Source organism: Epinephelus lanceolatus, chromosome 9, assembly GCF_041903045.1.
Source record: "Epinephelus lanceolatus isolate andai-2023 chromosome 9, ASM4190304v1, whole genome shotgun sequence".
NCBI classification, from domain to species: Eukaryota; Metazoa; Chordata; class Actinopteri; order Perciformes; family Serranidae; genus Epinephelus; species Epinephelus lanceolatus.
In genome coordinates, this window is record NC_135742.1 from 32,227,984 (window position 1) to 32,372,162 (window position 144,179).

General features: G+C 40.5%; 1 protein-coding gene across 9 annotated transcripts; it reads left to right on the forward strand.

Moving 5' to 3' along the window:
* The first annotated feature begins 12,633 nt into the window (after window positions 1–12,633).
* Window positions 12,634–72,572, forward strand: pbx3b (pre-B-cell leukemia homeobox 3b). 9 transcript variants are annotated; one of them, XM_033619488.2, is made up of 11 exons: window positions 12,634–14,088; window positions 14,683–14,762; window positions 59,607–59,848; window positions 60,835–61,025; window positions 62,057–62,192; window positions 62,979–63,008; window positions 66,905–67,070; window positions 67,671–67,748; window positions 68,188–68,300; window positions 69,139–69,228; window positions 70,867–72,572. In XM_033619488.2, the coding sequence occupies exons 1-11, from the start codon at window positions 13,841–13,843 to the stop codon at window positions 70,957–70,959; spliced, it is 1,467 nt and encodes a 488-aa protein (XP_033475379.1). In that variant the 5' UTR covers window positions 12,634–13,840; the 3' UTR covers window positions 70,960–72,572. The 9 variants fall into 9 exon arrangements, with proteins under 9 accessions (XP_033475379.1, XP_033475381.1, XP_033475380.1 ...); XM_033619489.2 differs by having other exon boundaries at window positions 12,640–14,088; window positions 14,689–14,762; XM_033619490.2 differs by lacking the exon at window positions 62,979–63,008 and having other exon boundaries at window positions 12,638–14,088.
* The last annotated feature ends 71,607 nt before the right edge of the window (window positions 72,573–144,179 follow it).

The window sequence follows — 144,179 nt, forward strand, 5'->3', positions numbered from 1 at the left end:
CCAAAGATTGATTTAATTATTTCCATTCCCTCTGTCCCTGTATTTCTTTAATTCTTTGTCTTCTCTACCTTGTTGCCTTTTGGCTTCTCTCTCACTCTTGACTCCATGGTGATATGAAAACCTAAAGGTCTACTGTTATCAAAACAATATATATTCAAATCTACACGTTTGTTCTCATGCAAATATGAAGCTTCCCCGCAGTCTGTTCTTCACGTTTCAAAGCAGCACACAGAACATCTTTAAATTGAAAAACACTTGATAGCTCATATTTTCTAAGCCAAAATTTGACTCGCGTATCACTTAATCTACTCCTTTCATTTGGTTCATTTTCACACATAATGAGACAGATTCATTTTATAATTACGGATGTACTGTATTGTTACAGTCCATAAGTGCTGAAGGAGATTTCGGCTCCGCTCGCTGACTTTGAGGTCGTAGGACTTGTGTTATCAATTCTCAATGATTTAAATTACTAAAGTTCTTTTTCTCTTATCTGATCTTTTAAAGGGCAATGAAAAGGCCCATCTTTTCACTGAAACCCGTCCTCAATCACTGTTAATGTTAACTCCATGTACACATAAGAGGGCTGATAAAGAATCATTAGTCTCGTTAATGGAATCACAGGTCCAATCCCTCTATCCTTTTCTATTGAAAAGCGCTCTTCATTTCAAAGTTGTTCTGCTTTATTAAAGCTCATTACCATTTCTCTTTTAATAAGCACTCTTTAAAGTCATTACCTGCAGTGGAGTTAAAGGCTCAGCTATTAAAAGGTTACTTTAATGTGAATAATGGCCTCCCGATATACTCAAGTTAATTACTATTGGATACTGGATCTGGTTTAATCTAATGCTTAAACCTTAATGAAAGATATGTCACAGTACAATGAAATGGCAAAAAAATTGTTCCTGATCAACACAACTATTTGTGCTATCTCTCCTCACACAGGCAACATTCCTCCATCTTCAGCTCCAAAGCAGCCCTCCAATACATTGAGTTGCAATGTGCACCGTTTTCTCAGAATATCAATAGACACATGGTTAGCATGGTTAATTGCAATTGAAGTCAATCCTATTAACGTTGTCTTCATCAATCACTTTTTCTAACATTATGTTGCAGTCAGTTAGGCTACCGCTCTTTTCTTTAATTCTTTAGGCAAAGACATTATCCTTTTTTTTTCATTTTAAATGAAGACAAATGTGGCAAATGTTGTGTTCATATGTACAGTGTGACTTACCTTTTGTTTTTAAACCATTTCTAAAAGGGTTTTTGGTCTGGACTGACAATCTGATCACTTATAAAAATATTAACAATAATTTGACATTTATATATTGCAAATTTTAACAAGTCCCCCAACCCATATGACTAAAGGGACCTGCAGAAAAATAGTGCCACTACCAGCCACATGCAAGGGCATTCATTTTGGTAAATTTTGAAAAACTAATTGGTGCATTTTCTGTGTCAGAGGAAGAAAAAGAAAAGAAGATATAGTTTATTAATCCCTGAAGGGAAATTCAATTTTTCCACTCTGTTTATACACACAGGCCTAGAATATATGCACAAACAGGACCTCTATATGCATTACATGGAGAGATGTCAGAGTGAGGGGGCATCCTTGGACAGGTGCCCCAAGCAGTTGGGGTTTCAATGCATTGCTCAAGGGCACCTTGGCAGTGCCCAGGAGGCGAACTGGCACCTCTCAAGCTACCAGTGCATGCTCCATACTTGGTCCGTATGGGGACTTGAACCAGCTACCCTCCGGTTGCCAAGCCAAGGCACAATGAACTGAGGTACTGCCACCCCATTATGATGTAAATGTCTTTAATTCTTTCAAAGTAAAAGTCCTCTGCTCCTGTAAGGCTCCCCCTCAGTCTTCCCTCAATATTCTAAAATATATTCTATATTGAGGGGGACATGTCCCCTGATTCCCCCAGAAAACTATGCCTAAATAACAGAATAGGTTGTACATGACTCTGAACAGTCACAGCTTTAAACATGTTAACGTTTTTGGTTTAAGCAACAAAACTACTTGCTTAGGTTCTGGAAAAGCATGGTATGGGTTAAAATGCACATGGTTGCTATGTTGTCATGTAATGTAAGTCTTGTATGTCACATGACATTAAGTGACGTTAACTATATTACGTAGGTAAATCAACTCAACATTAACTTCTGATTTCACATGGAACACGAACAGTGGTCTCCTGGGTCAACGTCCTCTGTTTTTTGACCCATCCATACGCAGACTTTGTTGCTCTTTGTACTACGTCATCTGACTTCCTCCTTTGCTCCCGTCATAAGTGCTACGATCACTAGAGGTCGTGGCGTAACAATAACTTTTATGTGAATGGTAAAACACTGTTTGTACAAATTAACTATGTGATTGCATTTTGGTAAAGGTTTTAGAAGTTCTGGGAAAAACAGAATTCTGCCTTAATAACACTGCATTTAACATAATAAAGAAACATTTTTAATTAAGTCGCAAAACGCTGTGAACAACATGTTTATTTGTTTTCCTGCAGTATCCAATCATATCAACTTTAAAGCATGAAAAAAACTTTTTTGAGGATATGGATTTCCATAAACAGCACTTTGTTAAACCATCGGTAATCAACATTTATATATTAACAATGAATCACATGACTACTTGACTGTGAAAAGGGTTGCCTGTAGTAAAAAACGACAACGGGAAGCTGTCCGTAGCCAGATGGTTTTGTAAACCCATTGTACTGTAGGCCAACACTACCGGGCTAGCATCAAACCATACATGTACAACGTTAGAGACTAGCTAGTAAACACAGTGCTAGAAATTTCTACCAGGAGAAGGTGGAGAACAAAACAGAGCTAAAAGGAGACCGAGTACTGGACATTCACCAAGTCATGAAAAAACTGGAAGAACTTGATGAAACGGAGCTCTACTATTGCCATAAGTGTAAAAAGCCACAGAAATCCACTAAGAAGTTCTGGATCCACTTGCTGTGCACAAACTGTGCTGTTTTAATGCCAAGAAAAGATTGAAGTCTTGTTCAGATATTTTCCAAAGTGTTTTGTTGCCACATGCTAGACTTAAGGCCAAAACACACCGGCGCCGTACGACGCGCGTCAAAACAGCCACCACCATTACACCATTGCACTACACTATTATTTTTCCAGCGTCGCCACCCTTGAAAAAGCGGTTGGCAACCAGTACCGAGTGTGCAATAGAAATCCGTTTGACGCCCCGCAGCGAGACGCTTTTTGTGTGTGTTGGGGGCGGCACTTGACTCGCCGCCGTCATATGACGCCACCGGTGTGTTTTGGCCTTAAGAATGTCAACCTTGATCACTGGTGTCAGATTCTTGCGCTTTGTGTGCCTGACGTCCACCACCATCCCATGATCCCCAGACTGGAACATATTTTGTTCACCGAGAAAAAATGTCTCCACTGAGAACAACCCTGACAACAATTATGTTCAGTAGTCTACGTATTTTCAAGGGGACTGAGTTGCATTCAAGGCAACAAATTAGTGCAGAATGAAAGGCCCGTAGAGCACACCAAATATGTGCACATATTTGCAATAAAAACAGTCAAAACCCAGAGGGTGCACATCAAATTATTCACCACTCAGAATTCACTATAATCCTAGCCCTGTAATACGACACCTTTGAACTCTGTGTTATCTTTCTCTTTGAGGGCACACGGTCAGATGATGAAAGCTGACCTCTGCGTTTCAAACAGTTTTAATTCACAAGTGAAAAGCCTAATTGCAGTGATCTGCACAGAAGGCCAGAGGTAAAGGCTCCTGAGAAGCATTAACCTTGAGATCTTAGTGCGGTACACTTTCCAGAGAAATCAGCGCTGCAACTCGGGAGAGAAAATTGAGATAAAATGTGGAACAAATTTTACCAAACATATTACGTCAGGTGCCGCTGATGTGAATCCACAGTATATCTAACAGTGCTGTTAAAGGAAAACCTGAACACCTTTCTTCTAGCACACTCACACTTTCCACCTTCCTGCCAGACTGACATACATAATTACTGAATTTGAAGATGCTCTTGCTGACACACTGAAAACCTCTCAAATCAGCAATTTCCCCTAATTTCACATATTCTCACAAGAAAAATAATTATATCCATGATGATATCACCATTTAACAAATTACATGTAATTGCGAAAGAGCAGATTCCCTTAATGTTTAAGATAAAGAAAAGAACACATCACTCTAAAGCTCCATTTTTATTTTTCCTGAAGTGAAATATGTGTCGTATTCATGCACAGAATTAATGTGCACCAAATGCACCACATTAGCATTTTCCAGTGATACGTTTCCCTCTCTCTTAAGGTCATGTGGCTTTAACGGGAGGCTTAAGTAAGACTCATGTGCATGTGTATGACCCATTTCATAAATCCCATCGCCTCCTCAGTGAGATAGTGGATACTAAATGTCACAAACCAGTGGGTCATCTAATCCCTTTTCCCCAACAAACTGCATTAAAACAATGATAGGGAATAAGCAGCGGTTGTGTTGGAGGGTCTTCACCGTGCTAAAATACTCTGATGACAACAAGCATTTTCCATCATGTCAACAACAAACGGCACATTCATGAATAGGTTTGTTGAGATGTGGTGGACAGATGTTGTTATAGTCATTGGTCTCCATGCTTGACAGATTATTTGCAGAACTTCAATGTATCTTTGAAGCCCAGGGGTCGCCCACTGCCAGCCAAACAGAAATGGCACTGTCAGAGAAAGGATGGACAAGCGACTTCCAGCAAAGAGCGGCATGATGAAAAGACACAACATTGTTTCTTGATCAAGAGCATGAGGCTTCTATTGAGCATTGGCTTTTAAGATCAAATATTTCAACTGAAAATTGGCTGCAGCACAGGCTGTACAGTGGTGTGCTTCATAAATATTGTACTGTATGTTTCACATGAATGCCTTGCTAACAAGACAAACGGTACACAGACAGATATATTCACCTGGAGATGTTTGAAGAAAGCTGACAATAAAAAGTGTAATCTTGTGACTTCATAAGAAGCTAAAAATAAAGAATTTCGCTTTTAGCATTTATTAAAATGCTCCTGATTACACAAACCAGGCTGACTGCTGAGACGCACCTGATCTCTCTCTTGCTTTCTTTTTGTTTTCATTTTTCTTGTCTTTGAGCTCTCCATCCAGGACACTTAAGAGGAAAAAAAGACAGCTATTGGTGAGTACGGTCACATTCGCACCACTGCTTGTCAGCATTCCAACATTAATGAACTCACCATTGAGTTGTTATGTACAATAGGATTATTTTCTGTCTGCCATGTTTTCATGAGAAATAAAGGATGACAAATGTTTGGAAAGAGGAAAAACAACTGCCTTGACTGCTGCCTGACATGTGTGTTATCACGTCAGAATGAAACATTAAGAAGTAAACCTTATTACTGTAGAAGGAAGAAGCTTATTAAAAGCTTATTATAGAAGTTTCTACTTAAGAATTAGGAAGAAGTCATAAAAAAAGACTGATGTTTTTGGGCTGTCTCTCAGTCATTGGATTGTTGGATTTTTTTATGCTGCAGTAATGTGTGCAAAATTAAATAAATAACATTTTTGGAAATACATTTATTCACCTTCTTGCTGAGAGCTGGGACAAATAATACCACTCAATATGTATGGTCAGAATGAAGTTAATAAATTCACCTGCCTGCATCTTTAAAGTTCACGTTATATCTAGTGTTTAATCTTTACAAAAACCAAAGTGCTAAACGTCATGCTTCTTCTGTTTTCAGTGTTTGTGGTAAGTAAACTACCCAGGTGCTAGCAGTAGCTTAAAATTTTCTGTTCAAACATGAGAGTGGTATCAAACTTCTTAATTAATGCTCAGCAACAAAAACCCTCCTTTAAAAAATCCAGCTGTTTGTAAGCTACCTCCACTATTGCCTTGATCTTTTACCAATATGCCTCTTTCAAAGGTTTTTTTTAATTGCATGGCATCAGGTCTTCTGCAAATTGTCATCCCCTCTCTATTCAGATCCTATCTGAAGGACAGGGATGTTGATTGGACATTGTGTTGATTGGTAATTACACATCTGAGCAAAAATAACATGGAGTTCCTCAAGGTTCCGTTTTGGGGCCTCTTCTGTTTAACATATAAATACTTACTTGCTCATATTATGTAAAACAGCAAAATATCCTACATATCTACACAGATGAGTATGGACTAAATTTTAACATCCACATTAAGACAGTTACAAAATCAGCCTGCTATCACCACATGAATATATCAGAAAAATGTGTCTACGTAGGCTCAAGTACTTACTAAGACCAAAAGAGTGGATCACATCTCTCCAGTTCTCAGATCTTTACACTGGCTTCCTGTGGGTCAAAGAATTGTCTTTTGATGTTGACTTTTTATATTGTCTTATGTTTCTCAGTGCCTTTTATGTGTTATGTAAAGCACTCTCAATTGCCTTGTTGTTGAAATGTCACAAATAAACCTGCCTTACTCTCTGCAAGAAAGTAAAACATTCAAAATGTCAAACTTAAGCTTTTTGTCACTGGTGAAAACATTGTCAGGATTTACATGCAAAATATGCATTATGCTTCCTTTTGCTCTTTTTTCATTACATTTTATCAAGGATGTGATTTGTATGTGTTTGAACCCCACTATTGTTTTTTTCATGCACGAAAGATTTTCAGAACAATGCCAGTTTTAGATAGTAAGACAAGCTATTTCTGAACAATGCACAATATACTGCTCATACTACACTATTTCCCTCAATTGAGAAAAGGGATAGTAATACTGCACCTCCATGAGAGCCTCATAAAAATAATGAAACTCTGGTGCTAGCTGCTCTCGCTGCTTCCAGCAACACTACATTTGAACTGTATGTCGACAAAGCAACAAAGTCATCACTATCTGCAGCGAGCGCTTGCATTTTGCTGATGAATGGAGAGCCCTGCCAGATTACTTGATTTGATAAGCAGTACAACCCATCGGTAACATAATACATCACAAATTGTTTTGTCAACAATTTATGATACCATTTATCAAATGACCATCGCAGTGGGCTGAGTTATGGTGTCATAGCTGGCATAATGTCAATACTCAAGCTGAGTTGAGGGCAGTCTGGCCACAGTGATTTAGACACGCTACACTCTGACCTCTTCAGAGATTTTCTCTTCATTACCAGACAAATTGATGTTGAAGGGAGAAATAAAGTTGTAAAATTTAATGTTTAAATCTTTACAATTAAATATATGAAGGAGATAAAGTAGTGAGATAAAGCCTAAAGTCGATGCTGTGTAGGCTCGCTGCGGTTTGATGAAGACTTCAGTTTCACAAAACGGGCACACAGTTTAGTTTAGGATTTAATTTTAACTTTAAAAATGAAGCAGCTTATGCTCAAAAGAAATTAACATTAAAAGATTTAATTATTGATATTTTAGTTTGACTGGAATTTTTAAATTTTGTCTGAAGATTTTTACATCCATCTGTCCATTTTCTGGTTGTCCCTTTCTCCAGTAACTACCTATTACCTACTATTTTGCAACGAAAGCACTGCAATCAAGGTCGGATTTTATTCCATGCTTGAGAATCAATTTGGGCTGCAGCCTGGATGTCAATTAAAATGTAAGGCCTTAAAATGCCTCCTCAAGTCAATCCATGTCTCTGGTATTGACCACAATATATGGCCCGTGTCCAAGCCGCCGCAACTCGCTGGCCAATCTTAAAGGTTACTGCAACCACTACATGGACCCACATTAGCAGGACACTCACCTCTCTGGGTTTATGGCCTGTGTAATAATTTTAAGCAAAGAGAGAAGTGCATTCAGTGGAGACAGTAACAGCGAGAGAGTCGAGGGAGGACAAGTATAGTATGATTGATCGTGGCGAGCAGTGTAGCTGTGTACCTCTCACCTTCCCCCCTGATTACTGCCTGCTCCTGATCTCTCACATCTGTCTTGACTTCCTAAAGAATCAGATTCTTTAGATATGATACTTTTCACTCCTGGGATTAAAACTTTGTCAAAAGGTCGATTTTTTTTCCTGAGGAATATCCTGCTTTACATTTGTTCAGGTATACACATGGATGAAGTGTACACTGAAGTTACAGTAGGTGTAATATATTGATTACAGGCATTTAGACCTTTGTAGTTCAGGGAATGGTGAACTCCCCTTTGGATTTTCATCACCCCAAATTTTTCCATCCGCTCCAGACCAAGTCACCGGCTACATTTATTCCTGTCCCACAAATACATTGGAGATGTATCAACTCTCTAATTGTGCATTTAACATTCTTAACAGTTTATTAGTTTACCTCCCACACTAACACTTGAAATGATTTAATAACCACAGGGGGAGTTAACTACACTCATTAGCAGATGCAATATTTCCTACATAGTTATCTACCTTTCAAGCACAGTACTATACATGCAGTCTGTGGTGCAGGGATCTAACCATGTACACTGACTCAAGTCACTATGTTTAAGTACAATTTAAGGGTACTTGTACCGCTGCTTTATACGTCAGGGGAAAAATACCACACTTTTTACTCTATTAAATGTATTTCATAGCTACAGTTACTCCTCACTTTGCATTATAATTAATATTTTACATCCAAAACACATGATCAGCTTGTAAAATATGACACATTGCTGTAGATTTAACAACAAGAATCTGCTCCTTCTCAACCCGATTATCCATAATGTTGTTAATGTTTGATGTCCGTACCCAAACAAGTACAAATAGATTGACAATACTGCCCTGATTGCCTTTCTCTTAATAGACCATTTTCAACATTATTCTATATATATATATATATATATATAGAATATATATATATAATATTCTAAATATAGCGTCCATTTATACTGATACTTTTGGTGGCTAAAACCAACCAATTGAAGCAGGGTTTGTTCAGTGCAGTTTCATTCTATGAACATGATTCAGGGAGTTTTCTTCCCAGAAGTAAGTGTAAATTAACATCTTGATTCGCTCTATACATCTACCGCCTTTCTTTTTTCCAGTGCACAAGCATGAATGTCCGCTGTTGCTGATTGGCTTTAATAGTGTTGTTTGGTTCGATCCAGGCAATGTTGTGTTTTTTTCCCATTTACACAGCTGTATTTGAACACCTGATATTTTTTTCAGCACACACACAATGGACAGCAGACTGGGAGGAGATATTTGCTAAATTTGCCAAAAACATGTTTCAGATTAGAATCACTGACTGCACCTTTAAGTTAAGGATCTGGTTGCTTCTGCCACCACAGTCTGCAACATGCAACACCTGCTATTTTAAACTCTGAAACATACATCAGAATTTTAAAAGCGCCATTCCTTGGATATTAGTTTACTAAACGAAACCAAGGAGCAGATTCAACAAATATTCATGCTCCCTCTCTCTGCTTTCTTGTGTGCAACCATAATGAAGACAAAGTGCACGCACACCAGCGACAAATACCAGGAAATAAATAAGAATAAAGTATCCAAACCAAATGAAAGACTGTTCATAATTGGGTTAGTAATGTCTCTGGCACCGTCTGCTCGGTCATTTCCTCCAATCTCCCTGAGCAACAGGGGATCATACAGGCGACACTCAAACCAGGAGGTATCTTGCTGCCGTGTGACAGGCTGCCATCACCGGGCTCCAACATTCTTCCACCGTCTCCAGTACCAACTCTGATACGAGGAAGCTCAGAGAAAAGACGAACACCATCTTCAGATGTAAAACACGCAGCCATTTCACAAATCTTTGAATGATTTGTGACCCCTTTGTGGACAGTGAAATTGTGAAATCATGCACCCATAACTTCTCACTTAATCTGTATTACTCTCATCACAACAGAGCAAGCCACTCTATCAGTAAATGCTAATCTCCTAATTAACAAGCTAATTAGGCAATTACAGCTTTGCAGAAGGATGCCTAAATGAAATATGACAACACAGTCACTTTCTACAGCACCTGTGGGTCTTTTCAGATGTCACAATGAGAAGCATGATGACAAAGTGTTGTCTCTACACTCATAGGTGCTAATTCCTATGCCTCGCTTAGCTCATTTGTAAAAATATTGTCATTTTATTTAACCCAATGTACAGTGCATGTGGACACAACTTGTCAAATTACATGTAATTTATTCCTCTTCAAAGACACTGACCTGCAGCACTGTCAGGACTTTTTTTTCTCAACAATCTGATTTCGGAAATGAAATGTACAAAAAACAGTGGAGAGCAAAACCTCTTGGTTATGTAAACAAGGTTTTGTGAACTAGTAGCGCCACAGTGTCTTACGGTAGGGAGCTGTCACATACGGAAATGAATTATGTTGACATATGGCTGAAAACAACGGTGAATAGGCCTGCTATGCAATGCAATGAAGAATCATGCACTGCAACAGAGGAGAGGAGCCCGAGCTGTACCTTTGAGCCCTCCTTGACAGGTATGTAGTGTGACTTGACAGCTCAGTATTTCAATGATAAATGCAGTAGACCTGGGACTCCCATTCACTAAACTCAAGAGTGTGTTGCACCGATACTTCAAGGTCAAATGAACGAGCAGAACCACACAGACTGCTAAAGACAATCTGGATTTTTTTTTTTTGTCACATGCGGTGATCTTGTGATTTCTAATATTAGAATTTAACACATATAGTCATAAAACTTCCTCAGTGATTTCCTCAAGGTACCTTTCAATGGCAAACTGACCACCTTAATCCTACTACATGATGCTGAGACTTTCATTAATAAAACTACATGTATTCATACGTTTTGATTATAAATATCAAACTAAATTTACCGCATTTACTATATGTTATTGCTCATTTATTTTGGGACATCTTTGACTCATCAGCTACATCCTGGCCTGCAAACTGAGCAGCAGGATCATGTTCTCCTACTTTGCTACTAAGAGAGTTGAAGAGTTATTTTAAGTAGTGACTCACTGTGTCTAAGTTTTAATAAAAGTTTCATACTTTTCTGAAGATTAATCCAGTCACTCAGTTCTGACTCATGAAGATGAATCATATCCTGAGACCAGGTGGTTAGTGATCTATCTATACTTTGCACTGACCAGGAAGAACTTACGTTATCAAGCAGTGTTACAATGGGTACACTTAAGTTGGTATTAAGAAATAAGATGTTTGTATTAATGAATTAATTCAATAGAATTTGATTTAAAAATGTATTTCATTATCAATCACAATTGGAGATCATGTTTGTCTGTATGTGTAACATCACTGTCAAAACACTGTATACCTTACCCTAAAGAAATAAAAGCCTTTCTATCGTAGAGATGATGCTCTGCTTACACTTAATCTCAGTGTCACCCTGCAAGTGTGCTTATTTTTGTACTTAATTTTGTTGAAGAGGATAAAATATAGTGTGTTTTTGAGTTATTTCTCTTTTCCTCTATTTTGCTGTGAAGCAGTGAAGCAGATTCCAAGCCAAGTCTGATCCAAAGGCAGCCATTGTAAAATACAGCACAGAGACAGTTACAGACTGCCAGTAAAGCCTGCTGTCTGTCTGTTTGTTGACAACATTTTTTGATAAAATCCATAAACACTGATCACAAAAATGCTACACAGTGCCTTTAGAGGTGAAAACATTACACCATTGCATGTAAAAAAAAAATTGCATCCACATTACCAGACTGCGTAAAACTACCGCCAACAACAAGACCTCTGAAACATGGAGATTTGTTTTTATATAAATTTCCACAGAAAGCGCTCACCGCCACTGGTGCCTGCAAAAACAGTGAAGTTATTTCTCCCCCAGCAGATCAGGTTCCTCAGAGTAAACTGCGGCCTGTGAGGATGAAGTTTGTCAGGACGGACTTCTGTTTGGCTCGTCAGTGTACGACTTCAAAAAGAGACTGAAGAGAGGCGGAATGAGACTGAAATGAAAAACCAAAAAGTGGAAAAGTGTTGCAGACAGTTAGCAGATTTTCCAGGGATAATGCTGATCATGGCACATTTCTTCAAGTGGAATTTTAGGCAGTTTAACACTTTTATTGATTCTTTGATGACTAGTTTTGAGAGAAAAGACATCCACAGTGGTTATTTTTGGCTGCTGGAGGATATATGTGAGCAAACAGTGCATAAAGCTGCAAAACTGTCCTATAATGCTGTTTGTGTTGACTTTGTGACTTTGTGGTCATCGTCACATTCATATCAAATAAAAAGTTCAGCATGTAAACCTTTTTTTGCACATGCCCTCCCTTGCAAGACATGCTGTCTTTCTGCAAAACTCCAATGTATAAAAAAATAAACCTGCCTTTAACTGCTCACTCTTTATGCTTATCATGAAATCCCCTCCAAAAATTAAGGCAACCCCCTATTTTTTTTCTTTATCTTTATAAATCCACACTCTAGATGCTTATTGTAGAGGTGCACAGTATATTTGCTGCCTTGCATCCAGCTCAACAACTTGTCTGCTGCCATAGCAACTGCGGAGGAGCACCGAGCAGCGCCGCCTGCTTGTGCAATGGATATCACTCGTGGCAACGACCAATCAGAAGTTCCCATCCTTTTGTACGAGCGGTGTGAAGATGGAGGGATGGAGTGGGTGGGCTCTGAGCATCATGCATCTGCCAGTAATAGGACACGCGGATCGTCAGTCTTCGTCATTCTGGCCTGCGATTGGTCGAGGAGCTTTACTTTCCAATAATATAAACATGTCTACTGCTTGCCTGGCTTGAACCAAGGCTTACAAGGGACTATGCAGTTCTACATCAAACTGTATAAAAACTCTCATTATGCATTTGCCTGTGTTGTTGCAGGGCTAAATCTTTATTATTGGTAGAGAATATGCACATTGCTGCACGTGCACGCGTGAGGAAACGAGGATACCCTGCTGCCGCTGCAACAAGAAAGAGAGAGGGGGACTCTGCCGTGCTTTCATCAATATAATCACCATCCTAAGTACTAGCTCTTAACATTTTGTTTTTCGGTGTTCAGGCGAGAAGTGACAAGAATATAGACCCCTCCTCTGCAGGGCGGAGCGTGCATTTTCATTTCGTATTTTGTATTTTTTTATTTTTTTTTTCTACCCCTGTTCCCTGCTCTGACACGTCTGCACTGAGTGAGTGGCATTGGCACACTGTCAATCGCTCACTACCGCTGCCATCAAACAACATAAAACACACACAGGCAGAGGCTGGAGCTCATAAATTTCAGCAGGGCAAGATATTTTTTTGCGCATCGCCTTTATACAGCGTTGTATCCTAATTAATTTCTTCTCGCTTTTTTTCTAAAACAGAAAATCTCCCAACTTTTTTTGTACATTTCATATTTTTTGATAGTCACATTTGGACACCTTATGCCGCAGATTGTGTATTTTTTTTAACGCTGTCAGTTGTCGCGGGAATCATTTCTGTACATTTATAGTTGGTAACACCTGCGAGATTTTTTTTTTATTTGTTTACACGTTTCCACATTGGATATTTTTTTTTGTTGACGGTGCTTCACTAGCAGGATTTGGACATTTTGGAAGAGGAATGCGCCGGGAATCCCATGAAGAGCGCTAATAAATGAGAGATCACCAAGGAGCGTTTCTGTCTGTACCAGCCGTCAAATCCCAGAGAAAAGACAGATTGGCATGAGGATTCGTGCGGGATACGATGGACCGTCAATTCTGACAAAGAAGTGCTAAGAAGAAGAAACAAGATTTATGCATTTTTGTACAAACACAGACACGCGTTTTGGCACTTTGGACCGCGCGTAAAAAAGCGAAAGGACAGCAAGAACTTGGACACATGATTTACGCTAAAACATCACCACTAGGCTTTTTTTAAAAGACGTGTGTGCTCTGTTACCGCTGAAGAACCACAGCCGTGCATCCTTCTTGTCTACGGCATATGTTATAACCGATTTCGTATATGAGTTTTTCAATTTGTGTGGCTCAGTGCACAGACTCTTTAGCGGCTACTATGGATGATCAAGCCCGGATCATGCAGTCGATCGGCGGTGTCAGTCTGGCCGGCCACTCGGTACAAGGAGGCATGGCACTGCCGCCTCCACATGGACACGATGGGACAGACGGAGACGGAAGAAAACAAGACATTGGTGACATTCTCCATCAAATAATGACCATAACTGATCAAAGTCTGGACGAGGCGCAAGCAAAGTTGGTTGATTTATATGTTTTATTAACTTCGCCCCCCCTCCTCCAAAACGCTGAACGCATCATTATTGAGATGTGGCCCGCTTAACTTAACTCCCCCATGCATAACAATAGGCTGGAGTGGCTTTAATGATAATCATACACTGAGGTGTATTTACTGCCTCGCAAAGATTTAACACAGGAGAAAGTTGTCACTGAGGGAACAACAGCATTTTATTTAAACTGCTTGTGTGCCAGCGTGAACCTGAGTGAGCTTGTGTTGTGCAGAAAGTTTGTGTGCACACATGTGCTGTAGTAAATGTTCATATTTCTGCACTGCTATAGCTGGTGCTGAGAAAATGAGATCCATGTCAACGGGCTCACTATTAAATTAGTTGTCAATTGGCGTTATATTTATATTCAGTCTAACCAAACATACTTTAATTTTTTTTACTGTATAGTAGCAAATATAACTTTTGAGAGAAATGTGGGTTGGAACATTGCAAGGCATGACATAGTGACAACTACACTTAACATCTTTAAAAAAAATTACTTGTTAATGTCTTCCATGTGATTTTTCAGTGAATTTATTTCAGTATTTTATTTTGTCTTATACTGAAACAGGAAACATGGACTGAACTGTCACAGAATGAAACCAGCACTCTTCAGCGTTCTCTGTGAAATCAAAGAAAAGACAGGTAAGATCTATGTGTATCAAATATTTCAGTGTGAACTCAAAGACAAAACAATAGTGGAGCCTCGATACAGACACACACAGACATTCTTACCTCCCCTGTGATCCGATGGCAGCCTGCATCCAGGTTACAGGGGACCTCTGCCCAAATTAATCAATCACTTTTCCAAAAAAAAAAAAAAATGTCAGTGTGCCACACAGAAACAATCCTGTTGTCATAGCAAAGGTAGATTTTTTTTTCTCCCCTCCACTGTTTTTGCAGAAGCATCATGTACCAGCACTGGTTGCTTGGATTTACACAGAAAGTGCGCTCCAGCTTTCACCCTCACTACCCTGGCTCTGAACAGGATGGGGAAATCCCGTAGCATATGTTCTACATAGCTGAGATCACAATGAATTCATGCTTTATAACCTGACAACAATTGCCACGTTTTCAACGTACGAAGGCAACCACACTCTCAATCAATAATTGTATTCCAATTGCATGCAGACTCCTGTCCTACAAATGTGGGCAGTCAAACATTGTTAAATGCAAATAAGAGAATCAGCTTGTAGAAAAATATTTTAAAAAATGTATTTAAAGAAAAAATATTTTGTTGCATATTGTGCAGTTGCTTTTAATAAGCATCAAGTCTGCAGATTTCTATGAATAGAGTTGAAAACTTACAGTCTATGCGTACATTAACACATATATGAGAGACAGCTGAAATTATTACTCATGTTGTGTGTTGTAACTTTTCTTTTAGCTCAAATTTTGCTGTAGTATATATATTTTTAAAGGCACCTTAGAGCAGAAAGATTTCTGTTTCTACACTTTCCCCACGGTGTGTATGGGACATATCAGAATCTACATCTCTTTAAATTCTTAAATGAAGACAAAATTGATTTTTAGAGATAACAGCTCTTCACAGACCATATTTATTATGCTTTATATTTGTGTGATTGTTCTGTTCTTGAAACTAGAGACAAAGTGCTGCTGCACAGATGCCTCAGATATTCAAACTGCTGCACATCACTTTTTATTCTCCAAGTAATGTATATTTATCAGTTAAAGAAAATGTGAGAATATGAAGGAAACAACGCTGCCCGTTTGGTGTAATTTAGCAAACCTTGTCAGATTTGTGACCTTTGTGCAGTTTATGAGGAAATTGGCTTGGGAGAGATCATAAAAGTTTATGAACTTCCCCAACACAGGTGGCGTCCACAGAGGCAGGCAGAGGGTCCACAGTCTAGCCGAGGTGCTCTGCTCAGTGTGTGTGTGTGTGTGCCTGTTGAGTTTAGACAATGAAAGAGACCAAGCGAGAGAAGGATGCAGATCGCACATCATGCAAGATGCCAGCTTTTATTTTGTGTGCAATCATTGATTTGATTTAGAAGCATTTTACCAGCACTGAAACATTGCTGCATCAGTGGAACGTGCTGTCGACCTCGGTGTGAAAAATATTAGAGAAGTGGTATTATTTTAAAACTTGAGTCAGGTCAAAATCCTGTCTAATTTCACGTTTGTCAAAACTTGTGTGACGTCTCCAGTTTGAGTGTTTTTGAACGAAGCTCTTGAGTTTAAATGACTCAAAGTGGCATCTGCAAAATTTAAATAGATATATGCACATGTATGTGTGTGAAAGAGTGCATGTTCCCCGGAATGAGTGTGTGTGAGAAAGAGATGAAACGGAGGAGGAGAGGGAGAACAAGCATGTGTGTGTGTGTGTGTGTGTGTGTGTGTGTGTGTATGTGTGTGTGTGTGCATGGTTAACCTGTGGTTTAGAGTCACAGCCTCCCCCTCTTAGCCATTGACAGAGCTCAGCTGGTCTGGTGGCCTTGTTGACCGGCCTGTTTTTCCAGCACACAGTGAGCCTTTCACTGGCTCCTGTGGCATCGTTCACAGGGGCTTCCTTGGCCCCTTTCATGTTCGTTCAGATGGCACAGGGGCCGCTGTCTTTTAGCCATGGGATCCACCAGTTGGCTGAAAGTGACTTTTAATAATAAATTTGAAAGCGGTCCAAGAATCTTGGGTGTAATTACCGTGCACATGTATCATGTTATCGAGACTTATTGTCCAGTGAGCGCATGAATAGTGAGTTCAGGGTTCAGCTTCAAAGCTTTTAGTGTTTATGTTCAAAGTGTTATTTTGTGATCAATGGTGAGACGAAGTCAAAGTGGTGAGAACGGTCGTACTCTTGATTTCCCTGTCCAAGTTAAGAAATGCATTTTCTAGAAACAGTGAGATATTCTGAAGCCTTTTTTAAGGGTGTTTGGAAGTTTCTGACTCTCTTCTAACTTATTATTGTAGAGCTACAACATATTTCTGCATTGCTAATGCCCTAGAAGTATTAATTCACTTTGATATGCTAATTAGAGAGCATTATGCAAGAAATGAGATTAAGTGGCAGCATGAAGTCATTTGCCTGTCACTAAATTGAGTGTTTTTAGCAGGAGGGTTTTTCCCCCCAAAATTTTCTTGGTTTTGCATTTAGATAAGCTAAACCTGAGATCTGGTCGGCGAGTGGAGTTCTTTGTCCTTCAGTGTGTGATGTTTCTCTTTAAGAACATACATTTTAAAAAATGACAATTAAAATGTTTCATTCTCACATTTCTAAGTGTTTCGGGACAAAGGTTACATTCACGTACCTTTCCCCCTGCAGGCTGCACGAGGAGACAATGAATGCATTGAGTGAAAATTGCCTGCGATTCAGATGAGTTTTGCAGTTATTCCTCTGCGCTGGGGTTTGTTTTATCCTGCTGGCTACTCCCTTGTCTTGCTCTCATGCTTGGAAGAGAGGCTCACAGCAGCAGCAGCAGCGGGAGCAGCAAGAATAACAAAGGTGAAAGATTACCTCCATATGGTATTTCTGACCAGGAAAAGAGAGGTTCTGTAGCAAGACTCCTCTTTGATGTGAGGTTTAATCAATAGAAAGAGATTACAGAAAACTATTACAGGCTAAATCACGGAGTGCCACAGAGAGGCTTAGCCCTCTCCACAGCTCTCTCAGCTGCATGGCGCTTCTTTTGGCTGCGTATTGACTTGTTGTTTTCCTGACCTTTGACTCATCAGGTTCAGAAACAGGGGGTCTGGAGAGGTAGGGGAGGGAGAGAGGGAGAGAGAGTGTGTGGCAGATTCAGCCTGATAAATGCTCCGATCCAGTGTTTAAAGCAGTGGATTAGGGAGGGACTACACTCACAGTCCGAGCCAATGTCGGCGTTTTGTTGCACACGTTTGATTTGGCTTCTGAAAGCGGCTAAACGTGCTTTCATGTATGTTTATGGGTTGTCCGCGTTATATGTAACGCTCAGCTAGGAAAGACTGTGTTAATTAAATACAGTTCAGGATGAGACTGTAATTAACCACATGCAAGGCCGACTAAAAGCATTACCTGGAGTAAATAGAGTTAGGACTGAGGAGGTAAGCATTTCTGAAATCTACAGGAAACATTAATTTCAATGTTCCCTGACAAAGTTAATGACCCCACTCATTTCAATTGGGTTGTTATTATTATTAATAATAATATTAATGATAAGGTTATTATTATTATCATGATTATTATTGATAATAATATTAATTGTTAGAATAATAATAATTATTATTATTTAATTTATTAATTTAATTTTTTATAGCAGCTGCGGTTAAAAATAACAATTCCTTCTTACAGGCCAGGGAGCATAAAAATATTTTCTATTTCCACTTTATTTTTCTACCTTATGGGTTTTTTCTCAGTGCTGAAAAAGCTCCAGTAAATGCATGACAGAGAACAGAAAGCTATTCAGCAGGAGAGACAATTGACTTTGGCTGCTTTTTGTCTCAGAGAGCCCCAGTGATGCGGCTGCAGTGACTAGATAGTGTTGTGCCGAATGGCTCGCGCACAGCTGGGTTCCTGACTGGCTCAATGGCAGGGCCACTAGTGCTTCCTCCTCTAAAGCACGAGGGGGACCGGGGAAGATGTGGCTATTATCTAAGTAGCTCCCAAATACCCTCCATTTCCCCATCAGCAAAGATGAAAAGAAGAAGAAGCCAGACAAAGAGGAAAGGGGAGAAAAGAAAAAGAAAGAAAAAAAAACAAGAATGTACACATCAGTTTCATTTGGAAGGGTAAATGCTTTTGTGCTGTGGAGATAGATGCCTCTGCACCGGTGCTGCCTGGTGTCTGCACGCACAGCTCCTCAAATCTGGTTTTTTGTACGATGATTCAGTGCTGTCCCTCCATCTGCACACACGAGCACCCATCTTGCAAACGTCTCCCTCGCTTCCCCCTCCATCGCTCCAAGCGCTTTCTGCGGGCTCCTGCGCGATCAACAGCTCATAATTGTTTTTTGCACATACGTTATGCAAATGAGTCTTTATGGCAACTGGCATAACAATTAGCATCCTCCAACAATATTTTAGTAGGTTAATTGCGAAATTTCTGAATTGTACATCTGAGTTGTTAATTAGGCATGACAGAGGTGGTGAAATAGTTATCTTCAGGCGGTGGCAGCCAGCAGAGGCTGCTTGGGATGCAAAAAGGAAGGATTGATTGAAATGAGTTTACAGCAGTAGGAGCGTGGCTGTTGGAGACTCTTTGCATGCCCCTTTTGCTTTTGGAGGCGTCTGTCTGTCGCTGGATGTAGAAATATAAACCTGAAGCAGACAGGGAGAAGCCAGTTCAAACTATGACCCCCTGTAGAAATAGATTAAACGTGAACGATACAACTTGTTGTCTTGTCGGCATGAGTTAGCGAGGATTTTTTTTTTCATGCATCACTGAGGCTGCACTCTCTGTCAAAACAGTGAGAGACCTTTGACCTGCCAGGCATAGTTAAACCAAATGTTCCTTTTTTAAGGAGATGCAATGTGGGATTTCCACTGCTTGGAGTAAAGATCATATTTTACACTTTTCATCCAATGAGGCAGATTAACCAAAATAATGATAATAACATAAAAAGGAATAATTAATAAAAAAAAATCTAAATAAAAATAAAAATCAAGTTGCACTTCCTCAGTGATTTTTGGCACCAGAAACAAAATTAAATCAACATGTGTTAATGAAACACACAGTTGCAAAAGTTAAAATGATCTTTTAGTGCTCTTATGTTTGATAGGGTAAAGGTTAGGGTGTATGTCAGCTTTCAGCTATATCCTGTATGTGTATCCGATGGCCGAGTCCATGTAATGCCATGGAGCCGGTTATTAGTGTAAAAAGGGTTAGAGTGAAAGACTGGTGCAAAGCAAGTCCTCTCTCAGTAATGACTCTGCTATTTATAGGTCCCTATTTCATTAGCTCTAGTGTTTCAGGGAAGAGTTTTCCTCATGGGACAGTAGACACCACAATGTTCATTTACTCTGTACACATTACATGTGGACAACTAAATGACCTATCATTTGTGAGTGCAAGAACACTGAAAACAATCCTGCCTTCATCGCTACTTTCCGCTTTTGCTCGAGTAACCTTTCCTCTATTTAATCTTTTTGACAGATATACTGTTACATTTTTCTGTAGGCAGTTAAATGCCTGTATTTTAGACTGTGTTGTCATGTGTGTGTGGAGCTGTTACTCCTACAGGTGATGGATATCCGTAGATGAAGTGATGAAGGAATTAGAGGCAGAAGTCAGTAAACGTACACATTTTAAATCTCATTTGTAATATTTTGACACCGCAGCAGTCTGCAGCTTGTTACTCAATGAAAACAGAATGACACATTGTTGTCACCTTTCTTTTCTTTACACAAGATTGTTTTCCAAAAACAGGGGGGAAAAAAGGAGTCTTTTCCTCATTTGCGAGCTTGGAAATGAAGCCCCTCTTCCCATTGTTCCATATGCCATTGTTCCACATGTTTCATACATTACAATGATATATTGAAGGCAGAAATGGGAAAAAGACTGCAATGCAATGAAATTTTAATCAGCGTCTTCTGCTGCTTTAATAAGGCAAATAATTCTTATTGGCTGCTGTGTTAAGATTTCTAATATTTAATTCATAACAAACCTTGCATTATTCTGCTTTAGCCCTAAGACAAGCTCCACTCTGCTGCCTGCCAAAAGGCAACTGTGGAGAAAAGAAAGATATAAACTGCACACTGAGCATTTTTCTTATCAGTTGTGGAAAAATACTATCACACTGTTTTGTTGTTGTTTGTGAATATAAATATGTATGTAGAATCATTTTAAATAGCGGTGTTACTGGAGCTAATGACAGAGAGGCTGGACTGCTGCTGCTGATGATGATCAGTGTGAAACACCTGAAAATTCCTCCCTTTGTAACTTTGGCAGCGGTCAGTAAAGTATGACCATCCGCTCCCATCTTTTTTATATTCTGAAGTCCTTGAAGTATATTCTTGTGTCTGAAGTAATGGAAAGATGGCGAGGGGCCAGCAGCTAGGTGCTGGCTCATGTTACAGTGAAACGGCGGGCCCTGTTTTCGTCTCTCGGTGAAATGGCTTAATTGGTGTCAGAGCCCCAGGGATAAAGGCCTCTTGCTCTGAAACACAGCCACACAGGCCCTGTCTTCCCTCAAACCAGGAGGAACGGGCCGGCGTCTGCTGGTGAATGAGGACTAAGCCGTGGCATAACAATACCAAATGATGTTTGGGATGACAGAAATTAATATGCGCTTGCTCCCAGAAAGCTATGATTAATGACGGTGAGCAGGGGAATGCTGTCCCTCCTTTTTTGCTCCTCTTTGATGGGGATTGAAAAGCAAAAAAAAAAAAAAAAAAGGTTTCTCCTCTCTTTAGAAAGTGGAGGTCATCCAGAGTACATTACTGCTATTCTTCTCTTGCCTTTTCCTCAAGCAGGAGGCAGGAAAGGGCTGAGCGCTTGTAATGAATTTTGGAATGATTCACTAACATTGGGAGTCGGTGTATTGTCCCATGGCATGTGGCTCACACACACATACACACACACACACACACACCTGTGTATCATTCCTATCATTCACTACTCACAATTTCAACTGTAAAAATTAATAGCCTGAATATCACACTGATAATTACAGATAGATTTTTCCAGAACTCATGCAGGATCATTTGAAGTGAAAATCTGCACTCAAAAAGATGCAGTTCTAATTTTAATAATTAAGTTAATATCTGACCGTGTCTTCTTTTCATATGGAATTTCATACACACACATTGATTCGGAGCCAAACGTGTGAACAAAATGGTGGTGTGCTGTTGCCATGATAATGATCTGTATCTGTTGTGTCCTAGGAGGAGACACATGAATATTTAATTGTGTCTGCTCGAGAGATCCCCAGACCCTTCTGTTCATTTCTTACTTTCTCTAATGTGTTTCCACCCTCCCAGGTACTTCCTCTCTTAGTAATGGAGAATTAAAGCACGCATTAAAATGATATAAATTGCAATGTGAGGGATTTCTAAGGACATTTGTCTCCACACAATGCCGTTGAAAAATTCAAATGGCAAGTTTTGACAACGGACATTCTGCTGACACGGCGTATTTGCCTCACGTTGGCTCCTCAAATAAGCATTTCCTCTGTCAGAGTGATTGATATGTATTAAGCATGCACTTTTTCTTACATCTGGAAGATGATGTGGGTGCAGGGATATGAGTTTTAAACAGTGAATGAGTTCCCCCTCATATTGATCTATTTGTGTTGCCAGAGTGGCAGGTGCTATACGAAGACTGTGTCAGCTTTGATTGTTTGTGTCAGTGATCCGAGCCGACACTGAGCTCTCTTACTGTTCGTCACTGCACTTGCTTCCTCTTGATGAATGGCAGCACACTGCACAGATCCTCAAAAAAACCCTCATGTCTATGCCGTCTCACCGACCCCGTGAATCAGCATTGGTCTTCAGAGATTATTTATCGCTTGATTTCTTTGTGCAAAATTGTAGGGCACACCTGAATTCTTTGCAGGAAATGTCCCAAAGGTTGTTTTTGGTCTTTCAATGCAATTATGTAAAAGCTTTCTACGTGAATGTGAACATCAGTTGTTGAGGGACAGGAGGTGTGGTTTCTCTCCTTCTCTAAATATTCAAGATTAGTTCTTAACCTGTGTGTGTGTGTGTGTGTGTGTGTGTGTGTGTGTGTGTGTGTGTGTGTTTGAGTGTGTGTGAGATGGCAGGCCTGCTAGGTTGTGGCGTGAAGGTGAGGTGCGTGAAGCTCGCAGCCTCTGTAAGTATGCAGAGCACGGCGGGCCTCTCGCGGGTGCTGAAGGAGAGCATGGAGTGGCAGAGTTAATTTATTTAATGACTGAGCGTCTTATATCTCCCCAGCCCTGATTAGAATCCATGCTTGATGAGGGAAGCGATAGAGGGGTGTGCACTGCCCCTAGGCCCTAGCACGTACCTTCATGGTTTTCTTTCTCCAGTGCCTTTTTTTCCTCCTACCCCCAATCCACTGGGTTTTGCAAAAAAAAAAAAAAAAAGAAAAGAAAAAGGAAAAGGAAAAATGCACCAGCGAGTAGGATCATTTCCATTTCTGTCTGCTGCGATATTTTGTGATTACGTCTGTACATGTGATCATTTTGTTGCACATTGACAGGAAATGCAGCTCTGAGTCTGATTAAATGTGTGTGTGTGTGGCGTGCTCCGTGATAAAGACGAAGTGCTGTAGAGCTCTATGAACGTGGGAAAGCCAAACAGAGTGTGTCACTTTGGCAGAACGGGCTGTCAGCATTGGGGAGCTGCAGTTGTAAAAACCATGACCTTCCTCTTTGCCAGCATGTCTCTTGCAGAGCCAAAGCGCTGCCCTGTAGATCTGGGCTGGCTGTGGGAGGGAATACAAACACAGAGAAAGGACAGACAGTGGAAAAAACCAGTAAGAGCCATAATTGTGAAGGGGGGGTGGAGGGGGGTTGAAGTAATGAAATACTTCTTGGAGCTATCATGACTGAGAAGGTGAGGGAGGGAAAGCGAGAGGACCGGGGAAGAGGGAGAAAATACTCCTCGGCTTCTAACATTTCCATGAGCCATCATCAGTAATGCCGCAGCAGCCTCACAAACCAGAAATTATTTCTTCAGGCGTCGCTGTCAAGTGTTATTCAAATAACACCAGCCTCACATTTGAATAACAGCCGACATTTTGAATTAATTAATCAGACAAGATAGTCTGGGCCTTTTCTCATTAGTCTACAGGTCAGGCTGGGGAAGATATATGCGCTGGTGATGATATACTTGTCTTTAATAGTGATTTATGGAGATTTTGGATTGTACTCGATTTGTCAAAGGGCCTGGTAGCAGAAAAATAGGACAGTGCATATTTCATTACCTAATCTCTGATACGTTCCACGATGCTAAAAGATACAATCCCGTTGTTTAGATGCACAGGAAGCTCTTTTACGTTCACTCTTCTTGAATGAAAAGGCACACGCGCGCACACACTCGCTCTTGCACGCACGTACACACACAGGCACACTTTTAATCTCCTCTCATAGACCTCTCCCATTTTACTTTTCCTATGCAATTAAGCGAGGGCTGTAAATTATAACTGTGCCGTACTTTAATTATCATGGTGTAAAAATAGAGTTCCTGTCTTTGAGAGGATTTCATTAACTTACTCAATATTCCATGTCAGCGCAGAGAATCACAAGATTGCAGCGAGGTTTGTGTTTAACATGCTCTGAATCAAGGCTGTTATTTATTTGGACTTTACTTTGTAAAGTAAAAAATAATAAGCGGGTTTACATGTAAATGTATAACATATTTTTTCAAGTTTCACCTCAGTGCAGCCTGTTTACTGGCTGCTTGTGACATTTTATTTTGGGTTCATATAGGGTAGTGTGTGTGGTCATGGAGGTGTAAATGAAAATGCATATTTTTGAAAGTGTGCTAACGATGTAGTGTCACCTGGGTGTTATATACTAACGAACACATTCAGTTTACCAACACTATTTTTTTTCATACACAGGTTTTAATTATCCAGTGTAGATATGCAGCACGTATGCATCTGTGAATTTGTGGTAGTCCAGGTGTGTGTGTGTTAGCGTATGCATGTGTGTGTGTGTGTGTGTGTGTGTGTGTGTGTGTGTGTGTGTGTGCGTGTGTGTGTGCGTGTGTGTGTGTGTGGGCGCGCGCACAAGTGTCAGGAAGCTACGAGCTGTTGCCATTCCAGTGAGCAGCCCACACAAAATGCACCAACACCAGTGTGACAAAACATTCAAATAAATTGCTGTCAGGCTGCCGAAACACCAAGTGCAGCGATTTTTATCTGACATGTGGAAGACCCAGACATGCAGTCCTGACAAGTAACGCCGGAGCACCTGTGAGAGACAGGCGATAAAAATCAGGATATGCCTGATCCTCGGCATAACAATACCTATCATTACTTGATATTATTACTCTTCTTTAAGAGAGAGCTCAAGATGGAAAGATAGTGCGCACGTGTTGGCTTTCTTTAAGTCTTGGATAATAAATGATCTTAGGTCGTCGTTTGCATAGGTGCACTTAAAACGTACACTGAAATTGAATTATGCAGTCTGATGGCACATCAACAAGTACTGAACTGGCTTTTATATTCATGTAGAATTGTTTATTACTCAAACTGCCATGTTTGTTTTTTTCCTGCAGGCTCATTGTAAACAAAGTCCAAGGTTAGCAGGTTTATTTATTCTAGTCCAGCATCATTGTTCACAGGTGTATTATTTAGAGAACACAATCAAATTTGTGTATACAGTAACTGAAGGATTTTTTTTTTCAAATGACAAAACTTTTCATTTATATTTATATTTTTTCCTGAACATACACTGTTTGAAAAAGCTGCAAGCACGTAATGATAAATTCAACTTTGTAGCTCTTTGCAGTTTAAATAGAATTTAGTCCAAATTCGATACAACTGATGACACTGATTGACTTTGTTTTACTTTTTAAAGCAGCACGGAGGCACAAATAAATACTAAGGGCGCCTGTGTTGCTTCACTTGTTTTCACTGAGTCTACAAAATTGACTCAGTAATTCTTAAATCCAATTGAGAAGCGTAAAAAAAATGCTTTTCAGAAACTCAGAGACAAAGGACTCACTGTGGAATGCGCCATCCATTCTCTACTGTATTGTTATTTTCTCCCTTATAGGTTACTAATGAGGAATCGGCCCTCATTATGATTTTAAGGATGAGAGAGGAAAGCTTTTAATTAATGATATGTAAATGGTTCTGAATTGATTATGTTAGAATATCAAGAGAGATGGGTAGAAGCTGTGGTGTAATATATTTTAATTAAGAATTAATTAAAAATGATGGCAATTTTATAGAGGCTCACAGAAAATAGAAAAATTTATTCTCTGTCACAAGTAAATCAGCCCTTGATTAAATAAACAGACACATGCTGTATTCATTGAAGAGTTATATTTATACTTTGCCAGGAAGAATTATCCTGATTATTAAAAAAAAAAAAAAAAAAAAAAAAAAAAGATCAGCGCGGTATGTCAGTGGTTGACCACAAGCTGGGTTCTCTGGGGTTAATGGTGATTTATCTCATTCCTAATTCATGAGATCCTCCTGGTCTGTGTTAGGTGGATCAATAAAGCTGTGTTTCCTTTTTGAATTCAGTGTCTACAATTAGATTTGCAATGTGGAACACAATTATAAGTAAGACATGAATGCATGTTTTTATCACTTGTGGCAAGTGAATGTGCACCACCAAACAATATCAATCTGTTTATGAGGTAAAAAGATTTGTGTGAAAAAGATGAGTTGTGACTCGACGTGGACCCTAGTTAACCTTTTTAATTGCTATCTGCTTTCTTTCATTCATTCTTCAGGGCGGAGGAAAACAGAAGATGTTAGCTGCATTAACGGCGTGCGCCACTATTAAAGGGAGAGGTCTTTGTTTTCTGCTAACGGTGGCATGCATGCTCTGTGCTAAACTCCGCGATCAATGGCAGAGAGGCTGCTATCACAGCACTCGGAGCAGGCGTAGCTCAGGGGGGAGGGAAGGGGGGTCCCTGGTGGTTCATTTTGATTGGAGCACGGAGTTTTGTGTTGAAAGGCGAGGGAGAGACAGGCTGTTGGAAGCAAATCCCCCTGGATCAGTTAGAGCTTTGCAACAAAAACACCTTGATATTCCTGGGAACATTTGCTTAGGAAAAAGAATGAATTTAAATAAACGGGCAACGAGAGAACGAAATGATCTAAAGCATTTCTGAAGGTTTGTGTGTTCAGAGGAAGCTTGTGTGTCTCAGGCTGAGAGTTAATTCAGAAACCACGTTTCAAATCAGAGGAAATCGCTGCAGTGTAAAAAAAGTAATATCGATCTATCTGTATTTTGTTGATACGTTGTTCCACTTTCCTGAAGAGCTTTTTATAAATGAATAAAGATATATGTTTGAAGATGGTGTGATTATACTATAGGGTGACTAACAGACAGAGGCAGTGTGTGAGTCTGTGGCAGCGCAGAGCCTTTATGAGCAAACCAATCTGTTATGGGCGACAGGGAGGATGTGCTGCTTGAGATGGAGGGAGTGTTGAATGGATTATTAGTCCGAGTCCCCCCATCGCAGGTCACATGTAAAGGCTTAAAGGCATCATAAACAGGCACATGTGCACACACACATCAAATGTCGGGCGAGCACACACACTCACATGCACAATGTGCTGAGGGATGTGCATTGAGAAAAAAACATGCAGGGGCACAGACGTGTGCATGCATGCATATATACAGAGCATGCACGCCAATGGCTGGCAGAGCATCTTCTTTTTGACACCTGCAACTAGTTGCAATACATCACTGTCAGGATCGCTTTCTCCACCTATCCGCATTTGTGCGTTAGTTATCCGCGGAGGCCTTCGTCAAAAAGTTGAGCAGTCTTGACATCAGCTCCCTAGTGGGAACAGAAAAGGTGAAGTTGTGCTGGGAGGTGCCATGGCGGGTGTCATCGCCAGGCTGTACTCTCTGCACCCAACAGCATCCTAATGACAACTGAAGAGAGAAATGACGGGTTAACACACAAATATTATGCCACAATTAATTCAGTAATTGACACGTGAAGAGAAATTCTGAACAGCGAAAGAAACAAATCTTGTTTTGTTGCTAACATTTATCATGAGTCAGAGAGATAAGTGCACTGTGCATGTGCTGTATTTATGGAATAAAGACAGCGGAATGACGTCATGTAAAGCCAAGTCGAGGTTTATTTTGTTTAGGGCCTCTTGTAGTGAGTGTATGTGCTTGTGTAATTGACAGTGAGTGTAGCTTGTGAGGAGGAAGTGAGGGCACGGCGCCTCCTGTGTGAGCTCACTGTGGAGACGAGGAGAGTCTGCCAGTGCCACTGCTAGTGGTGAGCACCAACAGCTCCGGCCACGACAGAGAGGAGGTGGGGAGTAAAGGGGGGGGTGGGGGGAGGGTCAGCGTCTGAACTGGCTGATGGGAGCCAGAACATGAAACAATGCCGGGGGAACGTCTGGTGGGTTCGCTGCACAGAATTACAAGCGAGGGAGCAGGCCTGCTGAGGCAATTACAGCTTAATGGGGTCATTTGGAAGGCAATTGCCAGGGGTTAATGTAGTATGGAGAGATGAGGTGAGATTGAAGTGAAATTTTTGGCTAGAAAATGTGTTCAAATGAAAAGGGAGCAGGCAGACAAGTTGTGCACTGATGGGGTGGGAGGTTGATTGGGGGAACTGGAATGCAGGCTTTCACTGCCACACAGATAGACGCGAGGCCTGCTCGCTCACTTGTATGGACACCATTGCAGGCAAATGCACGCACAGGTGCTTTCTATGTCTTTAACCAATCCTCTGCTCACTTTTCTGGCCTCTCCTTACTGCCTAAACCACGTACAAGAGCGCCACTGTACTCCTGATCACTGTCTGTTTTACACGCATCCCTACCTCACGGCTGCTTTCTTTTGTCTTGAATTACCTGTGATATCACTTCCTGTATTGAGAACGCCAACCAGCAGGACACAAAATAGAATTCAAAACTGTTTCTAAGTGATACAGAAAAAGATGTGTCAGAGAGACTACAAGAGGCACCTTAGAGAACGAGGATAAAAAGGATCATTATGCGCTGTTACGTTAGCCAGTTCATTACCTTAATTGCCCAACATAATCCGGTGTTGGAAGGGTGCACTGGAGCTTTGGGAAGGCGTCTTTGCCAGGACCTCCTAGCCCAGGTCTCATCTCCCTGATCCCCTGATCTGTAGCAAGCAAGGCCGATCGTGCTAAACTTTGATCAAAGCCAAACTTATTTAAGGTCAGCCATGTGAAATCCCCTGGGAGCTGCCGTGTTCGCCGAAGCGGACTGCAGTATAGGAAGTAGTACAGCACTGTGCCTTGCTGCTGCTGCCTGTGACCGTGCTGGATCACTGGACAGCAATAGCATTATCATCAGCCCTTTCAAGTCTTCAGCATTTTTTCGCGATTATGCTCAACAGTGGAACTTAACATCATCCATGGGTGGAGATTCCTTGAGAGTTTGCTCTCTCTCCTACCCTTCTCTGTCTGTCTCCCTCTCCCTCTCTCACTTTCTGTCATCTGTGTGAAGTCTATGCCCCCCCTCCCACCCCCCCTTCCCCTCTACACAGGGTTTTGGCCAAGAGCCGGCCACTTCACTGAGGCAGATTTTCCCAGGCTCCCCAAAGGCTATTTTACCAGGATTCCCATTAGGTCTTTACCCATTACCAATGTTCCAAATCATTTACAGAAGAATCTATTTACTTTATGTGGTAATGGATTCATTTGACGTGGCTTGCTCTGAAGAAACTCAACATTTAACATGCACTTTCCCCCAATTGAATCTCTTACTGTATTTTCTATGCTTTTTTTTCTTTATCTGTTACAGCTGTGATTGTGTCGTATTTGCCTTCAAATCGTCCCCACACTATGCTTTCCATCACAGTGCAATATTGCACAATGTAGAGGTGGTGGAGCATTGTGTCAGTGCTGCAGGAAAAACAAGTATGATGCAACTCTGTTGTCATTTAAGAGTGACAAATAGACAGTGGCAGACCATCAGAAAGGGGGAGAGAGTGGAATGGTGTCGCTGACAAACTGCTATGACCTTTGGGTCCTTTGGCCTCCAGAGTGCAAGGCACATACAGTGTTTACCTCAGGTCAGCAGCAGCGTGAACACGCTGGTTCCCAACAGAGAAATGCCCGGACTATTGCGCTCATCACATTTGAATCGTCAAAATCAATAATCAGTCAATTAATCTTCACTCAAATTGGATTCATGTGTATGGAATAACATAAAAAAGGAGAAGGAATGTTTGTATGTCTTTATACATTTTAAAATACCATTAGTCGGCTATGCTAGATTATACTTAATTCACAAACGGTCCATAAAGCAAAGCAACAGCAAAAGAGAGGCATAGCGCCTAAAGCTACTGCCCACTTCCCCTGCCTCTATTCCATGTCACCAAAGCATCCCATCAAAGCCTGCCTCCTTCCTGTTGTAAGGTAGGGAAAAAAAATCAATGCTGCAATCTTTTCTTTTTGCCTCCTCCAATCCGTAATTGAAATGGAAAATCAAATGAACGGCAAGCAGATAATTGTTTTATCAATATTCCCTGCCTGCCCTACAAGGGTCAGTGCAGAATGATCATGAGTCGGGGATATGACGAGGACAAAATGTGAAATTGAACAGCTAGGAGGCAATAAATCAGCCCTGACAACTAAGAGTGACCAGCATGTAGCTGCAGCAGGCAGCTCTCCCTTCAGAATTTGTCCTAAAGCTGTCTACACTAAATGGGGAATATTCATCTCATTATTGTTGCACTTAATATTGCTATCAAATATTATTCTTAGAGTCCAGACGGGAAGTCAAGGTCACTGGTGCTATTATTGTTGTCATTGTTAGTGTGTGATATTAGAAGTATAATAGAGGGCAGAGCTAGATGGTCTGCAAGGCTTATAAAGACACAAATAAATAAATATATTTAGTCATTTGTTAGAGTTGAGGAATAAAGAAGTTTGCTGTTTGGCTTCACTTTGACATGTCCACTACTATCACTGCTGATTATAAATAGGTTTGGAATTTTGAAAACCAACAGAACTGATACAGAGACACTCAGCTTCTATATCAACATTGCTGTTGTCATCAGTAATACCATTTTCTGACAATGTACCAGCCAGTTCCTTTTGTTGGCTAGTTGATGCAATTATAAGGTTTTTACTGCTAAACTAGAGCCAGGCAATCTGGAGAAAATCAAATGTCACAATATTTTTGACCAAACAGCTTTATGTCAGTATTGCATTGAGTTGACAATTGCAGCTTTTACAAAATGTTTACACAATAAGATTTTTGATAAATAGTCAACAGTAATGTGGATATGATGTCTAATAATAGACGGCAAATAATAGAATAGCTACAACTGTTTAGTAAATTGTAATGCAGCTTTTAAAAACAGGAAAAGACATTGCTTAAGATGAATTACAATATCCAAAATTGAAGATGACATCTAGTCCCATATCACAATATCAATATAATATCGATATATTGCCCATCCCTGTGTTAAACTGTCAATGTTTGCAGTATTGTGTGTACACCTATATCTGAAAATAAGAATGAATAGATTCAAAGATTTGACAAGAACGTAATGCCACAACTAATGGAATTGTTAACTGTCCAATAATATTCAGTTTTCTAAGACTTCTGCATAAAAAATGATTAAACAACTACTAAAATATTTGCCTTTTATTTTCTTGTCAATCAACTAATTGATTAATGACTGTTTGTTTCATCTCTTTAATAATGCACGCCAGCTTATTTGTCTTATGTCTTTAAATAAACTCATCGTGCCAGCTTTCTAAGTCTTGTAAAAACTGCAGATAAAACTGTTGCCAGAAAATCGACATCCTAAATCATGTGACGTCCTTTCCCATCTGGCTCATCCAGTTGCAAGGCATTGACAAAAATATGAAATTGATTTGGTTGAAGGGTGTTAAAGAGCCGACAGGAGAATGTCACAAACAATGAATGGTCACAGCTTGGAGGAAAATCAATGACAGAGGTTGAAGCCAGTCTAGAGTGCTACTTGGCAGCGTTGCACTCTTCCTGGAAAAGAGCTGTCTTCTGGCCTTGGTTGTCTGATCAAAAGGAAGACTTGATAGGTTTAATGAAGGAGGATACAACTGACAAGTGAAATATAGACGTCGCAGCAAAGATTGTTTGATTTCAGCATAGGTGGCAGCTATATACACTGTTTGAAACTCGTTTTTAATTTGCTGCTGTGGGATTGCTTTTTATGGCCATTCTTCATACGTATAGGATTGTAATGCAGAATAACTGGCTAGGTTTACATGCACAAAATATCCCAATTTTTACCCTTACTCTAAATAAGACATTCTCCCTACTAAGCTGTTTACTATGCTGGCTAATGAAAATGAATATTCCACTAATATTCTGTTTACATGCAGCTGTGTATACTTCAATAACATGATGTTTATCACATCAGAATATGGAAAGGTGTCGATTGTGCCAAGATTTTTTTTCCCAGTTTCCAGCGATGGTGGACTTGTTCAAATTTGTAAACATAGCCTTCCTCTTTCATTCTTTCAAGCACCTTCTTGAAAAGATCATGTCACGATATCTGCGCATATCCAAAAATTCATAATGTTTAAAAGTAGATGTGTTTCTTCTTACAACTAGAAATGTTGGCCTTTCTTTTGGACATGCATCTCTACCCCTGCCTTAAACTGTTGCAAAGTTGTTTTTTGTACAAAAAATCCCTGACCGTAAACAAGCAAGATGCCATGTGACCCAACAGTTGGGTCAATATCAATATACAAGTCCAAATAATGCTCCAAAAACTCTACTAATACCAGCGCATCAGAAAATGCTAAATTCGGAATTAGGCTTAATTAACGGAATATACCGTTTATATGAGCGTGATCAAACTCAGAATATTGTTATATGGGACAGTGACTCCCTGGTAGCTCATATGCAGTACTTGTCATCTACATGTCATTAATGTTTGTGGTACAGTTAAACATTATGGAGATAAATCATACTGAGCCAGAGTCAATGGGTGAGAAAAATGTCTGTATTTTACACAAGTTATGTTAATTTTACTGTGTAGATTATGATCCTTGGAAGGAGAAAAAAATGAATTGGCAGAGTGTCTTTCAAGTGGACAAAGTGATGAAAATCCCCCCTACTTTGTTGGGATTGCAGTTGTAAGCTTTGCACCATATGCTACTTTCCTCTTTAGCTGGGATTATGCCATCATTATTGCTGATAAAAGCTGTTTACTGCCTTGGCTCCAAATCGATGCTCGGGGCGCTCTGAAACTGGCATTCCCTCTCCAGAAGAGTTCATTCCATGCCAGCTGCTCAGGATTCAACCCCCTTTGTTTAAGATTTCACAGTTTTTGTAATGTTTATTTTCTATTTAGTTTCTACCCCCCTTACCCTCACACATGAGGTTTTTCCTGCATTAGCATATGTTTGCAACAATTTGACATTTACATTTGATTTGCTTACAGCAGATTGAAGGTGTCTGAGGCATGGCTGTACAATAGTCTTGGAGCTACAGTGCTAGTTATCGCAGCAGAGACTGTAAAATACAGATAATAAGGCCTGTTTTGAGGGGATGTTTTCTGTAGCAAAATGCAATCATGGCATTGCAAAGGCTCTGACTTCAGAGCAGTATCCTAAAGGCTCCCCTCTCACAGTGTTACCAATCAATGGCATAATCAGTCAATGCAGATTCAGCCCGACAGCTGTGTTAAGATAACAACTGGTTCTCATGACTATAGCGGCCCCAATGACCTTGTGTGCCTCAAATTAATAATGTAAAATCAACACAAGACAACCACCCCCCTGGTTCCCACGCAGACAATGATGAACTACCTTTTCGCCTTACCATCAAAGGCCACTCAGACTAAGTCATGTTTCAAGGCATGGACCATAATGTCACGTTTTTTTTTCCTTTTCCCTTTTTTTCAACTTAGGCTCCATGTCCCTTAAATAATGTCCCTCACTCTTCCTCTACAGCTCCCTAGTACCCAGGGAAATCATACTGATCAATATTTCCCATTTTAGAGGAACTGCAGCAAACATTCACACAGGATTTACTGTAGCCCTCTGTTAGACTTTAATCAAGCTATAATTTAGATCCAACAAACAAAAGGTTGTGTTGAAAATAAATGGAAAGACTATTTACAGTTTTACAGATTTCGTCCTTCATCAGGCTTATTACTTAATTCCCTTTTAGCCTCATTTTATTTCTATCTATCTATCTATCTATCTATCTATCTATCTTATTACATTTTCTTATTTTTCAGTGACTTGGTTGGTGTTCATGCATGTGCTTGCATGCATTCATAATGTCTTCACAGGGCATAAATCAGAACATGCTATCTCAGTACTTCTTTATATTGGTCAAGGGCCATTGAGCAAAACAGCTTAATGCGCCCTTAACCATTTCAGTTGTGGCAGGAAGTGGAAAGACTGCTGACTGGCTGGCACTGGGGACGACACCCTCTGCAGTCTGTTTATTGTTTAATAAAGTGAGTCTGATTTTCTCAAAAAAAAAAAAAAAAAAGCTCCAAAATAATGTTAAGTTGTTGTTGAGGAGTTTAAACAGTGGATGGAAATTAGATGACAGAGTTTTATTTTAAGCCTTGTATGCAAGCTTTTATAATATGCAAACCATTTTAGTAAGCTAACCTTAGCTGTTACGTTAGCTGTTTTAATCAGGATCCCAGGAAGGGCACCAGACTTTGAAGCTAATTTGACATAGCGGCCAAACGACTAACTACAACCTCGGATCCGTTACACAATGTCATTGGGTCCAAAATACATTTTCCCATAGACTTACAATGGGAAAGAGGCGTCAGTAAATTAGTGAATGAATTTTTTGAGTGTCAAACCCCCCCGCAAAATGACTCACTACTGGGATACTTTTTTGGCTTCATGCGCCATAGAGAAACGGTCATAGGAGCGAATGGAGCCCTGTCTCCAATACTTGATCCAGTTCTCTTTATACATCTATGGTTGTGACAAGCAAACCGTTTTAGTAGATACAGTTTTAGTAAGCTAGCTGTTTTAGCTTGCTAGCACAGAATTCAGGTACATTTCAGGCATAATACAACTACCTAATGTTTTAATGCTGATAGCAAAAGTTATCTAACAGTATCTGACAACAATACAAAACTTCACCTGGAGCCTTTGATCATATCAAAGGCTACCACTCACGTTAAAACTGTCAACAGTACATGGCAAGCCTTCCACTTACCAACCATCAAATCAGTGTGAAACGTCAATACATTGTGTTGTGAACTGTAAAAAAAAAAAAAAAAAAGACAGAAGAAACAACCTTAAAAAAGAGAGAACACAATGATAAATGAAGTGTTTATCTGGTCTTCTAATGCCAAGGTTTTGGCAGTTGATACTCCTTTCATACCTCTTGGGTATAGTGTAGCAGCTCCTAGTTCATGCATGACTGTCAGCACACAAACTCAAGCTTAACCCTATCGAGCGAGCGCTCCCAGAGCTCCCAAAGGTTTGGCAAGCTCAGACAGGATGTGGAGCTGAGGCAAATCCATAATGAACACAGTCGCAATTACATGGGACATATACAGTACAGTCCATATGAATGTATAAGGCGAAAATTGGAGATATGTATGTGCAACTCTTCTTTAAGTCAAGAGTTGCTGTGTGCACTTATATTATTAACTTGTTAAATCTCTACAAACAAGTATGACCACTGAGCATGTTGTTTAAAGGGTTTTATGACTGGAACAGAGTTTGGCTCTCTTATGATATCTACTTGAACTTGATGATAACTCGATGACCAGAGTGCAGACTGTTGTTGACTCTTCTCCATGGCAGGTGGTGACAGAGCATGTGTGGTCCCCATCACAGGTGTGTGCAATTAGCCTGACAGCTAGTCTTGGATTGCCATGAAATAAGACCCTCAACTGTTTATCTGTGACCGTGTGTGTGTGTGTGTGTGTGTGTGTGTGTGTGTGTGTGTGTGTTCAGGGGTCTGTCTTTTGTGCGCGTATGTGTGCATAGTTACCAGCAAATACAAACTGTTGTATTTCCACGAGAGTGTTTCACAGAGCACTGTGGTATGTTGTTATACAGCGCACGGTGTAGATCCAAACTGTCTGGGTCTTGTTGCGAGGTAGGAGAATCTGTGTGTCATTTATTCAGCCTGCTGTAATGGGGAATGGACTTGGAAGAGAAGAGAGGGTAATGTATTGGAAAATATCCCTTTCAGCACCTCAGCATTACTTGTCATAGGTCAGGCTTAAAACGTAGCTTGATACAGTTATTAACTCTAATCCGGGCATAAACACAAATCCTCAAGCACCAGCCCAATTAATAATTTGCATAATTAACATGCATTTTAAATAGAGGCTGGTCTTGTCGTTGCCAAAGCAGGGATGGGGGTAATTAGGGCTAACGGAGCAGTGTCTAGGGCCCTTACCCGCGGACGTGCTGCAGTCGTTTCCAGGGAAGGGATTGACAACTGCAAGACAAGCCCTCTCGGCTTAGAGCGAAACCCCCTTTGACAGAATTAATAGTTGACAAACTGCTCCTAAAGCCCTGGCATTGTTTCTGTCAGTTGTTTGGTTTGATGTCACTGTTAGACATTATAAATCAATAGTGTCAGGATTTAGTAATGTTTATCGCCATCCATGGTTTATTATTTCATGTGACTGTCATGGACAAATAGTATTTATCATAGCTGTCTATAAATTACTGCAGACAGACTGTTGGTTTACCCAAACCCACTCTGCTCTTACAGGGCCCATTCCAACGTCCACTTACATATTTAGAGTAATTTATTTTCTCAGCCGTAGGCCCACATTAACCCTCTGCTTTCTCACACTCCTCTGAGACTTATTGTGGCTTGATTGCTACGCCTCAGCTGACACATTAACACATCAAAAAAGCTGATCAAAGCTTGTTCAAAACTGCTTGTCGCATCTATTTCGAGCCCGAACATATTTTATCTGCGAATTTGTTTTCAGAAGGTCTTAAATTCTGATAAACAAACCTGACAGCGAGTTCTTTTCATGTTTTTGCCGTATACACTGTCACTGACTTCTCTGTCTGTGGCAGAAAATGGCCATTATGTAGTTTGTTTATTCCCAAATAAGTCATTCTTTAAGTGGTGCGGCGAGAAAGTCCAGTCCTGCTTCATCAGTGTCACACTTTTATGTGACAAATTTATAACGCATTCAGTCAGCTTTCAATGCAACAAAATGGTCCTAACCTTTGCATCAGTGCCACACTCATCAAAAACAATTAGAATCATCAGTTTTAATGAGATGATTGATTAGTCAGCTCGCGCAACACTTTGTCAACACAGTGCAAGAACACAATCGCTGTATTCAGTGATTGATGCTATCTGTTAACATTACTTACATTAACACATAGATTTGCCTTGTTTACATTCTCCATCACAATGAACATGTAACAATGAGACGTTATTGACTGATGCGCTTTGTGTTCAGCTGTCGCCATTCAGGTGTATTGATGAGTTTCAAGCTTTTTATTTTGATTTTTTTTATATATGTATATTTTAATAAGCATAAACATGTGGCTCCTGTGACAATTTGGTGTATTTTTTAAATATCTTTTTTAAGGCTGTAAAAGGATTTCAGAAAAAGAGAACAGAGGATAAGCTGAGCTGAAGCGATGGTATTGATCAGCTGTGCCATGGACTATAAGGTCCACTTTCAGCAGGGAGGTCATTAGTTACTCCTGTGTGCTAATTCATCCCCGGGTTGAGGCGTATCCGTTAGAATGCTAATTCACTACTATGATCTGACAGCTGGGGTAAAGAAAGGGGCAAGGAGGCTGCCGCAGAGAGAGGGGAGGAGGGGGCTGCAGCGGCCTAGTGGTCTGGTCTTGTGTTTGGGTAAAGAGGAGGACTTCAGTACATGGGATGTGGCAGAGTGTGCACAGAAAATAGGGGTGCAGAACTGACCCCTGCTGTCTTTGCCCCCCAGCAGTAATGATGTAAAAGAAAGATGACATTTGGTGTCCACATTTAACTTGCATTTGCAGTCCACTTGAGAGGTCCAGTATGCGTGACCTACCTTGATTAAGCCTGGGGCTGCCTAGGACTGTACCCTTTAGACTGAAACAAAAAGTGGAAGCTCACAGGAGAAAGCTGAGCCTGTATAATTGGGCCAAGTAGAGCTGCGGGAGGCAGCCAGTCTCCGCTTTGCCTTTTGTATATTCATGACCCCCTCGACTTGATTGATGGAAGGATAGCATTTGGTGACACTGTCATTTGCAAGTTGAAAAGGTAGTGCAGTGGCTGGAGCGGCGCTGTGGCTGTGCCTTAGAAGGGGCATCGAGAGGAGGCTCATTTCTATGCTGATGATATCCAGCCCCCTCTCATTTTCTTTGTCTCCGTTAGAAGGACATCTGCTGACAACACAGAGTTTAAAAAGAACCAAGTTGAAAATGAAAAGGGGGGAAAGGAACATGCATCTGCGTGTTTGCATGTGAAAAGCACATGGTTGAAGCCTGATTTTAATCAGGGCAAAAGTTTGCTTTTTGATATCTGCATAATTGTGTCTTACATTTCAGTGAAATGGAGCATTTTGAAGCAGATGGCTTAAGAAACATATTATATAGTAATGGGAGACTCACACAGACTGTTTTTAGTGTTTGGCTTTGAACTCATGTTATTTTAGCTGTCAAAGGATCTAATCACAAAACATTAAATTTCACTAGTATTTTTTTTTCTGTAAGCAGCCTGCTGTGCTGTCAAGACTATTATATTTTTTAAGATTATGAATGACCTAATCTTCTGTTAACACTTAAAGGTTGCTTTTTGTAATAACAATATGTAAATACAGACTGATATCTGGCATTTTTACCACCATTATCAACAAATCCAACAAACACCAGCCTTTTAACCAGGAGCCCAAGTCGATGGAGTTATTTTAATAACAACGTAGTGTACTACCACGTGTAATATTCTACATTAGTGACGTATATCACGACATTAACATTATGTCAGTAACAACCGTACTTATTTTAAGCTAAGCTGTGATGTTTTTTCTTAACTTAACCACTTGCTTTTGTTGTCTGAACTTAAGGAAATACACGTAAAAACAAACATGCTGTACGTTTATTGTGAATAAGACTGTATCAATATAATACACAGTTACTCTACATTTCCTGTTGAAACAGATGTTTATTTTGAAAAGGCACAATGCACGTAACAAACGTAAATTGACACACCATCCCGGAATGTCAACAACAGACACAGGAGATTACCTATCGCATCATATTTGCAAGTAAAAATTCACTAACAAAGCGTCAATAAATGACGATTTGGGATGAGAACACATTGCCATTATTAACTTAGCCAACTACATTACCAACATTTTTGTCTTTGGCCTTTTTATACAGGGTGATTTTGTCGTGTAAGTCTGTATTCATGGTCACAGCTCTCATGCACAAATACATTTGCATTTTAATGCCATAAATAGAAAATGTGTTATTATTATTATTAAAGTCAGAGGTTACAGTCATCATGAAGATACCTACAACTCAAAAGCATCACGCAGTTGTTATTATTGTGTTTACAGGTTTTCCTCTCAGCATTGCTACAAACTTGCATTTCATCTCAGCTAAATGGGAGTTCTAAAGACTGAAGTTTGCTGGAAAGTAACGGTCCAATATACATAATTGAGGCAAACTAACATGTTTTTAATTCTGAAGACATCAAAGAATAACTTATACACTGAAAAACAGTACCAGAAGTCAAGTTGACAAGGTTCTGGTGTTACTGAAAGGTTTGCAGGCTTCCATGAGTAATTGCATGCCATGGTTTTCTAAATATATATATATATAGTGTCTGATTTACTCTAGTCAAATGAAGCAGTTTCAGATCTGATAAAAATGCAGAACTATATTTCATTTAATCCATAATGGTAACACTTTCATGTCTTGACAATTAAGTTTACAACTTGGTCTTGAAATAGTAACTATGACATTTGACATTCAGAGGTAAATGAGACTTTCTAAGCCAGGCCATGCAACGATGTCTTAAGCTGTCCAAATATTTTTCAAGCTGTACTGCGCTTTGAATGTGTAAAGACAGATGAGGGCTGGTGACAGAAATATCAGTTTCCTAGAGACACTTCTATCCCCTCAGCACTGCAACCCACACTTATCAGAGCCACAATTTATAGCCGCGGTGTGAAGTGTTCGCCTGCAACTCCCATCTTTGTATTTACACCAATTAGCACATAAACTCTAATTACCGAGATCAAGGCAGCCGGGAGTCCATAAATGCAAAGCGACACGGAGAACCGAGTCAGCTGACAGAGAGGGAAGGTGACAATAAATAGGGAAGTATCAATTAGGCATCAATGACGCGATGATGCATGTGCGTGCTCTGAGGTGTCACACAGAGGGAGGTGGGAGTGTGAAATGCGTGGGGGCAGCAGGGTCCACGGAAAGTTGCGCAGACTGTGGGGTCTTGTAACTCACACAGCACGGTGACACATTGACTGTACAACATGTTTCCGTATTAACACCACGGCACAATCAGGCACTTCTCTTGTGTCTCAGTGAAAAGTAGTATTTATCACAGCACTGCTCTGCATTTTTAGGTAACAATTAACACATGCTAATTTGAGGGGCCTGGTACAAAGTCAAAGGTATAAAAGTTGGCTCAAAATAAGAAGACATTAATATGTTACAGCAAAGGGTCATTAAAGAATCATCATAATTGCAGGACAGATTTGACAGTTTAAACTTGTGTTTAATTATAAGGACTGGACACTCAGTCACAGCAGGAGAAAATAGAGGCTTCTTGTAATGACTTGAAATGGATCATAGACCACGCTTGAACCTCAGGTTAATCCCAATAAATTGAACTTGATCAAAGACTGTAGCAGGAAAAAAAAGTATGACTGCACATTAATCTAACAAACACATAAAACAGGACTGGCTCAGCTCTATAAATTAAACTCTGGCTGCAATAATGCTGATCAGGGGAAATTCTGCCAGCATTGGCTCAAGCCGCCTCTGTAAGTCTGAAGTCTTGTTATCCCCTTGTCTTGATGTGGAATGGTGTTATCTGTTCCCCTCTCCTTGTGCAGCTTGGGGTTTTTTTTCCATTGCAGGATGGCCCAATGATGGATTTGCAAAGAGGCTGTTTACAAGAGAGTGTAGAGCATTAAAGAGCTGCCAGAAGGTCCATTAACATAAATGTTTAAATCAGACACACAAACTTATGCGCCCAAAATGAAGATGTTTCCTGCATTAATCTGCCACATCTGCCTTTGGTCCGACAATTAGTCCCCTCTTGTCCCATCCACCTCTCACTCAGTGACCAGTGTTTATAGAAGAGAAAGACATGGAGAAGCGGATATGTGGCGCACAATGTCGCTGCTGAGGCAGCAGCTTGCAGGGACCCCACCAGGATTCAGAAAATAATTGTCAGTCTTGTATATTATAATGGAGTTTGTGGCGTTACTGTGAGGTCTCGCAGACCTGGGGTGAAGCACCAGACAGTTTACTTCTTCTTTTTTTCTCTCTCTATCAACACATGGCTCCACTGCTGATTTAAAGCCTTGTAAAAATGTCTCATTTTTAAATACTGTTTGCATGTGGGTCCCTGGAAGACATTTCATACTCAGCAGATTTACATTATGGCCATTATTATGATTTTATGATGCTGAAGCCTTAACAACTATTTCCCTAAAAATGCTTGGGAATCATCAGAGTATTGGCAAGTGTAAATATTTGCCGATGATATGTCTGAGTTTTTCTCCCACCAAAAGCCAGAAGGTCCCAGACTCAGACGTCACTGATCACATTTTTTTTTTCCCAAAGAGATAACAGCATCTTCCAGTGGGGGTTAATGACATGTTTCTCCTTGGTACAAAAACAGTCTCTCAGGTTTAAGTGGATTTCCAAGAATTTAGAGAAAACAATGAAAGATAAAGCGCCATGTGAATAGATTCCCTACCAGTCTTAGAGGTAATGACCTTAATCATGACAAATTCTATCAGAGCTTCATGTTCTTTGCCTCCAGTGGCAGATCCTCCTATTGACATAGGGGCCTATAGGGCCTGTAGACATTTTGCCCCCCACCCCCTCCAAACAATCCGACATAAAGGCAAAGTGATCCCAAAGAACTGATGCTTCTGGTTGGTCTGTAGTAGGGGGAGCACGTAGTCCATCCAGTTTATCAGTGAGGGATCATCACAGTCAGAACATGCAAGATCATTTCTGGGTATGATGTTGTGAAGAGTATTTGGAGAGCATATTAGAATAAAAGAAAATGGAAAAGCAAAAGCCAACCAGGACGACCAGGACCAGGATTATTTTATTATTGTTTGTTAGCAAAGTTGTGTAAGCTGTGTTGATTTCACTTTTTTTTTTTTTTTTTGATGGACGGGGGTGGCTGGGAGCTTTGCAAGCTTGCCCTTGGCTCCGAAGGAGCTAGGTCCAGCACTGCTCACCTCTTTGCTGTGATAGCAGATCACATGGATTCTTATGCTGCTAACAGCAAGGATAAGATGACAGGAGTAGATTAAAGTAGAATTAGCCTTCACTTATCCTTATCCTTTCCATTATCTTATGCTCCGAGATATCACACCCTGTTTTATCCAAACTTTACAGCATATTCCATAGACATTTTTCTCTGTCTGCTTCATGTCTTGGAGATCCTGGAAGCACTATTGGAAGCAGGCGAATGTAGCTGAGACAAATAAAGCATGTGAATTGATTCCTCCATCACCTGGATAGGCTGTTGATTTTGGGGAGAGTTATCGCTGTTTTCCTAAGTGTGGCGTGGAGATTTGCTGGAGGGCTGAGTGATCGATTCAGCAGCCTGGAGCATCCTAGTGTGTTTATACATGGCTTGTATGGCAGCTTTCATAAGACATTTACCCCATGATTTGCGATGAGCTTATGTGTGAATAATTAATGGCAATTAATCCTTAATTACAGTAATTAGGCAAGTCACAGGAAATTAGGCTGCAGCTGGAGAAGCCCGTGCCTAGGAAAGGGAGGACTGGGGCTGAGAGAACGTGCCATTTAGTGACAGTGGAGCCGCGGTGCAGTGATTGTGTGGCAGGCCTGCACCAGTGTGTGTCTGCTTGCCAGCAGAGATAAGAGTATAGGAAGACACAGATGCTGCTGGCCAGTGAACCTTTCAGTGGTAAGCCAGGCCTGGAAAGCAATCGCAGGCACAGAGCACCAACACACCCAATAAAACCCAACTATAAATGTCCCAGCAAGGTGACCTCTGACCTCAGCACCGCTTAGATTTCCTAGTTTGTTCAAAATTACATGCTAAGAGGTAGTGAACCACTTCAGCAGCTTGTGACTGATGAGCTAACAGTAATTGGTTAATGCTACACAACGAGCTCCTTTTTTCTCACTTTTATAAAGCTAGATTTACCACTTATTGGGGCCCCTGAGGCTGCAGACTTTAGCACCCAATGTGCTGTTAACACCAAGTTTATGAATCTCCTGGGGCTGGAAGGGAAGACAAGTCCAAGAAATATCTATTTGTACCTCTAATAAAACAATTAGCCTGCTTAGAATTATTAAAGGAAACTACAGCAGGCAGAGTTGTTTTGGTTGCTGATTTCATTGTTTGGTAATGGTGGCAGAGATTAGGTGGGTCTGTTCTGGGCAAAAGACGGAGCAGAAGAATAGGGACGAGGCTCTCCGTGTCTCGCTCGGAACTCATTTGTGCTTTTCCATGCTTGCCTTGATGAATTTCCGCTTCTTTCTGCTCCTGTTGCTTTCAATTACACTCTTATTCACAATCCTAATTGATATGCCAGTCTCAGTAGATGAACCATGGACTTTTTACAGTCCATTTTTCTATTCTTAGACTAACGTTTCCCCATGACAAAATGGGACCATGGATATCACAGATGTGAATTTTTTAGCCTTTTGTTTTCCTCTGACGTTTATTTTATCACGTCAGAATAATGTACTGCTTGATTGAAAACATTTGATGTGATTTTAATCTATCACACTGATTCTGTTATGGGGCCCAGTGAAATATGATTTTTTGCAGTAACTCATAACTCGAGTTTTTGTTGGCCGGCTGCCGCTATGGGTTCCCACAATCGTCACCTCCTTTCATGCATTGCATACTTTTTCTTTCTCTTTTTTTTTCCACAGAAGGACTTTTAAGCTAACAGGGAATGTAAGTGAGTTGAGGAGGCATCCAACTGTGATATTACATTAACCCATAGTGCTTGGCCATGTCTGTCAGTGACTGCAGAATAAAGAGAACATGCTCTGCTCTACTCTTTAGCCTTCAGAAGTGCTATTAGAAATAATGAGGATTTATAGTAAGATAAAAGACGCTCTACTTGCTCCTGAATTCTGAATAGCCGGTCATATCCCACCACCAAAAGCTAAATAAGGCTTATTGGTGATGCACACCCAACCACAGTAATATGATTAGTGTTTGCATTATATTATGTATTGCATTGCCTCTCATTTCTCTTGTATTCATACACAACCAGATATTGCCTTTTGCTATGATATGCACTCACCCTGTATATGTAATGAAATCTTTTAATCAGAGCTCAATGGGCATGTTATGTTCCTCAGCCATTCAATAAGCAACGGCTCTGCTGTCACACTCAGAGGCCCTTAGCTTCTCCTTTGTGTATAACACGAGCAGGAAGCCACTGAGCAGTTGGGTAACAGTACCTGAACACCAGCAAGGCTCCTCACTAGCACGAGGGGAGATGCTGCTAACAGTGACAAGGTCAGCATGTTCTACAGGGCGCGCACATACATTTCTCACTATAAGTAATATAAATGAGGTTGTGTTAGCCGTAAACTCACAGCATGTTGCCTGTAAGCTAAAGGGTAACTGCGCAACAGCAACGCCTCCAAATCTTCTCCTGAGCAGGTCTGACTACACGGGAGGCTGCGGAGTGAAATATAGAACCACCTGCTTGAATCTCCTGTATGAAGGTTTTTGCAGAATTTGGCAAATTATTCCAAGTATACTTTGCTAAAAATGGTTAAAAGTTGCAAAGTTGGATATATACACAGAAGCTGCTGGATTTGTTTTCCATGATAAATGTGACAGAATGCAGTTTATGTGCAACATTAGCATGTATCTGGAGACTCATCCAAATTTGTTGAGCGTACAGCTTTAAGTGGGAGCAGCAGAGTTTGTGTTGTTAGGGGCATTCTTGTATCTACAGTGGTGTTTACTCACATTGGCAATTAATTATTAATGCAGAAGCACTGAGAGGTTACAGTGATACGGCGCTCAGGCTTTCCAAGCACTGTCTATATATGAACAGTCAACACAGTGAGAGCTTCAAAGGAGGCCTCTGAAATGTTTCAGACTCTCATGGAGAAAGCTTATTACAGCTGAAATGTTTTTCTAGGAGCCCCAGATATTCTTTGTGAATGCTGGAAAAAAAAATATGGAGTATTTTTTTGTTTGTCTATATCAAGAGACATGTGAACAAAGAGACAGTCAGCATTTGCAGCTTTACTTGGCGTGAGGATTGCAGTTCACAAGCGAGAACTTGTTTGTGCAAAAAAAAATTGTTTTTGCGAAAAAACTGTGAAGACTCGACGTAGAGCAGAATCGCAGGATTCCATTTAGCAGTCCAAGGTTTTTTTGTTTTTTTTTTATGTCGAATGCAACTCATCACACGTGACATGTGCACGGCACAAGGCTAATCAATTTTTCCCATTAATTTCAGAGATGTAATGTCCAAGTAGACGCAGGCTGTGAGTGTTTTAATAATGAGTCCAGAGATAAACATCAATTGGCAATCTGCTCTTTTTGAGGCGTCTTTGTTGCCTGCAGAGCCCTCCTGATGACACCTCTGTGGATCTGCTAATGGAGGAGGACCTGTAAGGCTATCCCCTGGCCTTTGTGTGACCCCTTTGTGGAGCTGAATTCTTCAGATGTTTGCAGGATCAAGTCACTTAATCTGTAGCACAGACTAGGGCCAGAAAAAAGAAAGAGGACAGGGGAGAGCATGGGAGAGGGCGGTGGGAGGAGGGGAGGGTAGCAGACAAGCGCCTCACTCTGTCTGAGGGCAGAGCATTCAGCGCGCAGGGTAAAGAACTGCAAATGTCTGCCTGTTCTGTTATGCACCATTGTTTCATACAGAGCTCGAAATAGACAGAAACAGTGTAGCAGGCAAGCTCTGGCAGGAGGTGCGTTTTATTACTGCGAGACCATAGACTTAGACATTAGTGAATATGGCTCATTAAATGGCATGGAATGTTACCATTTTACATAATTCCTCCTGTATCGTTGTTGTAAATGAAATCCTGTTTCTGTCTCTGACTGCACTCAAGTCACTCTACAGCCATTACAGCTTTCCCATCAGACCCTAGCACTCCTTGAAAGCTGCTATCTATAATTTCAGGTCTGTGTCACACACACACACAGGAAAAAAAAAGTGTGCTCTACAAGCCTAATGGTTTGGCGTGGTTGATGTGGAAAGGATGTAGCGCAAATAGGAGGAAATCTGAAGAAATATTTGAGAATTAGGCAATGATGTATTCAGATGGCTGGAGATACTATGGGTGGGCAACAAATATAAATAATGTATGTGGCAGGCCTCCTGAACGTAAGCTGGAATTTGCCGCCGCACTTTTTTGTTCTCAATCACCTTGATGAAACAATCCCGAAGCAATGGCTGCGTGAATGAGACCACTGACAAGCTGATTTTCCACCCCTGGCATGAGGCTGCTTTCTCCACTTAATGTTCTCCGATAAAGTGTAGCACAGAAGTAAACTAGAAGAGCCTCCACTCCTGACACATGTGACAGTATTTGCATCAATTATGCAGTCTACGGCTGCGGCAGGAGGGAGCAGGGAGAGAGGGAGAGAGAGAGAGGGAGAGGGGAGGAGATAGGAGAGAAAAGGGTTTGTGACAAGATGCAGAGGCAGAAATGAGAATTTCTCTTTAAAATGCATTCTTTAGAAAATAACATTCAAGATCATTTACATGAAAGGGGCTGCAGCGGTGAACTCGACAAAGCAGCAACAAAGTCTGCGGAGCGTTTTGACACTAAAGACTTTGGCAAACAGAGTACAGTATAATGGAGAGTTCTTTGTCTCCTCTGTATTCACTGTACGCTGAATATCTACCCTGAAGAGGAGTGGAGGAGACAGTGAAATGAGGAGAGAGACTGGGTTAGAGCTGAGAGGGAGGCTTGAGTCCCTTATTGCTGAATTCAACCAAAGAAGTTGGGTGTGCAAGGCCAAATAAACAGTGCTCTGCTGAAGAAGAGCTGGACTGAGAGAACACACACTCTGTCTAATGAGCTCCTCTAAATTAAGAATCCCGAAATAAGATGTTTTTCAGCCAGCAGACTCCAAATGCAGCAAGAAAAGAAAAACAAGTTTGTTAAAATAATGTGCTGCATTTGAAGATTTCATATTGTGCCGGCTGACAATTTTCAGAAATGTGCGCGACGAACAATATTAGCAAATCTGTGAGGCTGTGATTCCCTTAAACCCACAGTAGCAGAGGGAGATGCCTGCTTATTGGCAGAGGGAATAACTTTTAAATCGTGTCCCAGTTTCCAACAGACTCCAGCACAACATTTTATTTCACTGTGTCCAACCCTATTTCACATCCTAGTTAAGTACACTTACAAATCTGCTGTGCCATGGTTTCTAACCTCTCATACGCATGTGGATCCACACTAGCACACACACTCACACACACAGAGTCACATCACCAGGCCTGTCACTGCCTTTTATCCATCGTCAACCTTCAGCTGTATGGTTTATCCGTAGTGACACTATAGCAAAGTGCTTGACTGCTTTTTGCCAACAGACTGCAACACTTTAACTGTACTTAGTCATGCATCATTATGGCAGACTCAAAGCGGTGTGTCTGGGAACGCCTGCAGATGGTGGAGGCTGAACCATTTGGAAAGGAAGCCTCTGTGACAATGATGCTTATTGCATGAGTAAGTGTGTGTGGACACAGGAGTGTATCTGTGCTGAACAGGAAAAAAAAAAAACAGTGTTAATAAAAAAGGGTCAGTGCTGCTAATTCAACCGGCTTGAGAAAACATCCTCTGTTTGTGATATATGAAATCTACATGCGAGTCTTTGTTAGAGGGGTCCTTTTATGTGTGTATTGATCCGTCATTGTTTACTCCAATCGATGCTGACTTTGTGAAATGCACCCTCCTCTCTGTTCTTCATAGAGATTTAACCTCTTCGCGTCGCATTTTTACTGCTTTGTTCTCCTCTTCAAGCCTTCCTTCAGCTGAAAATGTGATAGCATTACTGTCACTTGTCACTTTCTCTTTATTTCAACAGATGACAAAGCTTTTTACGCTCTGTATTCTGCTCCACGCGTGGATCTCTCCTGCTATTGAAAGATAAATGTTAACTTCATTCAATAGAAACCTCATTCAAGGTTCATTCAAAGCTTGACTTCTTTATTCTTTAAGGAAATGAAGAAACCATTAACGAAATATTCACTCACGGAGAAAAGAGAATCTTATCTTTATTCCGCATGACCATGCAGAGCCATATTCCTTTTGACATCATTATGTAAAACCAATTTCTCTTTCATATCATTTCCGCTGTGCTGCATTACCACATCTATACACTCGCTGTTCTTTATTACAAAGTAGGTGGCCTGGAGGAAAATATATGCATTCATTCCCTATGGCATAAAATATGCATATAGGTGCCTCATTTCATCTCCAATCTGTGTTATTCCTTTAAAAATTCACCGCTGCCTGCAGTCCCTCTTTAATATTTAATTTGACAACTTTTTAATCTGTCTTTATGCGATGATGAAGTAATAGTCAGCTGTCACAAAAATGATTGAATTATACAATAGGATCGAAGTGACTCATAGGTTGTAGGCTTCATTATTTGTTTTGCTTCAGCCCTAACGTGAGCTTGAGGGAAAGAATATCCTTCCACACACTAATTTATCTTCCATTTTTATTCATCTTTTCTCCCAGGCCCCCCACACCAGGCAGAGCTATGTATAACATTCATACATCATTCATAGTTTGTTTACTAGCTTTTAGTTTGAAGCAGATCAAAATACTAGAGCCTGCTGTTGGTGGAGTATTTAAAAGACGGAGCATTTAATTGTGCATCCTTTTACTTGCTGCTTTTCCAAAGCCCTTCACTTATTAGTGGGAACCACAGAGCAATGATAATTACTCCCAATCCTTTCTTAGCTCTTCTGATCTTTAATGATCACAGATTATCCATCACGCTAGCTAAATAATTAGCGGGAATGTCTCATGAACAAGCCACCGACAGATGCTCCAACACCCACAAGGTGAAACGCGGAGCGACCTTTCTCCTCAGCGAGGTGACCACGAAAGATTTGTGTTGGAAAACAAAACAAATAGATAATGGAGCAACTTAAATGAATGTTGCGGCAGATGAATGATCAGCTCCTGCTAACTCCTGTAGCACCACCTCTACCGGCCTCTCTGGCAATCTGGCCATGTTGGGCCCCCACTGTGGAACAGCATGGCACTGGGAGTTGTGGTAGCCAGTCCCCCCACAGCCCCAGGCTGCCTCTACCTTTGGTATGCTACTCAAGGTTAAAGGCATCCCAGTTGGGTGTTTAACAGTGTTGTGCTCGGATCTGAATGGCTTTTTTTTTGACACTATCTGCATTGTGGAGAGTGAACCTCGAGAACTACACATAACTGTTCATCTTTGGAGCATCTTTTCACATCTACAATGTAGATGCTAGTTCACTATTCCAGCTGTAATATTTCTATAGCAGACCCTTAAGTCCCTACACCACTGTAATACTCTTATAAAGTAGCAGGGGTAAGTGATTTGAACCGTTTTACTGTGAGAATCTGCTGTTTGCTGTACACGTGCAGCTTTTGCTGACATTCATTTTGAAACCACTCGGAGCACTTGCGACTCAGAGTAACAATGCTGAGGGAAAAGTGCCTGCTGAGCTCTACAGTGAATATACCTCTGACCCAGACCGAGGAAAGGGAGATTTATGAAATCCACATGTTTAATACATTTCATTTTGTCCAAGGGATTTGTATTGCTTACCACAGTATTTTAGGGTTGAAACACTCTGTATAGTCACAGCTTGTATTGTCTGAGGAGAATAAACCCTGTCTGGTTCTGGCTGCTGAAGATTTGTTTTATAGCACCTCCTTTTGCCTTACACACATCAGCCATGCGCCGTCTGAGGTATTGCATTTTATTGTGCTGAGGTGTTAGGTATACACACCCTTAATCTTTAATGCATAATCCCCTGAAAATCCGCTACATAAATGAAAAAGATAACCCTCATATCAGTGCAGTGACAGAAAATAAGATAGCTAGGTAATTTAATAAAGGATTGACGCTGGCCCCAGTGTGATATGGTGTGTGACCTCTGTGTATTCATTGTGTAGCACGGAGCAGGTGAGCCACTGCTTGTATAAGAGTAGTTCTTCCCATTCTGAAAAACCCATCCCAGGAGTTTGTGGTGACAAACAGAATGCACCATATGGATTAAAGTGCAGGGAGGGTAGTCACTGAAATATTTGCTTTCCCAAAGTGTTGACACAGTATGAAAAAAAAGGAGAACCACGGCTGTGCTTTCCCGCTGTAATCAGGTAGCAGTTATCGCAGCGAAGTGTTTGCCTACCTAATGGCGTTTCCATTTTCTGTGAGTCTGTGTCATCGGCTTCCCATTTGGAAGCACAGGCAGGAAAGGATCTGCCTGCTCGTACAGTAAGTGCCGGGCCTACCGAGGCTTAGTGTTTGTTCTGTCTGTGAGAATCAACAAACAGACAAACTGATGACTCGAGTGAGAAAAGAGAAGTCCTTTAAAAAAAACATCATAATGTGGTCAGCCCCTGCTGCAGGAAGCATTGGGTTCATTTAGCAGCTGACCACATCAAGTCATAAATACTCCTCCCGGCAAGCGCTTGTTTTACATCAAAAATGCACTTGAGTGTAATGTTGACAGATATAGCTTGTGACGAGTGATAGTCAGAATGTATGAGCGCCCATTATGCCGCTGTCAACCTCTGGTGCCAGACTGAAAATAAGCAGTTCACCTCTGTTTTCATTCAGGAGAGTGCAGCAGACAGCACCGGCTTCTCCGCTGTATTTATTGACTTGTTTTACTAGCCTGAAACAGGGTGCTTTTATACGGGCCTCAGTCTTAAGACTCTCCAGACATTTACATTATTCCTGACTGAGTTACACACACGTATAAAGGAGCACGTCCGCAGGCTAGGTTAGATATATGCTCTCCTTCCACCTCTCTTTCTCTCTTACATTCATACACACATGCACCATTTTATTACCCCACCATTTTAGATATTGTTACACTGTACTTTTCCTCTATTACTGCTTCATATGTGCAACATTGAATCATTTTTGTTTCTACTTAGGCTAATTAAATGGCTTCCTCTGTTTTTAAAGTGTATAAAAACTGGCAAACATGTTTGAATACTGCATAAAAAAGACATTTTTTTCTGTTTATGCTGAAGCTGATCCAGTTGTATAACAGCATAGATTTCAGGAGGCACTAAAAATCATCTTTCGCTGACTAATCTGCACAACTGCAGCGGAAGATAATGAATGCCAGCACCAGAGTCACAGCCAACACTGTGATCCCCCCCACCCAGCCTAAACCTCCAGCAGTATTTAGATGATATTTCATTTTAGAATAAACCTCTTTTCTCTCCCACTGTGAAGATATTGAACTCTTTCACACAGATGTCATCTTAACCAAAGCTTATTAAAAAGATGGACATCAAAGTTGTGGGTGCCCATTTATCTTATAGCACTCTAATTGGCCACCACAGGCAAGAGAACAACTAACTCCAAAATAGGAGGCGTCGAGTGGTTGGGCTAAAGAAGAGGATGTCTAAAGACCTCTCAGTGGATTCATTGCCAATAAATCCTCTAGAATGAAAGCGGGGGCTTTTCTTGGGGGGTACGGAATTTCGCAAATACATTATGAAATGTGATACGCTGAATTAACTGAACACTTATGGCCACAGGGTTTGGTTTCTTTGTTCTGGTGTGTTTTTGTGGCTATGTTGTCCTGCTCCTGACCTGCAACTTCAATGTTTGCTTGACATGAGGCAATACGCTCTGAAAAGGTCACGCGGCGCAGTAGCCATGACTGAGCTGAGATTTCATTTTGCTAACTCCACATAGTACACTGCATTGTTTTGAATAACCCCGTCCACCACAATGAATGAAATTCTTTAGCCAGAGTCACTGCTACTCAATCACACACCACACACACAGGCCTGAGGTGAATAATGTATTATGTTTTCCACTCAAGTGGGCAATAAAAACACAAAAACAAAGTCATTAATTGCCCACATACAGTAACCAAATGCCATCAAGAGCCTGTGCTCTCATTAACCTGGCACCTAATTATCTGCCTCCAGTCTGAGTCCTGACAAGCCCCACCGTCTGAACCCTCAGCTTGGTTGTGTTGTGTTGTGTTGTGTCAGCACTCGCCAACCGCAGCCAAGGCACCATTAGGTACAGAGAAGACAAAAGCTTCTTGCAGCAAAGGTTCCCTCTGCACGCACTGCCACAATGTTCCTCCTGTTAATGCCTTCCCTTCCAATTAAATCTGCAACTGTTAATTATTGTAATTATGAGAGCGAGCTCCCAGCTCTTCCCCCCACCCCCTCCACCCACCCCTACTTCCAACCCCTCCCTTGCCGGTGTGCGGAGACGCTACAGGAGCTGTTGTGTTGCTTCAGTGGCGCCTCGTCTCTGCTCCAGTGAAGCCCTAGCAGGGAATTGGATGCGGGCGGGGACTTGGTACACATGACAGGGGTGACGTGAGGGAGATTGCACGGTTCATCTTGGATAACTGGGCGAGCAAGTCACAGCCAATGGCCACGCCTCCAGTCTAACTCATTAAATGGTGTGTAAAGTACATGCTGGGAATAATTAGCACCAAATAACCTTTTTTTGCTACATTGTTCGTGGGGTATCGCAACAAAAAAAGAAAAAAGGTGGCATATCATCTGTAGGTGTGCAATAAAAGGATTCAGCTGGTCAAATGAAAGGAGAGAGATGATATTCTCCCAGCGATCATTCATTTGCTTTGAAAACCCCACAGTTATTCCACTCCTTTCTTATGGTAATATGAGACTCTATTCTTGCCATGTTTCTTTGAGAGACTTGCGATGGATCCGAAGTGATGTGTTGAGTATAAGGAGAGCTGAAAAAGAGTGGATGGCAGGCCGGCTGCCTGTTAAGTCTCTGCGTGTCTCAACATCCTCTTTGGCCTGCTTCTGTCACAAGCTGTTGTTTGGCCCCGGACCTGATCCGCACAGCCACTCCTTGCACTGCACTCTGCAGACCTAACCTGCAACATCAGGCTCAGGATGTTTGCAGAAAGAGCACTCTTGTTCGGATGCGTGCAACCTAAGACACTGGATGAGGATGTGTTTTTTTGTGAGCTTTAGCAGTCCCAGGGATGCTCGGAGAATCAGCATGTCAAGAGCAGCCTTATCCGATATAACCTCAGTTGCCTCGTAGCAGAGTCCTTACACGCTAGCGCAGCCTAGCAAAGGATTCTGGCTTTACAATTTGGAGCTGAATTCTCTTCTATAAAAGACACTGAAGGAAAGAGCAGCTCCTTCTGCTTCAGGCAATGCAGCCTTTTCGTGGATACACTGCAAAATCTAAATGATGGACTGTCAACTCTCTTGCAGAAATGCCACTGCAAAGAATAATCTCTCTGGCAGTGGATCATGGTTGGCTGTATGCTACCAATGCCATTTCTTTGTTTATGCGAGCATGTAGCCTTCACACGCACACATGCAGACATGAGCGTATGCACATGCACAGATACACACACGCAAACACACACACACACACACACACACAAAGAAACACACAAATAACAGAACACATACGCAAAATGCTTCAAGCCTAAATCCTTTCTTTGGGAGCATACAGTGAAATATATGGGATTAATAACGTGAATAGCATTATTTTTTCACCTCTAGCCTTTAAAATAATGCATGCTTGGCTTGGTGTCTGGATGAAGTTTTTGCCTGCGTATTTGCCTGGTTATCGGTGTGTACAAGACCTGCTGTGTGACCTGGTTTCATGCAATCTCCATCTTCTAATTAGGAGGCTGCAGAAAGGCTGGAACGAGAGGAGGAGTGATTAGTTGCCTTTGGGTATTTCATAAGTGGCTTTCAGTGCCACATTTGCATTATTTGCTTGGGGTCTGAATAACAAATCAGCCTACCTTTGCAGCAAATTGAGGCTAGCAGCTAAAGACCATCAGTACATGAAATATAAAATGAAACTGAAGAAAAGAAATAAGCAAAACATGCTAACACAATATAAGAGGATAAAATGAAATATTGAAACACGAGATACAATAACTGTCTGAGACAGTCTAAGTCTACCTACAGCACAGATATTAAAATAGTCTTTGACTGTTTTACTGAGTATATTTTCCTGTATGTTCATCTTAGATTTGGGATGTCTGCCCGAATAACACGCGAGCGTCTCAGCGATTTGCGGCTCATTCTGTGACTAGCAGACCATGTGAACCATGTGAGCCCTATGTTGGAGCCCCATGCTGTATGTGTCCTGTAGGGTCAGTCAGTGTGCTGATCTGTAGCGGAGGTCCTGTCCACTCATTTGGCCAGTCTCCCCAACCGCTGCGTGCGGCCGCCACCGCCAGGCCTGGTCAGCCATCACTACACCACTTGGCCGTTTGCCCACATTGAGTCTTAGAGGGCAGTAAAACAAAGCGGGACACTCACACGTCCACATATAAACACACACATCGCACACACAGGCATGATCACAGCGAGTGACAGTGGCTCTTGTTTACCCAGCCCTCCCACCCTCCCTCACTCTCCTTTCATCCTCTCCCTCTAGTCTGTCATGTTGTGTGTCACTTCCCACAAATGTCAGTGCCACCATGGGACAGTGATTAATTTTGGTGTGCTTGGCAAAATGTCTTCAAGATGTTTGTTTGGGTTGTCTTTTCCCACCCCCTTCGCCCACCCCCGCTTCCCCGCATGTCTTGGAGTCGTGGGTCGAGAGTGGCAAGCCCCCTCCCCCTCCCCCTTCCCCTCACGCCCCTCGCCCCCGCTGTCACAGCCTCCTCTTATGGAGGGGGAATGGGGTGGGGGGGTGGGCTCATCATCATCGAGGGACAAAGGCTACCTGAACTGACAGAGATCTTCTTTTCTGACCAGAGCCACTCCCCACCACCACCTCCGTGCGCTGTCTGTTTAGTGTGTGCTGGTGGTGTATGATGGGAGAAGTCTTGACCTAGCACTGAGGGGCTGTAACACTTCACTGTCAGCGCGGCTGATTAGCTTATCACTCACCGCACTGGGAGGAAATACATCATCATTCTAGACAGGGATTCCCCAGTTTAGGGCCCATTCCCTGCCTTCTTTTGCTCCGCATTTAATCACCAGACGCTCTGTCCCCTCCAGTATTTCAGCCTCACCTCTAAAGCCAGTCCTTAGTGGATTTCAATGAGAACTTTCCTCCTTTCAGGTATGTTTTTAGTCAAATCAGAGCAGCTACATTATGTGTGTAAAAGCTCCTTTTGGGTTAGGCAGACGCATGCACTGACATTGATATTTTCAGAGGAAAAGCAGACTGAGCCATCTTTCCAAGTGATTCTTTTCAACTCGCTCAACAAAGAAAGTGAAACACAAAGTGGCAAATGTGCTTTGGCTTCCCCACAGTGCGGTATCAGGTATGGTAATTACTCTGCCATTAACATTGGGAATAGTTAATGTGTATTAATGTGTTAATGGCATGTTAATTACTGTACATGCTAGAGAGAGCCCGCAGGCATTCTCTCAGATTCTTTGTGCCATGTGGATGTAGGCCAAGCTTAAAAAAGCCTTTAAGAACGTCGATGAAAGAGGATCCTTATGTTTCATTTGTCAGAACAAAAGATTTTCAATGGTAATTTGATCCAGCTCCCCGCTTCTGGAGCTGAAAGTCACTGATCCAGGCGCCACGACAAAGGAGATGATATGAAGTCAAAGGAGACGTGGAACGCGGCTGTAGTGACACTGGCCTCTTTGTGAAATGGATACTCTAAGCCCTCTGTAGTCTCTAGTGTGTTGCTTTGGCAGCGGGTTTTAATAACACGGTGGATTAGAAGCCTTGGATCCTGAGTGCCAAACTAGAGTTAAAGCTCACCTTGGACGAGCCTCAGTAACAGGCTAGATGCCACGGTCCTCCCCCTCCTCCTCCTCTTCCTCCGAGCCGCCTCTCTGCTCACACCGTCTACTCCACGGCTTTAAGAGAGATGACCTTTGCAAATATTGACAGAAAATAAATTCTGTTTCGATTAGTTAGCTTTGGGAGACCTTTGCGGATCAATGCAATTAGATGAACAGAGTGTCGATACGTGGCCGGAGCCGTTTCACTGGAGGCACTGGGTAGGTGAGGAGCTGCATGAGGTCAGGGTTACTTGTAATGAACAGGATGTTTTGGAAACAGTGGTGGAAGTAACGGAGAAACAGAGTGTATCGTCAAACACAGTTAAACAGGCAAGGCTTTACAGCAAGCAGCAACATTTTGGTATCTCAAAGTGTTGCAAAAAAATACAAAAAGAGAGAAATCTCTGGCTTTATCTGCACAAAAGCGCTGCTCTTCTAGTGTATTGTCTGGCATCTGACAGTGCATTCAGTGCAGCAGAATGAGGTGGAGAAGCCCAGAGCCACCCCTTCCCTCTTCAGCAGGCCACATTAACCCAGCAGGGCTCTGCCTTTATGGCTCTCCTGCTCACACTTCAGTGATGAGAGTAAACAAGCAGCGGGCCAAAGGTCAGCTAAGCCCACAGAATAAAAGAGGGCACAGGGGGAAAAAGAGGTGGGAGGAAAGGAGAGCGGCCCGAGGCAGTGCTCAGATCACTGTCAGGGCTTCAAGCAGGGAATGATGTACGAGACAACAGCCCAGAACCGGAAATGATTATAAACAGAGAACAGGGGAGAGTATATGAGAGAAAAGGGCTGCATTGTCTTTATCTGTCAAATTTGTTACTTCCTTGGATCTGATACGGACGGTGAAACCTGTAAAAAATGAAAAGAAGAACCACCTCTGACTGATAGGGATGGATTAATCACAGTGTCTCCTTTTGTCTCAGCCACAGAGGAGAAATGAGGAACAATCATATAGGCAAGTGCTTTCTCCCCAGCTACTCCACCTGTATTGTCGAATGACAAACGAGGCAGATTAAGGACATGTTACATTATTATAACAATTTCAGATTTTTTTTTTCTTTTTTCTCTTTTACATCATTAAATTCGTTCTGGTAATTAAGTGAGCCTGCATCATCAGAGACCTGTGAAATAACCAGACCATATATAGATTTTTCATTCTTAAGTTCAAATTGCTCGCAGGCTTTACCAAGGTGACACGACTCCCGCACTTTCCCTTTGCATTGAGATTAATCCCACTTTGACTGTGGAGGTGGATTAGAGCTAAACTCGGGTGCCCAAACTTGTTTTAATACCCATATCGTCAGACAAAAACAGGATAAAGATTTGAGCAGGCAAGCAGCATTGCAGTGCTAGAATGTGACTGTGGCTTTGCAAGTTACTATACAGATTTGTCAACCGCACAGCAAATTAAAGATATTATCTCGCTGGAGCCTATTTTGTGGAAGTCGTGTGATGATGCCGAGCTTAGACAGTGAATCTGCAATCTGTAGCTCTTCCAACAAAGGTGCACAGCAAGATACGTGTTTTAAAAAATATATATATATATTTATTTATTTTATTGTTTTTTTTTACTCTAGGCTATGTTTTCTTATTTTTCTAATTTTTGTGCTTGAGACAGACGCATCATCCCTCCCAACGTGTGCGTTATGAATGGCCAGGCGTAGCCGCTGTGGCACAAATACACCCTGGTGGACTCCTGCAGGGGCCGTCTGCTTCTCAGGGCAGCGCAGTAATCATTTTTATCCCGCTGATTTCCCAAATAGAAATGGACACGTATGATAAAAATGTCACGGCCACTCCGCATGTCAGTGGACTAACAGGATTACATGTCACTTTCTAATGTCTCGCTCTGTTTTCCTTTGAATGGCCACATTATTGCACACAGGAACTTTGTGGTAATATATGGTAAGAGACTAGTAGCTCTTTATGGCCTGTGATTATTTAGTTTGAATGAAACCGGTGATTTATGCCCATTTAGCTGAAAAGCCCTGTAAATTCCCTCAGCTGCATTTCCCCTGGATATAGAGTGAGTGGAGTGAAAGTGACAACTGGGTTTGGTGTGGAAATGTACGCTGCGTCCCAGAGTTATATTTAATATACCTGACATGAAAAACATGCCTACCTACTTACCACCACCCGCAGCACAAAGGCAAGTGCAGCCTGCTGAGCTTGAGTTGAATCAGAGAGTGGGAGTAAATACTGAATTAGGAAAATATGAGCTGTAGTGGCAGACAAACCACCAGCTATTAGAGCATGTTGAGATATGTAGCCAGGCGTCTGGTCAGTCAACATTTGAATCATGTGCCATTTTGTTTTGGTGCTGCACAAACTGGAATAGAAACAGTCGAGTCTGTCCAGAACGAGAGCTTTGGGTGGAGTTGCGCAGATGCAGTGCGATGTGGATGAGGGTTAGTGGAGCAGCGGCATATTGTCCACATGGATGGCTTGGCTCTGCGAAGCCTGATGGAGCCTTGTCCAGCATCTCAATGTCTCCAACACAAATAGCCACATTCATCCACTCCTCTCACACCATTACACCTAAAAGACTCAAAGCCAGCCGATCCATAAATAGAGGCAAATTTGTTTTTCAGTGGCGCTGCAGTCGAACAGAAACAAAGATGAAAACATCAGAGGAGTGGCTACAAAATGATGTGTTTCCTAATTTTTATTTTATTTTATTCAGGAATGTGTTTGTAGGAAGACAGACAGAAGAAAAGGAGCGCTTTCCCTCTAGTATTTCCTCCTGTGGATGGTGTGCAGGGTCAGCCGGTCAAAGCATGGTAAAAGGGCTCCTCTGATTGCATGCCTACTGGCTGACACAATAGAGCCACTAATCTTCTTATTTAGCATCCAGTGGCTGGCCATATCTTAATGAAGCTGTAATGAGCTGTTGAAAATCCCTGAATTGCGGGAGGGATTATTGAATTGAAACAACTCTGGTAATCATAACGTTCGAGTAGCCACTCAGTATTTACTGCCCATTGAGTCACATTTTTATCCACTTATTAGAGTGGATTGCTCCAGCTTGTTTTTGTTGTAATTCTGACCCGCAGTGTTCTTTTGTTTGTTTATTCTCTGTAAAGCCTGGCATTGTGGCTGCATTGCCAATGCATCAAGGTGTGCATGTACGCTATCTGCTGGGTGATTACGACTTGCTGACAGACCGGCGAGACAGAAAACCGGAGGAAATAAACAGCAGGGTCTGAGAGCGAATTCATGAATGAGCAGTTTACATAAAATTGACTCCGCGCTCATTTTGCCGTATGTAGATTTTGACTTCACCAGCACATTTTTATTACTTCTTAGAATATTGCAAAGTCTGGATAGTAAAATAATACAAGATTCAAACCTCATAAGCAAATAGAAATGAGGTTACTTTTTTGGAGTTCCCAGCATTCACTGTGTCAAAGACAGAGACACTCACTGGAGGTATAGTTTTCTGTTTAGCATCCTTTCGCAGAGTAGAAGTGCCACTTCACCATTGAGCATTTGTCAGTTTATGGATGTTGCTGTCATGTCAGCCTTCCCGTACACACAGTGTGCAGCGCAGTGTGTAAATAAAAGAGAACAGGCATAGACATGGGCGACAGGAACACAGCACATACACAGGAGGCACCCAGTTCATACCTGCAGGGGAAACATCACACTATAGCAGACTACGCAGACATAATGCTTTTAATTGCTCTTAACAATCCAGCCTGCCCTTATTTGATGTGTTTAATTTTTCATCATTGGTAGTATTTTATCCAGTTTTAATATCACTGGATGACATTAACTTACCCGCTGTCCATGTTTTGTGTGTTGCTGCAGGTCTCAGCATCCGTGGTGCCCAAGAGGAGGACCCCCCAGACCCCCAGCTCATGCGCCTAGACAACATGCTGCTGGCAGAGGGCGTGGCGGGACCAGAGAAAGGTGGCGGATCCGCTGCCGCCGCAGCTGCAGCCGCGGCCTCCGGCGGGGCAGCCGACAACTCCATTGAACATTCCGACTACAGAGCCAAACTCACCCAGATCAGACAGATCTACCACACAGAGCTGGAGAAATACGAACAGGTGAGGGGGAGTCTTTGCAAGAACAGCGTCAGGATTCAGGTTTTGGCTCTCCATGCACCACTTCCAAGAAAAAGAGAGTTATATCAATTTTGTTCTGCTTTCACAGTCACAAGGTTTAAATAACCATGTGACTAACAGCTATTCTAAATTTCAATCTGCGTTCAAATGGACCTATTGAGTTGTACTTTATACTTCACATCCCTTCAGAACACCCAGAACAGCTTATTCCCTGCATTAGCAAGAAAATTGCAGAGAATATGCATGATAGGGGAGAATGTGTTATCAGCTTGGGGAGAAAAAAATTGCAGCATTATTCACTGTGTTGTAGCTGATTATAGAGATCCAGAGGAGAACCTTAGTCATCTGTGTTAAATGAAAGTATGATCAGCTCCTTCACCTAGCACTTTGAGCTCGCCATTAAACACAGGCATTATGGGCGAAAATAGAAGGTGTAACAGTGATGCCTCAGCAAGCCGGTGAGGTAAATTAGACTAATTTACTCGGTGCTCTCTGAGAGAGGAGGTGGGTACGCGGGGGCACACAACACTTCGCCCGGAGTAAATGCATCTTTCTTAAGGGTGTTTCCAGGTTTTAATTATCTAAATGTAAATACTTAACGAATTTTACTCAGAGTAATGAGCTAAAGTGTGCACTACGTAAATGAGTTATTCTAATTAATCATGTATGAACTACTGGTTTAACGAAAAGCTGTTTAAATTCGCCTTGCATTAGGGCCAAGCCAAATTGCAAATCTGCATTTATATGCAGAGATGACTTCACCTATTATGTCATCACTGTGATATATAAACAGGGCACTCTGTGGAAGCTTTTAACAAAAAGAGCTTTCATGTAATAAACCTCCGCTATGAAAAATGTGCACAACTTTAGAATATCAGTCAAAGAGCTTTTGTAAGTTCACTGCTGTGACTTGGGACATTTGCAGAACTCACTTTGGCTGCACTTTGTGTCTCTCTGTCACTTTGCAGGCATGTAACGAATTCACTACCCATGTGATGAACCTGCTGAGGGAACAGTCTCGCACGCGGCCCATCTCTCCCAAAGAGATTGAGCGCATGGTGGGAATCATTCACCGTAAATTCAGCTCCATCCAGATGCAACTGAAACAGAGCACCTGTGAGGCTGTCATGATCCTGCGCTCCAGATTCCTTGATGCCAGGTCAGTGGATCGTGTAGCATATATATGTGTATGTGTGTGTGTGTGTGTGTGTGTGTGTGTGTTGGTATCTGGAAACTTTTATTGCTTATGTATGACCCATATAAGCAAATCCAGTGGGCGAGGTCATTTTTAGACTGTGTGCAGGTCAGAAAGTTTGTTTCTTTCTCCCACTTTTCTGGCATAGCACACAGTATGAGCACCGCAGAGATGCATGATTTTAATTATGTCCATGTTCCATGCATTATCCATTTCCAAGACTATCATGGCCCCGCACCTGAGAACAGTTAAGACCAAATGAAATGGGGGCCGAGTCATGTGTAATGGATGGAGGGGAGGTCATCAGCAGGTGTTGTGGATTACTCTAATGACTAACAGTGTGGTGCACTGTGGGCATTCGGTGGAGAGCGGTACAAGTTTCGGGCCAAACAAGCCGAGTGGAAGCACATTGGCTTGCCCACTGCCTGTGTGAAGCGCAGTAAACAAGGCAAAAATAAGCAAATGCTCAACAACATGATAAGTAGTGCCCTTGGGAGGGACGGGGACCCAGATCTAGTTAGAGTTCGCTTGTTTCTACTGGAGATCCCTGGGGCTGTGGCACTTCAGGAACAATGCTCAACTGTGCATGCCGTGATTTCTATAATGTACCGAGATGCACTCCGACTGGGCTTTGCACTCCATCACAAAGCCCACCCATCCGCTGCACTAAACTCCGCACATTACACGCTTGGACTGGAGATTGGAGACCAACAGACCAAATTAAACATTGTATGTGTTTTGTGACTGTGTGTGCGTGTGTTTGTGTGCTTGTCAGTTTATTGGTCGGAGTCTGTTCTTCTGTGTGTTGACGAGACTCTTGGAGCAGGACACGATATCCTGCTCCTGAGGGCCCTTAGAGCCCCATTCCTCATTATTTTCACCATTTATGTGTGAGATTGATTGTGCAATTTGTGCGATCCAAATGGATGAGTTAATGCTGGTCCCCACTAATAGGCTCACTCGGCCTTTTTTCTCTCGTTGTGCTCCCCACTCAGGCGGAAAAGGAGAAACTTCAGCAAGCAGGCGACGGAAATTTTGAACGAATACTTCTACTCGCACCTCAGCAACCCGTATCCAAGCGAAGAGGCTAAAGAGGAGCTGGCCAAGAAGTGCAGCATCACAGTTTCCCAGGTGGGTAGTGCTCATCTAACAGTAGCTGGTGGGTAATCAGGGTGGGAAAGCCTAGAGGGATAGTTACCGTAGGTCACACCACCAAGACACAATGTCCTTAGCTAACCTTGACATTGTGGCTGCCTAATGATGCTTCAGTCAAGGCTGGTCCCAGTCAGTCAGAGCAGGGCCACAGGGAGGGGAGGCCTATATCATCTCGGCCTCAATCAAAGCACTATGCTGTCCTTCCTTAGCCGCCCCCCCTGCCCCACAACACTGGGTCCCCTGCCATTTTCCCCTCTCATTCCCATCCACCATGTGTGCTCTCTCTGTTGCCTGGTCAGTCGCTCAGGTCATAAGCTGGGAAGAAAAATGGCATCATCCATTACTTTAAGAAAAGCAGTTAAGTCTGGTGCTTCAAAACACTAGATGATACCGGCTATTTATTTGTATGCTTGCTGCTCAAGTGACCTTGCAGGATTCTCTGCTAATTCACAGTTATATTTTCCCACTTTATATATAGCATAGCCTGCTTGTTGGGTAAACCTGAAGGCAATATCTCTCACACCTAACCCCCACATCCAGAGTATTATTATCCTGTGCTCTCTTTTTCTTGCTATGATTGTGACTACTATCTAGATTTTTTTTGATACTCTATTGTTCTATGGTTGTCCTCATGAGACACTATATCACAGAAACGTGAATCTATACAATAATCTGCCGTGTTTTTTTCTGTGTGGGAAGGGGGTATTGAGTGTAGTCATGAAGAGTCAGATACTGTAAAAGCCCATTCTTTTTTGCCTTCAGGGGGTGGGAAGCACCATCACAGTATCACAGGTATGTCATGACTTCTCCTGATCCACTGTTTTCATTTTTTGTACCTCCTCTGTTCATGTATGTAATAGCCTCACAAGTTTTTCCACTGCACAGAACCTCCCTCCCTCACACTACTGGATCAATGCTAATGTTATGAATTGCAGTGTTTCAAGTTTGAATTGACATTTAAAAAAAGAGTGGATAATCAGCATTTACATCCCACCTGTAAGTCACACAAGAACACAGATTTAATTGATCCATATTTTTTAAGCTTACACCCATGTTCTCACCATATTATGTGTGTACAAATGTGTCACATGAAATTTTACTTTTTTGGCTACTGTTCACCACATTATTTATTTTTTTGTTTGTTGTAGAGCGTCGACTAATTGTGTGGTCTTTTCAATCTTCAAACTGCGCTCTGAGATGATTTACCCCCCACCCGCTTGTAGTGCTTAAAGAAACGGCCACTGACCCTCACACTCACAAATGGAGCTCCACTCTGTGTTCTGAGTGCCTGGCACAAAAAAAAAAAAAACACAGGCCACCAATCCAGTTCCCATGAGAACAAATCAGTCTATGCAGAAATTAGAGGGCTTTTAAAAATTCACTTGAACTCATCTCAGGCCCCATTAGTGGCGTACTCCTCGACCGGCTGAGGCCACGGCAGACATTCTTATTGACTTATTCTTAGTGCTTTGGCTCATTTTAAGTGAGTAACAAAGTCGGAGGCTCAACGTGATGCCGTAAGTGGGTTATTCCTTACCGTGGCCCCGGCCTTTCAGAGTCAGACGCTGCTCGCTGCTCGCTGCTCGCTGCTCGCTGCTCGCTGCGGCCACTCTGAGGGCCTCAGCTAAGTAATTTTTCAAACACCCACAAAATACTTTTTTTTGCGGGGCTTTGCTGATTGCACGAGCGGTTCATTAAGTAAAAACCATCCGTCGTGAATGGTATGCCAATAGCAATCCGCAGCTTTGCTCGATACATCATCGCTGACGAAATACCCTGCATCATTTCAACAGGGATCATTGAAAATGCAAGTGATGCACAGTCGACTTCCCTGAGAGCAAAGCCTCTCTACCTCAGGAGATCCCTGCAGCTCAAATCCAGTGTTTTATCTAAATGCTGCAGTGATAAACTTACCTAGCGTTGCCTAACTTGTAATGCTGAATCCTGAAAGTACGATGAGCTATTGACATTATGATATATTATGCAGGGTGCAGTGTTATTCCCTCTGTCACTCTGCATGCGCTGTGCTGGGCTCCTGAATGAAGGCATGGGATTGGATGGCTGTCGTTTGTGTCAGGGTTTACAGAGGCCATATTTGATATAATGTCCTCAACATTTAAGGCACATTCCTGCGCAGAGACTCATTCACATTGCTGACATTTTTCTTCTGAGCGACACTTTTCAATATTTCAGATCATGGTGAATTTAGAGAAGCTAAGACTTGAGCTCTCGTTCATTATTAATGCTGCCTGTATAATTGATGGTATCACAGCTAGCGAGCCCACCTTTGTATTTGTATTTAAGGCTCAGGGCATTGTAAGCTCAGATATATTAAGATCATAGACAGACCATGCATTGCCTTACATTGACTAGTGAGGAGTATTGACCTGAAATAGGATGAAATAGTTTGAATTATTAACTACAGCTCCGTGGCCTCACTAGTGGGCAGCGATGGAGGCAACAGCATTGGGCTCTTGCAAGGAGTCTGCATGGTCATTATACAATCGCTGCCTTTGAGGCTGCTGATGTCAGGTAATTCAATCTCACAACCTGGCTCTCACCACACATAGGAGTCAATTGAATGCATGGCCTGCCACAAGATAAAAGGGAATTAGTTCTGTAGATTGGGTTGTGCTCCACACCTTACAGTGCCGCGCATTTTGTTCAATATTTAGCTGAACCTGAGAATCACTAAAGCCAGAGTTCAGTGGGCAGGAGAGAGAAGTGCGTTGTAGAGCGGAGAAGGGGTGGTGTAACATCCGGAGGGTTCAATGCCAACACTGCTGAGTCTGTCCAGGCTTGTAACACCATATAGTGGCAGAATACAGTCATAACACACTTCATCAGAAAGGACAAGAGCAGAGTAAAGTACTGAAAGTTTATTCTTCAATCGTTCCTAACTTCTGAAATCATCACATTTCAATATATAATGGTAGAATAAGCATACATCACTACCACTGTCAACTTTCAGGCTTAATGAGACAAATATGTTTTCGTGTGCAAACACCCCAGCTGACATAAATGCAGTTCTGTGTAATACACTGTTTGCACAAACATTTTTGTTAAATTAAACAGACTGATGAGCTTTAGAAAACATTTTCTATGATTTCGGGGGGTTTGTGGGCACTTTGTGAGCTGTCGAAAACAGAGAGAATATTGCATCGTCTTTGGCTCCACAATCCACCATAAGCAGGTTAAGTAAAAAGGATGATGGCCAGGGCTTTCATTGCTTCCAATTAAACCTTGCTTGTTAGTTTAACCTCTAGGTAAACCCATCAAACAATTGATGTCAAGGAAACCCTGCCAACAGTGGGCCTCGCCTGAATGGTCATTAATTTTAATTGCCTAGATATTAAAGATTTAGAGCACAGAGACGTGCAGGATAGAAATGATCTGATGTCCTGCAAATCCAGTCAGTTTTTACGCCACAGCATTGGCGGGCTGCTGGGGATATTAAAATTTAAGCACATGGGTGGAAATTAAATAAAGCGTCATTAGGGGCAGCTGCTCTTTGGCTGGTCCAGCCGTGGGCTGCAGGGCCTGAGAGGGGGGCAGCGGCACAGCGACAAGACACTCTAATTTATAGAACCATTAAAAACAAGCATCATCTCATTATTATTCCACTGTTATTGCAGAGCCAGCACTCACACATAAGGTTCACCCCAACTTTTCAGTGTCTGACTGATGTTGGGTGTCATCATTTCAATTCAACAAAATTAGCGTTTGCAACTGCTCTAAATCTGAATATACACACTTGCAGACATTAATCTGAACTTCCTTGTGCCTTCAGAGTTTCATTCTACTTTGGTAAAATATTTATTTTTTCTTTAAACACATCAATTAACACCGACTGCCCCGACAAACTGTGTTTACTGCCTCACATGTCTGCAGGTCTTTACCCTCTAACTCTTGTTTTTGATAATTACAAACAAAAGTTGCTCCCCGAATCACTGAGCATGCTTGTACACACACACACACACACACACACACACACACACACACACACACACATTGCCGTATTAATGTTTTCTTGTTTTCAAAATGAAAGCATTTATGTACATTTAATTAAGATCAACAGTTTATCAGATTATAAGAATAATAGTCAAATATTTAACACAGATATTTACAATGTTTTCTGTTTTTCTGTTTATGTTAATTTTGACATACTGTCTCACATATAATAAATTATTTGAGGCTGCATTTGCTACTGTCTTATAAAATTAAATTGCCTAAATGAACTAATTGTAATTGTATTTACATAAAGTGTCAATCACCTAGACTCACTGATCTGGAATTAGTGAGCATTCTTTAGAGGGTAAAATATGAATATTCATATATATATTCACACGGGGACATGATAGGATTTGTATGATATCAGCCCTGATATGAGAAATATATATAATACATTGACTTAAGTGTCTGTGCAATAGGAGCCCCTTGTGTTTTAGTTTTGTCAGGAGACAGATCCGAGAGCATGTCATGCTCCCATCCATGAGAAGACACAAGTGGCTCCTGATTATGGCTTAATTAGCTTGTGTACCCGGCGGACATTACTGCAGGGGCTGGGAATTGGGTACTTGATGGACCCAAACATGACATCTTGAAACAATCACACTGCTCAGTGCACGGTGCTGTGGCTGCTTGACGTCTGACTCCTCTGCTCCTCCTCCTTCTGCTCTACCACACAGGTATCCAACTGGTTTGGCAACAAAAGGATCCGGTACAAGAAAAATATCGGCAAGTTTCAGGAAGAAGCCAACCTGTATGCTGCCAAGACTGCTGTAAATGCGGCACACGCTGCAGCCGCTGCAGTGCAGAACAGCCAGGCCAACTCCCCTACCACACCTAACTCCGGTAGGCACTCCTACATATAGACAAAAAAAAATAAAAAAAAGATCTGCCCTCTACCTCAGCCCTTAACCCGCTGCCTACCTGCCTTACTCTCTCATGCACGATTCACACAGCCAAGAGTGACAGGCTCTGCTCCCAGCTTGGGGATCACAGTGTCTCCTGTCTATAAGACGGTTGATGCCAAGCAAACTCATGCATAAAGAGAGCGTTCCTGACTTGTGAACCGAGAACACATGTATTTTTGGCAAAATGAAAAAATAAATAAATAAAAACGAGAATTCAGAAGGATGCCAGTGGGATTTGTTTTCCCTTGACTTTCTGTCAACTTCCTGTCATTTGTAATGTAATGGTATGTAGCCCCACTGAATGGTAGTGCTTTTTTTTTTTGCTAAATAAAATGACGCATAATTTGCTGGCAGCATTTTACCTACAGTGATAGTATTATGTCAGAATGGCATTATATGCAGCTCATATTGAATAAGAGTCAAAACAGGAAGCCTGTTTAGTCCGGTTTAATGAGTGATGTAATGCTGAGTTTGGACTAGGTTGACCTGCGTCGGGGTGTGGTAAGCTTATGAAGTGGTCCCTTTTTCTTGCACCCAGGATTCCAGATGAAAGATGAAGAGTTTCAGCTGGATTCTGCAGAGAGCAAAAACACTCTTTTAACCAACATGTTTACTGGTACTGGTCTTTTCATAAGCTTCTTATTGTCCTTGTCATTTACCATGTGATACCTCCCTGCCAACGTTAGATTGGAAGTAGGTGATGTGGAACAATTGGGAGCTTAAGCGACCAACCACATATAGAACCGGCCCCCTACCCCCCCTTGTGTCGTGTGATTTTCATTTCATTGTGTCTACTGCATTTGTTAGAAAAAAAAGATCCTCCTCAGTCCCTCTGCATATCGTCCCCTTCTGTTTATTTCTTTGCTTTCCCTACTTTCTTTCATCCCTGTAGTTGCCTGCTTTATGGGAGTCTTTCCTCAGTGTATTTGTCTGCTTGAGTTGGGTCTGTGTATGCAGACGTGTGCGTGGTGAGTGTGTGTGTGTATTTGTGTGTGTCTGTGCTCTCCCTTTATAGCCTTCTCATGTATTCAGCTACTTACATCCTCCCTTTCCAGGTTCTTCAGGTTCTTTTAACCTCCCAAACTCTGGGGACATGTTCTTGAGCATGCAGAGTCTGAATGGGGATTCTTACCAAGGGGCACAAGTCGGAGCCAATGTACAGTCACAGGTAGGATCAACAATCAGGGACAGTTCCTGACTACCAGCGCAGAGAGCTGTCCTTGTCTTGCCTGTGTACTGAGCCATCCACAGTGCAGTCTGAAGCACGTTAAAATAGAAAATAAGACAAAAAAAAAAAAAACACGCTGCCCATGCGAACGGGACAGTTCAAATTACAACAGCGAGGCCTCCCATAACCTCCGATTGACTAAAGTGTTTACTGACTATTTCGCTTTGGATGGAATATTTTGGCAGCCAAAATATAATCCCACCCCACTGCTATCATGCCGCAAAGCAATTTCCTGGTTACTATTCCAAACATCTAAACATTTTTGTGAATGCATTTGGCTTTGACTTGAACTCTTGGGTTGGTATTGGGTTTTTGGTACTGTGTTTTCCCCTTTTTTTCTGTATTCTATATATTGCTATCTTCCTGTCTCATCTTGTTATTGTTTGTTGTTGATGTCTTCCATTTTGTAAGTTTAACGCAGCTGCACAACACAATCGCAACCATGCAGAAAAAAAAATCTACGCTTACTCATGATTTAAGTAAAATAAATGCTCATTTTAAACATACATATTTGTAATATTATTGTAACTTATGCTTTTGTTTATTATTTCATAGCCATAATAGAGGATGTCATAGATCTGAGCATGCTAGTAACGTCAGTATGCCTTTGTTTCATTAGAAAATCTATTAGCTGTGTTACAAATGTGCTGTCTCAGGAGTCCCTTTGTGATTTCACACTAGTCAGTATCTGTTGCTTCACTGAGCATGTTTACAGTTAGTGCTGACCTGCTTTGAGACACTGAGTTGACCAGCTTGTCCACCTTGTCTGTCCCCTCAGGTGGATACCCTGCGCCATGTTATCAGTCAGACGGCAGGATACAATGATGCTCTCGGGGGGAACACGATGTATAGTCCACATGGGTTAAATGTAAGTAGAGTTACTGAGCAAAGGTGAAATTAGTTACTGTTTTTTTTATCAAAATGAGCTGCACGGTTATATTTTAATTACATTCCATGAAGGTGCAGTGCATTATATTGCATTACACTCATGGCAGATACAGATAGACATAACCTTCCCAAAGCAGACATAGCATCTTGTCACTTTGTCACCTGATATGATTAAAAGTTGTCTTTAATAAAACACATTACACAGCGGGGAAATAAAAATAAACACCTTTAATACTTTGTTAGAGTCAAACCCAATTTTTTTTTTCCCCACCGCACGGTATCTGTTGCATTTAGCTGTTTTGAAATGCTTCACAGAATTTTCCATAGCCTTATCTTCATGATAAAATATGAACATGTGATCGCCCGCAGCCCTTTTCCCGACATGAATTCCATCTTCCTTGATGAGGTTTGATATGGCTCCTTTTTTGTAAAGCAGCGCGCAATCTGAAGCTATCAGAGTAAAGATTAATTTCGTTGATGAGAGAGGATGAAGAGAGAGAAAGTGAGAGTGAGAGAGAAATAGTGTCAGACAGCTCTCTCTTTCTCGCTCTCTCGCCGCACTGGATCACAACCTCAGTATTTGCTCTCTTCATATTGTTATGCCTGTTGGGTAAAAGGCGCACATATTCACAGTTTAATATTATTTAAGGCTTAAGCATCAAAAATAAGGTATTAGATTTGCAGCAGTGTTACTTGAAATTAAAATATATATATATATATATATATATATTTATTTGTGTGAAAAAGAATTAGCACATTTTGTGTAAACAAATGGTGGGGGCTGTTGCCAGCATCCAATGCTTTTGGTGTCATTTTGGCTTTGCTGAAGCCTTATTGCTATAAGCTCTTTAGACATGTCAGCTCCTACCAGGATCAAGCGTTTTTCACTTTCTCACAAGGTTTCTCACTTCCATGTGCAGTGTAGACCTGTGCCTACTGGCTTACCAGAGCTCAGCATCATCCCTGCTAAAACAGCAACTGACGGCACTGAGCAACCATGACAGGAGAGAATCAGAAACAAAATAATGGTAATAAAATATCTGGAATGAGCCAAACTGTGGCTCTCATTTTGTAGCGACAAACCTGAAAGTTCCGCATAGATATATTAGCATAGACTAACCTTTAGCTTTGTTGGTGGTGACGTAGAAGGATCCAGTAAAGGCTAGGTCACGCCTGGAGCAAAGCAAAGTCAGGCTGGCTAAGACTGGCTCTCTTGGAGAGGCCCCTGCCTTGTCACTTTCACTCAGCTCCCCCCACCTCACCCGGCCCGAGCCCTCCCTCTTCTTGACTGACAGGAGAATATGTAGCGACAAGCTGTCGGCCACTGCCGAAATCTGCTTAGACACTGATTTCAGGGAGCGCTCCCATTGGTCGGGACACGAGACAAATTTGTTTCCAAGAGCCTCTTTGCTGATGCTACTGTAATGCGGAGACTAATCACACAGCATCGTTGTATGTAAAACATTTTGATATCAGTTGACACATGATTGCAACCAGAATCTATAAGTCTCATTTCCATTTTTGGAGTGTTGTGTTACATTTTGGGGATAAAAATGTACCGAGCTCATGTTGCAGAGTGTGTGATTGTAATCTCAACCTTTTCCCATTTGTGTCCCAGGCTAATGGGGGATGGCAAGATGCAACGACTCCGTCTTCTGTAATATCTCCGACAGAAGGACCCGGAAGTGTGCACTCCGATACCTCGAATTGATCCGCTATTAATGCATCTTCGCCTCGAGCTGGGCATGGACTCTTTTCACTGGCAACTGCAGAGGATAATACAAAAAGAAAAAACTTTTCACGACAGATTGGTTTTTCCTGTACCTTCAAATTTCCCAAGAACCACACCACACACATCCTCCATCATTAACACCCAGTGTTTCCTGATCGTTCAGTGTTTTCTTTCTGTCTTCATAAATCAGATGTATACTCTTATTTGTTTGTCGTAGGGGTAAGCACACACACACAAACACACACACATACACACACATACACACACACATGTACAATACTCAGTAAACTTTCAGGATAATTAGCTCCTCTGAACTTAAAGTACCGGATGACACTCGCGCATTTAATGTGACATTTTAAACGGCCATTTGTTTGATTCTTGATTTAATTACCACTTCCCATTTTGATAATTGGATTCTCTTTCAGTTCTTACAATACATAGATTAAAGCAGCTGTTTCTTTGACTGTAATGTGCCCGCAATCTTGTCCAGCAACTCGACAATGCTACCGCTGACAGCTCAATGGCAGCTTTGTAGTTACTTTCAAGATTTATTTTTGCCTTACAGCCGTATACATTAGTAGAAGGAAATGGCTATTCAAACTCTGGAACATAAAGAAGTGTAATTGATTGCTTGACTATAACATGACACCATTCCATATTTTATAATTTGATGTTTAGTATGTACATATGTAAACATTTTTTTTGTACTGCTTATCAACAAACAGTAGATCATTCCTTCGCAGCACACACAGGAGCAGGCCCCCGTTACACAGGGAAAAGTTGTACATAATATAGCTTAAGAGTAATTATACATCCCACCAATCAATACACAGCTTTATTACCTCATTCAAATTCATGAAAACCAGTCATTCCCAACATTTCTGTAGCTTAGAGTGCTCACTTACTACCTCTAAACAATATCACCGCCATAGTTTCTTTTGCCCTTATTTAATGTTTTTATGTAGTTAATTTGATTACATCTTGTAACACTGTAAACTCTTCATCCTCTATGTAATCTAATGTATATTTTAATCTTTTAATAAAATGCCGTTGCTGTACGGCAAATTAAAATGACAAAAATAAAAAAGTGAAAATGATAACAATATTAACACCATGAAAAAGAGACGGGGTGGGGGGGTGGAGGGGGGCGAAGGAGAAGTTGTTGGTCTGTGGCTTTTACGAGACGGCGCGATGAACATTGTTGATAAATTAACACCAAACAGTGAAACTGTTGTAAATACTGCAGAAGAAGAAAAAAAAACATTTTGAATGTTGCTCATCTTGTTACTAAATCATGCGGGAAAAAAAGAGAAAAAAAAATCATTATAAAAAATGTAATGCATAGAGGTTTCAGTATTCAGAACTGTACATTTCCAGCTCTGTTCAACAGGGTTCAAAACTTCTTTTCTCTTTTTTCTATTGTATGTGATTCTGAAACTGAAAAAGTCATGACAAATGATTTGTGGCAGTGATTCTAATGTATTAAAGATGTTTAGTGTTACTTTCTAACCAGACTACACCCTGGACTGAAAAGTCTTCCTTGTGGTAGTTGTGTAATTTCAAACATGAATAAACCTTTTGCTTTCATGACAGCAAGTTGTGCTCTCTTTTGTTGGTCAGGAGAAGAGGCTTGGCTCTTCTTTTTACATCGCAGACTACAAATTTATTTAAGCCTGTACATCTGCTGTTTCATATAACATATATTGTCCTCATCCAGTGCCAGACCTAGCACATTTGGCACTCTGGGCAAACTCCCCCTGCGGCCCCCATCCCCCTCAAAAAATATTACTATCTTTTATATTGATTATCATTTTTACTAACAAGAACAAGAGCTTATGAGAAATAATACAAGTACACAACTTAGCTAACAAGCAAGAAGCATAAATAATAGGAGAATACAATTTGAGCAGTTTGCAAATTTGTATTCTTCTTGTTTTATTCATTTATTTTTTCAACTGCGCCCTGGATGGCTTTAGCCTTTTCATTTTCACATACTCTAATGTCCTCCACATACACTCCACTCCAGCATTTCCTTCATGTTGGATTTTTGTGAATATTAAAACAAAGAGAATTTTTTTTTTTTGTTTTTTTTTTTGGTCTCGGCCAATTTTTGCATCACCCTAGGATGACAGGATGATTTGTTCTTGCTCATAAAAGATAAAACTACATGTATGCTTTAAGCAGCTTTATAGTGTTTGCTTACATTTGCTTTATCCACCCGTTTATCAAATATAAATCCACTCTGTTGCACTTAATTTATTCATCATTTGCATGCAGTGATCCCTGCACATATCAGCCCTGCACAAGGCCTTTGCTCCTGTTTCATATGGTGAATAGAAGGTGAAGACTTAACCTGGTTTGCAGCTACTGTGGAGCTGACATGGTTAGCGCAATTAACTGAAATGTCAGGCACTTCTAATTCAGGCTATTTTGTCTGTCTGTTGTGGAAAGGCTGCCTTAATGGATCATTGGTTACCAATTCCACATGGAGATTGACATCCATTTATTCTCATTTTCTCAGCAGAGTTCTTCATTCCCGTCTTTCTCCCGTGCTCGTGTCCGGTGTTAATGTCTCTCAGTCATGGACACTGGATTTTTGACTATATAAATACCACTTAAACGCAGTGTGTTTGGACACTATATCACCACTCACAATGTGCGGCCAATTTGAAGTGTTTGTGTGTGTTTAGTATTTGTTTGATTTCCACTTGAGGGTGTGGATAGACAGTAAAAAGAGAAAAGAGATGTAACAGCATAGCATGAGTTTAATTCAAGCGCAAAGCACAGACGGTTTCCCGGGAGAGCATATTTGTCCACTCAACCAGTGCAGAACTTCATTGAACACCTTTCTCTGGAAATCATATCTTTATCCTGATATCACACACCCATGCCACACATGTCCAGACGCATGGAGACTTTTCTTCATAGCAGTTTAGATTAAAAGAGTAGTGCTGCCTTTGAGGTAAACCAAAACAGCAACTTTATACTACTTTGCATACAATTATTTGGTGTTATCATTTTTAATAATGATTGAATTCTGCTCAAGGGAGTTTTTGCAACAGCTCACTGTTGTTTTATTTAACATTTAGTGTATCTGTACAAGCTAGTTTGCTCCTTAAGGCCATTCTTTTCTAATGAAATGAAGTGTGCATGTGCATGCATATTTCCTCTTACAGGAATTATGAAAGCATTTGGAGTTTGAAGTCCAGCGCTGCTGTACTCTGCCATTTGAATTACAATCTATTTGCTCATTCTTCCTTTACAAATAGATACATTTGCTTCCCCAAGACTTCAACTATTGGATTTTAAGTACTGCACTCAGCAAAATTGGCCCCAGAACCTTTTAAATAAAGAAGTTACATTTTCTGAGATTATGCCTATTAGAGATTTTTCTAAGGTTCATTAAAGACGACATTTTCTAAGTAAAATTCACCATGAAAAGCATGCATCATTAAATATGGAAATCCAGAATTATATTAGCAATATGCACATAGCTAGTGCCAATTAAATTAGAGAAAGATATCATTTATATTATTAAGGTAGAGTTCATATTAGATTAAATATAAAATGTAATTCTTTCACGGTTTGATTTATAGCTTATAGCGCATTGTTCACAGACCCATGTTATGCTGTATTTCAACAGAGAGATTGTTTATATTAAAATGTAAAAAGCTGTAATTGCATCACACTATCGCTAAATTAAATTGGTAGGAGGTTCAAACAGAAATTCATAAGCTGGCACATATCTATTTTTCACTCTTAAATGTGACTCTGCATACACACAAAGCCCTTACAACATCATTAGTGTCTGCAGCTACTTCATGAAATCAGAATAAGTGAAATCCAAGACAATATGCAGCATGTTGTAGCTTTGATCCTCGAACAAAGATTGGGATATGTACAACATCAGGAAAAACAGAAACGTAATAGATTATGATTCATTAGAAAGCAATTTGGGAGATATTAAAGAAAGCAGGTTATTGCAAAAGTTGATATCAGTTAATTTACAACATTTCTTATACTTTCTCAAACCAAACAGCTAACAAGATCAGGATGATTCAACAACTGAAACACTTCAATCTGCACCTGACTTGGGTGCACATGTCTAAAATGTATCTGAGATGTCAAGCACAAATCAATTACTAATGAAGAAGACAGACATTTTAGACACAGATGCAATGTTCGGAGCCAGAGAGAAGCACATACAGTTACAGAATAACGAAAGTAAAAGACTCTAAAGCAATGTGACTATTTAGGCATCATTTAATTGTATATTTTGAATCAGTTTCGACAAAATGTGGGTAATGCATTGTAAGGTGTGTGTGTTTGTGCACTTATCTTCAAATCTTGCCTTTATTATTAGCATGGATCCTCTGTATGTGGTTTGTATAGGAAGTGCCAAGATTACACTTAATGGCACAAAAAATTGACTTTAATTCCCCCAATTGAGCATTTATAAACAGAACTTAGGCATTTAAGTCCTTTATAACACACCATAACACAGTTGTACTCAGAAGTAAAGACATTTTTAAGTGTTTATATAATAATTATACATTCTCCTGAGACATATTGTATATTTTACAACAGTGCTTCACCATATCATCTATTGTCTGTTTATACACCAGCCTCCACTATGGGTGCCCACAGGAGGAGGAATTATACCTTTGACAAATACATTAATAAACATGTAAATCTTGTGTGTGATAAACCATTTATTAAATGTTTATATACTGCTTAAAGTACGGGGTTGCTAAGACATTTAAGAGATCTAAAGCAGCAAGTCTGAACAATTCATTTCTTCACCAGAGTAGTAGACAAGAATTTATTCTTATCCAAGTGTAACCATGCTTAATGATTTATGTCAACTACCAGTGACAGGACAGTGGGAAAGACTGCAATTAACCCTTCAGTTTGGTTGTCTTCCCTTTTACATTTTTTTTCGCACTCAGCCCATATTGCATCTGAATAAGAGTTAATGGTGAGATTGCTACTATTGAATTGTGATGCTGATCTAAAATGATTTGCTTTATTTTAATTGTAAGATGTAAGATGTATTTAAGTCAGTTGTGCTTTGTGAAGACTTTACACAGATAAAAATGATGCCTCTCTGTGAGCAATATATTTGAAAACCCCTGATTCCCCCTTAATTTCTATCCAACAGATCTAGTTAACATGCTATTTCATTTCTTCTGGAATATCCCCTTTGCATAATGGTTTTTGCTTTGTTAGAGCTTGCTTCATGAGACGCTCATAAAGCCAGAGACATGAGCCTGAGAGTCGTGTACAGTAGTTTGATTTACTCAGCAGGAGTATAATGGACCACAGACTGCCTGCACTGATCTCTTCAGCAGCACTGACTGCTATTACGGGATGAGTCCTGAGTGGCCTTTGAGCTTAAAACAGTGGAGTTAATTAACATTTGATCCTACCTCTACCTTACATCTTTAGAAGTTCATTTTCAATTTCATTTCAGCCCATTCGCCCATTTTGGTGCTTGAAGATTGCTTTACAATCACGCGCAGCCTCGTCTCTGAACTGATGGTGGCTTATCATAGCTTGTTGGGCAAAAGCAAGCATGTGAAGGCTTGTGACAGGAGACAGATGTTTGCCTTACCTCTTAGCAGACGCGTGTCAGCAAGCAAGGGCTGCCTTTGTGCTGCTCAAATATACTGACACCAAGTCATGAAAAAATAGAAAACAGCGAAAAAACAGGACCTGTATCTGTCTGTGTCTGTCTCACACACACATACACACATTGCACAATACAAATTCAATAATTATATCATGTAACTTTATTAAATCAGTGGCTGCATTTATTTAAGGTTTGGACCTTTCTAATTTGGCTTCATAAAGACTTCATTACTGAGCCGAGCGTATCATCACTCACTGAACTGCACAACTTACAAAGCAGGTGCACATCACAGAGGCAGATAATAGATGTAACCTATAGTACGGAGCGCAGTTTCATACAAGCCACAAAATATATAAAACTGATTGTGGCGACAGCTCTTAAATTCATCTGATCTACAGAGGTGCAGCATCTGGTTGCTTGTTTGTACCTATTTCTTACTGTTACTTAAGAAACAAATGTGTTAATACATGTGTCATTTCTATGAATGAAAAAATAATGGGAGGTGTGTTTCAGAGGCAGGGATATCATACACTAACTTAATGCAAACATGGCACCTGACACCCTGAAAACATACCACACTACTTGAAAGTGGTTCATGTGCTAGTTACACTCATACTAATGTTCCCATGGTGCTGTGACTGGAGCATCTGGGTGGCTTACCACATGAAGATGGATTCAACCACAGCTGAATTTAATACATTGGTTCAGGTGATTTTTATTTAACCTCAGTAACTAAATATAATACATGAAAATTAACCACATTAAAAAATCATTGCATTAAAAACTACTGGGTTTATGTTGAGCCAAAATTATTTTGTGATTTGTGATTTGAGTGCCTTATTTTATGTGGACTTACAGGTTAACATTTAAAAAACATATTGTTACTCAAACCTAATTATAATATATAATGGGGGGGGGGGAGCAGCACATACAATATACTGATTAAATTACTGATTTAGCTTTTCTGTGACAGGCAACCCCGCATCACCAAAGTAATCATTGCCAAATGTAATCCTAATCATAAATAAACTTTACAAATTGCCACTGTTATCTGGTTGTCGCATTACAGTGTGCTGCAGTTCTGCATGTAGTTTGTTTAGATGGTGTTGCCGTACCCCATCAGAACCCAGCTCACAGGTGTATTCAACTAATGTTAGTGTCTTTATTATGTTATTTATCATGTTTATTATGTCAGATAGCTCAGAAGTCTGAGTAAAGTGTCAGTAAGTTATGTTGTGCTGCATGTGTAATTCATGTAGACAGCAGTAGCTTTCATTCATTGCATAGTCATCGTATACTTTATAGTTATGTTTGGTCATTTTATATAATATAATTAAGTAGGAAATAAGCTTTCAAATTTCAAATATATTGACTTCCATACCCCCAGACCCCTCGGCAGATTTGGTCCCCCAAATGTTGACTCCATGGCTACGGCCTTGGCTCAATCTAAGAAATATGTACTTGCATGTTGTTGCTAAAATAAATTAGAATATGGGATACTAAATCATGGTAATTTGGAATATCGCTTCACAAACGGCTTTTCAGTTTACAGTTAGTGCAAAGTTGGGACAATACATGCGTTATTCATTCTACTAAGGGATTCCTACCTGTTGCATACACACCCTGTTGTTAAATAATGCTGGTGCTTAAAAGGTACCCTGAGGCACTTTTTACCACTGGTAGTGCTATGGAGCAATGTTTGTATGAGTGCATCCCCATTTTGGGCACAATTGTGCACCCAAATGAGAATGCATGTGCACGTCCGCATCCATAGGCACTGGTAATGCACCAACATACGTAACAATTGGCTGACATAGGCAATGAAGACTGTGAGCAAAAATGAAAACGATGTAGAATTAAAAATATTTTTAGAATATGCTTGACAATTTTTATGTGAAAGAAAATACATTAAATGCACTTGTCTGACATGACACATATACAGTGCACTCTAGTGAGAAACAGTGACTGTGTTTTTTTATGTTTTCATTGTTTAAAAGTTAATTGTGGCGCATATCTAATGTACCCATCACTGCATGTAAGTCTTATCATCTAATTTTTGTCATGCCCACAAGGAACTGAAATTATATATTATTACCCAAATGATTACTAGCCTATCTTGTCTTGTTGGTTTAAGTAAAATAAATATTTTTCAGTGGTTGTTCAGAATGTAAGCCACGACTACCTGTACGCGTCAGTGTATCTGAGACACTCACTGGGCTCCACATGTCTCATACATTTCTCAAGAAAACTCAAGGACAACATTTCTGGAAGGCCATGGGTATTAACAGTGAATTTTTGGTATCGGTGCATGGTATGTCAGCGAAGAGTTGGCAGGGCATGCCCATGGACAATTGTATAACTGTTAGGGCTGATGGAAAAATTTGATTAGGTTGGCAGGGCACGGTAAAACGAGTGCTGAGTCAAGGGTGCAGCCTCAGCTTGTGATTGGGCAGCGGCTGTGGCATGAAAAATGACCCTGTTGCTTAGAGAAAAATCCGGTGATGACATACGAATGTGACACATATCTGTGGGTTGAGGGTGCTTAAACTAGAGAGAAACATAATGTACAATTGTAAATAGGTGCTCTGGGTATTTGGCTTCTTCTGTCTTGCTTAAAGATCTTAAGCATAACATGTAAATTCAATGTCCTGTGTTCAAAAACCACCCAAGCTTTTGTCTCATGTTTTATTTTCTTCTTTCTCTGTGTGTCTTGTCTCTGTCTACCTGTCTTTGCTTGGATATACATCCTGACATCCAAAAACAAATGATCCTGTTGTTTACTTCTGGAAAAAAAAGATAAAGCAAGCTGAACCTATTTATTATCCAAGATTTGGCAAGTGGGTCACTGAATAAGTACACTAGACAACAGACTAAATTCATGTAAAAGCTTTAAAAGAGGTATAAAGTGACAAGTCTACCTAAAGTGACAACATGTTTTTGACCAGATGCCTCTGATGTGTGTTTTTTTTTTCTTCTCCGAAACATAAAATGGCCTGTTAAATATCCTTTGCTACATTTTCTTATGCTGGAGGTGGGATGATTCAAAGAAGGATGACAACATGCTGAGAAAGATTATCAAAAGCTTCAGAGAGTATTCAGATTAGTTTTGAGCTGCTAAAGGAACTCTACAGTCAGAGTTATATTTGAGGTTTATAATCTGGATGAACCTTATTGTTCACCCTCATCACTGTTTACTGCTGCAACACAAGAGTTGTTTCAGCAATATCTCCGAGAGTCTACAGAGAGCAGTCGTTTGTTCTTAGTGCAACTAGACTCTGAAATGAGCTCACAATGGAGTTGCACCTAACCCATTGTCTCTGTGCCTCTTTCCAGCAGCACAGATACAGATCATTGCTTACAGGGGAGTAAGATGCTTCTGTGTGTGTTTTCCTGTGTGTCTTTGTCTGCGTGAGCCATGTAGTGGTTGTGTTTTGCTATTTGTGCTATAGTTTTTCAACTGTGGAGGCATTATGAAATCATAATTACAATTAAATAAGATATTAGTCTCTCCAAAGCTTAGACCCAAGCACAACCATAGACAAAAGCATTTGTAAGGTGTGTCTTACTTTGTATTCATATGGTGTTTGCAGACTGTGATGAGCAGCTTGACTGCATACAAAGTCAATAGAAAGGTGCAAAAAGTTGATGCAAATTTGCCCAGTTTGACACAAATGACACAAGAAGCATCACATTGTAAACATTTCAAGTTGAGCTTAATTAATCTACTTCATAAATATACAGAGTTAAGGACAGAGGATTCAGAAAAATGACAAAAATAATTCAATTTTCTGGTGACTTCAGTAAAAAGGGTGAGCTGGACACAAAGACACACCCAAACATACAGTTGGTACATCCTTTGCTATCTAGCTTACGTTGTTTGGGGCAAATAAACACAGGCTGCATAAATTCACATGAAATTCACATGAAAAATGCAAAGCAAATATTATCTTCACTTTCTGCTTGAGCACACCTTAAAAGGAATTATTATACTATACATAGTGGAAAATACACTTACCGGTAAACTTCAATTAGTAGCCCAGGCTATTATTTGCTTAAATCACTGAACTCAACAACCTTATATTTGGGACAGGCCTTTAACACCTTTTACACAAAACTTTGGCTCAGCAAAGATAAAAAATACAACAGAACCGTTTCTATGAACCTCTATGAATATAACTTGTATAAAAATTCGGCTTTGAATAACATCAATTATGTGTTATGTTGTAACATTTGTTTCACAACACCCAAGGATAACAGCACTCAGCATACCGACACAACACCACTTTATCCTGTTAAAACAACTTGCATTAGTTTATATAAAAACACTTGGTTGACATTTAAGGACCAAAGCAATATGAATAACTTACAGATCATTGAGGAATGGACACATATTCTGACTTTATGACAGCTTCAGAGGTAGGAAGTCGCCACTTTTTTCTGTCTCTCTTGTTTACTTTGCCGGTTAGTGTATTCTTTGGTGCTCATGGTTTCAGTAAAATGAAATGAACCAAGCTAACGATATGTAACATTTCCATATTGACAAAAGTCTAAACATTTATATTTATATGCATTATCTAAGCAGCTAACTAATGTTGGCTGATGTTGATAGTCAACAATATGATTTTACACGTGTAAAGAACCACACAGGGCGTCTAATTGAGACAGGCATTTATTTGTCAAAATATGAAGCCACACAAGGCTAGTAAAAGAGACTAGGCGTTTGATTGGGACTAGGCTGCTAATTGAAGTTTTACGGTATTTGTTCTCTTTCCAAGTGTTGGATGAGATGATTGATATTGTTCTCATACCAGTCCACTAAATATGAGGCTACAACCAGCAGCCAGGTAGTATAGCATAAAATCTGAAAACAGGGAAACAGCTAGAATGGCTACATCCAAAAAGAGAGGGTATGGATTTATGATGGGTTGTAAGCTGGACTATTTGTTGTAACTTCCTGTTGTCATTTACATTGCCAAGCAACCAATGGAGACTCCAGGAAGTTGCTGCTTTTGCACTAAATCCCAGTAAAATGGTACCTGGTTATTTTTACACTCAGTTTTTGCACAGATTAAACAAAAACTCGATAATGTAATAGTACATATATGACCATCCCCAAAACAACATACAGTATATTACTGTCCTAGTGGTTATAAACATCATAAACATTATGAAATGGTTTTTTGTTATAACAGTTTGTGGTTCGGTCAAAGCAAAAAAGAAAAAAAAAAACGAGGTGGTTAGGATAGAAAACACATAATAGTTTGGCTTTAAAAAAGTACTTTTTTTAACTAACACTATGTCATGTACTGTATGTCACATGACAGATGTAACTAGTGTAGTATGCTACAGATATTAGCATAGGCTACTGTGCTATGTTATTTTTAAAAGAAGTCACTGCTGACTTTGGGCCACAAACACCAGTCTTCTAGGTAAAAGTCCTACACTAGTTTGACCCATCCTCCACACCTCCCACTCACCCTATAGGAAGTTCTTCCATCTTTATACAACACAGACTTTGCTGCTTTTCACAATACTTCACCTTAGTTCTTCCGCCTCTTCTCCCCTAACAATTACTACAGCCACTAGAATGTGCTGCCTTACAATAAATGTAAATAACAGTTGTAATAAGCTGCTTTCATAATTGACTTTTATTCAGTGAGAGCAGCCAGACTAGAAGCGCTGGTAGGGTGATTATTTTTCTTTGGACAGAGCCAGGTTAGCTGTTTCCCCTAATCCCATTCTAGTATTAATGCTAAACTAAGCTAAGCTAAGACAAGCTAACCTACTGCTGGCTGTGGTTTTGTATTTAGAGGACAGATATGAAAGTAGTATCAATATTCTCATTCTTCTCTCAGCAGAAAAGCTGTGGAAAATTGTAATTTACTGAAATCAATCCAGACCTGAAATCCAGCACCCAGCTGCTTTGATTCTGGTAATCACTTGAAATGACAACTAATTTTTGCAACACATTTTCCCTCCTCCATGCACTATCTGGTGCAGTGTGGCTATAGGCTACATTGTGTAATGGGAAGTCATTAGCTTTTGGTCTGATGCAGTTTGTTCTCAGTCCCTCGCTGCTACATTTATATTTCATATCTTATGTTTCACACTGTATTAACAGCTGTGGCTTGTTTTTGCCATCTGCAGACAATTACTTTAGTTTACTTGGCTTTGTAATAATAACATGTTTTCTTCTTGCAACTCTCTCAATAGACAACATACTGCAAATTCTTGACAGGTGCTGAGGCATTTGCTCGGGAGACATGGTGAGGAGGATTATTACTGCATTATTTAGTTCTCCTGAAATAAACAAACACATTCCCTTCCTGGCATCATGCGCGACTACCAAGTCAGCATTGTGTTTTGCATCGCTCCAGCTCGGAGCAGCCAATTATGATTTACGTCGACTACCAAGAACCTCAGTGCCCCTTTTCACTACCAACAAGACCCACTTAGTGTCGAATATTTTCCCCTCCATACCCTCTCATTTGCTCGGTATCTCCTCCTTTTATGACCTTTTTACATTCACCTTGCCTTGTTTCACCTACTTGCTATCACCACAGTAGCTCAGGTTCCGCTCCACAGTCTAGTTTCAGTATAATAACTTGACACTTCACATTGCATTAGTCTTAGTCCCGACAACAAGGTTATGTGACCTATAGTGTCAGAGAGCATACACCATACTTGCCTGGAGTAGCTATTTATCAAGACAGCTTTGGGCCACCTATGATTCAGAGCAGAACAAATACAGATGTGAGGCGGTTATGCTGAGGACATATTTGTCCAGCACCCAGAGTTTTGGCTGGCAAACACCATCACGCTGTTGTCTCTCACAGGGGCTTGAATGGGACATTTAATCCTATATAAGTCATCAGGATGCATGTGATTACATAATTACACAATCAAATCATAAATGTCTTTTTTAAATTCACTCAATATGGTGTGAAATATGGAATAATATTGTATTACTTCATTAATTCTAGATTAATTCTTAATATTTTATTCTCAGCTATTGATTAGGAACAATGAGCTGAAGTGTGACGGGCCATGCACTGGGTGGATGGGGAGAGGAATGAAGGAGGCTGGCTCTGGACCCCGAGGAAGTCATTAAGAGACCAGTGACCTCACTGGTGCAGAGCTCAAAAAAGCTGCCCACTGGCATGATGTCATATTTTACATGCCATCAGTCATTCTACCACCCCTGGCTATCAAACCTGACGAGCATACAGATATTGACCATTGGAGATCAGGAAGAGGAAACACGTTTAAAGTGAGTCTGCATTTATGTGGGCATTTTGTGTTTATAACAACAGATTTCCGATCATTTGGGCATTTTGTCACTCTAATCCAGTGATGTGCAAAAATCAACCCTTGGGCAACATCCTCCACCACCCTCCTCACTGCACATCTGGTCCCCATAACAATCCCTCACATTGTAAGAGAAATAACAGGCATGTAAGGGGATTATAGACGTGAAGTTGCAGTTATGAATTGCCAGTATACATTCAAATGACAGCTGCTAAGCTTTCTGAGATGAACACTCACGTCTTTAAAGTGAACTCTGACCACGCCTAAATCATGTGTTTGCTTTGGGTGTATGATTTAATCCTAACCATGTTGCTGTCTTCCTCCCAGCACACAGGTTGTGATCAGAAGATGTGTGATGAGTCCATTGAAGGAAACATGTGGCTATAAGTGGCACTTACAGGATAAAGGTGGATTGAATTTCCCTTCATTTCCCAAAATTCTACTGATTCTGCTGTTTCATAAATGTGTGTCTCCTCCTTATAAGCATCTTGGGATCTTGATGTAGTTCTGGTGGGTAGGTAAGGAGTCTGGAAGCTCTATAGAGAACACATATGGTATGCCTATTAAAGGGGCACACCAATGATTTTTACACATGAAGATCAGTTTTCTCATCTTGAGGAGAACTATTATGGGAGCACTGGAGACAAGGGATTCTCATGCTTGCATAGTGTAATGGGCAGTGGGTGATTTGAGGGGGGACGCCATGACCCCTGTTCGCAAAATGACCAAAATGCAACCCATGGTTAACATCACTCTTCGTCTGGGTCTAGATCCAGACACCGTTGGAAGGACGAAATTCTTAGCTTTTTAATGATATCAGTATTGTTATTGTACTCCAAACATTAATCAAAATACATTGCTTTACATATTGATGGTCACCAGGCCATGATTTTGAGAAAAAGGCCTATAAGTTGATCAGTGACCCTTACAAACTAAACGAATATGGAAAATCATGGAATGGACATATGTTAGGACTTCAGGTAGGGAATCAACTTTGACGTCTCTCTTCTTTACCATGTATTCGGCGTCTGACTTCCGGCAGACGGCGATACAGCCTCTGGGGGCAGACCCCTGATTTTTTGGCATTCCGGTTTGAGGAGGCAAATTTCCTTTTCCGACTTCCGTTTATATATAAGTAAATATGCTGAACCATTGCGATGGATTCAGAGTTTGCAGTGACGCCAATTATGTTCCACCTCGTTAGTTCACCGCACAGAGCATTTAACCTGGCAACAACTGCAGCCGGCTCAGACGTGATTGGTCAATATCACGCAGACTAGAAATAGCCTACAACCGGAAACCAGGGCTCTTCCGCTCTTCTTCCGGAGGCAAGATCTCCGGGGTTTACCTACAGACTCTACATTCAGTGAATGTCCTAATCTCAGGGAAACATAGCAGGACAGAGGGAGGGGGAGTGGCACTGAGTAGGACCAGAGTGCGGTTGAAATGTTTGCTGCTAGTTTGTCAGCATGCCTTTACAAGCTTCCGAATTGTATTTGTCCTCTGACTTTGATGATAAGAGTTTCATATTCTGAAAGCCGAGACTGTTTCTTTCAAATCAAACGAAACCCCGAAATGACCTAAAATCGAGATGTTGACAGAAATCCATGATTATTTAGAAATTAACGAATCGCCTACTGGTTATGGGTGATATTTGATATTTAAAATGCCTAAATAGGATTCAGCAATCTAGATATGAACTACTGTTGCTGATGCTGTAACACATAACTTCCTGTTTGCCAGATGAATTCTTCTGGGAAATTACATGACACCACATGTTTGTCATGTTTGCATGTTTTTCTTATATACAGCACAAAATTAAATATTCTCTATATGTATTTACTTAATGAATTGTACATTCTATTTATACATTTTTTTATTCAGTCAGACTTTCTCTGTGCATTGGTCCTTACAGTAGAACATCAGACAAGGGTCATCAAGCAAGCTCAGATTAAACGTCATTTAGCCACAGACACCAACTGTATAGTATGTTGTGAACTGCAACAGCAGCCCTTTGACAAACTGACATTATCACGATTAAACCACAGAAATAATAATTACAAGCTCACTGGTAAATCGGGGAGTGGCATTCAGAAAACACGGTGCACATTCACATTCATCAAAAACCCCTCGAGACTTTTCACATTTCTCTGCATTATGCTTTAAAGTGCCTCAAGAATCACCTCAGAAGGCAATGTAACCAGTGTGGATACTATGCTGATCTCTGCTACAATCTGCACCACTGTGCTGCATAATTTATTTTATTGCACAAGAAGTAAACCCCTATCACTCTTCCACACAATCGCAGCCTTAGTAAATGTGTTTATCTTGTTTATTTCTCCCTCTCTCTCTCTCTCTCTCCCTCTCTCTCTCTGGGTCTCTGGGGTCCGAGCGGCCCCTGTCTGCTTCCTGGTGGTGTCTGGGAGCCCAGGTCTATGAGGCACCAGGATCATTTTCCCTCTGTAGCTGTTGTCACTAGCATGGACCCAGCTAATTCATCTTGCTAATGGCAGGTGGGTCAGTTGAGCGCTATAATTGTGATTTCCGTTTTTTTTTTTTTACTGTTGTTTTTTTTCCCTCTCTTCTCTTTTTTTGTGTGTGGCTGTAGGTCCTTGATCTAATAAAAATAGCAGAACCTGCTTTAGAAGAAGACAGCTCTACCTGCCATCAACATGTTTTACCATATCATTAGGAAGATATGCAAATTCAATCATATTTTCAGTTAAAAGCAACGAATGACAAATTGTCAAGATTCAGAGTTCAGTGTTTTTTATGTCATACACATTTGGTTGAACTGGCTGTTTGATTAAAGACTTTTATTCCAAAATAAAATACACTTTTTTTCTTTTTTTTTTTTTGAGTGAAGTTGTACCAAATTAGGTTAGGTTTTTAGGTAATTTAAACCCTTGAGTGGTACTTAGATTGTATCTGTGTTGCAAAGAACCAACTGCTGGTCATGAGATAAATAATAAAAGACCTTTTTTTCAGAACATATATAATGAACTCTATGCTTTTTAAAGAGTTAACAGATTTTTTTTTTCCTTTTCATTTTACCAGTATGAAGTCAGCAGCCAGTTGGAGTCACTGGGGCATGAATCTCCAGAGAGCAGTGGACATGGAATGAGCCCGGGCTGATTTCAGTCAGGAGGAAGGTCGTCACCACACAAATGAAAAACATGAGAAGTGGTTGAAGGTCTAATCAAGTCCTCAGACTGCGCTCACTGGGAGCAATTAAGTTCTTCCCTCTCCCTCAACATAGGTAACCAGATCCTCCTATTGACATTCTCAATAAAAGGTCATTTACTGTATGGATAAAATGATCAGCCTCTATAAGCCTGAGAACCTTACAGCATAAAATGAACTTGAAAATTGTGGTCAGAGAGCTATGACCAAAAATTGCACGGTATTTACAAAATCGACAAGGACATAAAATCGAAGAAACCGTTCACATAAAAGAATGAGAGGAATACATTTAATGCAATAAATGCCTGCGCTGTGTGTTTGGAATCTACATGCAGCATCTTCACTGCATGACTTTCAGGACCTTGGCACCGAGTCCAACCCAACCGCAGGAATTCATTACCATCATTGCTAGTCTGACACAAATTAAGTCCTGGTACTTTCTGTCTTGCCTCTCAGACCACAATACTTCATCATAAGTCATCCTTAATTTGTATGGTTGTCGCAGGCACTTGTTGTCAAGTCTGTTAGCTCGCAGCTCCCTTTGTCAAAGCCTGTCAGGACTGCACAGACTGGCAGGGAGAGAGAGACGATTTTCACACTCTGATTCCACCTAGAGTGCCTACAAAACTCTTGTTTGCCTCTCAGCCAAATGTAAAATATAGCCTTTGCTTGTTGCACTGTCTCCCTTCATATGCATTTTTCAGGAAATGTGAAGTAATAGAAGAAACATTATATATGGCACCATTATAGACAGAATTCTACACCGCCCAAAATGTAATATGATGCTGTTTTAGCTTTACAACCCCATTTCTAAACAGGATTTTACTGCTGGTGAGAACATGTTTCCCTTCTCCATTGTCACCCCCCAGGAGGAATCAACCTGTCCCTGTTCCTTCTCTGAGCATCTGGCTTTTACAACACAAATTAAAATTAAATGCAACTTTGATGCTTACAAAGTAAAATTGAATAAGAGGTGAAAATGCTTAACGATACGCTGTAAGAGTAGTCGTGATTGGCAAAGGTTGTAGCTGCAGAAAATAGGCAGATTTAGCGGTGACTTATGGCTCAGATTGTCTTTTCCTTTTGCCAGGGTCATAATGAGCAGATAAGCGTGTCTACATCATCTTAAGCTTTAACACAGTGAAACAGAGTAACACGTATTATGGCCTTCTTGTGGGCAGCTCTTGAGGTTTAACAGCCATATGTCCTCAGTCAAGCACACATAATGGAGATGGGATGAGAGGTTTGGCAAAATCACCCTCTCTACATTCTGAAGAACTGAAGAACCGACTGAGTCGACGCTATGAGAATAATAACATGAGAGTCCTATGACAGCTAAAAATAGCTTTGAACGTAATACCGTAGGTAAACATACTCTGTGCTCCAGGACAACATTAAAAAGAAACACAAAAATTAGCAGCAGAGAAGAAAATTTAAGTGTCTGATGGTGGGGAGCCAGCCGTCATTTCACTTGAAATTCTTTTGCTGCCACCCCTCTATCTTTGTTAATTACTTCCCCTGCGATACACAGATTCCCCTGGGGTCTTTACCAAAAAGCAATAAACATTGTATCACACTGACTCACCAATTGGCAAACAACTGTAAAAGAAACAAAAATAAAAGTAACCAATTAACCAGAAAACCCATTTGCCCTGATTGGTAGCACTTTAACTTTTCTGACTGTATTTGACCTCAAGACATCAAAGAAATTCTCTCCCCACCTTATTTTTTTTTATCAAAAAATAGTAGGCTATATGCAGTGATATAGTGGAGGCTATGGGGTATACGCATCAACTACCCTAACACCACTGAGTCTATGCATATCAAATTAGCTTTGATATCGGCTGTTTATAGATAATAAAAATACGATAAATACTTGTTCTTATGATGTACTATATAATGATCTATCTATATCTTATCTGTATATAACTATCTTTAAACACCATGCTATTACAGCATGTTTCTCTCCACGTTAGTGTACTCCACCTAGCATATATTTAACACGTCATAATATACAACATGACATTTTGTTAAAGGATTGATATTATGGAAAATATGTGCCTATCCCCGGGTTAGATGAAAACATTTATTCCATTCTATAGGCTACCTGCCAAATAAATGTGAGGCTACCACCAGCAGCCTGTTAGCTTAGCTTAGCATAAAGACTGGAAAATGAGGGAAATGGTTAGCCTGGCTCTGTTCCAAGGTAACAAAATCAGCCTACCGTTAATGCTAAAGTTTACTTAATTACACGTCATATTGCTGTTGTCACCATGAGGTTGCTAGGGCACTGGCTGCTAGGGAGACTTCCAACATCTTTTCATCCCAACGTCAAATATTGCCGCTTTGTCAGTGGACTTACACATCAAAATATGATGCACAAGGTACCCTCCAGCATCAATTTTGGACAGGATGGCAAGTCTATTTATGCTTGTAACATGCATTGTGTCTTTTCAAAATAATATTACAACATAGGTAAACACTTCATTTTTAGGTTTAGGCAACAGAAGTCTGTGGTTAGGTTTAGAAAAAAATCATGGTTTGGATTAAAATAAGTACAGTTGTTATGAGCATAATGTCACATCATGTGACATATGTCATTTGACCTGTCTCCAATATTGGAGACAGGTCAAAAACTATACCTATACACCTTATTTTCAAACACGGGAGTAAATAGTGATCAACTTCCATGTTTTTGTGCGTGACTTCCAGTCAGCCGCTTTCCCTCATGCTTTCCCTTACCGGAGCTAACGGTGCAAGCTAATTTTTTTCAATTTTCATTTGTTTATGTTAGTCAATCAGTTAGTTAGTTAGTTAGTCTGTGTATTTTATATAGATAACTGTGCCCACGTTTCTGTTATCCGGTAATTGCCGGAAAAAATAATTCCCTCTAAACGCAAATAAATCGCACGTCAATCAAAAACTATGAACCAAAAAAGCACAATCTATCCCGAGTGAGACAAACTGCTTGATCCCCGTCTCCAGTGTACCAGCAGAGAACCTGCAGAACCGAATCAGCGAAAAAACACACCGGGCTACACAGCCTCTCTACCTGAGCAGCTGAAGCTGCGGCTCGCACCCTCGACACACAGACACACAGACGGTGCTTCTGCATGCCAGCCAAATATGTGCTCAACTGTGAGAAATAAATATGCGAGGTGTACACTGCTTTTCTATCTTTTTTCCCTTTTCTTTCTTTCTTTCTGTCAGCGACATACACTCCTAACACAGGACAGGTTGTTTTTATTGACTGAGTTGATCATTAAGCCATAGTGATGCGCGGATCGGCTCTGATAGCACCTGAATCAGCATGTACGCATCAACCATCCAGCCGTTACAACATAATTGAGCTAGTAAAGCAGTTTTGTATTGCTATGTGTGGTATTTATTCAGTTTTGGGAAATCACGATGTCTAGAAAGCGGGAACTGCCCATTGGTCCGACAGCCCATTGGTTCGACATCCCATTGTTCCGACCATATTAAACCCATTGTTCTGAAGTCCGTTCCGAAATCATCATGATGCCCTGTGGTTAAGGTCTGGTTAGGTTTAGGCACAAAAACCACTTGGTTAGGGTCAGGAAAAGATCATGGTGTGGGTTAAAATGAAAAAGAAAGTGACAAACACATAAGCCGTGAGCCTGCTCTGCCTCAAGCCTTTCCCAGCTGACCCAGAGCCGGTCGCGGCGCACCATACACCCGCCGCAAGCTGTTCAGCACCGCGGACAGTCGGACTAATGGGGTGCCGAACCAACGGGCTGTCGGACCAATGACATGGACCCTAGAAAGCATCAGTGGCTGCAGCTGACAGGGACAGCTAACAGCAGCAGCAAAGCTAACATCAGGACATCATCTGTTAAAAGCCTTCCGTTGTCGGATACGACATGAAACTACTCCTGTTAGCTCAATCATTTTGTAACTAAGACATCCGCTGAAAAAAATATTTTTTTCACGGACTGATTTAGTTATTGAGTTATTACAGATACAGACACCGCTAATGGCTAACGGCTAACGGTTAGCCCAGCTAATCTACGATAACCATGTTATTAATTACACACACAGAAATAGTAATGTTTGTTCAATCATTGTGTTTATAGACTTTACAAACATCAGATTAGTCTAAACGGTGATATAGTGACGTGAAAAATGTGATATATATATATATATATATATATATAGCCTAAACTCAACAAGGTAAACAACAAGCCGATTCCCATTTACACAGTGGTCAAAAGTGCTGGACCGGAAGTGTCGCACAAAAAAACGGAAGCTGGCTGCGTTCTGTTTTGCCTCCATGTTTCCGTGAAAAATAAGGTGGATACTATAACTAAAACTATACCGCGGAGGAGAAAAATATTTTATTTTGAAATCTCTAACTCACTTGCTTTTATTTTGAAAGCACAACACAGCGTCATGTCACTAAATATCTAAGGTTTTTGTAAAACAACAGGATTGTTCTATTAACCTATGTAACTTGAAAACAAATACATACCTCCAATATCTAGAAAGGAGTCTGTCTGTGTGTTTTTCACTTGTTCTTGGCTTTTCCATCAGTATTTTTCTAACTATACCTTATTCATATCAACTGCTTTCATAATAGAGATCAGATGAAGTTCAGCTGGCAACTGACGATAGAGAGGGCGAGGCAGGGAGAGCCAGCACTTCAGAGTTGCAGGTAGGTCATATGTGCTATATAAATGGTTAGGTGATATATTCAAAACTCATGCTTAGCTGCCACAGATGTTATTGTCAGTAGCTTGTTAAATAAATTAACCAGTCAGTTTGAAAGTGATCAGTAACATCATCGTCACTGATTGAGATATGTTAAAAGTATTTTCTTTTGCATTTTTTCATGAATTAAGATGGCGATATAAAAAGAGTAATTGATAGAAATAAACCACCAAATCTCAGTATCATTTATAAAATATTTTTCTCTGTTCTTTGTAAAAAATATTTTTAAGCTATTTATGTATGTTGTGCATATAGATAAGAGTGTGTAAGTCATGTATTTGAATACATGCATTTATATCTTATAGCTTTTAGGTCTGTGAATGTTTTTAGTGTCAGTCTTTCTAGTATTCAGCACTGATCTGTACCTGTATCAGATTATAAGATCTGTGGCACTTTATATATTTCTGTATACTAAGAGAATACATAGGAAACACATGTAAATCATGTGATATGTTGTCTGTTTATGTTGAGAACATAAATATGTTGTTACAATAGAATAATATAAATAATATAAATTTGAAGTCAACTTCGTTGCTAAAATGACACATTCTGAACCACTTCAGGGCTAAAATGAGCTTTTCTTTGTAAATATTAAACAAAAAAAGCAGCCTTTTCACCACTTGGGGCATTTTGTTTTTGAAAGCAAATTGTTTTATATACCATTCAGTGACATCGCCCATCCCTGATTATGGCATACATATTTCTGCTCAAACCATTTACGGATCTGTCAGGTTTCCAACATGCCCAGATGAGAGTCCAGAGTATGTTTGGACCATCCACCACACCTTCCATTCTTGCATTTTATAATACAATTATTGCCAGTGGCCTCACAATCTGCCACTGTGTATCATACCACCACAAAGGGTGCCTCTTTGCATCGGTGTCTGAAGTCCACTGACAAAATGGTAGGATTTGACGAGTTAGGTTGTTGCCCACTGCCTCAGACAAAGCCACTCCCCATGGTGCTTATTATACCACTGCAAAGGGTGCCTTGTGTCTGATGCCAGGGTCCACTGACAAATTATCTGACTAATTCTGGGTGAGAACGGGCTGAGACTTTACTGCACTTGGCCAAGAAACCCCCGTAAAATCGCAACTTTTTTTTTTTTTTTCAGTTATCTTCAGACAGAGCCAGGCTAGCTTCTTTCTTCTGTTAGCTAATAAGCTGTTAGCTTTATATTCATCAGGCAGGTATCAATCCTCTCATCTAAGTCTCAGCAAGAAAACCATATTGCTTTAAGATGTGTACAACATCAGATATTTGTATTCATTATGAAGTGTGTATCTAGCAGTGCAAGTTTCACAAACAGGAGATCCCAACCGACTCTGTATAAAAACTCTGTGTATTTTTAATATGAAGGCTGTTTTTATCCATGCAATGACTGTGTTCTCTTTCAGCAACATATTAGCAAGCTGAAGCTAACTTATTAGGAACATAACCAAATCTAAACTCTGTAGGGGGCAATTATTAGGCTTATGTTTTCAATAAAGAGTTTCCCCAAATTCTAGTTTTAGATTATTCACATTTCATGGTTGCTGTTTTGTCTTTAGGTAATTTAATACAGAGGCAATAAAGAAAACATGAGATTCATCTTTTACAGAGTACTTCACATTTTGGCACTCTGACTCTATTGCAATGCGCAAAATCTCACAAAACATTTATTACATTACGGGGGAAATGGTTTCCGGTGCAATAAAACAATTCAGTTTTGCATGCATCTGCCTTCATTTGTTGAATTATTGTTTTGTTATTTTTAGAGAGTTCATCATTTACTAATTTTGGAACCAATTTACCTGCAAAAACTGCATGCTTTATTTTATCAGCTTGATCAAGCAGAAAAGCAGCCATGTGAAATAAGAGCACAAAGACCTGGAATGTGGCATCAAGTAAATGGCAGATTTTCTTCATTGTCTTCTATGATTTTGAAGCACAACCAGCAGCCCAGCAGGCAGTGTTGGGACTCATACAGCGAATATTGTGTACTTTTGCTCAGTAAGTGAATTTGGTCCAACATCAGCGTGCAACACGCCGTGCTCTGGCTGGGCTTTCTGGTAGAACTGTAGCAGAAAAATAAATGCCAAGTTGTTTGTTTACTAGTAAGCTCATGTGGTCCTCACATTTTGCAGTCATTCCAGTTTAATCACCATTTAAAAGCATGATGATTGTTGTGTGCATGGGCTGTGGAGGAAGACAGGTCATTATGGAGTCATAAGGGCCATAATTTTGTGTAACATTTGGGTGATGGTTAACATGACAGAACAGTTTGAGGAAAGGTATTAGTTACCAAGCTTTATATTAGGTGCATCTTTTTACAAAGCCACTGCTTTGTTGAAGGAGTGGTTCAATATTTTGAAAACAAGATTATTGGGTTTTTTTTTTGCTAAAAGTTAGATCAGACTACCACTCTCATATCTGTATGCTAATTATGTAGCTAGAGCTAGCAGCTGTTTAGCTTAGCTTAGTGTATAGACAAACTAGGGGAAACCATGGTTTTATGAAAACTGCATATAGCGTTGGAGACAATTTCAACTTACATCTCTTTCTCAATGCAATGTCTATGGAGAAGTCTTTTTGGGGGAAAAATGGCATGACATGATGAACCCAGCAGTTGTAGTTACACATTAGGCCAATATGTCAAACCGGCTTGGGGAAAAGATAAAGATGGATGAAATGAAAGTTCCCATAAAGGTGAAGCTAAACATCTCAATTGCCCCCTGGTGGCTGGCTGCAGTATAGGTCATAAACCCGGCCCCCTCTACATTAGGGGATAAGACATGAGCCAAGCTAAAAAATTAATGTAGACGTCAAATAAATTTTTCCCAAAGATGTTTTTGTCATTTTAGGTAGTTCTTTTCACGCTGATGATGATGATAATTCAAGTTTTTTTAATTAATGTGATGCTATGCAAGGGGGTGTGACATCATGATTGACAGCAACTGAGTTGGGCCAATGGCGCTGAGTTGAGCGAGTGTGTATAGTAGGAGGAAAAGGAGACGAGTTGTCCGTATTTTTATACAGCCTATGGTGGAAACAGCTAACCTGGCAGTGTCCGAAGCTAACAAAATCCACCTATCAAAATCCACCCAAAATGCTAAGCTCATGTATTAACATATCATTTTATTTTATTGTATTATTTTTTTTGTCACCGGGTTAGACTAATTTCTGGCCAGGAGCTCAAGTTTTCACTGTTTACCCTACAACTGTCTTGATTTTGTTACATTTGAACAGAGCCATGCTAGCCATTTCCTCACTCCCAGTTAAACTAGATATGATATGAGAGTGGTACCATTCTTCTCATCTAACACTGATCAAGAATAAGCATATTTCCCACTGACATAAGCTATTACTTCATTTTACATAGTTTATAAGTGCTGGTATTGCCACAGTGTCAATGGTATTCAGTGGAGGAAACAATGCAGCTGAGTCTTTTGAATAAGTAAAGAGACACTATTACTAACACATTCATGTTGGCACTATCAGCAATGAATCATGGATGTGGTGAAGGGCTGTATTTATCTGAGAACAGGACAGGGACTGAAGAGGGTTATCAACAGTTTCACACATCGACTGATTCCCTTTGAAGCGAGATGCACCATAAAGACGTAAGAAAAGGAACAGCGGCGAGCAGGAAATGCTGGCGAAACCGTCATCCTGTAATTATTTATGGAGTTGAGCATTTAAAGTAATTACTGAGGTGTTGCCACAGAACAAGCCAGAGCTACGAGCTCTTTTTATTTTTATTGTCCACATCAACTTGTTTGTTCTGAGTGGCTCCAATGGAAAAAGCACATTTCAGCAAAAGGTGTCACACCCATACATCTTGTTATGTGGTCATAGTGCTTACTTGCAAAGTGCCAGTCTTATTCATGTCTGAGTGGGCATATGCCACACAAAGGACCCCTCACACAGAATGGGTCCCAGTCACTGTGTAAGTAGAAGTAAAGTAGTTGTACTGATGCATTGACATGACATCACAGCAAACCTCGACATCAACACACAGCTGACTATCTATGGAAAGTGATGATGATCTTAGCTGTGCTTCTCATCAACAGTGAGAAAGATTGCAATGTACAGCTGTCTGCGCGCCACATCCATTTGACATGTTGACACAGTAGGTCCTTAAAAGTGCATGTGTCAGGAACTCGGAACTAATAGCGCAACGTCTAACTTCAGAAGATTAGCCAAGCAGCGACGTAAGCGGTGGCTGCTCTGGTGTTTAGAAGCTGTGTTTTGAAAAATGTGTGTGGCAGTGGTACGTGAGGAGAGAGAAATGATGGCGACGGGGAAAGGCTCTGCAGGAGTGGAAAATAAGTGAAATGTAAGTCATAGGTAGCAATATTTTGATAAAGTAATCATGCTTCAGGAGCAAAGCTCGGACTCCGATATCAGCCTTTGGTGATTCCACGGAGCTCCTCCAAACATGGCAGCATCAGATTTACAAATTGAAAATCATTAATAATTCTAACCAGGATGTGATAAATCTGGAATCACTCCCGATGAACCTGGACACACTTTCATAAATCAAAAAGATTACTTGGAAATTTTTTAAAATCTGATGTCAAAGTGTCAGGCTTACTAATGGTTTTTGTAGATCCCTTGCCGTGATATATCATTAATCTGAGATACATTTGAAGTGTGTCACCGGGGCAATATGTGATCCCTCTAATATTAGGAATATGCTGGTCTGTGTCAATACAGGAGATAGAAGGGATAAAAGCGGGTGGGGTGCAGGGGAGAAAGTTGCCGTGGGTTACATTTTGATAAGGCAGTTCAATGAATATTTCAAATGACCGCAGGATCTGAATATCCTTACATGTGAATATAACAACAGTGCTGGTGGAGCTTGGGCATCATGATGATAGTTATAATGATGATGATGATAATGATGAACAAAACAGATAACCTACTGTAGAAACCATAACAGAAACTCTTGTATTTTAATGCAGCAGCAGTGTTTCCCTCCTAAATCCTCAGAATATCCACACAGTGAACTCCGTATCCCCAAAATCCACATCACTGCTGAAACACCTTCTTTATTCTGAGAGCAGTGTTGCTGAGACTTAGGAGTGCTATTGTGAAGAAGGAGGTATTGACCGTGATGGCGAACAGGGCACCTCTGTAATCTAAATGTCATTCACTGAAAAGCATCTCCCACACAGCCAATGGCTTTCATCTGAATGTGCCTCCAAAAGATTCAATTACTTTTTCTCTCCTTCTATTTCTTTCACCCTCTGATCTCCACCCTCCTTCCCATGCACTAGTTGCTTATCTGCTGTGATTATAGTCATTATGAAGCAGCCGTGTCTGTAGTGAGATTTCATCAGGAGCAGACATGCTCAGCCAGCTGCCTCTGCAACCAGGTCCCGTTTAGTAAAGGAGCTGTACAAAGAGCTGCTGGCTGGAGATGAAATACTGCATATTTCAACTACACTCCCAGGCTTACCATAGATTCTTACAGTCGTGGCATAACATGGCAGTGAATTACTAATAAGTGTGTATTCTGTGCCATATATTCTGTAAACATTGTGCACATTAACATGAGTGGCTCCGTGTTATAATACTGTATAAAGGTTATGTACTATGGCAACGCGAAGCTCTGACTGTATTTCCTATGCTGGTGAGGCAAGGGGAGAAGTATGGCAGCCCGAGGATAGAGGGCTGTATCAGACAACACAGCTGCTCTTTTCATGTTCAAAATCTGTTTCTCGCACGTCTCCATCTAGGTTTCAGCGGAGGGGGTGGAGTTTAAATGCGATGGAACAAAACTCATTTTTTGACAATGACATCAAAGGAGATGGCTGCTTTTGTGTTTGAAGTAGAGCATGTTTGAAGTGTTCTGAAGACAGTGGAGTGGTAGGGCAAGTTCATTGTTGCTTCGCTCTGGGGATGATTATCAGCTGCTATCGGCACGAATCTCTGAAACAACTGTCAGTATGACATGTGAATAATGATCTCCCTTTTTCACCTGCTGACGCCTAACCAACTCTGACACCTAAATACCTACAGTACGACTAGAGTTCAGACGTTCCTCCCTTCCTTCTTTCTTTGGCTGCAGTTTGAGACAAGTCTTGGAAATTATTGAAATTATAGCAACATTTTATCCTAACTTTTCACTCTTAGGCCTTATATAAACAATTCATAAATGGTTTATTAAAATTCATTCATATATTATGATTTTAAGTTGTTAGCATAAGGGTATTTGGAAGTGTTTATTAAAGTCTTATAATCATGATTATAACTCTTCCAATGAAGCATAAACACTCATGCTTGATAACACAGTCTAACATAGTTGCAATTATATGTAATCATTTTTTAAGTAGTTTTAAACACATCTACACACAGCTTTAAACCTGCTGTACATGTTTGCAAACAGTTAATAATGCTATATAACACAATGTGTGTGTTAGTTGTTACAGGTCAATATATAATAATGGACACGTACTATCTTGTTCTTATTAACAACTAACAATGACACATTTAAGCTCTTACAGTACCTACAAATGATTTGCACATGTGCACAGTCACATATTAAATGTTGCTTAAGTACTACACAGCTCCAACAAACTGTAAGGATATCAGTAAAACAGACAACTAAGATATCCAAATAATTCAGTAAACTTGATTCACACTGTACATTTTGTTGACTATTTATTCTCCTTAATGGTAACTGATCTAAAGTCTGCATTTTGTGTGGTTTATAAAGACTGAAACATGCTTATTAAAGGTGTCAACTATAATTGTCTTATCAGAAGTGTATAATTGTACGATGTAGTTTACACCAAATTTATTTTTGCTGAGCAGTAAGGTGCATCCTGTATGATGAAAACAATTCTTGAAGTGTAGGCTATGCATCATGTTAGTACATTTATCAGTAAATACATTAATGTAGTATAAACATACTTGTTATCTTGGAACCGGGATCTAAAGTAATAGTGAAACTAATGAAACTAATTATATTAATGAAACTAAAACTAATGAAACTAATTATATTAATGATGGTCACATACTCTCTTTCCAAACATAAATATACATAGTGGTTGTATTGCAAACACATAATATCTGAAATAGAAAAATGGTTAAGTATAGCTGCCACAAAAAGTTGGTAACACTTTTAATGAAGCTCATGTCTATAATGCATTATGATAAGTTATAATCTGCTTATAGCACTGTATAATTATAGACAGCCCTACAACAATAATCACATCACACTGTAAGGTATTTTACAGTGACTTACAAGCTCAGGTATCATACTGTAGTACTTCATTATTGCTGGTCACTTACTGACATTCTTTTGTAAGAATCATGGTGTATTATAATTCTCATAGTTGGCATACATTTTTAATAATTTTTATGTATTATACTCACTGTTATAATGCATTAACATGTGATTATAACTTACTTTAAGTGGTGGTCATTTGGGTGCTTTAGGTGAACTAATAACATTCCTAAGATATAGGCAGGTGTAAAAACATAATAAGCTGGATATAACTCTGTAAGTGGTCATTATTTAAGTAGGGTGAAAGAAACATAATTAGATCTATGCAAGAACAACACACATATACAAATCCTCTGTATAATTAATTTATTTTACTGGTCATAAAAGAAATTGAGTACTCCAATTTGACACAACTTTTTGATGATGAACAACAATGATGATGGATGGTGGATATTTAACGTAGTGTTATTATGTTTATATTTGTATTATAGATTTGGACATAGAGAGTGTTGTGCAAACTTAAACTGGAAAATGATTTTTCAAAAGATCCCAAAAGAAGAGAAGATTGAAGCTAAGTCTATTTGATCAAAAGTATGCTATTGGCTTCCATGTTATTAAATATATATAACTATTCATACACTAGTTATGAGTTTTTCATGTTACAGTTATACTGTTATCAACATTAATCTATTAACACCATATAGCGAGGTATTAGCTATTCATTAAGTGTTTACTTAACTGCTAAATAATAGATGTTGAAATAAAATGAGTTTTTTATGATTATTCTTATTATTGGAAAACATCTGCTAAGGATAAACATCCTCCACTTCAATCATATTTGCTGCCAATGTCAAATCTTGCTCCGTGCACATACAGTGCTTATGTATTCTCACATTAAACACCATGTTTTCCTCTTCTCTCTCATAATGGTCTGAGTCAGAGATCAATGGCTGACACTGCCCTTAAATATAAACCAGTCTTTGATATTAGCTAACATCATATAACTGTGTGCCCTTAATGGTTACATTAACCTAGTAAAATAGACAAGTTAACAGTCCTCCCAATGCGTGTAGTGAGCTGTAGATTTAGTTGGGCCTCTAAAATCCTCCTCCACTAACTATTATTGTACATGGGTTGGCAGTCTATAGTCCAGCCTGTAAAATCTTTCAGGAAGGGTCATTAAGGATATTTCATTATCTCCATATTGCCAAGGTCAGGTTGTCCATATATCCACTTTACGGCTGCTAGGGGAATATGCTGCGACTGTAGTATAATAGACCAGAAAATGTCCACACCAGGAATGATGGGAAATCAATATTGGGCCCAGCTCATCAATACAAACCCCATTTTCACAAGCAGGAAGAAGGTACTCGGGAAAAAAATGTTGAGGAAAATAGATTGAATCAGAGCGAGAAAATAAAATAAAACAATGTTTTATTGTTAATAAAATGTTTGTTTTTTGGTGTACAATATGCTGGGAGACTCGTCACAGGAGAGGTTTAAACCGGTTTGGCTTGATTTTGTTTTAATCTGCCAGCACTGGATCAGGCAGTCCATAAATGTCCCAGCACAGTCGTGTAACCACGTTAAAGCAGAAAGAAACATGGGTTGTGACAATGATTTGCCCCATTTGTTACAGCAGTGGCAGGGGCCTCAATCTGCCTTTGGTTTGTTAGAAGAATGTTGATGCCTTTCGGTTTATTGCAGGGTAATGGTGAGAGGAAATGTAGGATGCCGACAAACAAAGGAAGGTTTATATCATTACAACTTAGAGAGGAGGTGCAGTGTAAGCCGCTCAATCATTACTAAAGCAATTCCACTATCATACTCACATGATGTTCGACACATATTTTTTTTATTAATTAATCAAAGCCTGTGCATAAAACATGCACAACATTCGTCTAAGGTGTAAATATTCTAATGTGAAAATTGTCAGTACATGTAGGCTATTTGTTAAATAAACATAGCAGAGCATGTTGTGGTCCAACAAGGAATTTACAATGTGCTATGGTGGAGAAAAGAGAAAACAGCCTGTGGTTGTTTAACCAGCCAGTGGTAGCCTTGGGCGTTGTTTGTTTATGCAGCACAGCTTCCAACAAATGAATATCACACTGGCAAACTGATGCTGGAAAAAAAGGACTCTGCATACAAAAGCGTCTCCCTTCCTTTCCAAACGGCTACCAGCATCAAAACAATCCAAAATACTCTGAGTGATGGTGGTTCATTCTCCTCCTACATGTTGTAAAATGTTTATTTTTGCCCTGCATTATTGTATAGCACAAACAGTGACTCACTACAGTTGCTGTACAGTAGACACATTGTCTTTGTGCGAACATTACACATTGTCTGCTGCATGTTAATGGCTTATTGACCATGTATGGTGTAATGAGACCTTGGGTGCAGGGGCAGCCATGATATATGAGGGTGAAAATTGGCCTCTGCTGCACTGATGACCTAATTTCAATATTCAGGGACTTGGGGATGGAAATGACACTTTTCACATTTAAGTGCTTTGTATTAGCCCCTGGCTTACTGTACCTCTGCCTAATCCCAGTCCACAGACAGAACCACACACGGCACAGAGAGAGAGCGCGCCGACTGGTATGGACCCCGCCAAATTACAACCATTCATTGCGGACACAGCGAGGTGTACACCCTACAACCACCAGGCAGCGTGCACGGAGAGAGAGAGAGAAAGAGAGAGAGAGCATTTGACTCGTTCTAGGAGTCACCTTCATCTTTTTCCGTTCTGCTGGCTTGATGCATGCATTCAAGAAAATAAAGCAGAGGCAGATTCCAAAAGGGCTCTGTCTTCAGAGATAACCTTGAGGATGTATGGCATTTAGCATTCCGCTCAACCCTGGCCATGGCTCCCTGAAAGCGGTCATGGCTTCCCTAAAGCACATATTTTGATCCCTAGCCTTACGCAGAGGAACATTAATACCTTTTCATGCTAAATGGGAGTGTTTTCTATATTTTTTTTCTTACGGGAGAGGCTTCAAACTGGAATTTAAAGACTGTCATTGCATGTTAGGGCGAAAGGGGGATGAAGCTCAATGACCTATTTGCATTTCTGTCTAGGAGAGGAGCAAGAACACGAGGCTGAGGTGTATAGCGGAAGGTTGTGGGAATGCAGATTTATTTATCATTCATCCTTTATTTCTCGTGTATTAGTGAGTGGAGGTGTCATGTTTGGCACATCGAAACTCTGTGTTCTGCCAAAGAGATGTGACGCCAAGAGAAATAGGTGTTGTTTTAACCTTGAGCCTGATTTAAGCAAACATGAATATATTACGTGCAGTATCCCTCATCCCCCAGCTGACGTGCTTGCACTGTATTCTTGCTATGCTACTGTATATTAAGTGCAGTTTTTACTGCAGACAGGAGTATGAGGTGTCAGGTTCTGCACAAAGGACGAGTGAACCACAGCATGGCAGCTTTGCTTTCTTCCTTGACAAGGGAAAAAAAAAATGCGGAAAGATGCTCTGTAAGCTATAACGAAGGATAGATAGATAGATAGATAGATAGATAGATAGAGACAATTTCTTTTTTCACTCACCTGAGATGTCAAACAAGAGCAGATGGGACAGCATGCTGGTCACAACTACTCCTACGTAAAGAGTGTTTGCAGTGTGTGTGTGTGTTTATGCGTGCCATAGGGACAGCGCAGTAGCTCACGGTGCTCCGACAGGTCCACCGTGTGTGGTGTTCTGCAGCATCAGCAGCCGGACAGGGGCCAGACGGTGGATTTATGATGCCAGGGAGCGGAAATGACCCGCTTCTGTCATTGGGTGTGTGCCCCATCACGAGAGGCCCTAAACTATATTGGCACAGCGTTGACAGACATGTTTGTCATCCAGTCAGTTTTGAAGATACCAAGCAAGGGGTATTAGTCCTTTGACAAGTCCCTCCACTCAATCTGTGTGTGTGTGTGTCTTTTCTGCTCCGTCTACTCTTTTTCTTGCTTTTTACTTTCAGAGCTGTTCTATCGCATCAGCTCTTTATTTGTCGCTCAGATTACACGGCATTCTTGAAAGTGATTTTGGAAGAGTAATGTGTTTCCTTATGGCTTCATCATACTGTTAGTACCTTAGCTTACTTGTAACAATATAGCCCCCAACAAAGTAAGTACTTAATGTCTTTAATTGATACATAAAGTATTGATTTGGACAGTTACAATCTTTAAACTGTAATTGTTTGCTTCAATATGCTATAAAGTAGGCAATTGATAATCTACAGATAACTTCCCATATTATATCCCACACCATGAGTTCAAATGTAATTCACGCACAGTCTTTACAAACTGTATCAGGAGGGTGCTTTCAACTTTCCAGGATTAAGTATGGAAGAGTTGCATGAACAGTGACACCTTCTGGCATTCTGAAAAGGCCAAGTATGACTGGATTTAAAATTTCACTCACTGCCTATTTTACCTTGAAAACCTCCGGTACACCACACACACACACACACACACACACACACACACACACACACACACACACACACACACACAGGATTTGCATTAGGACCACAGAATAATGATTAGCACCAAATACTTACCGGCCTTAACATATTTCAGTTGTTGTTGTGTGCGGTTTGTGATTGTTACATACAGATGCAAGGCCTTAAGTTCAACAAAGGAAACCCTGACTAAAAATGTAGGAACAGATTCTGTCATACTTTGAATTGAAAAGTATTAATTATTAGCTAGTCAGGGTACTTAAAAATAGGGGAGGTTAATGCATCTGTGGTCATACTGCATACTGGCTATCAACATTTTAACATAAAGTCACATGTACATGGTGTTGGGACTAATGACATTTCTCTTAGTTACATAAATATGCAACTTAAAGGGGCAGTTCACCCCAAAATCAAAAACACATATTTCCCCTCTTACCTGCAGTGCTTTTTATCAGTCTAGATTGTTTTGATGTGAGTCATTGAATGTTGGAGATATCAGCTGTAGAGATGTCTGCTTTCTCTCAAATATAATGGAACTAGATGGCACTCGGCTTCTGGTGCTCAAAGCACCAAAAAGATACTTTTGAAAAACTCAACAGCAATGTCTCTTTGCAGAAATCATGACCTGGTTATTCAAGATAATCCACATGCCTTGTTGTGAGCAGTTTCATGTAGGAACTATTTTGTTTCTACCGAACCACACCAAATGTATCACTGCAAAGATGGAAGCCTGCATCTGCTGATGGATGAGAGGGTTGTGCTCATGGCAGCATGAGATGAAGCCTTGTAACATTAGCTAGCTCAGCGGTGATAAGTGAAATAACAGTAGATGCCAGTTCTTCCTGTGTAGTGATATGGTTGGCATGTGAAGTTTGAAACATAGTTCCTACGTGAAACTGCTCACAACAAAGCATGTGGATTATCTTGAGTAACCAGGTCATGATTTCTGGAAGGAGACATTTCTGTTGAGTTTATCAATTTTCTCTTCACTTCTTATTTTTTTAGTACATTATTATTTTTTTATTTTATTTTATTTATTTTTTTCTCTTTTTTTGCACTTTAAGCACTATAAGCCGGGTGCCTTCTAGTTTCATTAGAATCAACTGATAAATAGCACTTCAGATAAGAGGACAAGTTTTGATTTGGGGATGAACTGCCCCTTTAGAGGTGTTCTTTTTAAATAGATGAGGCAGGATGTCAGGTCAGCAACAATTTCCCATTCCACAGCACTGTTATGCTAACTTTTAGCTGCCCATAGCTTCAGTTTATCAGAGATATACTGTACCTGCATATCCATGCCAAAAAAACTAACTGCATGCTCTCCCCTCTGAGAACGCGAGCTAATTGCCTTGGTGTTTGTGTTTTAAGACCTCATTACTCACCATTCATTTTATTGGCCAATTATCTGATCAACAATCTGTATTGAGCCCAATTTGTGGATGTATTTGTTTCTGTATTTTTGCACATGATACAGTTTGGGGAAATGCTCACAGATAGTTAGTGGAGGACATAAGGACTGGCACATTGGTTGTGAAACATATGAGAGCTGTATTAACTGGAAATGTGTGACCATTGCAGGAATGTCACCACATGGTTACATGGACTTGGAGAATATAAAGAAGGCTCTTACTAATGTTGGCAACAAAGTCCATGGACTGCCAAGTGGGTAATAAAGGATCCAACTGTAATTTAATCACGATCATATCTTAAATCAATCTCTTGTCAGTGTGAAATGGATGAAAGATGCTGTAACAAAAGCAATCTCACAACAGTAAATCACTCGATCAGCTCATTTACTAGATGCACAGCATTTATTAAAGGCCTACAAAGAGGGCACTTCATTAAATACTTTGCACCATATCTTTAATAGCAGTACAAAATTCAGACAGATTTTTAGCAGTTTTGGCGTTAAAATGCCTGACCTACTTATGTGATTTACACAGCAGACACCAAATTCTGCTTCTATCCACTTGAACTTCCAAAGATTTCCTTCATCACCAAGCAACCATCTACAGAGCCTTGCCTCACCCATCCACTCCAATGAATATTTTATAAAGATGCAAAGATTTCCTCCATCTCAGTGTGTAATCAAATGCACACAGTGCTGCAGGGATTTAAAGAAGAGATATAAAGTCACATCTTAAGGAAGAAATCCATTTTTCTCTAGCCTTGCATTCATTTAGGAATCAATGCGCCTCTCAAGAGACTGGCTATTTGAATCACACACACACACACACACACACACACATATGCGCATGCACACAATTGGAAACCTTTTTGTTATTTTTCTGATCTTTTGAGCTTTAAATGCTTTCAGACGGCAAGCATTAATGGACTGCGGATACTTAGAAGGCTACCGTGTAATGGTGCTTAACTCAACACTTATGAAACATGTTAATTAGGAGAGAAAATAAGGTCAAGGCAGTAAACAAAAAAACAACACTCAACCATAATATACAGTTTGCAGTCAGAGTGTTTACTTGTATATTATTATTATGCATTTAAAACCAAAAACCGACTCATACTACTTGATAAATTTGGTCAAGACTTTTGAGTTTCAAGCGACTAACTTTTCTCATTGTTGTTTGTGATTAAATCTTACAATTTGTTTATATCTAACAGAAGCCATTAGAGAATCTAAGATAAAAGGAAAACACTGAGATTAATTTAATACATATGTATTATTTTGCATAATTATGTATTTTTCTGCTCAGTCATATCTCCATTAGAGTGAATTCAGTGCCTTCTGAATATCTGATACAGTGTTTTCCTTGGAACTATTGGCACAGTGTGCAATCCATTTGGGTCCTCTTGTTATTTTTATTGTCATGTTTGAAATGCTGTAAAGCTGAACTGTTTTAATTAGTACTCTGCACTTTATGGAGATCATTGTTCACGCTTGCCTAATTATGTTGAGATGGCCCAAATCTCCATCAAAGGAAACCATTATCCTACATCGATGGTAAAGCGACGGGATTCCATCTTCGCCCCCTAGACAAGGCTATTACTGCTCTGCCTCAGCTTGGACACGCTAAATAAACACATCAATTTCATAGGTCTGGAAAGTTAGAGATTGTAGTTATCAGCTGCATATGGTTGATGATACAGATACTGTACTGTGCATCACAAGTGTTTTTGCAGCAGATGGATCGACCAGCAGATTTGTGCCATGCGATTTCTCTAACCTCTATTTAACCACAAAGCTGCTTCCTGATGGGAAACCAGTAGAAAGAATGAAATGTTATACTTCCATTACTTACATATTCCTTTGTAATGCCTTCCTAATGGTGGTATTTAAGAGCAGTGGGGGAGGGGTATGATTGGTGATGTAGTCTTTTTTTTTTTTTTGCATGCATCCTTGCCTGAGAGCCCAGTGAATGTGATGGTTTCAGATTTGATTAGGCAGCCCAGGGGCCTCAGCAGTCCAGCCCTGCAATAGGCCAGCAGGGGCCTTGTACAGGCGTCTCATTGCTCACCATGCCTCAGTGGTGATGTACACATCGAGTGTGACCGCCCGCTTGATTTAAACAGCAGTCCGGCCTCGATGTGGGAGTGCACTCACTCAGTGCAATATTGTGGCCCATTCATCCAGTAACCACTGGACATTGGTCTCTGCCAAAGACGTCGGGCTTGCCACCACATTTGTGTTTGGAGTGAGAGAATCGATGGCGTACGAACGCTGTGAGACTTCATGCTTGTGCGCCACGCTCCCTTAACACTGCACGGAACACTTTTCAACACATATATTGACAAGAGCAGATTCTGTGCAGTGTCACAGTGTTATATCCAGTGAATTCAAACCATTTTATTTTCCTCTCCCTACCTGTCAGTGGTGGCTCTAGACCAGTTCAAATATGGGGGCCAAGCTGGGCACATGCAGTTTTAGGGGTACCAGATACATTAAGCACAACTGGTATTTACCACCACCACCACCACCCCCTGTAGGTTTGGCTCTCCAAAAGACTAATGAGACACATGTAACATAAGAAGCCTTAATGTACATTTTATCTATCACTGCCCACGAATAATTACAATTGCCCCTCTCTTGGGATAAATATGGGGTGAAAGATGTACAAAAATATTCATCACAGCTGGGGGGACCAAAGGCATGGGGGCAGGTTTAATAATATGGGTGCACTGCCCCCTCAGACCTTGTCCCCACCTTAGAACAGCATACTTTACTGTGTTATTCAAGCAGTCTTATTACTCTATAATCTCTTCTTGTGCCTATAGTGGCCCCTATTCAGCAAACATTACATACTGTAAGCTTGCTTTAATGTTAGCAACTGAATACAAACTTAAAACATTGCAAATAGTTGGACAATAATACACTGATTATATACAATATATTGCTTTGCTATGTACTGTTTTACATTGAAAATGAAAAAAGATTAGGGTTGTAAAGAATCATAAAATGCTTTGTTTTATTTGGTTCACGATGGTGGTGTTATGTTTTAGTTGGCAGCATTCTGTAACATTCAGCCTAATACAGAGTAATATTTCAGACTTTAGAATAACAAAACTCTGCCTGACCCATTTCTGTGGATCCTCAGTGGGGACTTTAGATATAACAAACAAAAAGAAAACCTTTGATAGGAAGATATCTCTTAAAAATATGGCGAATTGTTCTCTTTACAATGTGTACCCTTGTGCTGAACAATGCAATCCATTAAATTCCACAATACACCAGTGCATTTGTACAGTCCAGGCAAAATGGGTTTCACTATGGGCATCAAGGATTATGGGAGCTGGGAAATTAATGCTGTTCTGTAAATCTGTGTCTGTGTGTCTGTGATGATGTTTGACTGACTGACTGCTTTGCACCACATATGAAGTTAAATTTGTCTCCTGACAACAGCAGCATCATGGGGAGAAGGAGGATTGTGTGGCTGTAGTCACCCACTGTGTTTGCCCACTAGTTACATCAAGTGGGCTAAAACCAACTAAAACGACTGAGTGAGATCAACCATGCTTCCACCACAGCGTATCTCACTTAGTCACACACAGAAGCTTGTGCTCTGCCCACGAAAAGGATAATGAGGAAATGCACAATGAAACTTTTTTTTTTATGTTTTGATTTAAATCTCTTATTCATTGCTCCACACCAAACAATGATTCTGTTTGCAATTTAGTGGCCTTGTAAACTAGCCCATCACACCATTCTTTTATGTGAGAGCATAGCCGCCTGTGAGCACCCAAGTTATATTTAGAAATTCAATTCTTTACTCAGACCCTCAGCCTACAGGCCTCTGCTTTCCACAAAATGAGCAAAGTTATTTTCATTTCCTAATGGTCACTGCAGCCAAGCAGTAATGAGCAAGGCCAAGGAGGATTGTTATTTTCTTAAGGACCAAATTAAAAAAAGAAAGGACAAAAAGAAAAAAGAAAAAGAACACCCTGAGTAGTTCCATCATTACAAAGGGAAGCCTAGAGGAGAGTTTGCAGTTCATTAGTCTACACACTTGGTCCTCCTGGTCCTACAGGGTGAGGGAATATGGGTGATAAATTGTGCATCCATTCACTTCCAGAGTGCAAGTTGTCATTAAAGGCCCAATCTGGAATTGGAATATAGTGCCACCTTTGAGATCCACCTGCTGCTGTGGATGTGTTTGTATTTATTTTGTAGGCCTGGAGACTTTTATAACTCCCACAGAGAATAGCTGAGTTCCTGAAATAAAGACTACCAGGTATGTAATAGCCTTTAAATGTATTTTGAAGCTATTATGGTTTAGCTTTTGTAAAGTTTATAAGCACTTGGAAAAATTGACCTGGGTTTGGTTTTATTAATGTATTTATTGTAGTGCTGTTATATAAGTGTAACTGGCAAGTTTCTTTATATCACCGAGATGTACTCATCAAGGAATCCTGTGTGTGTTTGTGCTTCACATCATGCACTGTATGTATGCATCCTTATGAGATTAATATACTTTACATTCCACTGATTCTGGTTCAGCACAGTGTTGCTCATTGTTACAGCGCTACAGGTGATGCTCATCTGCTTGATTCATAGGTGAGGCCACTGCTGTATATCAAACTGAGGTAAAGCTGCCAGGTACATGATGTACTTCTTACAGTTTGGGACTCTTCACTGTGTCGCTGTGATGAAGGCTGACATGTGAAGTATGACATCATGCCAGTGGGCAGCTTTTTTTGTGCTCTGCACCAGTGAGGTCACTGGTCTCCTAATGACTTCCTCAGGGTTCATAGCCGGCCTCCTTCTCTGCAGCCCATAGGGTCTCCCCCCTCCACCCGGCATGCGCCTCACCCAACACGGGCAGCTCAACGCTTGGCTAGCCTCTCGCGCTCATTGTTCTTAATCAAGAAATGTGAGGCATAAAGATGCAGCAAGTCAGTTCATGCATGCCCAGTGGGGTCCTTTTTGTCAGACAGTCAGATGAAGCCGAGTGGAAAAAGCCTCTTATGCCATACACACACACATACGGAGGAACTGTGTGGGGAAATGATGGCTACCACTGGCTGGTTTGTAAGTATGATCACACATTCAGTTTGCATGAATATAAGCTCTCGCACATGATCTAGTATTGGATACAGTTGTTGTGCATTGTGATAATACAACAGCACGTCCTCAGATCTTCAAAGCGATGCATTTTCAGCACACTACATATTTATCTTTGGTCCAAGTAATGGACCACAGGCCTAGAGTGATTTTTTTCTTACTACTCCTGCATCTAAAGGCAGGATGAGAGGCATGTAAATCAGGCAGCCCATGTACTTCTTTAATATTTAACATAGGTTATTAGACAGGGCAAAGATTTGACCCCCCGAGCGCTTCTGCACATCACATGAATAACTAATGTTGGCTGATTATGTTAATCAGTAGTACTAGGCAGTGATGACCAGGAACGCAGCACCACTGCTGCAGGAGAGAGCTATAATCTCAGACGCATCACAAAAACACAGCCCGAGCCCATCATTAGCTCTGAAACCCAGCCACTGCACACTGTGTGCAGCACAGGGTGATTTACACTTCACATGCTCAGCTTGAATTTTCCTTTAATATGTATACTGGAGATAAACATGCTGCATTTGTGAAGCTACTAGCTGTGATCTCCCTTAACAGATAATCAAATATTTGCATAATGATAAGAACACTGAAGCTACACCAGGCAACTCTGCATGTCGGCAGCTCCAAATGGCAGCGAGACGAAACTGAAAACATTCAACTTCGATCATGTAATGTGACTGCAACTCAAACACTCCTGATTATTTTACCAACTTGATACCAATGACACAACAACAAGATCATCAGAGGGTTAAACATTTGGAAAAAGTGTTTATTTGACACAAATATATTTGTCAATTTATGTATAGGTCGATTCCTTGCCAGGATTTTTTGGGGGACATATATTACTGCTCGACAGAATAACATCCCAATTAAAGTTTGGATGAGACACTTCTATTACAGCCTCTTATTGACTTGTGTTTTTCAAGCTGGAGCCTATTTTCCCATGTTTTGTGTCTTAGTGACTAATGGAGACAACAATTTTTGAAACTGGTCCAGTATTGAGTGAGAGCACTGCAGCTGGCAGCAGCATAACAGCAGGTTGCAATATATAGCCACTAGGGGCAAACTTCATCCATCCATTTTCGTAACCGCTTATCCTCTTGAGGGTCGCGGGGGGGGGGGGGGGGGGGGGGGGGGCTGGAGCCTATCCCAGCTGACATTGGACGAGAGGCAGAGAACACCGTGGACAGGTCACCAGACTATCGCAGGGTTGACACATAGAGACAGACAACCATTCACACCTGCGGACAATTTAGGGTCACCAATTGACCTGCATGTCTTTGGACTGTGGGAGGAAGCCAGAGTACCCAGAGAAAACCCACGCTGACATGGAGAGAACATGCAAACTCCGCACAGTAGGGTTCCCTCCTGGGATCAAACCAGGAACCCTCTTGCTGTAAGGCAACAGTGCTAACCACTATACTACCGCGCCACCCTGCACTTAAACTTCCGCCCACTAAACTGTTTGTTTTTGCCACTGACATGTGCAGATTGTTATTATAAGTCTCTGACAACAAAATGGAAATATCCCTATAAAGTACAACTTTTTGTTATAGAGTAAGATCCTTTTTGTTTAACCAGAAACAACCTGGAAATCACCTTCACCAAACCTACCAGACTCCACTTAAATAAACAGTAATTTTAGTGTGTATTGAGCCACTATAATTTTACATTTAACTGGGTGAATTGAGGGTTTATTTCAACCAAACCTAAGTGGTGATTGTTGGAACAGTGGAAAGACAAACCAAGACATTTTTGTGAATTTTATTTTGTTCCTGTCGACATTGAATGAGTTGTGTTTTAACAATGGTCAAAATCACTGTTTATTTAAATGGTGTCTGGTGGGTTTGGCAAGGGTGATTTTGAGGTTTTTTCTGGTTAAACAAAAAAGGATCTTACTCTTTCCTGTCCTCTGTGTTGTCAGACACTTATAATAACAATCTGAGCCTGTCAGTGGCAAAAAGTAAAGCATCTTTAGACATAAATTGCACAATTGCCCATTAACGTTACATTGCAGCCTGTTTCGCTGCTGCTGGCTGAAGCACTCTCCCTCAATAGTGGACAAATTTCAAAAACTGTTGTCTTTTTGGTCACTTAGACACAAAAACATGGAAAAATAGGGTCCAAGTTAAAAAAAAAAAAACAAAGTTAGCCTTTAAAGAAGGTGTTTAACCTATCGATTAGCATTATTGATAATAGCGTTCTGTTGGAAAATGTTTCAGTGTGTCTCCATGTGCATTCAACAGCTATGCCAGCTCTGACATTTTTATCATATGAGTGAGTGAACTTTCAACAAGCTCAACGAAAACACCTCCTTTTTTTAAAAAAAGATGACAGTGCTGATTTTAAAAGCTTATTGCTGCGTCATAAAGCAAGTGCCTGTCTTCTCTCCTGTTTGTTTTGAGCCAAAGATAAAAACATACTCTTGGAAAGCCATTTAGAGGTAGAAGCGGGTTGATCGTGGCTATATTCCATCCCCATCACCAGAGTTCTTTGGCCTCCACCATAAAGAATTCCAACGAGACAATTTTGCGCAGTGTGGGGTGAGCTGACAGGGAGTGTTATTAAAGCGCAGGGTGCTGACCGCTCTCAAAGTTATTAAAGTGCTGTGAGATTGTGTCTGTGATAGCCCTGCCGGTCGGGATGTCCTTCACACACACAGGTACATTACAGTGGGGATGCGGTCATCGCAGGCGGAGGGGGGTGAGGAGGGGGGAAGTGTAGATAGACACACCAGGACCCACTATGGAGCACTGTCATTGTCTTCATTCCTCCATTAACGATAACCATAGTTAACCTCTGGCTGAAGATTCCCTCTTTTATCAGTGTAAATAATTCAGAATTATAGCCTCTTACATTTTCAAACAACACATTCTCACTCCCAAATACTGACGCTTGGTCAGTGGCCCTGTACATCAAACGATGATGCTCTAAGTACCCCTACAGCATCAGTTATGGACTCTTAGTGACAGTGTGTCAATTATCACTTGTTACTACACTTTTTTACATTCTTACATACCTTTCTTTGCAAATTAAATTCCCATTTTCACAGGAAATGTACAGTTGTGTGACATAAGTCACTAGCATAGCATGCTACACGTACTAGCACACTACATTGTTATTAAATTAACTCCACTGACTTTTGGTTTTACATGGAAAACAAACCCATTTAACCCATCCACCTCCCCTGCCACCCTCCAGACGTGGACTCAAAAATTCCACCGCCTGGTGTGTCTCATATTGCTGCTAAAGGGTGCCTCTGTGCGTTGGTATCTGATGCAGAGGGCCACTGACCAGACGTCGATATTTGATGAGCTGAGAGTGAGACCAGGCTGCTTTAGAGTCGGGTGCTCAATGGTTGTACAGGACAGTCAACTACATGAAACTTATTCTAAAATGTAGCATGCAGTCACCATTTAAGTGGAATGATTTCAAATTTTATTACACTGCAAAACATTAAGTAAATGTTGAATGGTAGCACTTTAATGGATTCCTTCTTGGCATCATCAAAGAGGCAATACAAAACATTCAGTTAAAGATATGGATATGGCTGGCATTGTTTGTCTTTTTCTGTTAAAGAAATATTGCATATTGGGAAATGACTCTTTTCTCCTTTCTTGCCGAGAGTTAAATGAGAGGATTTATACCTCTCTCATGTCTGTACAGTAATCATGATACAATCAACTGGTTAGCTGAGCTTGAACCGGGGGAAACAGTTAACCTAGCCCTGTCCAAAGTTAGAACCTTAAAGCTCGCCAACATTGTGATTGTTTAATCTTTAAAAAAACAAGTGTAAAAACTACACATTGCGGTTGAAAGGGGGGTTTGTAAAACCACCACTATAACTTAACTAAATTGCTGTTTATACAGATTTATTTATTTTGAAGATTTAAAAAAAAAAGACATTTGACAGAGGACAGTGTAGAAATGGGGGAGATTGAGCAATGTGTTTACAGTAGATTAATAATTAATAGACACTACATATATGTATATATATATACATATATATAGATATAAATGTTGCGCTGCTAGATCATGTGTGAGGTGCATCATAGCACATCGCCGTTCTTCTTGGTAGTTGTAGTCTATTCTGTGACACTGAGACAGTGCCTGGATGCAGGCGACAGATCTGTTTAAAAAAGTGCAGCGACAAGAGATGTATATAAGTATATGTAAGACATATATCATGCGTACAGTGTCTCTCGCTCCTTCCCTCCCTCAGCCTCTCTGTTGATGTTGTGTGTATTAATATGATTAGTAGCCTAAATAAATAACAAGGCCATGGAAAACGATGTTTTAACTCCCCCCACAAAGATGTTTAATTGCTTCAGACAATATGGATTGAGGCCTACTTGATACTTTTATAGTCATGCTATAGTTTTGTGTCCTGTGCTGCAAACCTTTAAACCTCTGTAGCTCCAGTGCTATGTGCAAAAACGTCAATGTACAGCCCTGCTATTTATTTTGTATAATATATATTTTCTTTTACATATTGTGCAGCAGTATATTTCAAAACAAACAAATCTCTGTCTTTGCATTTTATTTTCTGTTTTTATTAATGTGCTTTTGACATCTCAAATGTGGCTTTGACTTGCAACTGAAGACATGTGGCCCATTTCTTAGAAAATTCTAAGATATCATGTATCGCCGGTCCGATTGTAAATACTGAGATGTGAATTTTTGTCTGTATCGCCCAGCCCTATTATATCACGTTACTTACGTCAAGTATGTAACGTTATTTACATCATGTACATGATGTACTTAACATGTACTTAACTTATTTTAACCCAAACTGTGATCTTTACAAACCCAGCCAAGTGTTTGTTTTTTTGTCTACACCTGTTTTACATATACCACATGTTTAAAATTGTGATTTTAATTGTCTTACGTGTTGTTTTTGTTTTGATCTCCTGCTACCAGTAGGGGCACTAATTTAGGAAAAGCCCCCGTGGGTCGTAATACAGGGTAGGAACAAGCTAGCTTTACAGTTATATGCTTTAAAAGATATTATAATTATTATATGAGAAACAGTTGTACGATGTAAAAAATAAAAACAAATCTTAAAAAAAAAAACAAAACAATAATACATCCTGAAACAGGGAAGCTTAAGACATCACCGGTCTGCTGCATGTGTTTGGTTCAGCCCCTAGGTGAGTCTCAGATTTGAATGTGGGGGCAGCTGCCTGTGTAAAATGATAGGCAAATGGGAGGAGGGCTAATGGACTGATTCTGTGTGTTTTAGAGGAGAGGGAAGAAGCCTGCAACATCAATCTGCTGTCGGCTCCCTCTCAATCTGTTTCAGCTCCACTCTGACATGACAGCATGGGGGACTACAGCCCTCGATTCATCACCGGGTCTGGAAATAACAGGACACCTCCAGTTTGTCATACTAGATTAGTCTGTGGCCCGTAACCACTGTCCTTAATAGAGTCTCCAGCGTTTCATCTGAGGTGTCCACTAGACCACCACTGTAGACCTCAGGGGGAACACAGAGGGTGTATCGACATCTCTTGTACCGGCTTTCATGTGGAGACCGCTGCTGTGTGTGTGTTACCACTACCTTATAACTGTAGACAAGAAGCCATTCATAGCTTCTCCATTTAAAATACATTTATATTTCCTTATTTTTCTTTATTATGAGCATTTGCATGGATCATCAATTGTCAAAACTGGTCTGCATACAGTAAATTTCAAGCCTGCAGAGAAACTCTCAAGATTCTCCAGTGTCCATAAGTCTATATCCTGCACATAAAATCAATTGATTGTAATCCATAATATTTCTTAATTGGTAATTAGCTGTTACTTTGTGGATCACAGGTCCTGGCAGTGGAATTAGCCTCGGTCTTTAATAAGTGCTTGACCATGCAGTGGGGGAAGTGTAATGGACAGTGCAGGGTTAGGCCAGGACTGTGATGCAGTAGCTCAGCTCCCTCCCCTCCTGACCTTGACTGGCAGTATGGCTCTTTGAAAATCTAAGTGCCCATCTTACAGTATGCCTGAAGCAATTTAGGAGTCCATACACATTCATATAAGTCCAACTTATTGATCCTTTTGCTGCTGTTCACACACAGTCTGGCAATGTAGAGTTTCAATTATCACTATGTGACCTGCCATTGTCTGGGAAAAATGTGATCTATAGCCGGTTTAAAGTTTTCAGGGAAAAATAACAATAAACATCGACATCGCCAGCGTGCGTTCAATAAATAGATGTTTTTGACCTTGTAGACATGACGTAAAGATAGCTTCTAACATTTTAGACATGCAAGTGACATCCACGCTCCCAAGACCAAAGCTGGAATTCAAAATAAACCCTAAGTGGACAAAACGATCAGTTCATGCATCAGCTGAAACTCAATGATTTCTCCATGTAATTATTGTCAGCACTGTCTGCAGACACATATAGGCAGCAGAGTCAGGGCCCCTGATGGATACAGGACTGCTGATGGGGGGGGGGGCTTATTTAGCCTGGGATGATGAGTGCTGTCTCTGGCTCCAGAGGCTGCCCCTCTTCCTGTTTACCTGGGAGTCCTTTGGGGTGAGGTTGAGCTGAAAAGCCCAGTCGGAGCCAGTCAAAGGGAGCGTGGCGCAGTCTTGACCCTGGCGCTCCACTCATTGTGTAGTGCAGCGGTGTAATGAGGCCCTGTGTGGATATTGATATGACAGAACAAAAGGCCAAGGTGCAGTAAGGACAGCAATCCACACGTTTCACACCATTTGTTTTTCACACCGTATCCATCACATTAATGGGTCACCTTTCTGTGACAGCTCATGATTACCTGCTTACCCATGGAGAGAAAAGGGGGTGAGAGAGAGAGAGAGAGAGAGAAAGAGAGAAAACCATGTAAGTGCAGAGAGAGGGAGAGAGAGAGAGAGAGAGAGAGAGAGAGAGATAGGCAGGAAGATAGGGAGCGAGGGTGCTCCAGTACTGAGGGTAAAGGGTGAGTTGGGGTTGGAAGGGGGCTCAGGGAGTGAGGGGGATGGGAACCTAGTGCCATTTTTTTATTCTTTCATGAAGATTGGCTCCAGCCCTGTCATCATCCCCACAGAGTGAATTTATGACAGGTCAGCTCTCCATGTAGTCACCTGATGGATGGAGAACATCCAAGTTTATTTGGGGCACAGTGGAAATGGCCGAACAATTCCCTAAAGCACCAACAGATTTTTTTTTCTTTAGCGAGCTGAACACTTAAATTCAGAGAGAGATTCACAACAAAAATCACTGTCAGTCGTAAATTTGTATTCTCATTCTTCACCTATTTTACCTTCCTAAAGTGCCTTTTTTAATTGTCCAGTTTATAAGGAATTGTAAGAGTGTAATGGATCTATAATGCTTGGTAAGTGAATAATTATTGGCAATAAAATACTAGAGAGCAAAGTTTTTCCCCCATTGATCACATATCTTGATATGAAGTCTTGTGAAGTATGAATATTTGCTCTGTTTTCCTCCATCTCTCTGTTGATTATTGCCCATGCATGGCTCATTTGCTGTAATGTCCAGCAATTTCAAATGCTGAAACTCTTGACTTGGATATATTTTATTGCTGCAACAATGAGTCTGCTGCTGATACTTTAGAAGGAAGATTTAGACAAAATATCAATTTTTTCTCTAATGAATGTTGTTCTGACACTTGCTCTGGCCTCACTTGGAAATTGCAGACTATTGCAGAGGAATACTTAGGTTTGATTTCCAAAAGTTAGAACTCAGTTTGGCTTCAGAGAGTCGGCGGCTTACACTGAATACAAAGGAGCTTTTGTTCTCACCTCCTCACGGTATTTTATTGTGTTTTTCGGTTGCCGTTTTGCTTGGATCTTGCAAATATGTTACGTTCTGCTTAGCTCAACAGCTATTGATGCCTTCCATTCCCAAAGCACCACCACCGGTGTCATCTATGAAATCTTAAGTCACTTAAGACGAGCATTTCAACTTCCAGTCATTGCAAGGAAATGGCAAGATCCCATTTTATGATAAAATAAGACTACAGCTATGTATCTTTGGAAAGGCCTTAGCTCAGCATATCAGGTGAGAGGCAGGGGAGGATGAAAGAGGAGAGAGAGAGAGAGAGATCACTTTGTCCCAAATTAAAAGTCAGAGTGTCATCTTTCGGTCTAATTGCCTGGAACCATTATTGGACACTGCAAAAAATAGTGTCTGCATATGCATTTATTTTGTAATCCATTGATGTACTTCACTCTGAGCCTCGTCTACAGGGACCAAACCCCAGGCATGCAAACATGCTCTTTTTGTATGAATGGGGGAAGGATTGCAGCCTATGCTGTGGAGAGACAGTTTGCCATATGTCACAGCACCCAGCAGATATGAGGTGATGGTGTCAATACATCTTGCGTCTGCCCAGTGGAGGCTTACTCCGCATTACACTAAAACATGAATAATATGAGTGGAACAACGCTGTGTTGGGCCGGGACGTAAATCAGAAGGGAGAGAAATTGCTGACAAGTTTTGCTATTAAAAGATAATTGTAATCAAGGTGCAAGACGAGCAATGAAGTGGTGATAGCAGATAGATAGACAGCTGCAAAAGATGGATTGTTTTAATTTGCACCAATTAAATTGAAGTTCACTGGATCATCTTCCTCAATCTTCATGAATACTTGATTTTCTGGCCGCTACAAAGCTATTAAAAAGAGTGATTGGACTCTTACACTTGGTATACCATATTTTATGCTATACTTTCATTAACCCTTTGTAATAATACTTTTTTAATAAGAGGCACTAACAGACATACTAAGCACAATATACTATGCATACGTATATTATGTGCAGATTATTGCCTTGTCTGTAAATGCATCATGATATTGTAATGTCAGAACTTATGGTTGGTCGTTGTGTCTATAGGGGGTCACAAATATATATATTTATTTTCATTAAAGGTTATCTAGTTTCCTTAAAACGCTGGACACTGTAGCTTGGTGCAAAAATTTCTCAGATGTGAGTAAATAGTAAAATTGTTGGGGACTATTTTCAATTGCGGATTGATACACATTTGGCATTAGGACTCACTTTAAGTACAAGTTCCCTCAGTGGTTCACTGATGCATTTTTAATATTTTCTAGACAATAATTGAGCGAAGTTCTGACTACACAGATATTATTAGTAGTATCTATTGCTATTATTACAATAATAACTATTCATTGTTGGGTTTCGTCTTTTCATGGCACTCGCCGATGATGCGAGGACCGCCTCACTCTTTAACAGTTTGTTTTGCCTTTTCGTTGTTACTTAACAACATATTGAACAAATTACAAACCTCATCAGTCGTTACGAACACTGCTAGAGGGTGAACGTAAGTGGTCATTATAATACCTTCCTTATGGTTATCCCACGGATGAGAAGAGAACAACTTAATGCTGCACACACACACATAGGCAAACACACACATACGTGCATGTATAAACACACATGCATGTACGCAAATGTATGCTCGCTACAAAACTCTGAATATATGGTAGGTAGTAATGTTTTGTTACTGCTTTTTCTTGAACCTTTCAAAGATGGCAGTATATCAGTTGAAATACGTTTGTAAATGTCAATCCTTTTATTCTGGCTGAGCACATTTTTACAATATTTTTTATGCTCAATTTAAAAAGAATATAAACAAAGTATATGTGCATACGTCCCAGTCTGAAATGTTTCCGTCTTAATTGATGCTGATCCTCACTTAATGGTAATTTTTAAAGGTCAGTGATCTTCATGTTTGTTTAAGTCTGATACATACAATACACCTACCATGTGTTTTGAACAACCTCAGAGGGAGAACACAGATCCTTTGGAGCAGAAACTTCATGTGTTTAAGGAAAAGTTATTTGGTATTGGCAGATGTAAATTGATGTTGTAAATCACAATTTCACACACAGGAAAGGCAGCGTGGTTGTGAGTGTGGCGAGGCATTTCAGCGGGGGCTGGGAGCAATGTTCCACAGTGTTTGCTTCTGAGCCAGACTCGCTCCAAGGCAGGGGTGATTAGTGCTTGTTGGTAATTTGGCAACCTTGACCATGTAACCTTGCTAAAGCTGGATTAACATTTTACCCTGGAAAAGCCAGAGATGCCTTAAAACATGTTCCATTTTTCTGCTGCCTGTTATGAGACAACAGCCTACAGAGGCTATTCAAATAAGTGCCCATAGTCTGCTGCATGAGCACTCAAGGAGAAACTCTTATTAGACTTAAGCGTGTTAAGTGTCAAAAAAATGTTGACATATCCATCTGATCACTCACTGAAAACGTCACACTTTGCATATTGTGAGCACATGAATCCCAGGGGTTAACGGCCAAGGTTCACACACGACTTAAACATTTATTCATTAAACAGCAGGAATGATAAGTGGATACATAAACTAGTGTGAATATGAAAGACATATACCTCCAGTCTAGCTGGACATCATGCTTTGCTGTTAGGGAGTGTATGAAAATTACCGGGGTGGGGAGGTGGGAGGTGAATGTTACGTTTAATCCTTTAAAAAAGCAATCACTTCCCCAGCATTTTTAATATGTCCCTTGGAGCCCCCCCTTCACGTAGAGAAAGACTGCAACACCTTGCCCACAATATCTTAAATAATGTAGCATTAATAACTGGTTCAATTAATTTTCCCATTGATAACTAAAAGTGTACAGAGAATTTGTTTCTGGCAACAATTAAATCGTAGGCAACTGGACTTTGATTTTGTCTAGAAGATGTTTTGCCTCTTATCCAAGCGGCTTCATCAGTTCTCAACGCATCAGTCTGACTAGTCCTCACTAGTCTGACAAACAGTGGAGTAAGACTCAGGTTTTTAACCTCTGTGGAGGTGTACACCCACCACCCTCATAAGACAATACTTCGTTAGTGGAGTTTCACTGGACCATTGTTTGGGTCAGGTGAGTCACACTAGTGAACGACGGTTGTTAGGAGTGGGTGGGGCCACTGGTGAGCAACAGTCGTTAGGCATGATGTGTGGTTACCAGTGAACGACTGTCATTGTGTTTCTTTGAGCCACTTGAGTTTAGTTTCGGGCAGTCTTTGTTGTTCAATCTCTATGTCACAGGTTTCCTATTTTAACGTAGATGGTGAAAGAATCCATCTACGTTAAAATGGAGAAACCGTCTCTAAACAGGGGAGGTGGCCTGAGACACCACCTATCCCCCATTTACAATGCGGCCCTTGCTGCTGTACCTAAGAGATTGAACAACAAAGACTGCCCGAAACTAACCTCAAGTGGCTCAAAGAAACACAACGACAGTCGTTCACTGGTAACCACACATCATGCCTAACGACTGTTGCTCACCAGTGGCCCCACCCACTCCTAACAACCGTCGTTCACTAGTGTGACTCACCTGACCCAAACAATGGTCCAGTGAAACTCCACTAACGAAGTATTGTCTTATGAGGGTGGTGGGTGTACACCTCCACAGAGGTTAAAAACCTGAGTCTTACTCCACTGTTTGTCAGACTAGTGAGGACTAGTCAGACTGATGCGTTGAGAACTGATGAAGCCGCTTGGATAAGAGGCAAAACGTCTTCTAGACAAAATCAAAGTCCAGTTGCCTACGATTTAATTGTTGCCAGAATGGAATTGACCTGGATAAATGAGAATATCCACAGACAGAGAATTTGAGATTGTGTTCCCTAATTTAGAGTGTAAAATGGAGAAAATACTTTTCATCAATCAAAAAAGAAGTCACATTAGCAATTGCTAAAATCACTGCAAACATTTCATGACACATTTGTCCTTTTTGACTTATTTTACTTTACTGTACATCTGCTTAACTATGCAGGAATTTTCACTTACTGTTTGTAAACAGTATTACTATCTGTGAAGAAGTAACCACCTCTTTATCTCTATTCCTTGGTTGTAGTATTTCATTATGCCGTTCCGTATGCATACTCAGAGATTTGGATATATATCAACATGTGTTCGATACAACTCATAATAACCCTACTTGTGGCCCTAACTATTGCCAAGGAAACAATACTACTAAACTGGAAAAGTAGGAAAAAATCAACGTCTCACAATGGTTTGATCTACTAACACAATGGAACAACAATCAGCTCTTTAAAAAAAACACTTGAACAGTAATATAACAATAACATATATTCAGCAATACTCAGATTTATCCTGCTGCTGGTGAGCTAACACAACAACAAAGAATTATCAATACTCATTCATTCATTCAGAGGAAGGGTACACCCTGAACAGGTCATCAGACTACAGCAGGGCTGATATACATAGAGAGACAACCATTCACACCTAATTTAGAGCCACCAATTAACCAAACCTGCAAGTCTTTGGATTGTGGGAGGAAGCTGGAGTACCTAGAGAAAAGCCACATTGAGACAAGGAGAGTGGTTCGACTCTGCCACCCTAAGTTTGAACCAGGAACCCTCTTGCTGTGAGGCAGCAATGCTAACTGCTACACCACCGTGCACCATTAAATACTAAACTCCTAAATCCTGCAACGTTCACTTGCAATGCATCCAAACCCCCAAAAATCCTGTCCTCTGTTTATTTTTTTTTTTCCTTTCCACCCTTCCTCTTGTTTTTCAGTTTGCCCTCTCTTTATCTTTTTCTTTACTTTAAGTTTGTCTTTTTTTCAAATTATTGTATTTCTGTTTATTTTTCCTCTATGTTGCTCTCTGTTCTATGTATTTATTAGTATGTCCATATTATCTATATGTGTATACACTAATTGGTGAGAAAAGTGATAACAAAGAAAACAAAAAAAAAAGTATGGCCAGCGAAAGCCAACCACAAATTTGTCTGCTTGCTATATTTGCTTTTTTACGGTGCTATGTCTGATAACGGAGCTCAACATTCTGTTTCCCTCACTGGGGCCAATCAGGGATCCGTACCAACGTAAACAGCCAGTCAGGGTCTGCATTGTAGTTGTAATCGTGGCTCCCAAAGCAACAAGCGCTAAGTCTAACGCTAGTAGAGTAAACACAGCAATAAGTGGAGTTTTTGCAGAAGTAGAGTCAATAACAACAATTAAATGAGAACAAAATTTGAACTCGCAAAGTTTCTCTGAGGAAAAGACACTTTCCCCGCTCTTCCGACTGGATTTGGCAAAACCTTGATTTATTAACTGGCTCCGTTGGTGATGAAGATGTTCTCCGGTGTTGAGTTTGTCTGTCAAGGCGAGTACTCCCACCCACTGAAAGTGTTTGGGGCAGCACCGAGTCCAGACTGATACAGAGAGTGAAACAGAATGTTGAGCTTAAATCATCAGGATGTTCTTACCTGGCTACAGTTTTTGCTTCCTCTTAAATATGTGCTGCTTTTGGTCTGGCTCATGGTCACTACCTTTTTATAAAGTCCTGACCTCACCTGCACACTGTGCACAGGGATATCCCAAACATACCATAATATAAAGATTTTTTTAAAAAATATAGGCAGAAGGCAGAGTGATGTAGATAAATACACTGCCACAGACTTCTAGTGAGTCACTGTTTTTCAGAAAAATCCTGCAAAGTATATCCTTGATGGTAAACATCTTTTATGAATTGACCAAATCACAATAGAAGTCAATTGAGCAATTGCCAGAATTATGGCAAACACAGCAAAATGATGCTTCCTATTTATTTTATGTGACACATTTACACTTTTTGATTCATTTTACGTTACTGTGACTCTGCTTAAGAGAAGATAGACCTTTATTTTAGCCCCTCCTGTGAAAACAGAATGATGTGAAGGTGGACGTTGCCAAAGGATGGTGACAAATGACGTGCTCTCTGGGGAGTTAATGTGGAATCACTAAAGACCCTCCCCCACCACCAAAAAATGTAGACTCCCCTCCCTTCATAATTTTCATACAGTCCCTTAAGTCACATCAGCCTTTCATGGTAATTGTTCTCCTTTTTGCTCAAAGCCCTCTTTTTCATTACAATACAAGGTTGTTTGCTAATTTCCAAGTGCACCTCCTGTTTTTGTGACATTGGTGTATCTGAGGTAGGTGGTACATTGCCCTCCTACGAAAAGCTCAGGCTTATTATTGAGCCTCTTTATCTTTACTGTAGCTAAGTTGTTAATTAGCTAGACCTTGAATTAGATTATTTGCATGTCTGAACAAGGGCTAAGGTATTAATGCTCCCTTAGGACAAACTGTAATAACCTCTTCGGTGGCTCCAAGATCCCTGTGGAGGGGGCGGCATGGACGCTAGCCCCTGGAAGGAGGGAGAGAGCACAGCCATTTCATCCAATTAGCTGTGGATTATACTGCTCCTCTCCCTTTGAATCCTATTTGCTGTGATAAGGTGTTCTCCTACAGGGACAGAGCTGAGCTTTGCTATCAGGAAAAAATGATTAATTCACAACCCAATATTAAAATGCAGTGCCTTCCATTTCACACTGTCTGACATAGGAGGAAGAAACAGCTCAGAAATCAATACAGGCACTAAACAACCACACAGGAGAAGGAGAGGTTGGCCAAGTAAGAAAATACCCCTAAGAATCTCAGAGGCAAGCTGCATTTCATTCTACACATCACACTTATACGGCTCTCCATGGTATGGTATGTCCTTGAATTATTCAGAGCTCGCTAAACCGTGGGAATGGTTTTAAGACTAATGTGGCACAATATCATGGTCGCTATTGTTATTGCATTGTACTGTGCAATTTTCACAAATATTTACCTCTTTCTTCTGATCTTCCCAAGGGCATGTATTTTAATTTTACAATTCCATGCTCCTCGCACGTCTTTGAATAAAGAACATGATCACATATAGGATGGAGTGAAAAGAAGGGGACATGTTTTTTTTCACAGGTTTCCATGTCTTTTCTCCTCTGTATCTGGGATAAGTGTGGAGAATCCAGAATCCAGATTTATATTTTCCAAGCCCTCCGACGCCGCACAAATGATGTTTAAACACCCAGCACCTAGGGTTTAATTAAGTCCCTCTAATCGTGTTCCAATCAGAAGCTTGGACTGATGGGCTGGAATTCCTGATGTGCATTTCTGTCAGTCTTAATTGGATAATTGATTGCCAATTTGAACCTGGCCACACACTGCATACACAATAAAGCGCCTGGCCATGTTCCTTGAGGATTCATTTTCCATCCGAATAAAGATGCTGCTTCGATAGGCAGAACTCCAACTATTGGTCTTGCTGAAAAATAAGCCCCGGCTGATGATGGAGATTGGACGTCCACTTATGAATGCCTTTTGAATTTTTAGTGCATGAACAGAGTTTTTTGTTTGTGTAAAATGCTTTGTATCATCCTCTGGCTCCTTGTATTTACACTTGCACGACGTGGGCAGCTGAATCTAGCAGTTCCTGTTGTGTTTTTCCCTTTTTTATGTTTGTTAACAGTGACCTTTCATAAAATATTTGTACCTATGTTTGTTTGCATGCTCATTTCAGACACAATCTAACAATGCAATTAAAAGAAGTAAAGAAAAAGTAGATTTACACTCTAACACATTTTGCAATTCAGACCAAGAGGAGAGCAAGGAAGTGTAAGGTCCTATTAACACCACTCTTTATGTTTCACACCAAACTCAGTTAGTTGGAATGGAGTTGTCACAATCTATGGATTTGCAGGTAAACTGTGAAATTTTTTTTTTCATATCATGCTCAACATTGGTGAAGCACAGCATGTAAATTTAACTGTTGACCTCTGACACCCCAGATTCTTTTGTGTAAATGAAGTAAAATTAAAAAACAAATATGATTATATACACATTCACTATGATGCAATTAGATAAAACCATCTCTCAGACTGTATCATGGAGTTGAGCCCATGCACAAACAATTAAAGTAGGGAAGCATTCATTGCAGGACTTCTGTGTTGCACCGCATTGCATCATAACAGGTGTTTCTATTTTTCAGGTCGCTCGGTGTGTTTTGCCGTTGTGTTAGTGTGTTTTGTTAACGCAGCAGTAGCTTGGAAACAATCAAAAGGTGATGCTGGAAGGGAGGAAAGGTGATACAGAAAGACAAGGAGAATATTAATATTTATCAGGTAAAATATATGAGATGGCTGTGAAGCGCTTCATGGATACAGACACACAATATCTGTTGCCAGCGATGATTTCTACAGGCAGGCATACTGTATACCTGAGGCATACACATACCTCTACCTAAATATGCATTTAAATCTATGCTATATCTACAGGATACGTACTCTTGAATTTGAAGATACCTATAGCTGAACCAACACATGACTGCATAATAGTCATGTAACTAAAGCATTACATCCAGGGTGTAGGTTTTGTTTCAACACTGAGGGACACACATATGAAACAGGGGGTTAGGGTGTCCTTTGCCCAAAAAATATGAGCATCAACTCCTAATTTTCTGTATTCTGATGAATTTGTATGCACCACTTTGTGTCTTTTCTGCATCGACTTGTGGTGTAAATGTCTACAGTTTTGTCAAAACGAAAGTCCTCTGCTACTTTAATGTTTTATCAGGAGGACAAATGCACATGTTTGAAATATGCATGTATGAATTACATTATTGATTGACTGAGTGTGATAAAATTGTATGAAAAAAACACTACAGGTCAACATGTCAGTATTGCTGTTTTGAATTTTGAGTTTCATGAGATATTCTAACAAACTATTGAGAGGCTTACGTTTGCAGTTTTAAAGACAACATGCTATTCATATACTCATCATTATTCATATGCAGAGGAAATAAATTCTGCATATTGCAAGGCATTAAAAGCTGTGTTACAATTTTAGCTCATAGCTCTGTGAGCGTGAACAATGTGGGGAACCACATCTATGAGTCATGTGTCACAGAATGATAACATGCCATGATAATGGTGACCAGATTTCTAAATATCTTTATGCAGTTATACACATTTTCCTTGTCAGAGAAAATTTCTCTGGAGGATCGGAACGGCGATGGTTTGATGGGAAACAGATTTGAGGAGTCACCGCAGCACCGAGCTGATCTCCTCTGATCTTCCTCATCAGTCGCCACACTGCTCTCCTCTGTGCATTTGGTTCCATTTAACCTTTCCCGTTGAAATGCATGTTTGATGGTGTCCTTCACTATCAAAATGTCACCAAACGCACCACAATTTAATAATTTGTAAGAATAACATTTTCTCGCCTTTTTACTGCAGAGTGAAATTCTTTAAGTTGAAGGTGCCAAAATGTTTTGACATGCCAAGGCGAAAGACTCTGGGGGCCTAATTTTGTGTGGACAGCTACGACTGCCTATGAGTCCCACTCTGGGTGGGCTTGAGTTATTCTAGACTCTCTCATCTACTCTACATTTCCTGCACTGTTGTCTCACAAGGAATTGCTTTTCCTCTGTAAATAAGAATTCTTCCGAGAAGCCAAATTGTAAGGAGAGAATTCTCCTATTATAAATGGCCTTTCTCAGCCCTGTAACCTCGCTACGAGTTTTAGCGCTAAAGTGCAACCCTTGGTGGGATTAGATATTTTGGCCACCATTTGTACAAAGTGAAGTTTCTTTGGAGTCTCCTTGAGACAAGTGACCAGTGCAGGGCAAAGTGAAGGCCTTATCAGTCACCCCACAATGGTGCCACCCCATGAATTATATTAGGGACGGATGTGGCTCGCCAAGCCACTGCATTGTGGACCATCTGGGTGACAATAAACATGTCGCCACATGGTTTCCTCCATCACTCAAGTCCAGATAGCAGATCTGGACCTTAACTATAGCTCACTATCTCCTGGATCTCGGCGTGACCTGTTAGAGAGATGGAGGTGAGGCTCAAGGATATCTCTCAGAGAGTCTGCTCCAACACCAGGAGGTTATTATAGCCATGCTGGGGGGAGGCAGCCCGTCTGTCTAGTGTGCTTCTCTCTCTCTTTCTGTGTGTGTGTCGGTGTGTGTGTCTATATGTTACACACAGGGGAGAAGATAGTGAGTGAAAAATGTTTAAGAAACACATGTAAACACTGCTAACCTTCAGCTGATAAAAACTGATTGGGTTCAATAAATATCAATTATTCCTTGCTGTTGCACAAAATCAATCAGACGTTTAGCTATTATTGGAAATGATTAAGAACCCCTTAGACTTGCAGTAACTAATTTTTTGCCACTTGGGGGCAAAGGAAAAACCTGCGAAAAAAGCACAACACTGACACGCTATCACCTTTTAAGTTGATGGGGAACTTGTTAACAAACAGATACAGACCAACGTCAGCATTCAAGTAGTTTTTCAGGCCACGCCATGTGCACGTAAGTTCAATATTTACCCTCCTTTTTGCTCTGTTTCTGGTCTCCACCCAGTCCTGAATGAAATAGCAGACTTTTTAGTTGCTTAATGCTCTACAATGGTCACCCACTAGTTGCTAACTTCAGCGCTCTGTCATTTGCTGCTGTACTAGTAGCAAAATGCAGGCTACTTTCATACATGGTTTGTATAATACCTGCAAAAAGTAATGCACCACAATTTGTGTATATCCCACATAATCATGAGCCAGCAATTTGCATTTAACCCACATAATCGGAAAGGCTGTGATCACGTGACGAATTTGCTGAAGTGTGTAAAAAAGGCAGTAGTCCACGTAAGGAGGCAGGGCGGGGTGGTGGATGGGTCACAAAACAGAGGACTTTCAACATAAGACTTTCCCCCAGTATATTCCCCAAAGAGACCAGTGTTCAAATCAGTGTGAAACCAAGTGAACTTCGAGTCATTTTAAGGTACGTTATCATCACCATTTTTCTCTTCCCTAAACATAACTACAGTAACTTTAACTGCCTAAACCTAAAGACACCCAACCATGTTCCTATTCCTATACCTAACCAGAGTAACCTTACTTGCCTAAATATGACCTGCATAACATTAGGTTAAGTACAAAACTTTATGTTAAGTAAGTAACGTCATTTGTGTGGTGCTATTTTATTAGATATAATAGGAGTCGTTGTATGTGCATTTCATAAGATGACAAACTGGTAGATACTTTGCATTAAGTTGGGTTTTCGAACTTTTTTTACTGAAAACAAAACAAAAAAAATTTTAATGTTGTTGGTCAGAAAACCAAAACAATGAGCTGAAAGGTGCTACAATGCTCTATAGAGCTGAGGGATCCACAGTAGTTTGTTGATAATTTGCTTTTGGTTCATCAGGATAATCAACTGGCCTATACAAATACTGATTATAGTTGCTCTGAAGTGCATCACTTTTTTATTCATTTATTGATGGTTTATATTGTTGGACCCCAACTCCAACCCCACAGTTTTGGAACAAAACCTATGCCCTTGCTCTTATCATCAGGTAAATATTGTATAGACAGATCTAAAATGTTTGATTTTTTAAGCATTTCTGCTGGTGTTTTTGCTTTTTCATATATTTTATTTCGACATTTAGCATAAAAAGTGCATTTTGATCAGGCATTTTCTGGAGTAATATTAAACAGTAATTGGTCAGACCTGTGACGGAGTGAAGCTATAAATGTTTGTTTGATTTGGGTCTTATATACATCTGACTTAACTTCATCAGCCCACCACTGTGACCGAGCCACACATTAAGAAATACTGGTGCGAGTCCTCATTTTCCCTCAGCTCTAAAGCTTGTCACCATTGAGCCAACAATTGGATTGTTCTGCAGGCTTTAATGAACAGAAACTTTATTAGTGCAAGTTTTTTGCTGCGTGATTCCACCTGCTTCAGCAAATGGGTTACTTGAGCTAGTTATTCTCTGCTGTTGTTACTGATAGAGAACCATACAAATTAATCATTCACAAGCAAAAGGATTTAGTGGGCCAAAAAAAATGTGAGGTTCCACAAATATGGCATGACGAAAAATTGGTTAATTTGACTTAACATGGTAACGCCTTGATGATGAAACCTGAAGTGAGACTCAAATGAAGCGTGCTAAGGGCAGGCAACAAAAAAACAGTGGAAGAGCAATGAGGAAGTGAAAAGTGAGGCATAAACAATGGCATTTAATACAATTTCATAAAACCACTTATAGCACATGACAGGGGCTCACATGTAATCACTGTAAGTGGAGACGAGGATGGGGGCTGCGGTGTCGTCGTCATGATGCCAGAACACTTCTCTATGACACGTCCCCTGCTTCTTCTCATTAATCCCCTAAGCTACATTCATTAACGGTCACTCCCTCCGCTCAGCGAGCCTGCACACCCCAGTGAAGTCACACTAGCCATCACAAAAATAACCTGCTGTAGAAATGCAATAGGATAATTTGTTATAGCTTTCCAATCTTAATACTTCCATTTTAATTAATTAGTACACACTGTTACTTTATTCATTATGGTAAGATTTAAATGGAAAAGGGTATTATGCATGGCTTGGATCCAGGTCAAATCAAAACAGGCACATTTAGGCGAGTTGGAAAAGTGCTGGGAAGGAAACTCATGTCTCTGCATTTCACCAGACAAACAGTGAAATCCAGCTAACAGCTGACACTGAAGGACAGTTGTGTAAGGATGGCAGTCAGGGGGGAGAGGTACAAGAGGAGATGATAAATACAAGAGATTTACAGGTCCTGGGAGTGTCAGATGCACTGTGGAAATAGTGCTGGGTGTGCTGTTATCTAGATGGGCCAGTTAGTGGCTTTTGGAGGATCCCCTGTTCTGAATAGGGCTGTAGTTTCGGAGGGCAGCCTTTATGGCTCACCAGTGCACTGACCACAGCCCATTAACTCAAAGAGCCTCCACAGGAGCACTGGAGCAGGGAAAGGGGCCGTGACCTGCCCGAGACCATCTTATTACTTTAACACATTATGTCTCCCACTGCGATCTTTTTATTTAAGTGACTTCAGCAGAACGCATCATCTCGGGCCAAGTCGGGGACAGACAGGGGCTCCTAGACAAGAGGCAAGAGGAGGGGTCAGATGATTTATTGGAAACGTCTGCTATTGGGTACTACGGAAAGGGAGTGCAAGGATGGACAGTGAGCAAAAGTGCGGGGGGAAACAGTTAGTGATGAACCTGACTGAGATGGGAGCTGTTTATGGCGTGAGGAGGCCGAGCTGACCCCAGAACAGCTCCTGGGAGAATTCTCAACTTCTCGCTGATGAGCTTTTGCAGCCCTCTGATGGCCACATGGCCTAGACAGTAAGAAGCAGGGGGAGTGCGGGGAGTGAGATGGGGAGTGGGGGGGTCTGGGGTCGGGGGAGTGATTTATTTTACCACCATGTCACTCTTTATGGGCCACACCACTAGAAATGTTACTGTCCTCAGGAGGAAGATCAGCACACTTTGCCTAAGTGTTACAGCAGCTCAGACAGACTTACTCACCTAATGTGTGCTCCTCATTGCTTTGTATGTTTGCGTCACCCAGAGTTCACCCTTTAAGGGCAACTGACAAAATGTGTATCCCAGTGATGCAAGAAGGGTATCAGGGGTTAAATTACAGCATAGCATTTAAATCTTAAAATCCTTTGTCATTACAAATAGAGAAGGCCGATACAGGATATTTGCTAATAACTTGACAATATTCTCTGAATTTTTAATGAAGTTACTCACTTGTTTTTGTTTTCTTCATTAACATTAATGCTGATATGAGATGATATTTATAAAATCATCAACCCAGTATCCTTTAGAATTATGGCCATAATGGACGATTCCACAACTCATGACTTGACTGGACAGTATGTCCAATGCAAATGTTCAGGGCTAACATAGCAGGTAGCATGCCTCTAAGCATTGCATTATGTGTGATTTTCATACAGTATAAGGTTTGCATTCTGTCACAGACCTAAAATTTATGTCCACCTTTCGATTAACCGTAACCATGATCTTTCTTTAACCTTAAACTTAACTGTTTAGTCCCCAACGCTAACCCCACCTTAACCACATGGCCTGCAGTATATCCTATAATCACATTTTCCATAACTTTAAAGTTGTAATCCTTAAGATTACATGCATGTGACATTTCCTTTGAATCCCTTGTCTGTAGGTGGACAATTTGAATCCTGTACAGGACTGCCAGGTAATTACTGAGAGCATATGTGCTGAATATTGCTGAAATATTGGAGTTAATGGGGTCTGATTGTATGAAAATACAGAGATTTTAACTTGAATATCGTTGTTGCGCACAGATTTTCTATTAATTCATTTTTGCAGACCCTTGGCTAAGTCCCGACCCCCTGGGTTACTACTGTCAAACCTGTCAAGCTTTTCACACCTGTCAGTGAACAGTGAGAAATATTCCAAGGGAAATAATGGCAAATTTCTGTTCTGACATATTAAAGAAAAGTAGACAGAAAGGACTACAATATGCATTTAAGAGCTACATTCACAAATTGAATTGTGAATGAAGAGGACATTAAAAGTGAGGTGGAAGCTCTGAATGTGAGCATCAGACACCCCATGGCTTGACAATTAATGTAAAGGACAAACAGCTAAAATAATGTTCTTGCACAGCAAAGTAAGTCAATATATTATGCTATTTTAAGGTAAGATTCAGTTATGACTCTATATTACATGTTTTAGCCCACTGCTAGCAAAACTACAAAATCCCCTTTTTTAATGTTTGTTTAAAGTGCAAGCAACCTTAAATGGTATACATCTACCTAACTTAGTATTAAAACATATGTAACTTATTAGTATTGTTTGTGTGCTAAACTGGCTAACATTAGTTAGCTTCTTACCTTGGGGCAAACAAATGAGTATTTGTTGATCTTTGATGGATTTAGCTGTGAGTGAAGTCTTCCATACTATTCCAAAAGCAACAACATCTTTACTGTTGTGTATTTACCTTTGGAAAAGCAAAAATATGACACCCCCCTCTAAACTTTGAGGGCATCTGCTGTCAGATTTGTAGGTTCCATATGCACACCTTTCTTGCATTTTTCCTTTGTTCCGAAAACTTGACAGGCCTCCTATGCCTAACTATGGTTGCTTACGTAAGAAATAATGTACGATTGGACAGTGGCAGTTATGGCTTAGCTAAACCCTTAGCTAAGCTCTTCCCTATAACAGCCATTGCCCCATTTCACTGCTTTGGTCAGGCCAAGCAGCAACATCCGAGGCTGAAAAATGTGCCAAAAACTGCAGTACTTTGAACGGCCACTTGAGGCTGGCTCCAGAGGCCAGTCAGTTCTCGTAGACCTCCGTGTTAAAATGTCTAACTTTACAACAGAAATAAACATGATTACAGCCTGGTACTGATCTCCACAGCTAATTTCAACATTCATGACAACTCTATGGGGAGTGGATTTTTTTTTATAACTAATTTATTTATGTCATATAAAGGCCTAAAACTATGCGGCTTCTCAGTCAGATCCAGCCATCCCCCCCTCCCAAATATTGTCACTTCTGTCTCCAAAAAGCCAAAGTGCCAAACCTGAGGCTTCAAACCAGGAGTCCACAAACCAAAGGGTGATGTTACATTAGCTACGTTCATTATATATTTATTTTTACCATCTATGGGTTGGGCAAAAGGTTGAAATTCATACAGCACAAGCATGAGAGAAAACTGGGTATCATGAGTTTATTGACAATATCAAAATGAATATTTACACCAGTTGCATTCTCATTTCATCGCAGCCTACAGTCCTAGAGTGCATACTCGCCCCTAGAAGTGCAGGAATTATTTTCTTTTTTCTGCTCAAAATGCTACAAGGCCCCTTAGGTTCATGACATGGGTCATGGACATTCCACCATGGCTGATTTATTTCAAGCCATTAGGATTACAGAGACAAATCTGCAATCCTCCCATTTTCAGAGGCTGTCCCCTCTTTTTCACCCAGCCTTCCCCGACAACCCACACATCAAAACTACCATTACGTTCTTGTTAGTTCACACTGTCGATTAGAGAAGGGCAACATAGATTCATGCCAAGGGCTAAATGTGTTTATTCTAATTCCTCCCCCGTCTCTGCTTTGTCAGAGACAGACACCCACAAACATAGAACATCTGAACGGCTCCAACAGCTCACATCAGAAGGACTCAATCCTTCAGGAAGTGGAAGTAACCGATTAGATTATGTCATTGCCACAATCTGTTACGAAAAATAAACACTGGGCCTTTTCATTAACCTAATGAAGACGAAGCACGTTGATGAGCTCTTAAGTCAATTAACGATATTTAAAAACAGGCGGTGCAGCCCCAAGGTAAATTAGCATGCAGAGAGTGAGGAGGACCCAGGTTCAAACAAATTGTGCGTGGAACCCTCTGGTTCAAGCCGCTTGACTCTCTCCCCCCTAATGTACACCCCTCCTCTTCTGCTCAAACAAGCTTTCATTAGCCATAATTAACTGCATGCTTTCTGTCTTTGCAATACCAAGAGAGTTCAAGTTTAGACTGAGGGTAAGGATGTGGAGGAGGAATGCAAAAGTGTGCCGAGACGGACTCTTATACTGACCGATTGTACTCTTCAGTCTTTGCATGGTTTGATGAGAGAATGATGTAGGGCAAGTATAGATCACAAAGAGAGCACAATACGGTTGAAATTATACACATAGAGCATCTTGACTCAGGAGTCTGCTGCTTTTCTTTTCATAGCTTTCTTCTTTTTTTCAAACTTATTTGAAATACCCCAGGGTTTTAAAGCTCTCCCTTTCTTTCCTCCCCCCTCTCTCTCTCACACACACTCACTTGGTCTCTCGGCTGCAACAAGGTCTGAAAAGATTGCAGTTCATTTCGACCCACAGTGGATGGAGGCCTCATTTAGTGGCTGCTGGCAACTCAATCAGCCTGCCTCACACTGATGAGTGAGTGACTACTTTCAGAGCGCCAGTCAATATGTGTCTGCTGTGATAGAATGTCAGCACCCATGCCCTGTGTTCTCCTGACCCAATGTTATGGCTTTTTTATTTTGTCTAATCAATGATATATGAAACAACACAGACACATTTCAACAATAGATCTTTTTTTCCTCCACACATACCAACGCTCACTGTGCGATTTCTGTTCATGCAGCTGCTGTGATGTTCAGGATTAAATAAGCAGTTTACATTTTTTGTGGCTTTTTTTCCTGGCTGTCTGGATTCGGGCAGAATTCAATATAGATGGAAAACAAGCAATAAACAGTGTACCAAGAGTGATCCAAATAAATGAAAACACTTGCCTTCTTTCAGTAGACTTGCCTAACAGTGATGGCTCTGAAGCTGGTGCCTTCTGTTATACAATTTTAGCGCATTCTAAAAAAACACAATCGTAATATAATAATAAGTATTGCATATTCTCAGTGCTTCAAAGCCCTAACCAATAGCAGTGTCTGCACTATGTTAAACCCAGCACAATACAGCATGTAGATATTTTCATCCCAGGTTTGTTTATACTGTTTTCTGTGCTGTGAGTAAAGAACAGCCTATATTCTGAGGCTGGTCAGATGAGCCGAGCCCAGTGTCCCCTGTGTCCTTTATTTCACACAGCCCACTGCACATGCTCTGCAGTCTGCCGACCTCTTGACCCGCCTGTCACTGTGATGGCCTCTGTTATCTGGAAGTAGTTATTTCATATAGATGGTCTCCCTCACTGCTGTTCTTTTATTGAAAATAATCATTAGAGAGATTACCCCAGGAGGAGTTTGAGCAATGGACCTAAAGCAACATTTGACTTAATATAGAGAGTTTTTATTGTCTCTACACCCTTATAAATCCATTAACAGTCAGTTATGACTGCAGATGGTAATTCAACATCATGTTCAATGACAGAGATTCAAATTCACATTTCCCCGGGTTCAAAAGTAAAACCACGTATGCATTGACAGAGTTACTGTTAGTATTATAGGCAGTGCTCTTGATTTATATTGTAATTATATTGTAGGTGTTTTCTTTATTGTTTGGATGACAATGTCTTCTCAAGGTGTTTAATTCACCAACTGACCTAAATTTTTATGGTCTTGTGTTGGATAATTTACCTCACATCCATGTGTATTGTTTATATATATGGTACTGCATGTCCATATATGGTGGCAACGGACATACAGAATGTGGGCTTGTGAATTCAGGGTTTGCGTCCAGACTCTTTTCTGTGGTTAGGTTTGGGCAACAGAAGCATTTTGGTCAAGGTCAGGAAAAGATTGTGATTTTGGTTAAATGTAAATTTCTAAGAAGATTTTTAATTTCATTCAATTTCATTTCGGGCAGCATGGTGGTGTAATGGTTAGCACTGTCGCCTCACAGCAAGAGGGTTCCTGGTTGGATTACAGGAGGGAGCCCTTCTGTGCGAAGTCTGCATGTTCTCCCCATGTCAGCGTGGGTTTTCTCCAGGTACTCTGGCTTCTTCCCACAATCCAAAGACATGCAGGTTAATTGGTGACTCTAAAATTGGCCGTAGGTGTGAATGTGAGTGTGAATGATTGTCTGTCTCTATGTGTCAGCCCTGTGATAGTCTGGTGACCTGTCCAGGGTTTACCTTGCCTCTCGCCCGATGTCAGCTGGGATAGGCTCCAGCCCCCCCTGGACTCTCAAGTGGATAAGCGATTATGAATGAATGTAGTCATTACAAGTGGATACTGTATTGCAAGATGGCCTGTTTTGGTGGGAAACAAATAAAATACATTGGCATGTAACATTCTGCTGATATGCTTTGCATCAAAATCTTTGCAATTTGCAGGTATGTAAATTAGCAACATTCCCTCATTATGTCAATAGAAACCATAATTTGCTCACCATTACATTCCCCTTAAAAATGTATTTGCTGTTTCAAATTACTTGTACACTAAACATGAGTTCTAAGGGACTGGGTGGAAGCAAGACCATATCATATTCCTGTCAACAAATGTTCATTTTCCTGTTTAAATGAGTAACTTTTGTTTATTGTTGTGATATTACATTATATTTTAAATCAAATTTTACCAGCTGCAACAACCCAGTTACACCCAGTTTTAGTATTTTGCCAGGTGTTTAGAGAGCTGTCTGTTTGTCTGTCTGTTTATCTCGCAGTCTGTCTGCCTGTCTTTCTGTGGACAGATTTTGTCAACGCAATAGTGTCACAACCATGCAAGATGCAGTAACCAAACCTCACAGATGTGTAGTTCAGATCACAGTGAAGGTCAAGTTCGAAGATTGATGTGGTCTGAGCAAGGGGGGCAGACATAGGTTGTCAGGAAGCAGGTAAGGGGCCATTGCCCCCTCCCCACTTTACACCCTTGGCCCACATTCATTTTAAGATGCAGATTATTGTATCACGGCTGGAGCGATCACATTGCAAGATGGTCTCTAGTCTACAATAATTTAGCAGATTATCCATTTTCATAGCCTCCACGTTTACACGTGGTGTGACTTTGGGTTTAATTTTCTGGCCGTTGACCCTCGCCATCTGGGGTGTCGAAGCTCCTCAGCAGAACATGAAAGCTCTGTGATATAATGCAGCGGTTCTAAATCCGTCTGCACTTCACCACACAATAAAGCAATGCTGACAAAATAAAACTATTTATTAAATTCATGGAAATCAATAGCTACCAGAAAGGCAAAGAAAATATTTGCTTTTCTCTGAAAGTTAGAGACCAATGGTATCAGTTTAAAATAAAAACACTGTCACACTGTACTGTCACAATATTTTCTTCAAAAGCTTCCAAAATTATTTGCCACAAACTCGACTAACTACGGTGTCCCAGTAAGTATAAGGTGTGTAGTTTGAAGTAAGCAGCAAAATCAAATACCTAGACAAACAGCCATGAGATATGGATTATGTTAATTTCTTGTTATCCCCAGTAAAGTCAGTAGTGAGAATTGTGGTGCTCACTGCTGTTAGCAGTGGTTAAATAAATATATAAGTTACTGGAGTATTGATATTGGCCATTAGGTTTATGTGAGGCAGAGGTGGAAATGATATAACTGGAGTTTAAATATTTTCCCCCCAGTCTGATTCATCCTGTAGACCTTTGGGTTTAATTGAGTATTACCAGTGCCCATGAAGCAATGATGACTGCAGACATGCAGGATAAATCAGGATGAGAAGTCAAAGGTCAGAAACCGGCACGAGAGAGACATATGTACATGAAGAGAGCAGCAGAGCAGTGAGGCTGCCATCAGTGTCCAACAAAATCATCAGGTTACAGCAGTATAAGACACTGCAGACTAATGTGCACTACTATGTGCACATAAATTGGCTTCGGATCTGAGTGCATAAAAAAGCGCTGTAGATACCAGATATTAGGGAGCACTCACTTTGGACCATACGTACTGTAACTGCGGTGTGCATGTGTGAAAGCTGGTTATTAACATATTAAGGGAAAAACACACTAATAAATAGTAAATCAATCAACATCCAAAGTCTCCTCAGGTTTTTTTATGGGTGTCCTGCCTTCCTTGCCCGTCTCCTTTAGTGTGTCTATCAGTAGATGCATTCAGCAGAGATTTTCAATTTATTTCTAATCAAGCTTTATCTAATATTCTCCCGACAGGCAATTAAAAATTCAAACTACCCTGAAAAGCCATTGCTCACTTTTCACTCTCTCCCAGTGTTCATATAAGGATGTTATTTCATTAAAAGCTCTTGTTGATGAGTTTGAGGTAATTTGCAAGCACATTTGATTACCATATTCTGCATTCGCATTAGCATGTTCCACGGGTATTGTTAAGGTTTTTATTCGTGAGAGAGTTTCTATCGTCTTGCTAAATATTTGAAATGTTAAAGACCTCAAAAACTTCTGCACACTACTTCGAAAGGTCTGCAATGTGAGTGAGAGAGTGGTTCCCACAGGCGAGACAAGGACAGCAGTGATGTCCCATGTACACCATTTCATTTGTCAGCAATGTTTCCAATAGAAAGTATATCACTGTCCTGCACCACCTCACCAGGTTTATGGCCAGCCAAGCACAAACTGAACCCTCTCGCCACAAGATAGAGCTTTGAAATGGCAGCAAATAATTGCAAAGGCTGAATTTGTCATTACAAGTCATAATGAGATTCTCCTGGAGAGAGGCTTTGTTTGGTGGTGTGAGAAGCTGCTCCGTTTTAAAACCCCATAAACAAATGCCACTTTGTGCTTTTCTCTTCCTAAAGGATCAGCCATGCACTATTTTATTCTATACATCATTTCAACTTGTTTATTCAGAGAATAACTGTGTCTTTGTTTATCCCCTCAGGGCTAAAATATAATGCAGCTGCAATTAAATTAACAGTAAGTCTTGAGTTGGTTGAGATTCATACAGAGTAATCATGGGATGTTAGACCTTGTTAAACTCCTGGTTTTACTCAAGAAGACAGTTTTAATCTGTGTTTTGTTTTTCATCCCCCAATTTAATCCATGTGGGAAATGTCACTAAGAACAAATAACAGATACATAGATAGATAGATAGATAGATAGATAGATAGATAGATAGATAGCAGACTATTACTGGCAGATGTGTGGGGAGCTCTGGGCACTCGTGGGACAGGGAATAGACTAATATCATTCATAAGCACACACTGCCAACACTGTGATGACACAGAGCTGGTTGAAAATGCGTCAAGTTCCCCAATAGCTAAAAACGTGCATTTTTTGAGTGGAAAACAACATTTTTTCTTTAAAACTGGAACTGGTGGTTGTGTATACAATGGTATGTCGTCCAGAAGAGCCATTAACAAAAAACAGAAATCTACCCTGACCCATTTGCATTTACTTTTGAGACAGTCCCTGGCTTTCGCTTGTCATTTTCCTGTTTACCGTCAAGAAGCACAAGGTGCCAGCCTTCAATATTTGATCAGGGGATAAAAATAACACCTGTGCAACAACATGCAAGCTTTATTCAGTGTGACATTAAATAATGTATTCATATTCCTATAGATAGATAGATAGATAGATAGATAGATAGATAGATAGAGTGGTGCAGCTTTTCCATTCAAGGCCAAAGTTGTTTAATCACATGGCTTCTTTGATTTTCATGCACTGCTCCATTCAGCTGTGATGCTGATGGGTACCAGGGGCGTGCAGGGCCTACAGCTAATGTGAAATAAATGCCTGGAAGGGCCTTGATCAGAATGTGCTGGAGGTGCTTGAAAGAAGAAGAAGACGGGGGGAAAAAACACATGGAAAACAAACCACCCTTGAGTGCTGCACGCTCTTCGCCTATTTAGGGCAGCCATGTCCAGCAGTGGATTTGAATATGCATGACTATCCCAGCTACCCTTGCAGCACAACTCTGAGTCCAGGCACCAGCCTTTTCAGAGAAAGAATACACATGCATCATATTTGAATATGTTACAGGCCCTGTCATACACAATAAATACATGTCCATGAAAATGCTTTAATGGGTAAATGATGGTGAAGTACCACAAAACAACTCAGAGTGACACTGAGTTCTTAGAGCACAGAGGTGGATGATTGCCATTAACTATAATTTAATGTTTTGAGAGATTTTTTTTTTTTTTTTCAAAATCAAAAACATTTGTTTTTCACCTACTTCTCTGGAAATGTCAAGCGCCTGCTGTTAAAGGAATGGTCTTGACAATAAACATTTTGGAATTATGTTTATTTTCTTTCTTGCCAAGAGAAGCTTGATTCAGCTCTCACACTTGCACAGTAAATATCAGCTACCACTAGCAGCAGGTAAGCTTAGTTTAGCTTAGGCACATAATCCTTTGTAGAATCGCAACATGTTGTTTTCACACTTAGGGAGCTCTGTACAACATTCAGAGGATGTCTGAGGTAAGTTGTATAGTTTCCTTTTAGCGAAAGGCTCTGAGGGAACATGAGTTCCCTCTGGTAAACAGTTACAGAGTGTATGAGTCTAGGACTTTTATTGTGAAAGGTAAGAAAGGAAGGAATGGATCTGGCATGCATTGCCTTTGTTAAGGTTGAATGGAGTAACAAAGTTTGCCATCTTGGTTTGGTCGGCAGAGCCTTGTGTTGGTGTTCCACACAACAGGCTGTTCTTATTTACTGTTCGTACATACCTGTATACCTATGAAAAGTAATACACCCAGTTTTTTATATATTCCACATAATCATGAGCCAGTAATATGTGTATAACCCACAAAACTGGGAAGGCTACAATTACTTGACCAATGTGTTGACAGGAGTAAAGAATGAAGCAGTCTGCATGAGAAGGCAGGTTGGATTGGTGGATGGGTCACAAATCAAAGGACCTCATGCCCTGAGACAGTGGTGTTTGGAACCGTGAGAAACCAAGTAAACTTTGAGTCATTTTGTGGTATGTCATCACAAATATTCTTTTCCTAAACCTAACCTTCATAATTTTACATTAAGCACTCAACTTTACATTAAGCACATAACATCATCCATGGGGCACTAAGTTGTTAGATATCATACAAACCATTGTTTGGAAAAGTTCAGAAAAAGGTATTGACGTGCTAATTCATGGCAAGAAAAACTTGCCCACAGTGTGTAGAAGTATTTAAAGGTGCTCAGAGGTGATTTTGTTACCTTCAGACACAGCCAGGCTAGCTGTTACCCTGTTTCTAGTCTTTATGCTAAGCTAAGCTAAGCTAACCATCTGCTCCCAATAGCTCACAGACAAATCTAACTCTCATCAAGAAAGTGAATAAGTATGCTTTTTGATATGTCAGAGTGTTCCTTTAAGATAATTGTCATTAATTTGAAGCCTTTAACCATATGAGAGAATGCGCCATAAAATCATACAGTGTAAAGAGATACAGACAAAATAATTCACTCAGCTCTAAAATTTGTGTCACCTCTGTCAATTTTGGTTTATCTGTGTAACTGAGGCCATGCCTGGATAAATATGTGAGCGCGGCCATTGCCTCAAATCCCACTTGAGCACGAGGCAAAGCTGCATCTGCATCTGCACGTTAGCTATGAGTCGATTTTGAGGCAAGCCAAGTCTGCATATTGTACCTCAGAGCCACCGGGTTTCTGCAGAGAATCAGACTCCATTCCAAGCAACAAGTACTCACATGATACACTACTTGTAAACCAGGGAGCAGGAGACCTCCAGTTTACATCTTGGAGACTTGGAAGGTGGCAACATAGTGGATGTGAAGCTATCTTCCTTGGTCCCTGTGCTAGACTAGCTAATTAAATACTAAGGAAGGAATAAAATCTTAATGAGAAACACAAGCTTGTTGTGGTGTTTGGCACTGACCAGCTCCCTCTTATTAGGTGTACTTGCCCATATGTGCTTGGGTGAAGTGCCCATTAGAGCCTTCCCTAATGGATCTTCATCCATGGCACAGAGATGCTCGTGGAATGTACATTTCGGCAATTTCCAAACTTGGCAAATGAGCGGGTCCTGCTATGAAATTTCTTAGCCACAATAAATATTTTATGCAAATTAAAATTAAATTCTTTGCTTAGTTTGAGCAATTTCTCCTGTAAGTAGTGTATCTGTGAAGGAGATTACAACATTTGCTGGTTTGTTTATAATTTAATTTTTTATGTTGTGGCTGGCGGTGGGGAAAGACAGAACACCTGTGAGTGTTTATAATGTCCCATCTCCCTCACAGCTGCTCCTTTTCAAAACACCTCACTGGTGCAATAATTTCATAAAATTTCATGATTTACCATCTGGTAGACTGAGCTATAAGCACATGCAATAAGCATTTGTATGGCGCCGGTCCCAGAAAGGTACAATAACTGTATATTTTAACTTAATGGCTTTTCGGGGCATGCAAATTTCCACAGAGCAGATTGCAGAGATGCTACAATGTAAGTCTGGTCCCGTCTGTCTGCCTCTGTCTCTCCCTCACTCTCTCCCTCACATTCCCTCCTATACAGTACATGCCTCCCCATCATGCGCTATAAACCATCCACACACAGCAGCCCCTCTATTGCTTCTGTCTTTGACTGTGAAGCAGTCCATGTCAAAATCTAGATATCAAACTCTGGAGAATGAGAGACACAGTAGGAGGTACAAGCAGATTATTTTCCTTTTAGCATCTAATGTCTCTGCATTTGGGTAATTAAAATGATTACTACAACAATTACACCAAGTAATTAGAAACTAATTACACTGGCATTTTTTGTGATTACAGGAGCAGATGAAAATAGTGTTCAAAATTAAATTCATTGCATATTCATGGAAATGAAATTAAATAGTGCTGGGTGGATGAGATAATAGAAGCTCAGAGAATGGTGTTCTGAGGGGTTTGGGGAACCGTCTGTGGCTAATGCTCTGAACAGGCATTTTGTTAAATCAGTGATAATCTTTTAATGGCCTTAAAAGAAGTTCATATTTAGAATGCTGTCAAATGCACTAAAGGGTGTGATGTTTTTTCTCTTTCTGCCTCTTCTCTACGGCTCTGGGAATGATTAAACCTTTCAGCTGTACAGCACAATAGAAAACATTTAATCATTATCTTCTCAAATGAAGGAAGAAGCAAGAGTCTTTATGCCTCCTTTATGTTGCTTCATGCACAATGATTAAATTAAATATCCATTCCTGAATTCATTTTTTTTTCTCTGTGCATCATCTTCTTTCTCTGCGAGCCCTTCCTTTCTTCCCCCCCACCCCTTCCTACCTCCCATCTATCGACAATAGTCAGGGCTTTAGCTGCTGCCATGATCGTGTAATGAGATTCTTCAGATTAAATAGATTTCCTGTTAAACTTGGGGCTTGGTAGATAGGGTGTCAGGAATGAATGGTTATTAACATTTAAATATATCACAGAATAAGAGAGAACGGGGTGTGAGTGAGTGAGTGAGAGGAGGGGAGAGAGAAAGTGAGACAGAGAGGGATGGGAAAAAAACAACAATATGAATTTTTCATTGTTATCGAGTATGGATTTTCCTCTTCACCAGATTTCTGTAGGACCTGATGAAACCAAAGTAATTAGAAAGACACAAGTGGGGCACCTAAGAGCCATTACAGCAAAGAGAGCTCATTGTTTATGGAGTAAAGCCGATACGGCTTCACTGCCTAGAAAAGTAAAAAGTCCATTCTTGTTTTATCTGCTATCCCATGCCTGTGCTGTAGGTTATTACACAATATTAACAATGTAAATTTCTCTGACTGGCTCACTTGTGAAGGGACTCATCATGAAATTGATGGTCTTGTGATCTATCACCGTCTTGTCAGCTTTTTTTTTTTCATATTTCACTCTTCCTCAAAGAGAGGATGAACCTGGAGAAGGAAGTGATAGTGATTGTACTTCGGTATCAAACAGTGACTGTGATGGAGAATGACAGCATTTGGCTTTGTTAATGCCATAGTGGAATGCTAATAGACATTATTACAGCTATACAGAGCAGGGATGAAAATCAAGCAGTGCCACTCGACGTTGTAGGTCATTATATGTCAATCACAAGTGCTATCATAGGTACTATCGCTGCTATCATAGATACTATAACGGCTGACTGACTTATGGATTATTAAATACTGTCACCTGCAAGATAATGATTCAAG

Coding starts and splice junctions, on each gene's coding strand:
- pbx3b (XM_033619488.2), top strand. CDS start 13,841: ATGAGTTTTTCAATTTGTGTGGCTCAGTGCACAGACTCTTTAGCGGCT. Junction 67,749..68,187: donor TTTAACCAACATGTTTACTG/GTACTGGTCTTT, acceptor CTCCCTTTCCAG/GTTCTTCAGGTTCTTTTAAC. Junction 69,229..70,866: donor ATAGTCCACATGGGTTAAAT/GTAAGTAGAGTT, acceptor TTTGTGTCCCAG/GCTAATGGGGGATGGCAAGA.